The sequence below is a fragment of the Armigeres subalbatus genome, chromosome 1 (genome assembly GCF_024139115.2).
Source record: "Armigeres subalbatus isolate Guangzhou_Male chromosome 1, GZ_Asu_2, whole genome shotgun sequence".
NCBI lineage: Eukaryota > Metazoa > Arthropoda > Insecta > Diptera > Culicidae > Armigeres > Armigeres subalbatus.
The window spans coordinates 49744731-49888909 of NC_085139.1; the positions used below are offsets into that span (position 1 = coordinate 49744731).

Consider the following 144179-nt stretch of genomic DNA (forward strand, 5'->3'; position numbering starts at 1 on the left):
GCCGAACGAGCGGTGGCCAGAATCTGTTCCGTTGGCTGATCCACGGTGGTCCATTCCACCAGATGCTACAATCCTTGAGTTCCGTTGCCAGCAGACCACGAGATATTATATCTGCTGGATTCTCGTTCCCAGGCATGTGGACACAAAGTCCACCATCTGTTTGGTGCTGTATTTCAGACACCCTATTCGCCACGAACGTCTTCCAAGGAGAATGTGGGGCCGATATCCAATGGAGGACCAGCATTGAATCAGTCCAGAAGAAGCACTTCATTTGGAGTTTAAAGGCATCCTGGACTCTTTGGAACAAATGACTTAAAAGCAACGCCGAGCAAAGTTCTAGTCGCGCTAAACAAACCTTTTTCTGTTTCTTTATTGATACCCAAGGGCGCGAGTTTTGATTTGGAGGTTAGTAGTTGGACTGATGTTTCACCCGTGGTAGAAACGACGCGGAAGTAGATACATGCCCCATATGCTTTCTCAGTGGCGTCAGATATTAGCTCGGTTGACGCTGGGAACAACCCAGCGATGAACGACGATTGTTTTGATTGCTGCAATTTCAGATCGGAACTATAACCAGTGTTATTGAAGCTCGTCTTCGAGTGACTCGTCCAATAAACGTTCGCTTCTCCAGAGTTCCTGTACGAATAGTTTGGCAACTAACATTACGGGTCCAATAAACCCCAACGGATCGAACGGGCTTGAAGTACCGAATACTACCTGTCATTTGGATATACTAATATCAGTTTTCCATTTTGGAACGTGAAATCCGAAGCAATCGGACGCTGGTTCCCACTCCAATCCGAGAGTCTTGGTGGTAGCTCCCGGATCCAGGCCTAGCACGCACGGTGGGTTCATCTGGAAGTGACTCCGAAATGTGACCAAGTACGGCTGGAGAATTAGATGACCACTTGCGCAGAGGAAACCCAGCAGAACTGAACAGCTGCAGAAGCTGAATACACAGGTGCTTTCCATTTTCGAAGGAGTTGCTACCGAATATGGCGTCATCCATATAGAAGTCTTCTCCAACGGCTTCTGCAGCTAACGGGTATTCGCGACGACCCAGCTTGGAGAGCTCCTGCAAGCACCGTGTCGCCAAATGCGGCGCATCTGAGGTTCCGCAGGGCACCGTCGTAACCTCGAAGGTACGAATTGGCTCCGACCGGTCGTTTCTCCACACAGCAAAAAAAAAAATTGTAATATCACATCAGATTTGATGCACATAATCGCCGTCGTAAATCGCATGTATTATTACATCTGTTTTGTGTAACAAAAAGTGACGTAATTGACATTTTTTCGCCAAAATGATGCTGTGCAAAACGTAATATGTTCGACGTAATGGCAGAAACGACGTAATAACCAGCCAGCAGAAAGCTTGCTTTCGCCTGTGGGTTAGGGATGTTCGTGAATTTTCTTTCATGCTTAAAAATACAATTCTGAAGAATGTTATATTTTATTTCTCCCAATTTTGTCCGTTAACATACAATATGATAACAAATTATTTATTTTCGTTATAATTTGCAGCATTTTGATACATCGAGTTTTTGTAAACAGTGTGAAAAATAGCCAATACTTTGTTTTTTAAGGTATTTATTCAAAGATTTTCAATTTTCAGACTTAACGTTTTGGTTTAGTAGTTTTTTAGTGGAGATTTTTAGATTTTTAGTGGACCTGTGTTCCGATAAAAATACTGTCGCCATGGCATAACAGATCATTTACAGTTAGTGTGGACTTATTTTATACATTGAAATTTAACTGAACTTACGAAGAAATCCTTCGGAAATTCCTCCAAAAACACATTCGGAAATTCCTCGGAAAATTCCTTCAAGTACTTCTCCCTCAAAAACTCTTCCTAGAATTCCATCGGCAAATTCCTTAGCGGTTCCCACCAAAATTTCTTCAGAAATTCTTCCATAATGTCCACCAGGAGCTCCTTCAGAAAATCCTGCAGGAGTTCCTTCGGAAATTTTTCCAACGATTCCTTCGGAAACGCCCCCATGAGTTCCGACGGAAAGTCCACCAGGAGATCTTCGAAACATGCCTCCCGAACTCTTTCCAGGAGTGGCTCTGGCAAGTACTTAAAAACTGGCTCGGAAATACCTCCGCTAATTCCTTCAGGAATTCCTCAACGAGTTTTTTTTAGAAATTCTTCCAAAAACTCCTCCAGGAGTTCATCCATAAATTCCTCCAGAAGTTCCTTTGGTAATTCCTTCGAAATTGATACAAGAATTTCTCCGGAAATTCATACAAGAGTTACTTCGAAAAATCTGGTCGGAGTTCCTCCCGATAGTCTTGCTAACTCCTTGTTCCAGCGGCTTGATTTGAAAATTTCTCAAAAAGTTCCAATGAAAAGTCCACCAGGATTTTAGAAATTCCTCAAAGAGTTCTTCCGGAAGTTACTTGCTAAAATTGCTTCTAAAATACATCCGCAAGTACCTACGCAGATTCCTCCAGCAGTTCTTTTCATGGTTTTTTTTTCGGAAATTCCTTCAAAAGGTCCTTCAAAAATTATTCCAGGAGTTCCTCCTAAAAATCTACCAGGAGTTTCTTCGGAAACGAGTTTCTCCGGAAGTTGCTTCAGAAACTTTTTCCGATACACCTCCAGATGTTTCTTTGGAAATTCCTCCAGAAGTTTTCAATGAAATTCCTCCAGGAGTTCATTTGACCATTTCCCCTAGACTTCACCCCGAAATTCCTCCAAGAAATCCTCCGAAAAGTTCTTGAGAAGTTCCTACGGAAATTTCTCTAAAAACTCCTTCAGGATTTCCTTAATGAGGTCTTTCACCATTCGTCCATGGGTTCCTTCCGAAAATTCCTCCGAAAATACCTCTAAGAATTACTTCGAAAATGTCTTCAGAAGCTTCTACGGAATTCCTTCAACAGTTCCATCGAAAATTTCTCCAAGAATTATCCACGAGTTTCTCCAGAAATTCCTCCAGCAGCTCTTTTGGATATTTCTCCAGAAATACCTGCAGAAGATCCTCCGAAAACTCTTCATTTTTTTTTCTGGAATTTCCGCCAGAAGTTCCTCCAGCCGGTCCTTCAAGAATTATCCCAGGAGTTTCTCTTGAAAATCTTTCTGGAGTTTCTCCTAAAGGGGTTCCTTCGGGAATAGCTCCGTTAGCTCCTTCGAATATTTCAAATTACTCCAAAAAATCCTTCAGTAGCTTCTACGGAGATTCCTTTAAGAGTTCGTTAGTAAATTCCTCCAGGAGTTTCTTCGGAAATTCATCAAAGTTTTTTTTATAGAAATTCTTCCATCAACTCGTCCAGGAGTTCCTTAGAAATTTCCTCCAGAAGTGCATTCGATCATTCCCCCTAGACCTTATCCCGAAATTCCACCAAAAAATCCTCCGAAAAGATCTTCAGGAGTTCCTACGGAAATTTCTCTGTAAACTTCTTAGGAATTTCCTTATGGAGTTCTTCCACCATTCTTTCACGAGTTCCTTCAGAAATTTCTCCGAAAATGCCTCTAAATATTACTTCGGAAATTTCTCCAAGAATTATCCACGAGTTTCGCCGGAAAATTCGACAGGAACTCCTCCGGAAATTCCTGCAGGAATTTCTAGAAGCTCTTTTGGGTAATTTTTAAGAAGTTTGCAGAAGTTCTTCCGGAAACTCTTCAAGAGATTGTTCCCGAAATTCCTCCAAGAGTTTTTCCAGAAGGTCCCTCACAAATTATTCCCGGAGTTCCTCCTAAAAATCTTCTAAGAGTTCCACCGGACGTTACTTCAGAACATTCTTCTGAAATACATCGAAAAATATTGCCAGGAAATCCTCTAGGAGTTCTTCCGGAAATTTCTCCAGGAGTTGCTAAGAAAAATCCTTCTGGAGTTCATTTGACAATCCTCCCTGGACTTTATCTCAAAATTCTTCCAAGAGATCCTTTGGAAAGTTCTTCAGAAGTTCTTACGGAAATTGCTCTAAACACTCCTTTGGAATTTCCTTAAGGCGTTCTTCCACAATTCCTCCAAGAGTTCCTTCAGGAATTCCTCCAAAAACACCTCTAAGAACTGCTACGGAAATTCCTTTAGTAGCTTCTAAGGAATTTTCCTCCAGGGGTTCCTTCGGAAATGAATCCAAGAATTATCCACAAGTTTCTCCGTAAAATTCTACACGAAATCCCCCGGAAATTCCTCCAAGAACTTCCGTCAGAAATTCCTCCAGAAGGTCCTTCAAGAATTATTCCATGAGTTCCTCTTGAAATTTTTTTAGGAAGCAGCTCCTCCGAGTATTCCTTTGAAAATTCCTCTAGAAATACCTCCAGGAGTACCTCCGAAAAGTCCTCCAGCAGTTTCTCCAGAAAATCGCACAATTTCTCCTGAAAAGTCCCACAGATATTCCTCTAATATTTTCTCCGGAAATTATTCCGGGAGTTACTCGAGAAATTTCACCAGGAGATCCTTCAAAAATTTCTTCAAAAATTCGAAAATTCTTCCAAATGTTAATCCGAAAATTTCCCAAGGTGTTCTCAAGGTTTGGAAATTCCTGAAGAAGTTGCTCCAGAAAAATCGTCCACAAATTCCTCCATAAGTTCGTCGAGAGAACGTCTTTAAGAACCTTAAATAGTTCCTCTAGGAATTCATTCAGATTTTCCTCCAGAAATACCTTCAGGAGTTCTTCTGGAAATTCCTGTAGGAGTTTCAGCAGAAATTCCACCAGATATTCCTTCGGGAATTTCACCAGGAATTCTTCCGAAAAACTATCAAAGAGCTTTTTTCGGAAAGTCCTCCAAGAATTCCTCCGAAAATTCTAACTGAAATTTCTTCAGGAAATCCTCCATGAGTTTCTCAAGAAAAACCTTTAGCAACTCCTCCGGAAATTTATCCAGAAAACCCTCAAGGTGTTCCTTCGTAAATTTCTCTATAAATTCTTCAAGAAATCAAATAGCAGCAGTCCTCCTTTTCGGAAATTTCTCTAGGAGTTCCACCAGAAGGTCCTTCTAGAATTACTCAAGGAGCTCATACTGAAAATCTCCCAGGATTTTCTTCAGAAATTCCTAAAGGAGTTCCTACAGCAATTACTCCGGCGGCAATTTAACAGCGCATACTCGCACCCCTTGAATTTTAAATTTTTAATTTTTAATTTTTGATTTTTAATTTTTAATTTCTAATTTTTAATTTTTAGTTTTTAATTTTTAATTGTTAGTTTCTTCTTTTAAGTTTTTAATTTTTAATTTTAAGCTTTTAATTTCCAATTTCAAATTTTGAATTTAAAATTTTAGATTTTAAGATTTTAAGATTTTAAAATTTTAAGATTTTAAGATTTTAAGATTTAAAGATTTTAAGATTTTAAGATTTTAAAATTTTAAGATTTTAAGATTTTAAGATTTTAAGATTTTAAGATTTTAAGATTTTAAGATTTTAAGATTTTGAATTTAGAATTTATATTTTATAGAATTGAGTTTTATATCTTACGTTGTGCTTTTTGATTCCGATATATCCAGTTACATACGTCCTTTTAGTCTCCGAGCCATATAATGCTGGTCCGGTCGTGACTGCATTCTTCTTCCAGTATGTCACCACATGTTTGCATTGGTTCGCAACTACTTCCGTTAGTCTCAGTCCACTTGTTTGCTCTTCTACGGGATAGTAAGTGGAACCATGAACCCGGCAGTTTGTTCCGTACCTGTAACCAATATTAAATAATTCTTCAACTGTTACTGGTCGAGGTTTTATTTTAGTCGATCAGAAATTATAACTTACCCGCGCGGTTTCATTATTGCATGATCTCGATAGTTAGGCTCTGCAGGAAAGTCTGACGTCTGATTGCAGAGAGATCGGTTACTGGGTCGATTACAGCTGCGTACATGATGGCTTTTTGCAATTGAAGAGGGGCCTGAGGGCGCTCAATGTTCAGAACGACTGGAAGCGATTGGCCCAGGATCGAGTCCAGTGGAGAAGGATACTCCATTCGGAGTATGTTCATCGAAGGGCTGTAGTCCATCAAGTATCAAGTAGTAAAAATCTCACAATTAGTCGTCAGGCGATCGGAAAATTCATCTTTCAAAAACATACCTGGACAAGTCCGTTTTCCAATGCCGACTCCTTGTGGGTATGAACGAATTTTGTAACTTGGTAGCATCCTTCCGATATTTGCCTCTCTGAAATATGATAAATTGCACCGGATGGGTAAAAATAAAACTACAGTCGGGATTCGCTGGTTGGGATCTTAATACTTGGGTCACTTTTTTAGTTGGGCCTCCGCTGGTTGGGCCATGGCCCAACTAAAAAGCAACCGTACGTCAAAATTCAATGTAAACACGGAAAACGGGATTGGGCGTCACTGGACATCATTTGTGATATTCAAGTCGAAATACACGTGTTCAAATGGGTGTCAGTTGACCCAACTAAAAAACCGAATTCGTTAGTTGGGCCGAGGTCGTGGCCCAACCAGCGAATCGCGACTGTACTTACAAAACTTACCCATGAACAGATTTTCCCCCAGTTACAGGTCGGAAACACTGTTTTCACATTTTTATCACTTCCTAAGACCTAATTTAGATTTTAAAAGGCAATTAAACTAATAATATTTAAATGATAATCGTATTCCGATACGAACAGAATGGAGTGAAAACTGGACTGACTGCCGGCTTTGTTGACATTTACAGCATGCATTATGAAGCGATATCACTGATGATGGCGGTAATATTACGCTGATTTTGCGATATTCACCTATTCGGCAGGTAATTTGGCGTTGTATCGACGTAACTGAAAAATTAACTTTCTCAATTGAATGTTGCGACGATGAATTTAATAAAGCGTCAATATTGCACAATATTACGTAAAATATGTTATTACGTCGGATTTTCATGTACGTTTTACGAAAATACGTCGCGGCATATTAATATATTTTTTGCTGTGCAGAGAATTCGCAGAAGACATTGTTCCGATGGATGTATCTGGACCTGGCGGTACGTTTTCTTGGTGTCCGCAATTATGACGTACGCCTCCGAGTTATTATGTAGAATAGTTATTCAGAGAGATATTGGTGTCTGTTACGCATGACGCGTAGAAAACTACGCGAAGGGATGTGAGAGGTAATACGGGCGATGCACAGTAGGTTGCGTGGTATCAGTAACTTCCGTCATGTGACCCAGAAGTTCGTATTCCTCGATGAAGGCTGAGTAGGAGGCTTTGAGCAAAGGGAAAGGTTGTAATCGGCGATCAACTGCTAGAAAGCGGCTCCTGGCCATTTCGTACGAATTTCCCATCAGAGATAGGATGGATGCCTTCTTTAGGAACTGAAAAACGACCCAACCCAGTAGGGTATTCTGCAAAACAGGTCTTCCGGGACCCAGACGGATGAGTCCATCCAGAAGAAGACCGTAATAGGCGTCCACTGCTGCTGGTTGGTTAAACTGTAGATCTACTAAGACTACTACACTTCAATACTATTCGTTGGAAGCTCCCGTACGATGGATTTTTACACGTGGAACTTTAGTTGAATACGGGAGCGACTGAGTAGGTGGAAGCGACCGACGATTGTCCGATCCGCCGACAGCAAACCGTACAGCTCAATTCTCAATTTTGTCCAATTTACTATCGCTTGTGTTTACTCCACCGGAAGGGTTATAGTCGCATGCTTCTACTTGCTTACCTCATCAATCAGCATCAATGGGTTGACCGGCGTACCACAGATAATCGCCCTTTGTGACGATCGCTATCCACGAGTCTATATTGTTGGTACCCAAGCCACGCCAGCTTCTTCACATGAGGGCGCACTATCCACGTTCCATTGCGCGGGGATAGGTCGTTTGGCCGAATGCCACTAGGCCGAAAGTTGTATGGCCGAATATACCATTTGGCCGAACAGACCATTAGGCCGAAAGTCATTTGGCCGAAAGGGTCTTTTTGCCGAAAGGATCGTTTGTCCGAAAGGGTCATTTAACCGAAAGGATCGTTTGGTCGAAAGGGTCATTTGGCCGAATAAGTCATTTGAAAAGTAAGAAATTGGGAGTGAGAAGAGAGACGTCTCAATTCTCATTCCTCATTTAGTGAGAAGTGAGACGTCTCACTATTCTCTTCACTGTGAAAAGTGGGAAGCATGATTTGAGTAGTGAGACGTCTTACTACCCACTTCTCACTACTCACTTTTCTCTTTGAGAAGTGAGAAATGAGGAGTGAGAAGTGAGACGTTCAGTGTCGTGTCCGAAAGTGTCTTTCGGCCAAGTAACCCTTTTGACCAAATGACCCTTTCGGCCAAATGACCCATTCGGCCTAATGACCCTTTCGGCCAAATGACCCTTTCGACCAAATAACCCTTTCGGCTAAATGACCCTTTCGGTCAAATGGCTTTCGGCCTAACGGGTTTCGGCCAAACGACACTTCTCCTTTACTTTCAACCGAAGCGAAACTGAACTCACCGCGAACCCGTTAGTCGTGAATATCGCGATATGCTATTTTTACGCCAAGCTTTGCACTGATGTGACTCGAAAACTATGCTATTATACCGCAGCCAATCAATCTGCTTCTATGAACCACTTTTCTACGTACAAAATTCAACTAGATTGGCTCGGTATTTGACTACAAATTTATTTCGGCTAAAGAGTGGATAATTTACGATCTAGATATTTCCACACTAGTTCTTTTAAGTTCTCCAAACTCTTCTGAAGTTCGAATCAATTGGTCTACCAAGACAACTGGGCTCGATATCAAGCCAATAATCACCCATACACTTAAAAATCGATATTTTACTATTGCCGAGAATCCAACAGCTGGGATCTCGGCAATAATTTTGACGAATCTCGTTAAATTTTTTACCGAGATTTCGGTAAACTTTACCGAGTCATCGGTAATCGTAACCGAGATCTCGGAAAAAATCAAATTTCAGAAATGTTATGACGAAATTTCAGAAAAAAAATTACCAATATCTCGGCGAAAATTTTGCTGTGGTCGGCAAAATAATTTAAGGGTGTAAATATATCCAAATCATATATTCTAAGCATGCGTAGGAAACAGACGCTGCAAAACTTTATTCGCATGGATGGCATTAGTAGCAATCTAATGAAATTTTCTACAAGTATTCTTATTTGGTTTTGTTCCTGTTAATGATTGGGAAAGCGCATTTTCTGTTCTATTCATGATCACAATTTTTACAAGAGTCAGTTGAGCTGAAGCAAATTTTGTTCAAAGTGCGAATTTAATCTGCTTGGAGTAGTCAAGGCTCACGTATAGACGTGTTTTTTTGACACCTGATTTTTTTTGAGCCGAAAATATTTTTCATAATTTATAATTTGAGCCGAAGGGCCTACCATGCAGACAACTGGGCCTCCCATGCAGGCAGAATCGCTAGCATTATCCGCAGGAGTACAGGACTGGTGAATAGATGGTTTTGGCGGGTCGGATTCGAACAACGGTGTTCTGAATGATAGATGGAATAGGTGAGCCCGTACTAGAGGGTCGATGGACGTGGCGGATTCGTTAGCGAAGTATGTGACTAGAAGCCGGATGAACTTGGTAAGGAATCGACAGGCTGAAGTGCCAGGTAAGTGACGAATTAATGTGTCCCACGAGAGGCCGCGAATGTAAGGGTATGCGATATCACACTTTTTCCTAACGAAACGAAACGAAACGAAATTTAAAATGTTTATGTTGATTCGGATCGAAACGAAACGAAATATAGATTTTTTTCAAGACTTCGAAACGATACGAAATCAAGGTTCATTTAATTCGAAATTTTTCGAAACGAAACGAAATTTTAATTTTTTTTCCGCGGAATTTTTATTAAATTGGTTTTACATTTTTTTAAGCTATCATTTATTTGGTAGGCTCATTTGTCGTGACAGTGGTTTTACATTATGTATGCAATTCTTATTTCACCTTTTCGAAGTCGAATGTTTTGCGACCAAACGAGTTATAATAACAGAAGAGGCAATCTGTGATAAATCACCACATTCACGCCGCATATACCATTGGCGATAAGACAATACCCCAGCATTTGTGCCGCTTTCAAAGGAATTCATCGTGGAGCGTGTGCTCCCGAATCTGATCAATTTTATATCAGTTTTATATCAGTAAGTGTGTGTTTCCATTCTATGAGTTCAGTGCGAGATTTCTCTTGTTTCGGACAGCAGAACGATGGCGTGATCGGCCGAAATATTGTGTTCTGCTTTGCGCGGCCGGTAATAAAAATCAGTTCAGTGCGAGAATTCTCTTGTTTCGGACAGCAAAACGATGGCGCGATCGGCCGAAATATTGTGTTCTGCATTGCGCGCCCGGTAGGCCGGTAGTTAGTTTGTACTACTTTTCGCGCCCGATTAATGGTTAGGTAAAATCACTATGTATAAATAATGGCACGGTCGTATCGCTTATCAGAGTGAATCCAGATCCAACGATGCCTACCATTTAACTGATAATACTTCCTGTGGTTTTTGTGGAGACGCAGAGGTAAACACGGTCTTCAAATAGCAAAAACCAGATACTAATATTCCTTCCTTCTTCCTAACTGACTACAAGGACGTGGCCGGCGCCGTTATTGATCATTTGAATTTTAGAGTCACTGAAACTTGCACACTGAGAATGCTTGAACAATCCCAGTAAATCATTCAGTTGATTCTTTGTGCAATTTCACTGATTCTGGTCAATCACGGAGTAGCAACCATAGATATGTGTAGTCAGTCAAAGCTAAGCTAAGCTAAGCTAAGTAAGTGTGTGTTTCCATTCTATCTTCCACTGCCCGGCAGTGCTTTTATGGAAGAAACATGTCTTCATCTATTTGTAAATATAGATGAAAACATTTTTAGTCCTGGAGATAGAATGTGGTAGCTCTACTGTGCATCCAAAAACCCTATAACAAGAAGCTACAAACAACAACTTGAGGTAATTTTCAGCACTGTAAGCCCCGCATAAATACACTCAGATATCAAATGGATACATGCAATGTATTTACACTTCCGGGATTTAAAATTTATATCAGTGATATATATTTATAATTCTGGAGCGTATTTAGTGAAATCAGTTTTTTTAGTAGTACAACACAGTTTTAGTAGAACACAATCATGGAACGAACTCACCGTATCTGCATCTTTTGCGATAACTTATTCCGCTTCATCAAAGATTTGTTTTTCAGGTTAAATGCCATCTGAATCAGCAACTGCATCGTAATATATTATCCTTGAAACGTTCCAATTCTTTAGAATGCAGTGCACGTGCCTGACTTGTGGTACAGCAGCAATTCGCTAGAGTCCGTAGGGAAACATCCTTCAAATCTTGGATTGCCATGAATCTCTTGAGCGGATACTTTTCCGAACATCTTGTCACATTTACAAAATTAAGTTTTCTGTAAAATATTTGGAGCGACATATGAGCATGAAATTTAAAATTCGACAATTTTATGGTTAATAATAACAGTGAGAATTTACGTTAAAGCATTTGATTATGATTATGTATAAAGAGATGAGAGGAAATTTATAAAATCATATTGAAATAACAGACCACTATTTGTAATTTTTTTTCTTGAAGCTTTTGTATTTGTTTTGCAAATTTCCACAAGTTTAGATGAATTTCTTGTTAATATTTGCAAGAAATCTTATTGTAAATGTATACGAAATTTTATAAAAACTCTGAAGAAATTCGAAAAAAAAAATTAAAAATAATTTCCGATGACAGTTCAAAAAGTTTTTTCATTTAAATTCGGAAAATTTTCTGTAAAATTCTAGTTTCATATTTGAATCTAAAAAATTTAACTGAAAACATTGCTTCATTAGAAAAATCTTTGATTGTTGTTTCAGCTGCAACACCGAAAATATTGACCAGAAAAATAATAATTATTTAATAAATTTGATTAACTCTAACAATCATTATTGTTCGTAAAACGTCAGAGGTTTTAAGGACCCTACATGTGTTGTATTTATTGTCAACTTTTTCTTATTATTGGATCGATTATATTTATAAACATATCACTCTATAAACAAACATGGTATTTTTATGATGCATCTTATAAATCCAAATAAATATTAGGTTAGTACACATCTGGCAGATGTAAGCCCGTAGAGAAGAGATCTCGCGTAACATTTGAAAAGGGCCTACAGCCAAAACGTAAACACTGAGAAAATGCCGTTCGAAAAAAATGCATCACAATTTCTATTCCTATTTCCCAGGTTTATGATATTAGCAGCAAAAACTCCTAAAAGCACATAATCAGCACTATCTATGCATCCATAACCTTAATTGCATCGAAAACATGCAAAAATGTGTCGAAATCGTTAAAATAAAAGTTTAAGTCTATTTTAATTTTTTTCTCCGGGATAGGTCTTCTTGATAAGTCATTCTGCATTTGCTTGTCATTCATAGACCCTTTGTTTATGGCATTTTTCGAAAGTAAACACGGGATAAGGCTTTCCGGTCGGGCCGATGACGGTTCGGAAAAAAATCTCGTTATCGGCCCGAAGTTGGAGAAGGCTTATCCCTGACAGAAAAAAACGAGTGGCTTGGACGTTTTTTAGGGTGGACCTACACATATTTTGAAAATAACACGTTGTAGGCCCAATTAAAAATTAGTTTTTTCTAAGTAATTTAATTGAAGATGCGGAACATTTTTATACTATTAGTAGCTATTAGAGGATGCTATCGAAGGGTGTTAAAATTGAATTTGTTTACTTCTCATTGTAGGCCCTAATCAATTGTTAAGCGAGAGATAGAGAATTGATATTACTAGACTAACATTTGAAAAGGGCGTATAAGCCAAAAATGTATTCCTTCTTATTCTTCGTCTGCATGTATAGCATACATTTGCTCACTAGAAGAATCCTGTGCACCTTTCTAAAATGCACAAAGATATGTATTTCAGATTCAATTCACAGACCCATAGTCTTATATACAGTCAGCTCGACAAACTGAGCTATTGCCTGTGTGTCCTTGGCATATGAGAACAGCTGTTATGGTCAGTATGAGCTGAAAGCAATCTAGATCTAGAAATGCCCACAAATCTGCAATGTTCCTTACATATTGTGCAAATAGTGAAGAACTTATTAGTTTGATTAACTGTACACATCGTAGTTGCTAATCATGATTGGCCGAGAAACAGCAAATATGCGCAACTCACCAATTAAATAATATTCTTGGGATACAAAAAGTTATCCTTATTGTATACTTGCTTCGGAGTTTCCAACTCATGACCAATATATATTGGGCAAATAGTAAAAAAATATCACAAAATTTTAATTTGAATCCTGGAAACACTGAAGACGTTTTATAGAAGAAAACTACATACGAATTTGTCGACTAAGAATGGGGTTATGTAGTAAGCGTTAGGAGTATTGTATAACTTAGACTTAACGATTTTGTTCAGCGGCGCAGCCAAAATTTTTGATAATATAAAGTATAGCTTAAGTTTAAATTTGTTTCGAAATTCCGCGGAATTCCGTTAAATTTCGTTAGAAGCTAGTTTATCCTAGCGAAATTTTTGTAATTTTACGAAACGAAACGAAATCAAGAAATCAGATTTCGCCATGCTCAAATTCCGCGAAATTCCGCGGAATTTCGTTTCGAACCACCTGAAACGAAATTTTTCGAAATACCGCATATGCTTACGCGAATGCCTTGTGGCATCCATGGTGTTTATTTTTGATAAGTAATACACGGATTAGATTACCTTCCAATAAAATCATCACATATAAGATTTCTACACAAGAGCTGGGTGTCGATTAGAAAATTGTCGGCGATGACGTTACGGTTCATTTTCAGTCGGGGATGATTACGAAGTGGCACGGTATAATAACACCATTCCACAACAACGGACTGTTTATAATTTTTTTTTGTCTTTATTAAGGAGACTTTCAGCCCGAGGCTGGCTCGTCTCCGGACTGTTTATAAATGTTATATGTTTGAACATTATAGAAGTGTGAAGATCCATACAAAATTTTAAGCTTTTTCAAACAAAAAGTGTGGGGATTAAAAATGCCCAATTTTTGCGTTACGTAATTAATGGATCTTTTCTTTCAAGACACGTTTCTCAATATTGAACTTTTGAACACAAGGATGTTGTTGTTAGTTCCAGGAACTTATAATTTTATTATAGCACGGCTCTAGTAATACGAGGAGATCAAAACTAAATTTGTAAAAAATCATCATCATTCGTAGCATCATACAAAAATATGATAACATCACAAATTCTGCGTTTTTGTGGAACTTCTGAATGTTTTTTTATCTATACGAATATGTTAATCACAATAGCATATAATTTATGAAATTATAGAAATTTGGCATATTTTCAACGTCTCGGTGGTTTATTTTATGCATCCTACGCTCTTCTTTTCTTCTCGTTTCAGAGGACGAGTAATGGCGCTTGAACCTAGGCTTATATAAGGTGTAAAGGTTACAAATTACGTAGCGCAAATTTTGGGAAAATTTAGACTTTTTACCTCCCCATCGTAACACTTTTTATACGGATGATATAATTAATTTATATTAACCGTAACGCTTGGCTTAACCCCCTCCCTCCCCCGTAATTTGTGAACGGCCCCTAAGCCAGGGCACTAGACTAAAAACTGTGTCCCAACGCAAGACGTCGAGGACTCAAGGAGTGTATATTATTCCTCTTAGCTAAGCCACTTCCAACGATTCATCAATCATATCTTTCGCTGAATGTGGAACGATTGGTAAGGCTGTCCCCGTTTCTTTCTTTCGTAAATTCAAAACTCTTCGTTGATCATGTTATTTATTGCTGATGTGGTGATCTACCACTACATTGTCCTTTACCAACTACCCGTCGAGGTAGTTTAGGATGATAAAAACAGGCAGCTCATCGACGGGTAAATAATTATGAATATTTACCTCTCGATAGTTACCTGACAATGTATATATAAATATAGCACGTAATTAGAATTAATAAATTAGAGTTAAGGTAGAGCTTGTTCTTCTCTCCACCGACAATATCACATTCCCTAGGAGCTGGAGATGGCTGAGGCCACTCCACAGAGGACTCGGTTCGCTTCACTGAATAATAAAATTGCCGAGGTGTTATGAATTATCTCCCATTTTCAAGCCTGCATGGTAAGCCTGGCTGTTTTAATATTTGTGTCACATTTATGATATGCTGCAAATATTAGAGCAGACAAGAAAATGCTCGGAAATACGACCAACATTTCCAGGATGCTTTTCAATACTGGCTGTGCATGTGCTAAGACAAGACAAGTGCAAATTTAATCTGCTAGGAGTTGCCTTCGGCCACATTCACAAGCGCGTATCGATGTTGCAAAAATTGGCAGCGTCAGTAGCAGTGAAGTGAAATTATATCTCAAGATTCTGATATTGTTTCTTTTGCTGTTAGTGATTGAAAAAGCGCATTATGGAAAATAAACCGGTTCTTTTCAGAGCCACGATTTTATAGATTGAAATGAAATAATTTGTCTTCTAGTGCTTGGCAACGGCAGAAATTTGTTGTTGGTAGCAGAATTACAAGCGTGCGTAGGAGAAAGACGTTACTGAAAATGTAAACTTCTCAAAAAAATCTGATTTTGTTTTTATTTTTGATGTTGTGATTGGGAAGGCGCATTATTGAAGATAAATCGATTCTTTTAAGAATCACTATTTTATAGAAGCGAAGGTTGAGCCGATACTAATTTTCTTCAAAGTGCAAATCATAAGCGCTCTCTGGTTTTCGAAGGTTTTCGTCGGTATTAGAATCATGAGTGCGCGTCAAAAGGAGGTGTCAGTAACATCAAAGAAAATTTTCTCTAAAGATTCTGATTTGGTTTTGTTGCTGTTTGGGAATAAAAAAAAAGGAAAATAATATTGAAAATAAATCGATTCTTTTCAAGACCATCAAGACCAAAAGTAAGCTGATCCACGTCACTAAAATCAATCGCAATGATGTATATACGTTGTTCAACGAGTATTTTGTGGTCGCGTCTTGCACACAACCCTTTTGTTTTTTGAATTTTTCAATCGGTGTTTGCTTTTGATTCGGATTCTTCGTAAGCCTCATCATATGTCAAACGACAAAGTCATTGGATGTTTGAGGCACGCGGAATAAAAAAAATATACGTTCTTTCCTATATGATTTTTCAAGAAAAAGCTATCAAAAATATCTTATACTAGCTGACCCGGCGAACTTTGTCTCGCCCAAAACTGATCAATTTGCTGATATATTTTTTACGTACATAATTTATCTAAAAAACAAACCGGTTTTTCAAAATAATTTTTCCTTTTTCTGACATTATTTTATCATGACACTTTTCGAAATAATTTAGTAGCCAAACTAAAATTAACAAAAATCTATCTTTCCGTTATCTGATGATAATGTCAACTTAGATGACATCTTTTGAAATTATCATACAAAATGCACGACAAATCATTTCATCGGAGAGATTTTATTTCGATTGTTATTTTTTTTTTCAAAAAGAAAGGGATATAAACTAGCATAAATTGAGCTGTCTATTCTTGAGTCATGCGCGGTCGTACAAATGCCAACTTTGTTTTATATATATATAGAAGATAGAAAAAGATGATCAAAATTGAAAAAAATTATGCAAAATTGTACGAAAATCCATTTCAACGAAAAGATTGGGCATTGATCTTTAAAGTATTCCATTTCATCTTAACATTTTTTTTCGTAAATAGAAGAAGAAAAGGGATATAAATTATCAAAAATTGCCAAGAATAGAAGAAGATATCAGAAAAATCTTTCAAAATAGAAAATGCCAAAATTTTATACAGTTCCTATAAAGTTCTTATTCAGAACTATATTAAAATCTTCCATCCACTAGTTGGGTGCACCGATTTAATTTACTTGTAAAATTGACAACAAATTCTTTGAGCTTCATCGGGGATTTTATCGAAAGTTCCTTTTTGATGTGACCACAAAGTCTTTCAATGCATCTTGATGTACCTACGAGTAATGCAAAAACCACTAGGTTCGTCCTTTCGCAACAATCATCGCAATAGCATATTTGTCGAGCATCGCCAGTCACAGTTCATTTGAGTATAGAAGGTGAAAGTCCAACAAGGCGAGCAGTTACCATCCTCCTCAACGCGGCTGGCCGACCAGCTCGTATTAGGATGTAGGTTTTTTGTTTGCTGGAAACTCACCGAGCTCGAGCCATCCATCGTCATAATAGCTGCAAGGCAAGTCAAGCGGCACTATCTTTTGTGCGGCGAGAGGAAAAATATTTTTCACTTTTCTTTGAATTGATATGAGACTTTGGGGTGCCGGTGGATGGTGGTGATGGCAGCAACGGTGTGCAATAGACGCTAGCGTCGCCGATGGCATTAAGCCAAGCAGATGATCACACGATCATTTTCTTTTCGCGCTGCTGCTCTTGGCTTCACGTCGTCGTAAGTGTCGGCAGCTCAAGTGGTAAGCCACCTTTCCGAAAGGAATTTATCACGATTGTTGTATGATGGCATGGTGCGCGGTCGCCCCGAGGGTGAACAACCCACGATTGACGATGACGTGAACCGACAGCCGATTGTGCTGATGATGATGCTGCCATTACGGGTGGTTGTGGGTGGTCTGAGGAGCTGAGAAAAAGCGGAAAATCAATTTCGTAATACTGCACTCCGAGATGGCAGGCAGCAACTGTGAGGATGTCGCGAAAATCCGGTTTTATGTTTTAACATGGTTCCTTTCCGAACACGTGGTCTGTTAGGGACTCGAGAGTTCTCATATTTTTTACTAGGATACGTAATAAGTAAATAAGTCGTGTGACCTGTGTCGATTTTGAACAAATCAAGCAATATCCTCATGCTAATTAATATCAAATTTATGAGTTTCGAAGAATTTCCTTCAAAATTCCAATCGCTGACGATGTTTGAACTGTAATTGTTACCCTTGTGTTTCACTTTTTCATATCCTCATACTGTCATTCTTTTGTTCATTAATTTGGAAGGATCGCTATTTTGCATTTGAAATTTAATTCCATTTGAAAATCGAAATGTTTTACCAAACAATTGTTATTTCTTTTGAAACAAAATCGTTTACTATGTAACAGAGGAAAAAAGCTCTTCCGGGCTGCAGTTAGTCGCAAGAAGCATTACTTAATAAATCATAAAAAAAGAGCGTTAGCATACACAAGCATAGGCTTTCACGGTGTCGTTGATCCGAATCACCGGATCAAGTTTCACGCGTAAATACTCGCATTTATTTCCCATTTACGCTGCACGAAAATGGCATCCCGGTACTATCCGACAAGTTCGCACCACTCACAAGACACTGGCAGGTTTTTTGTTTTGCCTGTTGTTGCCACATTCCACCAATTACGCGCTCTTCCAGTTCATGTTCAAGTACATGCAAATTTCCACGGTGCCGCGCCGTAGCTCGGCCGCTATATAACTTACGATAAGTACGGCTATCCAAATGCGACGCGGGAACTGGACAGAGAGATACTAGCGAAAACGTTGTACGCGACTGGTGGTCGATTATGGAAATTGATTTCACTGCTCGCCGCCGTAGCCGCGGCAGAGTACTCCTCAACGAGGCTATTAAAATTCATTACCAGCTCAAGTGCCCCACCGACCGCGCACCGTAGAAGCAGCGTGCCGCTGGCTGACATGTTGACGTTGCTGGAAAAACTGACGCGGTTTTGGTTCCCGCCAGAGGATGAAGATGGGAGAACGAGTTTCCTTACGACCATCATCGCCGCCGCATTGGTCATCACTTTGTAATAATCGGCAGGTACGTGGCGGAGCTGGAAAAACTAGATTCCTAAGAGAGGAACCACTTTTGCGGGAGAAGTTATTGTGGAGCCCTTTGGCGCGCATACGTAACTTAAAGGAAGTTATCCACTTGCGTAATCGCTGGTAGTATAAATAATAGCCATTTAGTGGTGATTTGTTTTTTTGACGAGTGAGTTTTCTTCCTGCCGACGAACGAACGAACGGGAAAATAGAATATTACCGAATAACAAAATGTAAATAATTAAATTATTGCTAACATGCTTCTATTATAATTAATGCCAGACTAAGTAAACCCAAGGGGGTCCCGTAGCGTAGTTGGCTACACGTTCGCCTTACAAGCGAATGGTCATGGGTTCGATTCCCAGCCCCTCCAACAAACCCTCGTCAGTCGCCAGATCCGCAGCCCATACGGTGGCGTTTGGGGTACGCGCCTTACCGTCACTGCTGCCTGATGACAACTGACAACTTGTTCTTCTCGGAGGCATTCCTCCAACGTTACCCGGATTAATGACAACCGAACAATGCAACGATCATTGAACACACGACATGGACAAACGGACACAATGGACTCACGATGAGATGGACTGGCAACGACAATAATAATGGTAATGGAGATCTAAAAATAGATTCTGTGTGGATTCTGTAGAGCAGAATACTACAGTAGATCTCGGCACAGTAGCAGTCAAGTAACACAGAGTGCCTAACAAATAAATAAAGGAATAAAATAAGTAAACCTGTAATTAACCGTTCAGCACGCGTGCTGTGTACCGCAAGCGATGTTTTATTGTTAGTGTTGCACAAAATATACAACTGCACGCGTGCTCGAATGTTAAGTGACATTTTAATTCATGATTAATAATACGTACATAATAATAGTTTATGATTAATTGCATATTATTCGGCAACTCGGCCGTACGAAAACCATTTTTTTGTTAAATATCTTGGCTGTGCATATGCACAGCATATGTTTCGAAATGGACAAATTGATATGAAATTTGCGAAAAAAAATCCACGTGTCCTGGAGGGACGCGAACCCTCAGCCTCCTACTCTCTAGATAGGCGTGATAACCCCTACACAACAAGACCACTTAGAGGTCACGTTTGCGGAAAAGCCATCAGAATCCGAGTACCAACGTTTGCGGAAAAGCCATCAGAATCCGAGTACCAACCTCTACCGCGGTTAGCTCTCTTTTTTGCAAATTGAATATCTTTCGGATGCGATCCTCTCGTTTAATAAACAATGTGCACTCGCTTGACTGTGGATATACAACAGTAAAGCACATGTGGAGATTGGACAAATCAAGCATCCGAAAGATATTGAATTTGCAAAAAAGAGAGCTAACCGCGGTGGAGGTTGGTACTCTGATTCTGATGGCTTTTCCGCAAACGTGACCTTTAAGGGTCTTGTTGTGTAGAGGTTATCACGCCTATCTAGAGAGTAGGAGGTTGAGGGTTCGAGTCCCTCCAAGACACGTTGATTCTTTTTCGCAAATTTCATATCAATTTGTCCATTTCGAAACATATGCTGTGCATATGCACAGCCAAGATATTTAACAAAAAAATGGTATATGGTTGAAAGTCGATAAATGATAAGACATCATCATTGCCCCTACCAGCGCTGGGGATGGATTAAGGCAGATGTCCAGCATCATTTCCTAAAGTTACGGTTCCACTGGAGGTCAATCTTTGGTTTTTGGAAAGAAAAAAACTGCACATCCCGGCCCTCCAGTAGGTCACCGTATCACACCAGCCTTGATACTTGATGGGCTACAGCTCTTCGATGAACCTACGCCGAATGGAGTATCCTTCTCCATTGGACTCGATCCTGGGCCAATCACTTCCAGTCGCCCTGAACATTGAGCGCCCTCAGGTCCTCTTGAACTGCAAAAAGCCATCGTGTACGCGGCCTTCCACGAATCCTGCGGCCACTTCCGGGTTCTCTACTAAATATTATCTTCGCTCGACGTTCTTCCGGCATACGAACAACGTGACCAGCCCACCGTAGTCTGCCGTGTTGTATAAGCTTAATAATATCCAGCCCTTCATACACCTGGTACAATTCGTGATTCATGCGACGCCGCCAGATACCGTTCTCCTGTTTACCGCCGAGTATTATCCGCAGCACCTTACGCTCAAACACTCCGAGTGCTCTCCGATCAGCCTCCTTTAACGTCCATGTCTCATGGCCGTATAAAGCCAGCGGAAGAATCAGAGTAGTATACAGCGCGAGTTTTGTATTCGTTTGCAGACTACGGGACTTAAGCTGGTTACGAAGTCCGTAATAAGCCCTATTTGCAGCTGCAATACGCCTTTTCACCTCGCGGGTAACATCATTATCGCACGTCACTAATGTTCCAAGATACACAAATTCTTCTACCACTTCAAAATTTTCACCATCCAGCTCCATTTCGCTACCACCACCACTAATGAACCCACGTTGATTGTCAGCGACCATGTACTTCGTTTTGCTGGTATTGATCGTGAGTCCAATCCTCGCTGTCTCCCTCTTAAAAGGCACAAAAGCCTCTTCCACGGCACGGCGATCAATTCCGATAATATCGATATCGTCCGTGAATCCCTGGAGCATATGCGATTTTGTGATAACGGTACCGCTTCTTTGCAAACCAGCTCTCCTAATCGCTCCCTCGAGCGCTATATTGAACAGTAGATTCGAGAGTGCATCACCTTGCTTTAATCCATCTAAGGTAACATATGACGTCGATATTTCATCCGCAACCCTTACACTTGATTTCGATCCGTCCAACGTTATTCGAATCAGCCGTATCAGTTTCGCCGGAAAACCATGTTCAAGCATAATTTGCCATAACTCATTCCGTTTCACTGAATCGTACGCCGCCTTGAAATCAATTAACAGATGATGTGTCTGCGAGTTGTACTCCCGGAATTTATCAAGGATTTGTCTCAGGGTAAACATTTGATCCGTCGTTGATCGGCCCTCACGAAAACCTGCTTGGTATTCGCCAACGAAGGACTCTTCAAGCGGTCTCAATCTGTTGAACAGATTCATTCATTTATTTAGTTAACATCTAAACAGATAACACTGAATCAACAATTTGACGCCACAATGCACGGTTCGAGGCCGCATCTCTCCATCCTCGGATACGCCCCACGCTCGCCAAGTCGTTCTGCACCTGGTCTGCCCATCTCGCTCGCTGCGCTCCACGCCGTCTCGTACCTGCCGGATCGGAAGCGAACACCATCTTTGCAGGGTTGATGTCCGGCATTCTTGCAACATGTCCTGCCCATCGTACCCTTCCGGCTTTAGCTACCTTCTGGATACTGGGTTCGCCGTAGAGTTGGGCGAGCTCATGGTTCATTCTTCGCCGCCACACACCGTCTTCTTGCACACCGCCAAAGATGGTCCTAAGCACCCGTCTCTCGAATACTCCGAGTGCTTGCAAGTCCTCCTCGAGCATTGTCCATGTTTCATGTCCGTAGAGGACAACCGGTCTTATAAGCGTCTTGTACATGACACATTTGGTGCGGTGGCGAATCTTTTCGACCGCAGTTTCTTCTGAAGCCCGTAGTAGGCCCGACTTCCACAGATGATGCGCCTTCGTATTTCACGACTAACGTTGTTGTCAGCCGTTAGCAAGGATCCGAGGTAGACGAATTCCTCGACCACCTCGAAGGTATCCCCGTCTATCGTAACACTGCTTCCCAGGCGGGCCCTGTCGCGCTCGGTTCCGCCCACAAGCATGTACTTTGTCTTTGACGCATTCACCACCAGTCCAACTTTTGTTGCTTCACGTTTCAGGCGGGTGTACAGTTCTGCCACCTTTGCAAATGTTCGGCCGACAATGTCCATGTCATCCGCGAAGCAAATAAATTGACTGGATCTGTTGAAAATCGTACCCCGGCTGTTACACCCGGCTCTCCGCATGACACCTTCTAGCACAATGTTGAACAACAGGCACGAAAGTCCATCACCTTGTCTTAGTCCCCGGCGCGATTCGAACGAACTGGAGTGTTCGCCCGAAATCTTCACACAGTTTTGCACACCATCCACCGTTGCTTTGATCAGTCTGGTAAGCTTCCCAGGAAGCTGTTCTCGTCCATAATTTTCCATAGCTCTACGCGGTCTATACTGTCGTATGCCGCCTTGAAATCAACGAACAGATGGTGCGTTGGGACCTGGTATTCACGGCATTTTTGAAGGATTTGCCGTACAGTAAAGATCTGGTCCGTTGTCGAGCGGCCGTCAACGAACCCGGCTTGATAACTTCCCACGAACTCGTTCACTAATGGTGACAGACGACGGAAGATGATCTGGGATATCACTTTGTAGGCGGCATTAAGGATGGTGATCGCTCGAAAGTTCTCACACTCCAGTTTGTCGCCTTTGTCGATGGGGCATATAACCCCTTCCTTCCACTCCTCCGGTAGCTGTTCGGTTCGGTTTCCCAGATTCTGACTATCTGTTTGTGCAGGCAAGTGGCCAGCTTTTCCGGGCCCATCTTGATGAGCTCAGCTCCGATACCATCCTTACCAGCTGCTTTATTGGTATTTAGCTGTTGAATGGCATCCTTAACTTCCCTCAAGGTGGGGGCTGGTTGGCTTCCATCGTCCGCTGAACTGACGTAGTCATCTCCTCCGCTGCCTTGACTTTCACTGCCTGTACTCTCAGCGCCATTCAGATGTTCCTCGTAGTGCTGCTTCCACCTTTCGATCACCACACGTTCGTCCGTCAAGATGCTCCCATCCTTATCCCGGCACATTTCGGCTCGCGGCACGAAGCCTTTGCGGGATGCGTTGAGCTTCTGATAGAACTTGCGTGTATCTTGAGAACGGCACAGCTGTTCCATCTCCTCGCACTCCGCTTCTTCCAGGCGGCGTTTCTTCTCCTGAAAAGGCGGGTCTGCTGTCTCCGCTTCCGTCTATAACGTTCCACGTTCTGCCGGGTACCTTGCTGCAGCGCGACCGCCCGCGCTGCGTCCTTCTCCTCCAGAATCTGTCTGCACTCTTCGTCGAACCAATCGTTCCGTCGACTTCGACCCATATACCCGACGTTGTTCTCCGCTGCGTCGTTAATGGCTGCTTTAACTGTACTCCAGCAGTCCTCAAGAGGGGCCCCATCGAGCTCACCCTCTTCCGGCAACGCTGCCTCGAGATGCTGCGCGTATGCAGTGGCGACATCAGGTTGCTTCAGTCGCTCTAGGTCGTACCGCGGCGGTCGTCGGTACCGAACATTGTTGATGACGGATAGTTTTGGGCGCAGTTTAACCATCACCAGATAGTGGTCAGAGTCGATGTTAGCGCCACGATATGTCCTGACGTCGATAATGTCGGAGAAGTGCCGTCCATCAATCAGAACGTGGTCGATTTGTGATTCAGTCTGCAGTGGTGATCTCCAGGTGTACCGATACGGGAGGCTGTGTTGGAAATAGGTGCTGCGAATGGCCATATTCTTGGAGGCGGCGAAATCAAAATCGTAGGCCGTTTTCGTTCGTCACCCGGTGAGCGCTGAACTTTCCAATAGTCGGTCTAAACTCCTCCTCTTGGCCAACCTGAGCGTTCAAATCTCCTATGATGATTTTGACGTCGTGGCTTGGGCAGCTGTCGTACTCACGTTCCAGCTGCGCGTAGAATGCGTCCTTATCATCATCAGTGCTTCCGGAGTGTGGGCTATGGACGTTGATTATGCTGAAGTTGAAGAACCGGCCTTTGATCCTCAACCTGCGCATTCTTTCATTGATCGGCCACCACCCGATCACGCGCCTTTGCATATCGCCCATCACTATGAAAGCTGTTCCCAGCTCATGTGTGTTGCCGCAGCTCTGGTAGATGGTATGATTACCTCTAAACGTTCGCACCATTGATCCCTTCCAACAAACCTCCTGCAGCGCTACGATGCCGAATCCACGGTCCTTGAGCACATCGGCGAGTATGCGTGTGCTCCCGATGAAGTTGAGAGATTTGCAGTTCCACGAACCGAGTTTCCAATCGCTAGTCCTTTTTCGTCGCAGTGGTCTTCGCCGATGGTTCCGGTCCGTACTCTCTTGTTGATTGTTCGTTGCTTATGATTTTTAAAGGCTGGCTTGCAGGGCCTGACACCAAACCCCCTAAATTTCCGGAGGACCATTCCTCCTTATTTCCGGTGGACCATGGTGCACAGTTTCACTTAGAGTCCCTCGCTGGCACTCGGACGATGATCAGCCGCCCCTAACATGGAGAACAGACGCTGTTGTGAGCCGATCCTGACATGGAGAACAGACGCTCAATGAGATTTGCACCTCCGGAGAGGAGCAAACCCCCCCTTCCCTGTCAGCATACGACCATAGTTCCCACCGGGGTTGGTTACCCGATCTTCCCTAAGGTTGCTCGTATCCCGGCCAGCACCGCGGGGAGGTAGGGATAGGAGTTGCTGGGTAAGAGGCTAAGGACCGCGAGATGGGGTCTATTTTATTCCTTCAGGTACGCGAAGTACCAATGGTACGCTTTACCCAGCATTTGCCGTGCCATCTGAACAGATGTGAACAGCCGTGTTGAACAGAATAGGGGACATAATTTTGTACGCCGAATTAAGGAGGGTTATTCCTCGGTAATTGGCGCACTCCAGTCTATGCCCTTTCTTAAAGAGAGGGCAAATGAGGCCGCCCAACCAGCTAGCAGGCATTTCCTCGTCTTTCAATATTTTCGACATAATATGGTGCAGAACTTCATAAAGCTGCTCACTGCCATGTTTGAGAAGTTCAGCCGGGAGCTGGTCCTTCCCCGCAGCCTTATTGTTTTTCAGCTCTTTGACAGCTTTTTTAACCTCATCTAGTGTAGGTGACTCCACAGCTTGTCCGTCGTCGCTAATATTTATTCTGTTCACCGATGCACCGTCACTTCCTCCATTCAACAAAGTCTCGAAGTGTTGCTTCCACCTGGCAGTCACTTCAGTTTTATTTGTCAGCAAATTCCCTTGTTGGTCGTTGCACATGACGGGAGATGGCGCTGTCTTTCTCCGCACGCCATTGACAGACTCATAAAACCTCCGCATATCGTTCTGCTCCATTTTTTCCTGCGCCTCACTAATAAGGGTCTGTTCACAAATTACGTAACGCAAAAATCCGAATTTTTGACCCCCTCCCTCCCCCTCGTAACAAAAAGTAACATTTTCGGTACCCCCTCCCTCCCCCATGTAACGCGTAACTGTGAAAATTTTAAAGGCAGATTTTTTTTCTTCGCTGAAGCATTTGGGTTTTGGTATTTTTTAAACACGGCACTTGAAGGATTTTAAGAATGCAGCTAGTTGAAACAAATATAGAATTTGCGATCATAACCAATTACATAGATTAGCGGAACTGTGGTGTCGAGAAATACAATATTCGCTTGGTATTTTTACGCATATCAGTCCCGCTATGTCAGCATGCTTAATTTCGATAATGACTAATGTTCAATAACGATAAACAGCAATTGCTTCAATCAGTGATTTAAAAAAAAGACATTCAAATAATTTTTTATTCGCGTTATGCGTAACATTTGGTAGTACCCACCCCTCCCCCACCTTTTATAACGCAAGTTGGACCTACCCCCTCCCCACAAAAGCGTTACGTAATTTGTGAACAGACCCTAACTTATTCTTCGTACTCTTTTTTCTTCCTGCGGTGGGTTCGTTTTTCGGCTGCTCTTGCTTCCTTGTACCGATCTCTATTCGATCGGGTACCTGACACCAACATCCGACTTCTGGCAACGTTCTTCTCGTCTGTCACTCTCTGACACTCCACATCGAACCAACCCGTCCTGGGTCGCATCTGTGCAGTGCCTACCACTTCTCGTGCTGTTGTGCTCACCGCTCCATGGATCGACTCCCATAGATCGTTGATGTTGTCGCTAACGTTGAATGCACTTATCCGTTCGTCGAGTTCCTGGCAGTACTCAGCCGATACTCCTTCCGCCGACAATCGCTGGATATTGTAACGCATCGTTCGCTGTGATCTTTCGTTCGATACAGTTGACAACCGTGATCGAATTTTACTGACAACGAGGTAGTGATCAGAGTCAATGTTCGGACCTCTGAATGTACGCACATCGATAACATCCGAGAAATGGCGCCTATCCACCAGAACATGGTCTATCTGGTTGCAAGTTTCACCATTTGGGTGTCTCCAGGTGTGCTTTCGGATGTTCTTTCGTGCAAAGTAGGTGCTACTGATGGCCATCCCTCTGGCAGCAGCAAAATTTACTAGCCGCAGGCCGTTGTCATTGGTAGCGGAGTGAAGGCTCTCCCTACCGATTATGGGACGGAAAAAGTCCTCTCTACTGACCTGAGCGTTAGCGTCTCCGTTAACAATTTTCACGTCATGCTTTGGGTACTCTCCATAGGCTTTATCAAGACATTCATAAAACGTGTCCTTCACGTCGTCGGATTTATCGTTTGTCGGTGCGTAAACGTTGATTAGGCTGTAATTGAAGAATTTGCCCCGTATCCTCTACACACAGATTCGGTCGCTAATGGGTTTCCACCGCATCACTCGCTTCATCTGCTTGCCCATCACTACGAAACCAACGGGCGCTCCTTCCTTGGTGTCAACCCACCATTTTGACGGCAAGTACAAGTGGGTTAACAAGGTATGTACCAACATCTAGCATTCCGCGGTGACCGCGATCCTTCAGAAGATCGGGAGATCCCTTTTGACGTACTTTAGTTCAGCGAAGACCTTCTAGTCGTTGCAGCTCGTCACCGAGGTAACTGTACTATAAGCGTGGTAAATGTCTATCTCCCCGTGGAACACTTGACGACATCAAACAAAAGGTGAGTAACATCATCAGTGCGATCCCTTCTCTCCTCCTTCATTTGGGAAATGTGAACGCCATCAACAACAAAAGCATCACCAAAATTAGAACTCGGTCCAGATGTAAAGCCTTTCGGTGGTAGTCGGACAAAACAGGTGTGGTTTAGCGCTCTGGGAGCTTTTTCCAGGTTATCCTGAAAATTATAAACAAAAACACAACGAGCGTAAATCTTCCCGAAACCCAAATAACTTTTATGGGCTTAAAACGCTTTTGGAGATATTGATTTACTCTTCAAGTGTGAAAAAACTTCAATAAATCCGCTAAATGTTACTAGAGCATGTAACTCCGCCTGCAAGCCGTACCGATTCTAATCCGCCGGAGATTGCCAACGCCCTTGGGGGAGGTTGTCTACGCCTTTTTCGGTTAGTAGCAATCCATTTGATTACCTAAGGCGCATAGCCACCAGATCCTTACCATTACAAAATTTGCAAGTCCCACTAGACTTGCTGAAAGCCCCAATCAACCAGTCTTTTTCATTTGGCGAGTTGTTCTTGACCATTTACAGAAGTAGCGGGAAATCTCCTGGCCCGGAGAAAATAGAAAATAGGAAATAGGCTCCCCCACCGTGATCATATTAATCCTGGATTTCACCAATCAAGCCTGATCAACCAAATCTTTCCAAATGAAGGCAGCTAAGCCATGCCTTTCCTATCCCGAGATGCTTCCAAATACCGACTGATATAGCTGACCCCTTGCGTACCCAAGGTCAGCGAGAAGCTCGTCAACCGCCAACTGTGTGGGAAGCTTACGCCAGACAGAAGATTTGGCTTTCGACAACATGGCTTTCGCCAGGAGTACAGCACTGGCTCCTACTTTTTTTGTTTGCTTGTTTTTTTTGTTTGTATTTGTAATTTTTTTTTTTTTTTTTTTAACTAATTTTATTTGCTAATTATCTAATACATGCATTCATCTCTTAGACTAGGTGTTCCGTGTTTTCTTAACACTATCATCCTTATTTGCTATGTTACGCTTTTAGTTATTATTAATACATTTCAATTGCCTCTGGCAGTTAGAATTTTTTCCTCTGGTTGAATTGAACCATGTAGGAATTACAATGCTTTCAACTTAAACTAAACTTAACCTATTTTATACTAAGGGTACAAGGAGTTAATCGTTAACCGTGTCATCTGCAAACAAAGATTTTTGACACCCTGGTGGTAAATCAGGTAAGTCAGAAGTAAAAATGTTATACAATATGGGCCCCAGTATGCTGCCTTGGGGGACACCAGCCCTTACAGGTAATCTATCAGATTTAGTATTCTGATAGTTTACCTGCAGCGAGCGATCTGATAAATAATTTTGGATCAGTTTAATGATGTACAGAGGAAAATTAAAATTCATCAATTTTACAATCAAACCTTCATGCCAAACACTGTCAAATGCTTTCTCTATATCAAGAAGAGCAACTCCAGTCGAAAATCCTTCAGATTTGTTGAGCCGAATTAAGTTCGTAACTCTTAATAACTGATGAGTGGTTGAATGCCCATGGCGAAAACCAAATTGCTCATCAGCAAAAATAGAATTGTCATTAATATGAACCATCATTCTATTTAAAATAATCTTTTCAAACAGTTTGCTTATTGAAGAAAGCAAACTGATTGGGCGATAACTAGAAGCCTCAGCTGGATTTTTGTCCGGCTTCAAAATTGGAACAACTTTGGCGTTTTTCCATTTATCTGGAAAGTATGCCAATTGAAAACATTTGTTAAATAAATTAACCAAAAAGGATAAAGAGCTCGCAGGAAGTTTTTTGATAAGTATGTAGAAAATACCATCATCACCCGGGGCTTTCATATTTTTAAATGTTCTAGTAATAGATCTCACTTCATCCAAATTGGTTCCCAACGAAGGGTCAAAAACATTCTCTTGATTGAGAATGTCTTCGAAGCTCCGTGTAACCTGATCCTCAATTGGACTAGTGAGACCTAGTGAGACTTTTCGCAATTTGTTAATAAAATTTTATTTCCCTCTTTAAGCGCTGGAATTGGCTTTTGAGGTTTTTTAAGAATTTTTGTTAATTTCCAAAAGGGTTTCGAACTGGGATCCAACTTCGAGACATTATTCTCAAAGTTGGTATTTCTCAGAATAGCGAAACGTTTTTTAATTTCATTTTGCAAATCTCGCCAAATAACTTTCAACGCGGGATCGCGAGTTCTTTGGTATTGCCTTCTTCTCACATTTTTAAGACGGATCAGTAGCTGAAGATCGTCGTCAATAATAATGGAGTTGAATTTAACTTCACATTTCGGAATTGCAATGCCTCTGGCTTCGACAATTAAATTTGTCAAAGATACGAGAGCATTATCAATATCACTTTTGGTATCGAGAGGAATATCAACATCAAAATTCCTATCGATATACGTTTTATATAAATCCCAATCAGCTCTATGATAATTAAAAGTAGAGCTGATTGGATTATAAATGGCTTCTTGTGAGATTTCAAATGTCACAGGAAGGTGATCAGAGTCAAAGTCAGCATGAGTTACCAATTGGCCACACAGCTGTCTTGAATCCGTTAAAACTAAATCAATTGTAGAAGGATTTCGACTGGAAGAAAAACAAGTTGATCCATTGGGATATTGAATAGTATAATATCCCGCAGAACAATCTTCAAATAAAATTTTACCATTGGAATTGCTTTGAGCATTATTCCATGAACGGTGTTTGGCATTGAAGTCACCAATTACGAAGAATTTTGATTTGTTGCGAGTCAGAATTTGAAGATCAGCTTTCAACAAATTCTTTTGCTGCCCATTGCATTGAAAAGGCAAGTAGGCTGCAATGAAGGAAAATTGACCAAAATTTGTTTCAACAGAAACTCCCAAGGTTTCAAAAACTTTGGTTTCAAACGAAGAAAATAATTTATGTTTGATACGTCTATTAATGACAATGGCGACCCCACCACAGGCGCTGTCAAGACGATCATTTCTGTAGATGAAATAATTTGGATCTCTTTTAATGGAGAGTCCGGGCTTTAAATACGTTTCAGTTATAATGGCAATATGCACATTATGAAATGAAAGGAAGTTGAATAATTCATCTTCCTTACCCTTTAGAGAGCGGGCATTCCAATTTAGAACTTTCACACAATTATTTGGATCCATTGAAACGGAGTCCGATAACAATTTTTTGTGTGTACTTTATACCAACCTGAACAGTTTCAGGAATGGTATTTGCTTTGAACATTGCATCAATCATGTGATGCAATTGTTCAGTTAAAAAATCAAAATCGGAAGCAGTCATGCTACCTGAATCGGCAACATGACCGTTATTTTCCTTTGGGACATGGGTATAAACCTCATTTTGAGAAGAGAAATTTTGTCTACCAGCAGCGATGTTTGCATACGTAGGTACATTGGAAAAATTGGAATTTACTGAAGTGCTTGCTACCCGTTGACGAGCGGCAAAATTTGTTTGTGAATTGTGGTGGGTATGAATTGCTCGACCGGTAACCGGTTTCGAAATTTGAGCGTTTGAAAAATTTCTACCCGTCGAATCTGGGATCCGATTGGAATTTCCGTCATCAATTTTGCACGGGAATTCAAAACTTTTTGCGTGAAGGGCATTCCCAGAAATTGGATTTATGATTGCCCCACAGTTTGCGCACTTAAATTTATTGGAATCTTCTCTCACAGGACATGCGTCCTTGGCGTGAGAGGTTCCACCACAAATCATGCATTTAGCATCCATGTGACAATGTTTGGTTCCATGACCCCACTTTTGGCACTTACGGCACTGGGTAGGGTTTTGGAAATTTCCCCAGGCCTGCGGAAATGTTCCCATGTAACACGGACATGAGACATAATACAGGCCTTTTCCAAAATTTTCATATTATTTAGTTCACTTTTGTTAAAATGAACTAAATAAAATTTTGAGAAATGCCCTCTGGGAAGTACCAGAATGGGATTTCTTTTTCATCTTAATTACTTGGACTGGTGAAAATCCAAGTAATTGAGAAATTTCAATTTTAATCTCATCCAGTGATTTGTCATCACTGGGGAGACCTTTCAAGACGACTTTGAACAATCGCTCAGTTTTGTCGTCGTATGTGAAGAATTTATGGCGCTTCTCAGTTAAATACTGAAGAAGACGTTTGCGATCGTCAAAGGATCCCGGCAAAACGCGGCAGTCACCCTTCCTAGCAACCTGAAATGAAACCTTGATCCCCTGAAGGTTACTCAAAATCTCATTCCGGAAGCCAGAAAACTCGGCAACAGATACCACAATTGGCGGAATCCTTTGCTTTTTCGCATGAATCGAATCACCTGGGCTAGAGGTATATTCGATTTGCTCAATTTCATCATTAATCAAATCGAACTGATTGCTCAGTTCGATTGGAGAAGAATTATTTTCGATATTAGAGTTAGAAGGAATATCTGAATTCTCCAGCTTCCTTCTATTTTTTCCGCGCTTGGGCAGGATGGTCTTGAAACCTTGTTTCTTTGAAGGAAGTGGAGAATTCAGAGACTCCCCCTTCCTCTTGTTTTTGTTAATACTCATTGCTGAGCGTGGAGACGTGACCTTCTAAGAGGTTTTTTCCCAGAACGGTGTCCCTGCAGGATTACCACCGCTTGTCGGAATTTTACTTCCGCAAACGGGTCCAACGTAAAACGAAGGCACGGGTCCTTGCAAAGATCGTAACGGGATCAGTGGGTACAAATAGCGCTAAGAAGCACCGTTGAAATTAAAATAGCTTCGGGTAGTATTAAAAACTTCCTTCCGCAAAGAGAGAAAGAACCGCACAGCACGAAAGCACGATGCGGTCTGATTTGTAATTTATTCATCGGACTGTGCTGTCTACATGAAATTCTTAAATCTAGTTGTGGTCAAACATTAAAAACATTACATACGGCTCAGCAAACGACAGCGAAATCTGGAAATCAAATTCGTCGGACACTTCGTTGAATCGATGAATCATGGCGACAATGGAACTGTTAGCAGCATAGTTAGTTGCTTGTGGCTCCTCGTGTAGCAGCGCTCGCGCTCGAAGCGTTCGGACAGGTGCGTATAAACTAATTCTCGACAGCAACTCAGGAGCATCGTATTCGGATGTTAAAATCTTGGCAATAAAAACACACTGAGCAACATTCCTCCGCTTGGCTAGAGTATCCAACCCGAGTAGACGACAGCGATCAGCATAGGCAGGCAAATTCAACGGGTCATTCCATGGAAGGCTACGCAAAGCATATCTGATGAATCTCTTTGCACAGATTCGAACCGCTCACTCCATACAGCCTGGTAGGGATTCCAAACAGCAGATGCAAACTCTAGTATTGAGCGAACCAGGGAGCAGTACAACGCTTTGTAACATAATGGATCTTGAAACTCATTGGAGATTTTGAAAATGAACCCAAACAGGCGATTGGCTCTATCGATGGTATTTGAGAAGTGGCGGGTGTAGGTAAGCTTTTCATCCAAAATAACTCCAAGGTCTTTTACATGATCAACCCGTTGAAGTGGAGAACCAGCAATACTGTAGTCAAACTGGACGAAATTAGTTGTTCGTCGGAAACTTATGACATAGCACTTAGGAATGCTTAGAACCATCATATTCCGAGTACACCAGCCATTGAAGATTTCCAGAAGGTTCTGTAGTTCATAGCAGTCAGTGAGGTCTCGAACAGCTACATACATTTCAAGGTCATCGGCAAACAACAGCAGCATACCTCCACGTCGCAAAATAAGGGTTACATCGTTTATGAAAAGCGAGAATAGCAATGGTCCAAGGGTGCTACCTTGTGGAACTCCAGAAAGGTTCGAGAAATAGTCGGATGAATTATTTCCAATATTGACCGAAATTTGGCATCCAACCAGATAAGATCGGAGCCAGGTGCATAAAGCAAAAGAACAGCTCATTTTTTCTAGTTTTGCAAGCAGCAGGTCATGGTTAACTTTGTCAAAAACAGATTTGAGATCGGTGTAAACGACATCTATTTGGATTTTTTTTACTCATGTTCTCCATGCAAAACGAAGTAAAACTGACAAGATTCGTTTCCACAGAGCGACCGGGAAAGAAACCATGCTGATACGGGCTGATGTAATTTCTGCAGGAAGCGAACATTCTATCGTTCATCAGCAACTCGAACACTTTCGACACCACTCCGAGTGATGTAATGCCACGGTAGTTTCTCACATCTCGTTTGTCGCCTTTCTTGAAAACTGGGAACATAGTAGAGCATTTCCACTGCACTGGAAATTTTCTCTGCTGGAGTGATAGGTTGAATAGAAGACAAAGTGGCGCAGCTAAAATATCGGAGCATTTTTTTAAGCACAACCGATGGAAGAACGCTAGGTCCAGGAGAAAATGATGTTTTGGTCTGATGTATCGCTGACAGTACCATTTGAACGTCTACTTGAAAGACATCCACTACATTGCTAGGTACTCCACTTACAGCTCTATCAATGTCAACCTGAGAAGGCGAAAGGCCCGAGAATACACTTGAGAAGTGTTTAGCGAAAAGGCTGCATTTATTCTCAGTATTCAGCGCAATGTCGTTATCGAGAAAAAACACTTGATGGCAGTCCAGATTCCTTTCTTTTAGAATAAAAAAAAGACCAAAATTTCTTGGGGTGTCGTCGGAGATTTTGTTGCGTGAGATGAACATAGTGTTTGTAACGGAGTTTATTATAGCACCGATAATCATTGCTTGCGATATTGGAGCTCCGTTTAGTGAAGGCACACCGTCGAAAGGTATAAGCGCGAAGAGCTCTAGCGCGCACTCTTTTCAGGTTCCGTAAAATAGCATTAGTCCACGGTGGTTTCCTCGGAGGCTTTCGCTTCGATACAACGACTGAAACGCAGTCACGTAGCAGACAGTTGAAGCGGTCTACAGCTGATTCGATGTCCAGGCGATCTAAAACATTCCAGTCAATACGGGACAAGCATTGTCGGAGCTGTTGAAAATCGGTTTTGCGAAAATTGAGCCGATCGTCATTCATAGGTTCATCGAAACATTGATTAAATCCGTTGTCAATTGATATATCCAACGCAGGATGATAGTTGTCAAGCGGCACAACGGCGTCCGGAGCCTCAACGATAGTGCATTCATGCAGTGAAGAATCATTGATAAACACCAAGTCGAGCATGTTTGATTGAAAGATCGAAATATGATTGATTTGGCTGAGTCCAAGAAAAGCAATCCCATCGACTAGTTGGCGGTTGGCAGGTGTAGTTGCAGACAAAAGCGGATCAGGAAACAAATATCCGTGGTGAGAGAGAGACCAGACAAGTCCTGGTTGATTGAAGTCTCCAAGCAGAATAACCACATCCGATGATAAGGCCAAAGCGGAGACAAATTCAGTAGCACCAAGGTGGAGTTGTATTACACTGCAATCATGTCGTCGGTCAGCAGGAATGTACGAGGCGCCGATGAAAACGTTGCGACTAGAGAGACTTATTTTGGCCCAAACAGTTTAAATTGAATTGAATTGTCCTACGGCGATCTGGCAGGAAACAAGTTCATTGGAAACAGCAACTAGAACACCACCACCGCGCACGCGAGAGCTATTGGATATACTGCGGTCCACTCTATAAACAGCGAAATTGTCACCGAAAAGTTGGAGTGAGTTGATAATTCTCCCATCAAGCCAGGTTTCGGTGAACACATAAACATCATACTCGCCGTCAAGCACAGCCAGATAAACGTCGTCCAGTTTGGTAGAAGTCCTCTAGTATTTTGATAATATACTCGTAGTCTCCTAGAGGGAGCGGTGTCCATGACAGAAGTCGAAACTGAGCTGGAAAGCGGCGAATTTTCAGGCAGCGACAGATCATTAACGTGATTATACTCGCCTGGCGAAGGAGATCGGAAGTTCCGTATACCATCACCAACCACAGGACCGGGACGACGACGATGGCGGGTGGCAGTGGATGGCACGACTGGGGCGGGAGGCTCAGGGACTTCCTCAGTACTTGTTATAGGGTGTCCCGGATTCAAAGTTGCAGTAACTGCCGATAGTATACTTGATTCTGATGCAGGAGCACTGACAATACGGTTGAATGGTATGGAGCAGCTGGAAGCCGGAAAAGCATCAGGTACCGAAAGTAAATAATTTTGAGAATACTCGCCTGAGGTTGGAGTGCGGAAACCCCCTACGCCACCTCCGACCACACGACCAGGATGATGATGAATGGTGCTGCAGAACTCGAATGGGTTGGGGGGGGGGGGGGGGGGGGGGGGGGGTTGGGAGGAATCCTCAATACTAGTCGAAGGTTGTCCCGGATCAGCAACAGTAGATTGTATGTTTTTTCAAAAATCCAGGCTTCACCCGATTAGGGGACGTCGAAGGACACGCGACACGTCGACACGCCTTCGATCAAGGTATACAAGACATCTCGAAGACGTTCAACCGTACGTGGAAGCCATTAGTGATTCAGCAGCTTGGCGAGTAGGGGGTTTCCTCCAGTATATTGGCCTTTGTCCGGAGTTTCCTCAGGAGTTGCTCATTTCAACTCCTGATCGGAAATCAGTCTTAAGGAATCCAGCAGGAGGAAATAGATGTGCCTCGAAGGTCGTTCCTGGTGGTCACTCTCTTCTAGGTCAGCATAGACAGGGTCCCTTGTTTGGCCACTTCAGTAGGGTTCTCCATGATGTGTCTGTGCTCGTCTATCGTGGAAAACACCAATTACCCAGCCTGAGCATCAAGTAGGGAAAACTTCCTATTTCCTAACGAAAAATCGGATAGACAGGATGTCTTCTGTAAGGCTTAAAACCAATCTGCATGGTCCACCATAATCTCACCAATTCCCTGTCGCTGACGTTCAACCAGTAGGGGAAGGTGGGGAGACTTGATCACCCCTGTTTTATCGAGAACTAAAGTAGTTTTGTTCTAGCGTATTTTTTAGTATAGAAATGACCTTTACGTGGTGAGTTGATTCTTGGATTGACAACCTTATTTATTCTGCAGGGCAGTTTGTATGTTTTGACCTTACTAAAGACTTTTTGATTGACCACGCAAAATTTGAACAACTTTTCATAACTTCGATTTTATTGGCATGTCGGTCTAGATGCTACTCGTATAGAGGAAGGGAGCAGCGTGTGTGCGAAAGCAGATGGGAAAGAAATGGAGTCCAAATGTTATAGCTAGGCAGCGACAGTGTTGAAGTATGCGAGGGCCATTTGAGAATGATTAAATTATCGAAGCGTTCGTCTTTGCCGTACATCCTCTCTGGGGATGGCTCGGGCAGTGAATGAAAGTCACTGTTACCGAGACTGGCAAAAACGGAGGCAACGATATGCATATTTATTATTCGGCTAATACTTAATTAGTTCTAGCGATCGAAGTTCATCATTTGGAGAATCATCGATGGTCGTGTATGGTTTGTACACATTGCACTGAGTCTCTCCCGATGCCACCATATGATGCTATAGACAGAAGCTGACCGTAATCAGTTTAAATTCGATTTTATTGGTAAATCGGTCTAGATGCTGCTCGTATAGAGGAAAAGAACAGCGTGTGTGCGAAAGCAGATGGGAAAGAAACCAAGTCCAAATGTATTTTTTTGTAGATTTGACAGATGCAATCATCAGGGATCAAGTCTCCCCAAATTTGAAAATTGCATGTGCTGTCGAAGTCAATAAAAAAAATCGTTCGTACGCACAGCAATTCGAAAATTCCGCGTATTTAGAAGGAAAAATATTTTAAAAAATCTGAGGGCACCTTTCTAATTTTATCAATGCAAGTTCTTGGAGAGGGATCAATTTTCCCCGAATATTTTAAAAGTCGGTTTTTACAGCACTCCAAAAAATCGATTGTGTATCAATAACAACAATAATTTAAAGACTGTCATACATCAGTAAAGTTAAATACCGTATTTCTACCGTATTTCGTATTTTTAATACCATATTAAACGGCCTCCCCAGCATTTGCAATATCTTATCCATCGAAGCTACCGCGGCTTTCATTGCAGCCATCGGCCATCTTACCCATCGGTCCTGACCAACTCAGCCAGTGTTATCTCCGTTTGCAGAGCGAGTATCCAACACCCCTGGATCCAGAGCATTCTCTCCAACATGCACCAGTAAACGACGATTTCCTAGATCCCGGGTCACTGCAGAGTTCCCGTAAACACCACCTGGTGAATGGTCCCTTGGTTCGACTGGAAGGTTACTGCTTTAACCCCTTGCCAAGTTTCCCTTAGCGTAGGCGAAATTTACAACAAGGGATGTATTTGAACCATTTCGAAATTCACACACAAAAATATTAGGGGCAGCAGGGATAATATCCACGGGTTTGACGAACCCTCTCTAGGCCACTGCGAACTGTGGGGCTTGCCTAGGATGTGGTGGGGTTTGACAGTTAGCTTCACTAAACTTATATAAAAGGCTGCATGTATCCGCCAGCAAGCTCTACCAAAGCGACCATGTGCCCTAGCTCAATCCCCACCCACAGAGCGCCTGTACGCCCCAGGGAGGTACGTCTCACAACAGCGTTTGTTCTCGATTTTACGGGCGTCTAATCACTGTCCAAGTCAGAGTTCATCAAGTTCACAACTGTGCACAATGATCCACCGGAAATTTAAGGGATTAATATCAGGCCCTGTAATCTTCAGCCTTAATATATCAAGCACAGAATAATCAACTAGAATACGGTCTGGAACACATGGTAGGTAATCAGAGGTAGGTAATCATGCCATTTACCATATCTGCGGAAATAATCACGAGTTGGGAACAGCTTTTATAGTGATGGGCGAGATAAGAGTGAAGGTACGGTTTTCAACAGATCCAGTGAATTCGTTTGTTTCTCGAATTATAGGGACGCTGTGATACAGAAGTAAATTTTTTTTGCTCATTACAAGACTTTAATGACTTTTTTTCTTTATTTTAGTTTTTCACGATTTACTCAACTTCACTAATGATTTTCGACTGAGAAATATCATATAAACCCGTCGGAAACGATAACGGTCATATTTGCTGATTTAGAGGTGAGCCAGCCTAGGGCTGCAAGCCTCTTTAATAAAGAAATAAAAAAAAATTGCTGAAGAAATGGAGAAAATCCATCCAGCCGTTTTCGAGTTATGCGGATACGAACACAGACCATTTCATTTTTATTATATAGAAGATAGATGTATCCGCAGTCTTAAAGCATTAATCAGATATGGATATTGTCCGGTAAAAGTCCTTTAAAGACCCGAACATTGACTCGGACCACTGTCTTGAAGCTGAAAAAATTCTAGCGCGAATATCTTGCGTCACGAATTCAGGAAACAAAAGAACGATGAGTTCATATCCAACGTTTGGTAGTTGATGGGGTTGCTGAATAGTTCCAGAAGCTGGACGAGATAATAGAAAATGCTAACGAAAGGGTTTGCTTGATGAGGAATATCAGGGAGTGAGGGTTGAGAAAATTGCTGCCAGGAGTCGAATGCTAGCAGCTGGTACACGTTGCAATAGAGCACGGTACAGTGTAGCAAGAGCAGAAGAGAAATGAATCAACCGTAGGAGGAAAAGGCAGCACGAAGAGGGTGTGGTAGCTGATAGCAGGAGAGCATGGGAAGAAACAATATGTTGATCCTTTACGTGGCTGTCAATGGCGTACGGCATAAGACTGTGCCAATGATGTGCCAAATGACCCAGAGGAGAAGTTGCTGCCTGACAAAGCTATGGTGGCAGCCAGGAGTAAGCAGCACTTCGAAGATTTGTTTGACAGTGAAAACAAAGGTGTATTAAGGAGCATAGTCGACGATGGATAAGCAGTAGAATTACCAGTACTGGATGAGGGAAAAAAATCTTTTAATAAGCAGGAAACAGTAAAGCCGCTGGGAAGGACGAATTTCTCAAATTTGAAAGTGAGGAAGTGCATCATATTATTCAATAAATATGGAAGGGTGAAGAACTGCCTACCGGCTGGTTGGATGCTCTTATACGATTGATACATGAAGAAGGGCACAAACTAGAGTATGTCAATGGAATATTTTAGGTAACTAATTTTGCACTCACCGCGTCAAAACAAAGTCGCTACTGTATATGTAGGTTAACATGCGAGAGGTTTTGAAGGAACTGGTCTACGGTGGTGCTATCTACTCGTTTCACCCTCACCCTTTTGAACTTGGCAAAAACGGTTCTGTCACGTAATATGTTTAAAAAATGAGACCGCTGGAGGAGTCAATCGTCGGCGAATATCAGGCAGGTTTACATAAAGGCCGTTCAATCCAATCCAAATCCAATCCAAATCCAATCCAAATCCAATCCAAATCCAATCCAAATCCAATCCAAATCCAATCCAAATCCAATCCAAATCCAATCCAAATCCAATCCAAATCCAATCCAAATCCAATCCAAATCAATCCAAATCCAATCCAAATCTAATCCAAATCCAAACCCAAACCAAAATCAATTCAAATCGAATCCAAATCCAAGCCAAATCAATCCAAATCAATCCAAATCAAATCCAAATCAATCCAAACCAATCCAAACCAATCCAAATCAATCCAAATCAATCCAAATCAATCCAAATCAATCCAAATCAATCCAAATCAATCCAAATCAATCCAAATCCAATCCAAATCAATCCAAATCAATCCAAATCAATCCAAATCAATCCAAATCAATCCAAATCAATCCAAATCAATCCAAATCCATTCCAAATCAATACAAATCAATCCAAACCAATCCAAATCAATCCAAATCCAATCCAAATCAATCCAAATCCAATCCAAATCAGTCCAAATCAATCCAAATCAATCCAAATCAATTCAAATCCAGTCCAAATCAATCCAATCCATTCCAAATCCAATATAAATCAATACAAATCAATCCAAATCAATCCAAATCCAAGCCAAATCCAAGCCAAATCAATCCAAATCCAATCCAAATCCAATCCAAATCCAATCCAAATCCAATCCAAATCCAATCCAAATCCATTCCAAATCCAATATAAATCCAATACAAATCCAATCCAAATCCAATCCAAATCCAATCCAAATCCAATCCAAATCCAATCCAAATCCAATCCAAATCCAGTCCAAATCCAATCCAAATCCAATCCAAATCCAATTCAAATCCAGTCCAAATCCAATCCAAATCCATTCCAAATCCAATATAAATCCAATACAAATCCAATCCAAATCCAATCCAAATCCAAGCCAAATCCAAGCCAAATCCAATCCAAATCCAATCCAAATCCAATCCAAATCCAATCCAAATCCAATCCAAATCCAATCCAAATCCAATCCAAATCCATTCAAATCCATTCAAATCCAATCCAAATCCATCCAAATCAATCCAAACCAATCAATCCAAATCAATCCAAATCAATCCAAATCAATCCAAATCAATCCAAATCAATCCAAATCAATCCAAATCAATCCAAATCAATCCAAACCAATCCAAATCAATCCAAATCCAGTCCAAATCAATCCAAACCAGTCCAAATCAATCCAAATCCAATCCAAATCAATCCAAATCAATCAAATCCAGTCCAAATCAATCCAAATCCAGTCCAAATCAATCCAAATCAATCAAATCAATCCAAATCCAATCCAAATCAATCCAAATCAATCCAAACCAATCCAAATCAATCCAAATCAATCCAAATCAGTCCAAATCAATACAAATCAATACAAACCAATCCAAACCAATCCAAATCCAGTCCAAATCAATACAAATCCAATCCAAATCAATCCAAATCCATTCCAAATCCATTCCAAATCAATCCAAATCAATCCAAATCCAATCAATCCAAATCAATCCAAACCAATCAAATCCAATCCAAATCCTATCCAAATCAATCCAAATCAATCCAAACCAATCCAAACCAATCCAAATCCAATCCAAACCAATCCAAACCAATCCAAATCAATCCAAACCAATCAAACCAATCCAAATCAAATCAAATCCAATCCAAACCAATCCAAACCAATCCAAATCAATCTAAATCAATCAAACCAATCCAAATCAATCCAAATCAATCCAATCCAATCCAAATCCATTCTAAATCCAATCCAAATCCAATCCAAATCGAATCCAAATCTAATCCAAATCCAATCCAAATCCAATCCAAATCCAATCCAAATCCAATCCAAATCCAATCTAAATCCAATCCAAATCCAATCCAAATCCAATCCAAATACAATCCAAATCCAGTCCAAATCCAGTCCAAATCCAATCCAAATCCAGTCTAAATCCAATCCAAATCCAATCCAAATCCAATCCAAATCCAATCCAAATCCAGTCTGAATCCAGTCCAAATCCAATCCAAATCCAATCCAAATCTAATCCAATTTGAAATTTGCCTCATGGCTTACATTATTTTTATCCTTCATATTTGAATGACTCACCATTTTCTTTTGCCGTATCTATTCTATGGCTTTTGATTTTTTTTTGCTATTCTGTTTGTTGTCTGCGGTTTACCTTTTTTTACCACTGACAATCATTCTTTGGCTTATCATTATTTTTTGCCATTTTGTTTAGAGGTACATAGGCTTATCATTCTTTTTTGCCTTTTTTCGCTTCTTTTCTTCAATTACCTAAAAAATGTATTACCTTGTAGGGGAGCAACAACTACACCATTGTCGTAGCCAAACGGTTTACCTACCTTCTCCGTAAAAAACAGGCTTTAGACGCCAATCAACAATGGGCGTTCTTCCGCCTCAAGAAACGAACACTGAATGATCTTCATTTATATTTTATGTTACCCTTCGAACAATCCGTCAGCCTACTGAGATTGAATTTTCAAATTTCTTTTCATTAGCTTTTTAGTATGCTAGCATTTCAAATAGGGTCTGTTCAAATATTACGTGGGACGCTAAACAGCCCTGACACGACGGCCCTCCGACGAGACAGGAGGTTTGCGCAGGCCCAATAAGCCGCCTAGAAAACCAATAATTACGAACAATATAAGAGATAATGCGACTCGATATAATCGGCAAAGACCTAGGCGACGAATACAGGATCACGATTGGAAGCTTGGAACATGGAATTGCAAGTCGCTAGGTTTCGCAGGTTGCGACAGGATGATCTACGATGAATTACATCCCCGCAACTTCGATGTCGTAGCGCTGCAGGAAATCTGCTGGACAGGACAGAAAGTGTGGAAAAGCGGGCATCGAGCGGCTACCTTCTACCAAAGCTGTGGCACCACCAACGAGCTGGGAACCGGCTTCATAGTGCTGGGAAAGATGCGCCAACGCGTGATTGGGTGGCAGCCAATCAACGCAAGGATGTGCAAGCTGAGGATAAAAGGCCGTTTCTTCAACTATAGCATCATCAACGTGCACTGCCCACACGAAGGGAGACCCGACGACGAGAAAGAAGCGTTCTACGCACAGCTGGAGCAGACATACGATGGATGCCCACTGCGGGACGTCAAAATCGTCATCGGTGACATGAACGCTCAGGTAGGAAGGGAGGAAATGTATAGACCGGTCATCGGACCGGATAGTCTGCATACCGTATCGAACGACAACGGCCAACGATGCATAAACTTTGCAGCCTCCCGCGGAATGATAGTCCGAAGCACTTTCTTCCCCCGCAAGAATATCCACAAGGCCACATGGAAATCACCTAATCAAGTAACGGAAAACCAAATCGACCACGTTCTAATCGACGGTAAATTCTTCTCCGACATCACGAACGTTCGCACTTACCGCAATGCGAATATTGAATCCGACCACTACCTCGTCGCAGTATGTCTGCGCTCAAAACTCTCGACGGTGATCAACACGCGTCGGAGTCGTCCGCCGCAGCTTAACATTGGGCGGCTACAAGACGGTAGACTAGCCCAAGACTACGCGCAGCAGCTGGAAGTGGCACTCCCAACGGAAGAGCAGCTAGGCGCAGCATCTCTTGAAGATGGCTGGAGAGATATTCGATCCGCCATTGGAAGCACCGCAACCGCTGCACTAGGCACGGTGGCTCCGGATCAGAGAAACGACTGGTATGACGGCGAATGTGAGCAGTTAGTTGAGGAGAAGAATGCAGCATGGGCGAGATTGCTGCAACACCGCACGAGGGCGAACGAGGCACGATACAAACGGGCGCGGAACAGACAAAACTCGATTTTCCGGAGGAAAAAGCGCCAGCAGGAAGATCGAGACCGTGAAGAGACGGAGGAACTGTACCGCGCTAATAACGCACGAAAGTTCTATGAGAAATTGAACCGTTCACGTAAGGGCCACGTGCCACAGCCCGATATGTGTAAGGACATAAACGGGAACCTTCTTACGAACGAGCGTGAGGTGATCCAAAGGTGGCGGCAGCACTACGAAGAACACCTGAATGGCGATATGGCAGACAACGGTGGCGGTATGGTAATGAACCTAGGAGCACGCGCGCAGGACATGCGACTTCCGGCTCCGAACCTCCAGGAAATCCAGGAGGAGATCGGCCGGCTGAAAAACAACAAAGCCCCTGGAGTTGACCAACTACCAGGAGAGCTGTTTAAACACGGTGGTGAAGCACTGGCTAGAGCGCTGCACTGGGTGATTACCAAGGTTTGGGAGGATGAGGTTCTGCCGCAGGAGTGGATGGAAGGTGTCGTGTGTCCCATCTACAAAAGGGCGATAAGCTGGATTGTAGCAACTACCGCGCAATCACATTGCTGAACGCCGCCTACAAGGTACTCTCCCAAATTTTATGCCGTCGACTAACACCAATTGCAAGAGAGTTCGTGGGGCAGTACCAGGCGGGATTTATGGGTGAACGCTCTACCACAGACCAGGTGTTCGCCATACGTCAGGTATTGCAGAAATGCCGCGAATACAACGTGCCCACACATCATCTATTTATCGACTTCAAAGCCGCATATGATACAATCGATCGGGACCAGCTATGGCAGCTAATGCACGAAAACGGATTTCCGGATAAACTGATACGGTTGATCAAGGCGACGATGGATCGGGTGATGTGCGTAGTTCGAGTTTCAGGGGCATTCTCGAGTCCCTTCGAAACCCGTAGAGGGTTACGGCAAGGTGATGGTCTTTCGTGTCTGCTATTCAACATCGCTTTGGAGGGAGTAATACGAAGGGCAGGGATCGACACGAGTGGTACGATTTCCACGAAGTCCGTCCAGTTATTTGGTTTCGCCGACGACATTGATATCATGGCACGTAACTTTGAGAGGATGGAGGAAGCCTACATCAGACTGAAAAGCGAAGCTAAACGGATTGGACTAGTCATCAACACGTCGAAGACGAAGTACATGATAGGAAGAGGCTCAAGAGAGGTCAATGTGAGCCACCCACCACGAGTTTGTATCGGTGGTGACGAAATCGAGGTGGTTGAAGAATTCGTGTACTTGGGCTCACTGGTGACCGCCGATAACGATACCAGCAGAGAAATTCGGAGACGCATAGTGGCTGGAAATCGTACGTACTTTGGACTCCGCAAGACGCTCCGATCGAATAGAGTTCGCCGCCGTACCAAACTGACTATCTACAAAACGCTTATAAGACCGGTAGTTCTCTACGGACACGAGACCTGGACGATGCTCGTGGAGGACCAACGCGCACTGGGAGTTTTCGAAAGGAAAGTGTTGCGTACCATCTATGGTGGGTTGCAGATGGCGGACGGTGGAGGAGGAGGAGATGGAGGAGGCGAATGAACCACGAGTTGCATCAGCTGTTGGGAGAACCATCCATCGTTCATACCGCGAAAATCGGAAGACTGCGGTGGGCCGGGCACGTAGCCAGAATGTCGGACAGTAATCCGGTGAAAATGGTTCTCGACAACGATCCGACGGGAACAAGAAGGCGAGGTGCACAGCGGGCAAGGTGGATCGATCAGGTGGAGGACGACTTGCGGACCCTCCGCAGACTGCGTGGTTGGCGAAGTGCAGCCATGAACCGAGCTGAATGGAGAAGTCTTTTATGTGCAGCACAGGCCACTCCGGCCTTAGTCTGATGATAAATAAATCAAATATTACGTAACGCGAAAAATGTTGTTTTTAGGAACCCCCCACCCCCTCGTAACAATCTGTAACAAAATTTAGAACTACCCCCACCCCTATGCGTAACGCGTAACAAATACATTTTTTTTTGAAAAATCTTGTTTTTGGTAGAATTTGAACCACGATACAATAAATTATTAGGTTTTGTGTATTTTATGCTATTTTGACGACAATAACTATTTTTTGAAAAATTTAAATATTTTTTCTCAATTGTTACGCGTAACAATTTCTCGAAGGACCCCCACCCCCTATATTTTGCGTAACAAATCGTAACAAAAATAAAACAACCCCCCACCCCCTATTGCGTTACGTAATATTTGAACAGACCCATACTGCAAAACCTCTTTTTGCGCCCAAAACGGGGGAGCGTAAATGGAATCAGAGCGTAAAAAGAGGGAGCGTTATTTCGAATTTAGGGCGTAAAAAGAGGGAGCGTTATTTGGAATTTTGAGCGTAAAAGGAGGGAGCGCTATTTGGAATTTGGAGCGTAAAAAAAGTTTGCAATCTTTTAAGTAAGCAATATTTGATATTTAACTCACTTTTAGTCTTAAGATGTGTCTTTTACCAATTTTGGTATTAGGGTCGTCCAAATTGTTTCCGTTATCATGGTCGTCCAATTGTTTGAATGCTGAGGCCTTAAGATGTTCTTGGTACGCCAAAAATTCAACAAGTCATGAGTGGTGCAGATCCTTGATAACGCACAGTAAGACGATCATCATCGTTTTCACGTATTTAAAGTTTTACAAGAACCTCCTGGAGCTTGGACCTTTGTTTTGTGATACATTGGATAGAACGCAACCATTGCATAGGTTCACGGTTATCCAAGAAAACCCTGGAATAGGCCTTAAGATCTACACGCGTAACCAGAAATCTTTCGCCTTGTTTCAAAAATGGTACAACCCCTTTTTGGTACATATAATAGAATGCGTCCATTGCATAGGTCCACGGTCATCCAAGAAAACCCTGGAATAGGCCTTAAGATCTACACGCGTAACCAGAAATCTTTCGCATTGTTTCAAAAGTGGTACAACCCCTTTGTGGTACATAGAATAGAATGCGTCCGTTGCATAGGTTCACGGTCATCCAAGAAAACCCTGGAATAGGCCTTAAGATCTACACGCGTAACCAGAAATCTTTCGCCTTGTTTCAAAAATGGTACAACCCCTTTTTGGTACATAGAATAGAATGCGTCCATTGCATAGGTCCACGGTCATCCAAGAAAACCCTGGAATAGGCCTTAAGATCTACACGCGTAACCAGAAATCTTTCGCCTTGTTTCAAAAGTAGTACAACCCCTTTGTGGTACATAGAATAGAATGCGTCCTTTGCATATGTTCACGGACATCCAAGAAAACCCTGGAATAGGCCTTAAGATCTACACGCGTAACCAGAAATCTTTCGCCTTGTTTCAAAAGTGGTACAACCCCTTTGTGGTACATAGAATAGAATGCGTCCATTGCATAGGTTCATGGTCATCCAAGAAAACCCTGGATAAGGGCCTTAAGATCTACACGCGTAATCTAAAATCTTTCGGCTTGTTTTGAAAGTGGTACAACCCCTTAGAAAAAGGCCTTAAAATCTACACGCTTAACCAAAAATCTTTCGCCTTGTTTCAAAAGTGGTACAAGCTCGTTGTGGTACATGAAATATAATGCGTACATTGAACAGGTTCATGGTCATCCAAAAAAACTCTTGAAAATGCCTTAATATCTACACGCGTAACCAGAAATCTTTCGGCTTGTTTCAAAAGTGGTACAATCCCTTTGTGGTCCATATAATAAAATGTGTCCATGGCATATGCCAATGGCCATCCTAGAAATTTATGGAGTAATACTTCTAGGCTTACACCAATAACTAGTTGGTCTATAACCTGATATAAATACGGTACATGGTCTATGCAATATTAGCCCGTTTTTTCCTTACGTTTCCGGCGTCTGTCTCGTTTCTCGTTGTCTCGTTCCAATTTATTCACATTTTGCATTTCCAAGGAATAAACAGTTACGTACGTGATATGAATGAATTTTGTATACTACCTGGAACCCATGACAACAATAACTACTTGGAATGCAAATATTTCAAAATGAGGTTACACACCGTGTTTGTTCTTCAATAACTGACTGAAGCTAATGACAATAACTTTAACTACTTGGGATGCACACATTTCAACAGATGGAGTTGCGCTACTTGTTATTTTTTCAGTTAATGGTTCCATCATGGAGGGTAACCAGTAGACCTTGACTCTACGGAGTTCGTAGAATACTTCGAACCCATTACAATAACAAGCAGTACATGGAATGCGAAAATATACAGTTCATTTTCATTTATTTAGTCTACATCTAAACAGATAACACTGAATCAACAATTTGACGCCACACTACACGGTTCGAGGCCGCATCTCTCCATTCTCGAATACGCCCCACGCTCGCCAAGTCATTTTGCACCTGATCTGCCCATCTCGCTTGCTGCGCTCCACGCCGTCGCGTACCTGCCGGATTGAAAGCGAACACCATCTTTGCATGGTTGCTGTTCGGCATTCTTGCAACATGTCCTGCCCAACGTACTAGAGATGAGCTTTCAGATACGGATCCGGATCATTGTTGTGAGTGAATGATCCGTAGCTCACTTTTTGAAAGATCCGGTTCACCACATCGGCAAATTATCTGACCATTTGAGGGAAATGTCCAAATGAAAATTTTATCGTAGGTTCTTGATACATGTAATGTATGCTTATGAGCGAGAGAGTGGTGAAATTTTTGTATGCACGGGTCTAAAGCATAGTCCGTACTGTTCCGTATGAAAGATCCAGATCATTAGACTGAACGACCCAGATCTGATCCGTTCAACGAAGTGACCCGTTTTGCCCATTTCTACAACGTACCCTTCCGGAGCCCAAGAGAACAACAAGAGCTACTAGGAATGCAAACATATACTAAAATGGAGTTACACAACATGCTCATTCTTTAATAACTGTCTCCATTACGAAGGTTGATCAACAGACCTTGACTCTATGGAGTTCGCAGACTACCTGGCATAAATGACAACATCAAGATCTACTTGGAATACAAACATATACCAAGAAGGGGTTACACAACTTGTTTATTCTTTAATAACTGCCTCCAATACGAAGGTTGATCCACAGACCTTGACTCTATGGAATTCGTAGAAAACCTGGAGCCCACGATAACAACAAGAAGTACTTGCTTTATAAATATATACCAAGCAGGGGTTACACAACTTGTTTATTCTCAAATAACTGTCTTCGTTACAAAGGTTGAGCATTAGACCTTGACTCTGTGGAGTTCGTAGACTACCTGGCATCAATGACAACATCAAGAACTATAAGGAATACAAACATATAGCAAGAAGGGGTCACACAACTTTTTTATTTTCAAATAACTGCCTCCATTACAGAGGTTGATCCACAGACCGTGACTCTATGGAGTTCGTAGACTACCTGGAGTCCACGACAACAACAAGAAGTACTAGGAATACAAACATATACTAAAAAGGGTTCACACAACTTGTTTATTCTTCAATATCTGCCTCCATTACGGAGTTTGATCCACAGACCTTGACTCTGTGGAGTTCGTAGACTACCTGGAGCCTACGACAACAACAAGAACTACTAGGAATACAAACATATACCAAGACGGGGTTACACAACTTGTTTATTCTCAAATAACTGTCTACGTTACAGAGGTTGATCCACAGACCTTGACTCTATGGAGTTGGTAAACTTCCTGGAGCCCACGACAACAACAAGAACTACAAGGAATACAAAAATATACCCAGAAGTGGTCACACAACTTGTTTATTCTTCAATAACTGCCTCCATTACGGAGGTTGATCCACAGACCTTGACTCTGTAGAGTTCGTAGACTTCCTGGAGCCCACGACAACAACAAGAACTACTTGGAATACAAACATATACCAAGAAGGGGTCACACAACTTGTTTATTCTTCAATAACTGTCTCCATTACGTAGGTTGATCAACAGATCTTGACTGTGTGGAGTTCGTAGATCATGACAACAGCTAATACCACTTCGCATGCAAACATAAATTATGTTCCGAGAACATCCGCAGTGCTTAGATCATCTAAAAACAACATCCGAAACTAGTCCAAATTTGCCTCATATAAATGCTTGAAAGGGAGGGAGCGTTATTTCGAATTTGGAGCGTAAAAAGAGGGAGCGTTATTTGGAATTTTGAGCGTAAAAAGAGGGAGCGTAAAAGGAGGGAGCGTAAAAGGAGGGAGCGTAAAAAGAGGTTTTACAGTACCTACTACGATTGAATTTCTAATTTGTTATTTTTTTTTTAATTTTATTGTCATTTGAAAATATTTTAGTTTTTTTTCTTTAGTTTTATTATGAAATAAGACATACGTTCTGCTTCATCTATCTAAGTAACCAAAAATGTGAATGCTTATTCAGGCTTGCTTAATTCCCCACAAACACCAATCGAAACAAATTTCAAATTTCACCGGGGAAAAGGAATTTCTGAATTACTATGTCTGAAACTTGATTATGCATATGTACAACATGTGATAGATTTAGTTCGGAAAAGGTATTGGAGGGTAACCGCCCCTTCGGTGGGGTTTGATCCCACAATCCCCAACTGGGGCCAACTGGGGCGGTTACCCTCCAATACCTTTTCCGAACTAAATCTATCACATGTTGTACATATGCATAATCAAGTTTCAGACATAGTAATTAATTTCCACTCCGGGTGGCTTAATACCCGGCATATAGGCAATTAACTTTGAATGTACGAATTTCTGAAGATAAAGATCAACCTAATTCAATTGTGACATGAATATTCCACAAGCTACAAAATGTTTGATCAACATGTGTCTCAGGTGCTCATACTTTCACCATATTCGCGATTCAGCCAACGAAACAATAATGCTTAAGTTAACATTAAAATCATAACCATAATAAACTGCAATGCGAATTGTGTTACAATAATATCGTTACGTTGCCCAACGTGTACCTTGCGGTCGTGTCTTGAGTGATATGAGCTTTTGGATCCATCGATATCAGAACCATAAAAATCGGTTGAAATTTGACCAAGTTAGAGTAGATTGAAGGAAAAAATTTTACTAAAAAAATAGGACGGTACACTAAACGTTAAAAGGCAAAATTTCAACATGATTTCAGTGTTGGTAATTGATAAGCTTTTTTAATAGAATAACTTTACTAGGAATAAAAATTCCAGGGCACATATGTATTTCACACTAATGTTAAAAATGTGATTTGACAAAATTTCCTTTTGGAATGCTTAGGTATGTTTACTTATTGAGGGTTTCAAAAATGTTATTTGGAAAGTTCGTGTAGAATAAAGGGACAGTATCTACTTGAGTTACTATTCTCAATCACATCTCAACCAAATTATTTGATTTTTGGACGTTAGATAATTATCATATACTGAAAACCATATAAAAATCGTAGCACACACAATATTGTAGTAATAATTATTGTTCGATTAATTTTACCCACGACATACGGCATAAATATATGATTCTGTATACCGTGATTTGACCGAAGAACTTAATCGACCAGTTCGGCAAATGGCTTTTCAAACCAATCACCTTAAGCAGTCAAAGACCCACATCCACATTTTTATTGAATAATAATTTATTTTCAATTCCACTAATAATAATTTTTAAGACTTTCATATGTCTTATAAATACTGATCGTTTCTATTAAGCCACAATTTTTCATCTAAGAAGAAGTTTTATTTACACTCACTAAAATGCATCAGTCAGGCTTCACCAAATTCTCTTCAAGCTCCATCCAGTGAGTAGTCGTAATCCGGTCGTCGTCTTCTGTACGGAACCTGCTCGTCGTCATCCCATTGCGCTCCACCACCACCACTACCACCACCGTTCGATTGCCGCTTCGGTTCGATACTACGCTGCCAACCTCCTCCCCCTGAACTTCCCGATCCATGCCCGGAATGATCATAAACCACATGCTCTCCTCCTCCACCGCCGGCAGCCGCTTTCTTGAATCCGTTCTGCAAAGAAAATACCAAAGAGCACATGTCATTCCTTCTGGCCGCACTCCCACTGGCTTACCACCATCAGTGACTCTGCGACCACTTTATCGAGCGAAAAAGATATCCAAGGCTATTTACCAGCGTCGAGAACACCAGTGCGATCTTGGCCATGATCAGGGCCATTGCCGCCAGGAGGGCCACCTTCCCCAGAACCAGCTGGGCCATCATCGCCATGAAAGCCACGCCACCCATCATGTACATTCCGCCCTGCTGCTTGTGTTTGTGCTTCTTGCCACGCGCCTCCGAGTCGGACGAATTCATGGATCGCCCATCCGGAACGACTAAGCTAAGCTGAATTGATCGCGAATCGAGGAAATCTCGCAGCTTAGATAGAAGCGTGTGCCAATCAACGGGAGTTCGTTCGTTGACTTCCGTAAGCGCAAAACCAGGATTCTTCCTTATCACCAGATATCGAGTCACTCGCACTACGGCGTTGCTGTTGATGCCATTGTTCAACACTCGCACAATAATGTTCTTCACACAGTCCATGAACCCAATATCGGCGAAACAGTTTCTAAAATTGGTCACAATGTCCAACGCAGCGCTTCTAACTGAACTTGTAATGTTTTTCACTCCTTCATCCGAAGAATCGACGGCCATGGAACACGTTAACGGAACTGAATTGGTCGCGACGAACACCAAAATCACGGGCAACCACTTCATGATGAAGCGTGCATGTTGTACCAAACCGAACTGTCAATCGAGTATCTAAATTTTTTCGTGACATTCATCTTTTATAGAGTTCAGCTCTTACATCCGGGGAAGATCAACTGTCTTGAACCAGTAACTCGTATAATTACCAAACTCCAAAACTTCCGAAATCGAGCGATGACAGCATTTAGTCCTCATATCGTTCAACCGTCATTAGCCAAACGAGAGTAATTCGACCTCGAAACCAGCAGACGGAAAATCGACCGCAAACTCGGAAGCGGTGGCTTCTTCCCGAATGAGTTCACCTGTTCTGTATCTGTATGGGCTTTGTGTGGCGCTTTAGAAATCGAAACCAACCGGGAAAGATGCTTCGCTTGCGATAGAGCCCAGCTGTGCCTGCTGCTCATATGATCGTCGACGATTAGCGTGATCAGCGCGGCAGCCACCCTGGCTGCGGGGAAATGTAAACAAATGAGAAGTTGCACCGTCGTCGTCGGCCGGGGCCCTTAATGTTGCATGTTGAGCGAGAAAATCGAGAAAATACAAGGCACGCGCAAGCTGAATTAATTATTGAGGTGAGTCGGAATGATTATGCTTCGTTTGGTTTGGATGCGCACACTCTGCTTCGGAGAAAGGGAGAAGGGAGTCCTACTTTTGATTTCGATTGATGTGGCAGAAGAACTTGATGCGTTCATTGGCTTATTTCATATGTGAAACGATTGTTATTTATTTAACTGGTATTGTATTTGGTTGAAAACAGGTCCTTACAATATTGCACCCAAGAGTTCGATGGAGGGGTGCAAGTAAAGGCAGAATGAATTACCTGCTTAAGCATACCTCCATGAGACATTTTCTCTAGAATCAACGCCATCCATCCAATGCAAAATTTATCAATGAATGTTGTATTCTTATTGAAAAAAGTAATTATCTTTGTTATTAGAATTTGAATTCACATGCTTTCATTTCATCATACAAATTTTCGCTGACTACTTACAATTGAATCATTTGTTTGAGAAACTGCATAAGTCCATTTTATACTATTTCGAGAAAACAACAAAAAACTGTTTTTGAACAAATTGGCACCGAATCTTCCGATTTATTCGATACAGATCAATAGTTTTTGGCAAAACTCAACACCCTGGGGCACTTTCAGTGCAAAAAATGTAAGCGGTACTCCACAATTGCTCTTTAAAGTACGTGGACATATGTAGTTTCTCAAACAAACGAAAAATTATTAGTTTCTCATGTGCTGTGTGTGCACACGTGATGGGTAATGAACCAGCCACTACCTCCAATGCATTAGATATATTTCTATATCAGTTCAAGTGTATGTAAGAAAAGCGACTTTCAACAATTACTGAAGTAAATTTAGCAGCTGCTCAAGTATAGGTAGAGTAAATAATCATCCCTCAGGAGAAAATGCTTAAACCATCCTACGCCAACGTTACGCAAACGAATCAGATACTCACAAATTTACCGGCTCAATCAACACCACATAATGTCTCCACTCTGCTTCAAGAGATGAGAGCTATGCGCTATCGGATTAGATTCTGCTTGTGTGTCCATTCCATAAACCAGTAGCCACAGTACAGACCCCATTCGATTTGGCTACAAGTTTGGTGCATTTATGTTGCCTAAATCGAATGGTTTTGTTTTTTCGTGATACTTCACAGTTCTTCACTTATTGTGACACTGAACACACTGTGACCTTTTTACGCAAATTTTAAAATCTAACAATTTTTTCTTTAAAAAGTCGTTGTAACCATTTTTTAACGCAATTTTTATACGCTGGGTTTGGTATCCAAGCAGTTTTTTTAAGCGGAGAATTAGTGGTTTATAAATTGTTTCAAAAATTTAAAGAAAAATTTGTCAAAATTGATTGTTATTTGTTAATTGAATGCATAGCTGCAAAAACATTTTTTTCGTTTTCGAAATGTTTTTCCTTGGCAACCCTTGGGGACCCTTGGCAAAAAACAATGTTTTTTTTAATAACCATGGAACGCACTGACCGATCGAGCCAATTTTCAATAGGAACTAGATCGCAATCCGCGTCGATTGCAACTTGTTGCGAGGAAATCGCATAATGCTAAGTACCAAAAATTGTGGCTCTCATGTTTGTACACATACACACACACATGCCACACCGATCCACCTTGCCCACTGTGCAGCTCGCCTTCTTGTTCCCGTCGGATCGTTGTCAAGAACCCACTGCAGTCTTCTGATTTTCGCAGTGTGAACAATGGATGGTTCTCCCAACAGCTGATGCATCTTGTGGTTCATTTGCCTCCTCCACGTACCGTCCGCCATTTGCAACCCACCATAGATGGTATACAACACTTTCCTTTCAAAAACTCCCAGTGCGCGTTGGCCCTCCATGAGCATCGTCCAGGTCTCGTGTCCGTAGAGAACTACCAGTCTTATAAGCGCTTTGTAGATAGTCAGTTTGGGACGGCGGCGAACTCTATTCGATCGGAGCGTTTTGCAGAGTCCAAAGTACGTACAATTTCCTGCCATGATGCATCTCCGAATTTCTCTGCTGGATAATTGCAGACGATCTTAGGAATATAAAATTATTTATTTATTTATTCAGACTAAGGCCGAAGTGGCCTGTGCGGTATATAAGAGTCTTCTCCATTCGGCTCGGTCCATGGCTACACGTCGCCAACCACGCAGTCTACGGAGGGTCCGCAAGTCATCTTCCACCTGATCGATCCACCTTGCCCGCTGCGCACCTCGCCTTCTTGTGCCCGTCGGATCGTTGTCGAGAACCATTTTCACCGGGTTACTGTCCGACATTCTGGCTACGTGCCCGGCCCATCGCAGTCGTCCGATTTTCGCGGTGTGAACGATGGAAGGTTCTCCCAACAGCTGATGCAACTCGTGGTTCATTCGCCTCCTCCATGTACCGTCCGCCATCTGCACCCCACCATCCTCATTTGTCGGGTGAAGATCACTGCGTCCAGATTTTAGGACTATTGTGATATACCCTTTTACTGTGAAATACGCAAGTTATCTCAGTAACATGTTTGTCACTGAGATACCTTGGTATCGACTGAACTCAAGACCATCTATTATTGATGAATAGAGATCCTGAGTTACAGTATGTGACTCCCCCATTCTGGCGAGACTAGCTTTATGAAGCCAACCACGTCCTTGGGGGATAAGATCCATATGTCAGCAGGCCCTAAAAAGGGCTTGCTGAGAACTTTGAACCTACGTTGGGTGAGTGCACTGCAATAGCAGAGGATGTGTTCTTATGTTTCTCTCTCCTCGTCACAGAAGCGGCAATTTGAGGTTTGGATTGCTCCGATCTTTTGTAGATGGTATCTGCAGGGGCAGTGTCCAGTTATTAGACCGGTGTAGATGTTGAGATCCCTTTTGTTGAGACCTAATAGTTGTTGGGTTTTCTTGGGGTTAATCGTTACGAGCCTTTTGGATTGGCTCGTATGGGGAAGTGCATTCCAGTTTGATGTGATTTGACTGACCATATATTTGTTCAGTTCCATTTTACAGAGCAGTCTGAGATCCCGCAGAAGGGCTCAGGGCCAATGAACCTTTCATTAGATCCATTCCTGGCTAGCTCATCAGCAATCTCGTTTCCCTCTAGACCCGTATGTCCTGGGATCCAATATAGGTAGACTCGATTGCGTATGGATAAGTTTTCAAAGCCAGAATGCATTCCCACACTAGCTTTGAGTTACAAGTGTAGTTATTAAGCGACTTAAGTGCCGCTTGGCTGTCAGAGAAAATACATATTTTTGCAAATCTATACTTTCTCCTCAGGCATAATAACACGCATTCTAATATTGCATATATTTCCGCCTGAAATACTGTGGGCCACTGTCCTAAGTGGACAGAAATTTTTGTTGTAGGGCCATAGATTCCGGATCCTGTCAGATTATTCATTTTCGAACCATCTGTGAAGAAATTTATAGAGCCTGTCCCACTCCTGGCGGGAAGGAATGAACACATCGTAAGGTAAGTCATAATTGACTACCGTTTCCATCCAGTCACTACAAATTCCTATTGCGGGATTTATGGCAAATTCATTTAATATGCTGAGGTGACCCGTAAGGTCTCCCGACAGCAGTGTTTTTGTTCTCTTTAACCTTAGAGCACTTTTTTCCGCTTCCAGCTTTATGAATTGATCTAACCGGGGCAGGTGAAGCATTGCGTCTAGGGCCAAAGTGGGTGTACTACGAACTGCACCAGTGATGGCTATGCAAGATTTTGTTGATTTTGTTGAGCTTAGCCCTTGCAGCAGCCTCATTAGTTTTAGGCCACCAGACAAGGGAAGCGTAAGTTGTCCTGGGACGGACAATGGTTTTATATATCCACATGATCATACTTGGTTTTAGGCCCCATCTTTTACCAAGGGTTTTTGAACAAACCCAAAGTGTATTGAGACCTTTCTGCACAACTGATTGGAGATGAGAGTTCCAATTAAGCTTTGCGTCGAGTATGACACCTAGATATTTTACTTCACTTGAATAAACTAATTGTGTTTGATTCAAGAAAAGGGGTTTCAGTTGTACCTTTCTCCGTTTGGTGAAAGGGATAATGGAAGTTTTTGTAGGATTTATGCCTAGTTGATACTTTTGACACCAGGAAAAAGTGTGATTTAGGGCAGATTGCATTCTTTCCACGATAACACTTTCGAATTTGCCTCGTACAATAATGACAACGTCATCAGCATATCCAACCACTTCGAAGCCTCTTCTCTCTAAGCTGCCTAGAAGCTCATCCACCACCAGTGACCACAACAAAGGAGAAAGCACTCCGCCTTGCGGACACCCCCTTGTTGCTTTAACAGTGATGTATGAACCGCTAAGCTCAGAGGAGATTTTCCGATTAGCTAGCATAGCATGTACCCAGGTAACAATGCATGGGTCGAATTTTCTCCTCAACATTGCTGACCCTATAGACGAATAAGAAGCGTTATCGAATGCGCCCTCAATATCAAGAAATGCTACAAGAGCAATTTCTTTTGCATTAAGTGTTTTTCGATTTTTTGAACTACCGTATGTAGTGCCGAGATCGTAGATTTTCCACTTTGATAAGCGAATTGGTTTTTGACAAAGGCATTGCTTTCATAAATTTGTGATTTATGTACTCGCATAGTACCTTTTCCATAATTTTGAGCATTACAGAGGATAAACTTATCGGCCTGAATGCTTTGGGGTTGGTTTTATCTCTCTTGCCTGCCTTCGGAATGAAGACAGCCCGGATTTGACGCCAATAGTTAGGTATGTGCCCCAAAATCAGACTCGCCTTAAAAATCTCAACCAAGGGTGGAACCAGTGTTTTCTCCTCTTTTTGGATCAACGCTGGAAATATTCCATCCATGCCAGGAGACTTAAATGGCTCGAAAGATCTCACAGCCCTCTCAACCCTGGCCCGAGTGAAAGCTTCCTTTGCAACCTTTATTGCGTCTTTTTAGACCCAGAAACCCATGATTGGATCTCTTGTGGATCTGAGACAGCAATTCCAGTGCCTTGGTCGCCGATGCTCGACTCAGGGATTGAATCAGGGAAGTGGATCTTTAACAATTCGCTCAGTGTATCGCTAGGCTCTACAGTGAGCGAACCATCCGTCTTTCGGAGGCTACCCACACCATTGGAGTGGTCTTTTGAAAGAGTTTTTGGAGTCTGGCCACTACGGGTGTATTCTCTATGCTTTCACACATTAGAATCCACGATTTCCGTTTGGCTGACCTTATTTCTTTGTTGTAGTTCGTCAGGGCCTTTCTGTATAGGCTCCAATCGCCGGTTCGCTTAGCACGATTGAACTCCCTACGCGCAGTTTTCCTAAGCTTCTCAAGAGTTTTATTCCACCATGGAACGTCTCTACTCGAACTAGTTGATTTAGTTGGACAGCTCTCTTGGTAGGCGTTAAGGATTTTGTTTTTAATGGATTTGGACGCATCTTCCAATTGTGTTATGGACTTGATGTGACTTTCTATGATGTACTCTTCGGATCGTAGGATAGCTGAGTAGGATTCCCAATCAGTTTTCTTAGGATCTTTAAACGTTTTTCCATCGTTAGACCCCTTCCCATTCGAAGATGATGTGTTTATGGTCTGACATTGATATTTCTTCAGAAACATGCCAGTTTTTATTTTATCAGAGATAGACCGACTACATAGAGTCAAGTCCAAAACTTCCTGACGAATGGAGTTTTCAAACGTGGGCTTGTCACCAACATTACAAATGTCAATGTTCTTGGAAGAGAGAAACTGTAACAGGTACTCACCTCTGGTGTTTATATTGGTACTTCCCCATACGGTGTGATGTGCATTTGCGTCGCACCCTATGACGAAGGGGATGTTATGTCGGTGGCTGTAGGCTACGAGCGCAGCTATTTCTGGAGGAGGGATTTCGTCCACGTCACCTGGGAAGTATGCCGAGACAACCAAGATCTCTCTACTCCCCCTGGCGGAAGGTACCTCCATCCTGACCGCTACGATGTCCCTTTTTATGAATTCTGAAATTGGAAAGTATTTACAGTTGTTATGTAATAAAATAGCCGCTCTAGGAGAAAGCTGGCTGTCATCATATACCAACTTACATGAGTGTTGTGGAATACCTTGTATTCTGGATTTATTGACCCATGGCTCTTGAATGAGGGATACGGTTAAATTCTCTTTGGTGAACCTCCGACAGAGCACACCCGTGGCGCTCTCAGCATGGTGGAGGTTCACTTGCAGAACTTTAGTCGCCATTTCCGGGGTTCCCGCTTTTTCCGGACGACGACTGTCCGGCTTTGGATGTTGCGGATCATCAGGATGTCGTTTGGTATTACAGTCTGGGTTTTCTCTCTTCCCTGTAGCAACCTGGCCCGCCAGTTTCGCCTCTGTGGTCAAACTGTCGCTTTTGCACCCCTTTGCCCTGTTTAGATACCTTTGGTTTGGTACCACTAGAGCAGGGGTCGCATGTAAGCTTCGAGCTTTTCCTTTAGAGGCGGACAGACTAGCCTTTATGGTGCTTTTGGGGTGAGATTTACTAACCTCGCCTGAACCGGAGGCTTCCTCAGATTTCTCTTGGGTCGGCCTTCCAGTTAGCCGAACCTCGCCTGAACAGGAGGCCTCCTCAGATTGCTCTTGGGTCGGCCTTCCAGTCGGATTGGCGGTAGCGGCAGTCGGTTGATCTGTAATCTTCCTTAGTTGGATTTCACCAAATCGGTAGTTGAGGGTGTATTTGGACTTCTTCAACTTTTCCATCGACGCGTGCCTCTACTGTGAAGATCCATTCAACATGAATATCTTTCAGAATGGATCGTTTCACAATACGCCAATTAGTTGTTGTGATGTCATTTTGGCTTTCTACGAGAGCCTTTATTCGGTCGTCATCATAGCTGGAGCATTGTGGGAAGAATGCTCAGATCATCTCTGGACGTGGAATCGCCACTTCGTCCATTGCCATCAGCTCTGCACCTTCCCAGGGTTTCATGGATGGGGATATTCTCTTTAACCACTCAGCAGTCTCTTGATCCTTACAGATTAGAACCATGTAACCGGACTTGTAGATGAGGTTGTTGAATTTGGGTTTTATTGGCTCGTTTCGCTGTTGAACTACTCTGAGCAGGAGTGCTTCTTGTAGAAGGTCTAGCTGGGCTGTAGTGAGTTGGACGGTGGGAAAGTCTTTGGGTATTATCCCGACCTTCACGCTTTTGGCCATATCACTGTAGCTGATACCAGCTGTTTTCCTCATGGGTGGGTTTTGTTGTCCAGACACGTTTTTCTGAGGCGCGCGGTTTGAGGACTGTTGGGCGCGCTCTCTCGGATCCAGATGGTGCTTCACCCTTTTTGTTTGGGGTCCTCTGTGGCGGATTTGTCTAGGTCGTTTCTCGAGCGTTTTGAGGAAGTGGGCTCGCTCTCCTTATTCAGGATTATGGACAAGGCCTCATTCCGGTCTTTTCCCTTCTCCCGGAGAGTTCTAAGCTGCTTCCTCTGCGAGCGTGTGAGTGTGGGGATTTTCTTTCTCGGAGCACCCTTGGCTTCCGTAGAACCCTTGTTATCTTCGGATCCTTTGCTACTTGCTAAAGATTTTTGGGGGTTGATGATGATCCTTATACCATCATCTTCGTTATCTTCCATGTCCAACAGGTTGGAGTCGGTCGATGAGGGGGGTTGTAGATCTGGATCGGCTTTGTCGAAACATGTGCTGCTCCGGGAGAGGCGTTGAGGGGCAGGATATTTCCATCTTCTCCTGCGAACTACTGAGTAGCTGGTCTTCGGTAAGGCCAAGCTGACTCAGAGTATTCTCCACTTCGCTCTCACACGACTGAGAGAGGCAGTCGTCACCTTGAGGGTTGTTTGTAGAATTTGTACTCATTTTTGGTCCCACGAGTAGCTAGGGAAATAAATGTCCGCTGCACCAGTGCCCCGCCGTAGTGCAGTAAGGGCTGCTTACTGGGGTGTTCGCCCTGGTGCACCCCAGGCTCCGTTCGCGGTTGAGCATGTTTAGAACCCCCTCAACCATTCAGCTCTCGGCACGGGTCGCATGACACCTTGGCATTGGGGTTTATCCATTTTTGCTTTACACGATGGCCATGAATAACAGCCATCGCAACCTTCCTCCTTTACCAGGGCTTAGGACCTGTAGCTCAAGTTCTCAATAGTTTCACAATCTTTCGGACATGCAACTACAGCGAACCATCATTGCTAGCGGAGTTGCACGGAGTTGCACCCCACCATAGATGGTACGCAGCACTTTCCTTTCGAAAACTCCAAGTGCGCGTTGGTCCTCCACGAGCATCGTCCAGGTCTCGTGTCCGTAGAGGACTACCGGTCTAATTAGCGTTTTGTAGATTTTCAGTTTGGTACGGCGGCGAACTCTATTCGATCGGAGCGTCTTGCGGAGTCCAAAGTACGTGCGATTTCCAGCCACTATGCGTCTCCGAATTTCTCTGCTGGTGTCATTTTCGGCAGTCACCAGTGAGCCCAAGTACACAAATTCTTCTACCACCTCGATTTCGTCACCACCGATGCAAACTCGCGGTGGGTGGCTCACATTGTCTTCTCTTGAACCTCTTCCTATCATGTACTTCGTCTTCGACGTGTTGATGACTAGTCCGATCCGCTTAGCTTCCCTCTTCAGTCTGATGTAGGCTTCCTCCATCTTCTCAAAGTTACGTGCCATAATATCTATGTCGTCGGCGAAACCAAATAGCTGGACGGACTTATTGAAAATTGTACCACTCGTGTTAATCCCTGCTCTTCGTATTACCCTTCCAAAGCGATGTTGAATAGCAAACACGAAAGACCATCACCTTGCCGTAACCCTCTGCGGGTTTCGAAGGGACTCGAGAATGCCCCTGAAACTCGAACTACGCACATCACCCGATCCATCGTCGCTTTGATCAACCGTGTCAGTTTATCCGGAAAACCGTGTTCGTGCATTAGCTGCCATAGCTGGTCCCGATCGATTGTATCATATGCGGCTTTGAAGTCGATGAATAGATGATGTGTGGGCACGTTGTATTCGAGGCATTTCTGCAGTACTTGGCGAATGGCGAACACCTGGTCCGTGGTGGAGCGTTCGCCCATAAAACCCGCCTGGTACTGCCCCACGAACTCCCTTGCAGTTGGTGCTAGTCGACGGCATAAAATTTGGGAGAGTACCTTGTAGGCGGCGTTCAGCAATGTGATTGCGCGGTAGTTGCTACAATCCAGCTTATCGCCCTTTTTGTAGATGGGACACACGACACCTTCCATCCACTCCTGCGGCAAAACTTCCTCTTCCCAAATCTTGGTAATGACCCAGTGCAGCGCTCTAGCCAGTGCCTCACCACCGTGTTTAAATAGCTCTCCTGGTAGTTGGTCAACCCCAGGGGCTTTGTTGTTTTTGAGCCAGGCCAATCTCCTCCTGGATTTCCTGGAGATCCGGATCCGGTAGAATTATGTCCTGCGCGCGTTCTCCCAGGTCCATCACCATACCGCCACCGTTGTCTGCCATATCGCCATTCAGGTGCTCTTCGTAGTGCTGCCGCCACCTTTGGATCACCTCACGCTCGTTTGTAAGAAGGTTCCCGTTTATGTCCTTGCACATATCGGGCTGTGGCACGTGGCCCTTACGTGAACGGTTAAACTTCTCATAGAACTTTCGTGCGTTATTAGCGCGGTACAGTTGATCCGTCTCTTCACGGTCTCGATCTTCCTGCTGGCGCTTTTTTCTCCGGAAAATCGAGTTTTGTCTGTTCCGCTCCCGTTTGTATCGTGCCTCGTTCGCCCTCGTGCGGTGTTGCAGCAACCTCGCCCATGCTGCATTCTTCTCCTCAACTAACTGCTCACATTCGCCGTCATACCAGTCGTTTCTCTGATCCGGAGCCACCGTGCCTAGTGCAGCGGTTGCGGTGCTTCCAATGGCGGATCGAATATCTCTCCAGCCATCTTCAAGAGATGCTGCGCCTAGCTGCTCTTCCGTTGGGAGTGCCACTTCCAGCTGCTGCGCGTAGTCTTGGGCTACTCTAGCGTCTTGTAGCCGCCCAATGTTTAGCCGCGGCGGACGACTCCGACGCGTGTTGATCACCGTCGAGAGTTTTTAGCGCAGACATACTGCAACGAGGTAGTGGTCGGATTCAATATTCGCACTGCGGTAAGTGCGTACGTTCGTGATGTCGGAGAAGAATTTACCGTCGATTAGAACGTGGTCGATTTGGTTTTCCGTTACTTGATTAGATGATTTCCATGTGGCCTTGTGGATATTCTTGCGGGGGAAGAAAGTGCTTCGGACTACCATTCCGCGGGAGGCTGCAAAGTTTATGCATCGTTGGCCGTTGTCGTTCGATACGGTATGCAGACTATCCGGTCCGATAACCGGTCTATACATTTCCTCCCTTCCTACCTGAGCGTTCATGTCATCGATGACGATTTTGACGTCCCGCAGTGGGCATCCATCGTATGTCTGCTCCAGCTGCGCATAGAACGCTTCTTTCTCGTCGTCGGATCTCTCTTCGTGTGGGCAGTGTACGTTGATGATGCTATAGCTGAAGAAACGGCCTTTTATCCTCAGCTTGCACATCCTTGCGTTGATTGGCTGCCACCCAATCACGCGTTGGCGCATCTTTCCCATCACTATGAAGCCGGTTCCCAGCTCGTTGGTGGTGCCACAGCTTTGGTAGAAGGTGTAATTCATCGTAGATTATCCTGTCGCAACCTGCGAAGCCTAGCGACTTGCAGTTCCATGTTCCAAGTTTCCAATCGTGATCCTTTATTCGTCGCCTAGGTCGTTGCCGATTGTATCTAGTCGTATTATCTTCTATTATCTTGTTGAAAGCCAATATAAAGGTTAATTGGGACAAATGCTAATTTTTTGTAAACAGTTTGAAATGCTTGGGACATATTATTAGCGAAAAAGGTTTGTCGCCGTGGGCTAGTAAGATAGATACAATTAAAAATGCTAAAACGCCTAAAAATGTGACTGAGTTGAAGTCATTTTTGGGTTTAGTCAACTATTATAACAGATTAATTTCCGATTTGTCTTCCAAGTTATATTGCTTGTATAACTTGTTGAAGAAGGATGCTAAATTTTCATGGAATGATTATTGCGACAAGGCTTTTAAAAACTCAAAGAACTTACTTCTTGAAACTAATTTTCTTGAATTTTATGATCCCAAAAGAACAATTGTTGTAGTCTTCGATGCATCTGGCTATGGTCTGGGCGGAGTTATTGCGCATTCTTTTGACGGAGTAGAGAAACCCATTTGTTTCTCGTCTTTTTCACTAAATTCTGCTCAGAAGAAATATCCGATTCTTCACTAGTATGCACAATTAAAAAGTTTCATAAGTATCTGTATGGTCAAAAGTTTACGGTATTTACCGACCATAAACCACTATTTGGAATATTCGGAAAAGAAGGTAAAAATGCGATACTTGTGACAAGGCTTCAGCGTTATATACTTGAGTTGTCGATATATGAGTTCGATATCCAGTACAGGCCGTCTGCAAAAAGGAGTAATGCTGATTTTTGTTCGCGATTTGAGCTTGATTTAGATTACATCAAAAGCATTAATTTTAACAAAGTTTGCCCAGTTGATTTTATTATTATTGCCAAGCGTTGCGTTGCGTTGCGTTGCGTTGTAACGGAGTATTTCGTAGATTGCATACTGATAGTTGTCATGTATATTCTTTACCTTTCTTACCCCAATTGCTTATGGATTTCCATTTGGGATTCAATGGAAATCCAATTGGGGGTCCAAAATGATAAAACATGAAAGCTATCATTGCCGGCCACGCCCATCTTCTCCGTTACTAGGAAAGGGAAGGAAAGGATGATATGACATCTACTTAACGAGAGGCCAGCGACTCACCGACGCCCTCATAGATGTCAAGGAATTGGATGGTGGGTAGGGTATGTGGTTTAGGAGTATCATTATAAGCAAATGATAGAAAATTTGTGGAAATACGTTGGGAGTGACTTTGCTAAGAAATTTATGTCACTCCATTATCCTTGCCGATGATTTTCCTCGGATGGGGCGAAGGTATTAGCCTTGCCCTGGCTAATAGCCTAGGTTTAAGCGCCTTTGCTCGCTCTCTGAAACGAAAAAAGAGCAAAAAGAAATTAAATTCCCCCTCCCCCCTGATATGATAATGATTTTGATCAACAAATGAATTCTAAGTGGATGAATAAATGATCAAAAGGCTGCAAACAAGCCTCTATTGTCGTAGCAGAAGCAAACCCGCCTCAATACGACAGGCAGAAGCACATGTTTGTGATTCAAACGCGATCGACTGTTGTTCAATTTCGATACACATAGTAGGGTAGAGAGAAAATATGTGAAATATTGCTAAAGTAGGATTCGATGGATACAGGGAATTGACTCATATGCCACAGTTATTAGCTGGTTATGGGACAGCTTTCTCGCAAGGGCAGCTGTTGTATAATTGGTAATACGCACCCTTTTAGTGACAAAAAGATCAACAGAAACTTTATCATTTCGAGGGCAGAATTTAGTTAAACGGACGGTGAATACTCCACCCGATTGCAAATCAACATACACATATTTCGACCTCAACAATAAGAGAACCTTCTCAGTGCTTCATTCTTGGCTCAAGCATAAGTACGAGCCACTAAATAAGGTCCAATCGTTGAGGTCGGAAAATGTATCAATAAAGCCACAATTAAGCGAGAAAACTAAATGGAACAACTTTGGCCCACTCCGTAAAAAACAGTGGAATAAATGGTTATTGTTTCTTTGTACTTATATTTTAAGGTTTTCCACTAACCTGTTGATATACCGCCGAGCGCTTCATAAAATCTTGTTCCTAACCTACTTACCTAGGCTCCAAAGCACAGCTGAAACTATTTAAAGTTGCAAAGTGGTTTCCCTTCTCCATTGTTTTCTTGGAAGAAGACCGTCTGCTACCGGGTTACCTTCCATTCGAAATCACCGAGTCCCCATGAAATTCCGTCTTCATCGTAGCTGGTGTAAGCGTAACTAGACGTTGGACCGTTTCTCTGTTGCCGCTACAAGGTTGAAATTTCACTTTTCCACGGCCACCAAATCACATACACGCATCCGAAAAGCTAACCGAAAGCTAAGAAAATCACTTTTTTTCACGCGAACCGTTTCCGAATCGCCGGAAACGCGTAGCACCGTAAAAATGACCCGCACTAAGATCCCGGGCCACAACCAGCCGAAATAAGCAAGAAGCGCTGGAGAAAATTCGTGTGGACGAAAATTTTTGACGTCCACCTTCGCGAATGGTTACTACGATCCCCGATTTTATTATTATTGCCAAGCATACAAAAACTGATGGATTCCTACAAAAAAATATGAGTTTCTTGCTCCATGATTGGCCCAAACGAACTGAAAAACAAGTCATGAATATTTTAGCCAATCCCAAAGCAGAAGATAGACACAAAATGGATTCCTTCCACAAGACCCTTCGGTAGAGTACACATAGATTTTTGCTACTTTTATCATTTTCTTTTCGATCGTTGATAGCTTTTCAAAATAGGTGGAAGTTGAGTGGATGAAAAATGGAACGACATGTTAACAGGTAGGCTAGATGTACCAGTTGTGGTTATAGCACCAGTTGTCGCACTAGTGCTTTATATGTCAAATGGCCAATCAAATCACCGCAAACCAAGTTCATATCGATAAAGCATATTCATATGATACGACAAAACCTTTGATTTTCCCCAAAACAAGCAAAGCAAAATTGATTTTGCTTTATTTTTGAAGTCCTTTGCACCAGTTGTCGCACTAGTGGTCCCTATTTGGCCAGTCCCATAAGAAAACAATGGGATTTGCCAAATAAGGAACCAAAATTAAGAATAGTGCCACAACTGGTGCATGCGTTCCTATTATGGATTAATCAATTTTGATAATTATAACAAATTTTATTGTGGTTTTCACAGCTGTTCTAAGGAGCAGGAAGTAAAACCTTTCGCTTGATATATAAAGTCCACCCACATGCCTTTTACTTATTTTAAAAAAAATAGTTGTTCTTATGTATGGCGACAATTGGTACACCCACCCCTAGTTATAGTATTGTAAGAGGCAAGGAGTACGGGTCCTAAACTTTCCTCCATATAATCCTGCTAGTAATCGCCTGGCGGAGAGACTAGTTCGGACTGTTAAAGATGTATAAAAAAAGTTTCTAATTGACCCTGAATATTTGAACGTAGAACTGGATCTTATAAGTCTATTCTTAATAGATTTTAGAAACAATATGACAATGGATGGTTATTTTATTTTCCTTCCGAGAAAGTTTTAAGTTATACTCTAAAATTGTTAATTGATGTGATTGATCCAAAGAAACATAAAAATAACAGTAATCACAGTGATGATATCATAAATACTAGATCTGACGGTAACCTCAATAAAGAAGTTACTGAAGATCCTTTTGATAGTCTGATGGCGGGTGATACCTTATGGTACAAAAACAGTAACCCGCATCATCAGGCTAAATGGATTAAAGCGCATTTTCTAAGACGACTGTGTAAAAATATATTGCAGATTACGATTGGAAGCGGAATAACAACAACAGCACATCGCAACCAAGTAAATATAGTTAAAGCTGCGGACGTACGGAGACGTCGAACAATGGTGGTGTGTGTCGATCAGAATGTCGATAATTACGATCCATCACCACCACGAGGGACGATTGAGGACGAGGAGCAGAGCCATGAGCCATTCCACCTCGGAGTGCGAATTTCGGAGCTCGGAGTCGTCGATGAAGCCGAATCGAAAGAGAAAATGCGACATGAATTTGGCGCTCGATGGCTTGCCACGGGGTTCGAAAAGGACGCGACAAAATAATTTTTCAAGTGAATTTAAATATTATTGATTGTGTGAATTTATCAATCGGAATTTGTATATAAAATTAGATTAAAAGTTTTCCTTTCTCCTCAAGACTGATAGACTATCGAAAATCTTTAAAAGGAGGAAGAACTGATATGTACCTTAACATTTCTTAATTATTTCCGTGTACTATACTATAAAATGTTTTATAGCTAGCGGTATGAAACCGATACCGCTTGAATAAAATGAGCCGGCGACTGTCGGCCTCTTTCATCTCCAACCATCGTACGTGTTGCCAGCAAACTCCGAAACCCTTTTACCAGTGTGAACAAGTGTAATTCTTCTCCGGTTTTCATAAGTCTCCCGCGGTACTATTTCCACCTCAGCTGCTGTTCCGGTCATTTCACGCGAACGCGGCACTTCTCCCACCTCGAGTAGACAAAGCTCTCCAAGATACTCCATTTGACCGCGTTGAGACTTGAAGTTCGAGTTTGAATTTTTTGAAATCTGAAGGTTGCGTACTACAGGCATGGTACTCAACTCTATAGGTACTCTTCTTGTACCGTTGATGGAGTTATGTAACCATTCGATACAGAAGGCGATCTTTCCCACAGCGTGAAAAACGTCAATCATATCTCCGACCCGTAAAAAAGGAAACAGATCCTTTTTTTATGGGTCATTGCGAACTACAAAGAAATAACATCATTAGGCGCCTGCTCGAAAGTTTTCGAAATTATCGTAAACAATACTCTCTTCGAAAAAATGCAAAAATTACATCTCTACCGCTCAACATGGGTTCTTTCCAAAGTGATCAGTGACTACAAACCTGGTCGAGTTTACGAGCTCGATGCCCCGACTATTTTTTCTGAGCTGAACATAGATGACTCGGAAAGACCATTGAAACAGCGAAATTTCAAAAAATTTATTGAAATGCTGAAATATTTCCCTAGCTTTTGTTTCGAGAACAAGACTAGTTAAGCTGATGAAGGCAAGAAATGAAACAAAGCAAGCCTATGTGAGCATTATGGGATGTTTGAAATAAGTTTTTTTTTTGCAGCAACCGGAGTTTCAAGTTCGACGGTTTAATCATATGTCGATAAAATAAAATGTCCAGAAGAGAAATTGTTGAGTTTTAGTACAATGGAAATAGTGTTACACAGGCTGTTGAAGTTTTATTGAAAAATTTCCTGGAATAAATATCATAAATATGGAGAAACGGATGAAAATCGAAAAACTTTGCTTTTCAACGCGGTGGGGCAAATGTTCTCGAACGCTCAGACGATCAAATCACGAGCTGTAACGAAGCGACCATTAAAACCATTCGCTTAAGGTTGCCGGTTCAGGCTATAAAAAAGTGTTTCACAACCGAAGAACTGGGGTTCGCTGCTGCGTATTTAAAAAAAAATCCTGAATCGGATCTGGCAAATACCTTTGCGTCTGGAAGCTGTTCTGAAGTAGCAGCTCAATCAGCTGAACTCGGGTTTATATGCCGCAACAATTTCAGCAGTTCTTTATAACAGCGGTTGTTATAAAACATGTACCAGTAGTAGTTAAAAATTGTAACAAAATCTCTTTTAGTTTTAACAAAAATATTACTAAATATGTTATTATTTGAACAAAAATATAACTGGATGTGTTACATCAAAACTGGTGAAAATAGCTTGTACTATAACAAATTATGTTACTGAAAAGATTATGATTATCCATAATGTAGGCAATTAACTTTGTCCAGCTGGTTCAACTTTGGAAGTAGGTTCAAATTATACTGAAGGTGGTACCTTCGTTTTCTTTCCAATTCCTATATACCGAAAATGTAGGCATTTTTTTCCGATTAAAATAAACATAACACATTATGTTATCATGATGTTACGAAGATCATAAATATTTTCTTTCCTCCATTTTTGACAGAGAATTTATAACAAAATTATTGCAAGTTTTGTTATTTGTAACACATATTGATATAACTGTGATAAAATTTTGTTATGACTAACTGGTCGGGTAATCAGAAAAATAATAATTAATAAATTACAACAGGCATTTCCATAGAACCGTCTCAGGCAAGCGTACTAATAGCTATTAATAGAACTAATAAACCACACTGTTGAGCGTTTAATTAAAATTATGAAGTTTGACACCGAATCGCGTGACGAGGAGATGGTTTTAATATAGTTATGATGGAATTTGAATTGTCAGCAATAATGTTTCCACGACGAATGAGAAAAAAATCGTAACTAAATTTCAAGAAAAAAGTTCATATTTCTTTAAATAGATATCATCAAGTTTTTTTTCGATGAAAATGAGAATAATAATGAACTACACGAGTAAAACGATTCAAATATTTTTGCGGTGTCAATTCCATTGCGCTTGTATGCCAATTCAAGTGGTATCAGGCAAACCATTTGGAACAACGATTATCATTCGATGATCTGTATGTGCCGCCCAAAAGCAATAATATCCGAAAAAGAAAGTGCACAACTAACCAATCGAGTCATATCGGAGATACGAACAGAAATTGAAAAATTGGTTCCTACTAAAATTTGGCAAATTATCGGTAACAACCAAAATGTGCTTTACCATATGGTTGAAACCAAAGTAATAAATGATTTTACAAAAACACATTCCCAAAAATGCTACATTTGTCATCGATCTGGAAAGAGGCGGAGGCTTAGTCCCGCCACTACACGCATATATTCGTACGATGAAAATGCTTTTGAAAATCGCCTATCGCTTGACCATGAAGATTTCGACCTGGAAAGTGTGCAAGACAAACGAAGAAGTTAAGGCGCGTGAGTATGCCATTCGCTCGGTTCTAAAAGAGCAGTTAGGTTTGCGGATAAGGGATCCTCGTCCCGGAGGAGGAAACTCAAATACAGGAAATGTAGCGAAACGTTATTTTTTCAAAAAAGAGAAATTGTAGCCAATACTACAGGGTTGGACAAGATTTTTAAGTTTTTTTTTTAAGTTTGATCATCAGAAGATATCAAAATTGATGCATAGTTATGTACGCATCCTAACAGCCTCTATCGCGTACGCACAGACGTCAGCAAAGTACGCGCTACCATAAAGTCACCGTTGCATCCAGCAAGTGGAGACGTCAGCTATTTGGTAACCAACTAAAGGTTAGCCACAGGTACGCTGACGTTGCAGTAAACATCCGGCCATCATGGTTGCAATAGCCGGGACCCAATTGACGAACCAGGAATTCCGCTGAAGCAGCAGTTTCCAGTTAGGTGGCCATAGCCAGGTAACGAGGTAGCTTCAGTCAGGGCAGTTAGTTCAGTGCGGCATACGATAGGGATAACACGTCCAAGTGTAGATAATTAAAATTTGTAAAACATCATGTGTATAACGAATACGAATAAATGTGAATGTGAATCACACTTTAAGTTATTTTTTAAAAACTTTATCACGTTCATGACGATGCTGGGTCATTAGGCCGAAGGTCATTAGGCCTTAAGCCATTAGGCCGAATGGTCGTTAGGCCGAACGGTCATTAGGCCGAATGGTCATTAGGCCGAACGGTCATTAGGCCGAATGGCCATTAAGCCGAATGAGAACTGGGGAGTGAGAATTGAGTAGTGCGAAGTGAGGAAGAAGTAGAACGGAAGAAGAAAAAAAGAGAAAGGAGGAGAAAGAAGAAGGAAGAAGAAAAAAGGGAGAAGGGAAAAAAGAAATGGAAGAAGGAAGGAGGAAGAAAGCAGAAAGAGGAAAGAAGAAGAAAGAAAGTAGAAGGAAGAGGGAAGAAGAAAGACGGAAGAAAGAAGAAGGAAAAAGGAAGGGGGAAGAAGAAAGAAGAAAGAAGGAAGAAAAAAAATAAGGGAAGAGGAAGAAGGAAAAGGGAAGAAAAAAGACGGAAGAAAAAACAAGTAAAAAGGAAGAAGAAAGAAGGAAAAAGGAAGAAAGAAGAATAAAGAGGAAGAATAAAGAAGGAATAAGGAAGTAGGAAGAAGGAAGAAGGAGGAAAGAAGAAGGTAGAAGGAACAAGGAAGAAGAAAGAAGGAAGAAAGATGAAGGAAAAGGGAATAAGGAAGCTAGAAAATGGAAGAAGGAAGAAGAAAAAATGAAGAAGAAAGAATTAAGAAGGAAGAAAGAAGAGGAAAGAAGGAAAAAGGAAGAAGAAAGAAGGCAAAAGGAAGAAAGAAGAAAGGAGAAGGAAAAAGAAAAGATGGAGAAAGGAAGAAGTAAGAAGGAAGAAGAGAGAAGTAAGAGGGAAGAAGAAAGAAGAAGGAAGAAGAAATAAGGAAGACGGGAGAAATAAGGAAGAAGTAAAGAAGAAGAAGGAAGAAGGAAAAAGGAAGAAGGGAAAAGGAAGAAGGAAGGAGGAAGAAGAAAAGAAGGAAGAATGAAGAAGAAAGATGGAAGAAGAGAGAAGGAAGAGGGAAGAAGAAAGAAGGAAGAAAGAAGAAAGAAGGTAAACGGAAGACGGCAGAAAGAGGGAAGAAAGAAGAAGGAAAAAGGAAGAAGGAGTCAGGAAGTAGGGAAAATAAAAAAGGAAGAAGGAAGAAAGAAGAATACAGAAGAAGGAAAAAGGAAGAAGGAAGAAGGATGAGGGATGGAGAAAGAGGAAGAAGAAAGGAGGAAGGAAGAAGAAGGAAGAAAGACATATATAAGAAGGAAGATGCAAGAAAGGAGAAGGAAGAAAGAACTTCCCATTTTTAACTTTTTTCTTCTTTTTGCTAATTCGGCCTAATGGCCATTCGGCCTAATGACCGTTCGGCCTAATGGCCATTCGGCCTAATGACCTTCGGCCAAATGGCCTTCGGCCTAATGGCCTTCCGCCTAATGGCCTGACACCTTCATGACAACCTAACTGCATATCAGATTTATGCAGAAGAAACAAGAGTTCTTTACAATAATTTATAGGTTGGTATGCACTTTTACCAACCGTTCATAAGTTGCCTGTGCAGTGTGCATGGAACTGCCCTAATAAAGCATTCTTTACTTCCAATTGGAATATTTTCTGAGGAAGCAGGGGAATCAATGAACAAAAGTATAAGGAAGTACAGAGTATTTTTAACCACAGATAACAGACATCCAGGCTAGAACAAATTTTACTCAAAAAGCTGTGTAAATCAAAGTACGTTAGAAAACTGACTGTGGCAATACGTCGTTTGGTGGCGCTAGGTGTCTTTCATGACGTTCTGCGTACTAGCTGTCACATTCCACCAAACAAACATTGCGCGCCAAAATGATACCAAGCTTGCCGCCTATTCCAGCACATGCTAACTGTTGATGTTTATTTTTCATGCACTATGGAACCAATAAGGTTAAAAAACAAATTCAGCAAAACGTATTTTCGTACCTTCAAGCAATTTGATTGTATTACCAAGTAGAGTTTCTGCTATAGCCACTTCCCATATTGGTGAATAAATATATGCCGAAGAGAGACAATTATTCACTACCGGAAAAGCTAGTTAGATTTCTATATATAACTCGAATTTAAATACTAAAAGGGACATGAATGATAGAAAAATCATAAATATACTTGAGCACAAATTATGGCCTTTTCATTTTAGTGCTTCGCTGCTGGCTGTGACGATGACTGTGGATAAAGGATAGAATGGTAAAGATTCAAAAGAATTGAAAATACAGGCAGAGCAGGGGTGGTAGCAGGCAGAGGTGGTAGCTGCTGTTCACCAACGAAACATCTCAGGGAACATCCATAAATTACATAACGCTTAGAGGAGTGAGGGGGTTGCCTGAGGTGTGAAAATCGGTACCAAAATTCTACATAACTTATACAAAAAGTGTAACTAGGGAGAGGAGGGATCATAACATGATCGTTCTGGTGTTACGTAATTAATGGATCTTCCCTCATCACAAAACAAACCATGTGCTCCTTGATGGCAGAGAAATCGCGTGCGTTAGTGTGAGAAAGAAACATCATATCAAGCTCTATCTGGAATAAGGGCGAATGTCGCAAGAGAGAATTCTCTTCGCCGACTTCCCCTCTTTTAAATTAAAGTGACAAGCAGATGATTTCGTTGCGGTTTTCCCCTCAGAACGAAAGAAAACAATGAAAACTTGCATTCTGAGGTGATAAACCGCGATGAAATCCTCTGCTTGTCACTTTTATTTAAAAGAGGGGAAGTCGACGAAGAGAATCCTCTCTTGCGACATTCGCCCTTTTACCAGATAGAGCTTGATATATGGAATTGAAACCAGAGTGAGGAGGAGGATCTGTTGTTTATGGTCATGGTGGGTGGTGGCGCCTAAAATTTTGACAGCTTCTTGATGAGAGAAACTATGCGATGCCAGCGCCTCCACGAGATTGCCACTTGTGTTGCATTTCAAAACGTCCGTTAAATTCCTTACACACGATTGAGAACGGACTTGTATGTCTGTTCTCTGTGCTTTAACTAACGAAATTTCCATGAAATCTTCTTATGTCGTATTACCTGATAACGCAAAACATTTATTTTTCTAGTATTTATTTTATATTTGATCATTGTTAATTAATGGATTGGAAACCTTGAAATAAAAATAAATAATTAGTCGAGTCAAGTACGAGACACTGAAGACGGCCTTACTGTTGAGGTCGAAATACGTATCTGTCAAGATACAATTAAGTGGTGGAATTCAATGGGATTGTATAAACTCGTCTTATGACAAGGGAAGACATTCCACTAAAAAGCTCAAAATAATTTTCTTATCAATAATTAGTAATGACAGGGTAAATAAAGTTTTAGTTTATTATAAAAAAAAAATTGAAAATATTTATTATATATTTAATTTTTTATTAATCTGTCAATAGTGTGACCCTAAAACCAGTTTTCTGATTATAACTTTTAAATTAAGGAGTTCTCATAGACGGCACGTTCAAAAAACTTTTAGAGCTCGTCAAGACGCATGTTTTGCTGCTAAAAAAATACTTTCCAAGTTAATTTGTAATTTCTTGAGAAAAAAAACACATATCTCCAATTTTTTCATATAATAGAGGATATGAGTTGCTCTTTCGAATGCTATATGAACATTTTTTTTTTGGTTTGCCCCAATCGGAGATATCATCTTTTGAAAAAGGCGTATTTTTCAAAGAAAAACGTTTGTAACTTCTGATCGACAAAAGATACAAGCCATGTTATTACATCAAAAGTTGCATTTTTTCATGCTCTAAAAATCTTTGGAAGACAACTTTGCTATAAAGACACCCTAATCCAAGTAGGGAAAATTACTCTAAATCAACTTAAGAGTTACAGAAAATATTTTTTCAGCTGAGTTGATTGGAATAAACTACGCTACAACTTTGTAGAACATTCTTTGCTAAATTTCCGGAAAATAAAAAACAAATATTTTTTTTAGTCAGTGGACCACCCTAGTTTCCAATGGTACCGAAATGTGGGCTTTTTGTGGAACGAACTTTTTCTTCTAAAAAAAATAATTTTCGGCGCAAAATGCATCTTTCCGCGTAAATTTGGATCCTGGACCATAGTGCACCTTACGCTGCAAGTTAAAGTTCAGAAAAATATATTAAGCTCGTTTAGTGGAATGTATTAAACCGTCTAAGACGAATTAAGTACTGTCCATTTAATTCCACCAGTTAATTTTCATTATCTTTGCAGATACGTATTTCGACCACAACTGTGTGGTCGTCTTCAGTGTCTTGTACTCTTGTAGTCGAGTCAAGTACAATACACTGAAGACGACCACACAGTTGTTGTCGAAATACGTATCTGCAAAGATAACGAAAATTAACTGGTGGAATTAAATGGACAGTACTTAATTCGCCTTAGACGGTTTAAGTTAAAGTTTTTTTTTTTCATTATTCGACATTATCATTTTTTTTTTGGAGTGCACTTGGCCCGGCCGGTTCATGAGACACTCCGTTACAAAGCTGCACGAAAGCACATAAGTAGTCGTTTTTCTTTAAGTTAAAATAATAAAATAATAAAATTGCTTTTTATATCGGACGCTTAACCAAAAACCTGATTTTAAAAACGTTGACCATATTTTATTTGAAACATGTCTAAAAAATCTTATGTACTATGACAGAATATTTATCCGGAGATTAAGGGGACAATTTTGAATTAGTTCATGGATTAAGGGAACGATATTAAATTAGTTCATGCTTCAAAGGCCGCTATGATGTCCTTCAATCAGCAGGTTACGTCGGAGGTGCTCTGCTGCACCTAGTGGAGTTGCGCAATGTAGGCCAACATTTATTTTTTGTAGCCGAAAACAGGCCAAATAATCATATGTGTTCCATTTGACCATACACTATCCATATTTACCTTTAAAAAATCCAGAATATCACATTTTTTTCCAGGCCAGGTGTATTATCCCTTTAAATGAATACATCTTGTGGCAGTACCACGAATATTTGAATTTAAAGTTGTACAAAAAACAAATTTGAAATTGAACTACCCCTTGTATATAGACCACTCATGTGGAGGGTCATTTTTGTGAAATTCGTTCATGCGCGTACGTGTAGTGGCATAGTTCATAAGTTCATTGATTCACGAGGTTCATTAGCTGCAGACACGAGATAAATGAGTTCATGGTTAAAATCTGGCGCAAAAGGCAAAGCCGTCAACCATACGACCATGTGCGGGACCGGGCAATGACCCGGGTTCAAGTATCGTTGACCCCAGCTCTTTTAAATTATTATTCGGGTTGGGAAACGAGATGGAAGATAGGCTCCAAATGTTCGGAGATGATTAAATTAGCATCATCAACGATGGATCGGTGCTCGGGATAGGGATTTTTTTCGACTTTTTGCGAATAATCAATTTCGTTGATTTCCGCGGAATCTCCGGCGACAGGGAACAGAGACCTTGATCTGAGGATCCTTGAACTTGACTCTTTCACTTCGATCTGGTCTGTGGAAGAGGCGAAAGCGGTCCTAGTTTATTCCCGCGCCATGGTCTGAAGTTCAGGTGTGGACTTAGAAAAAACTAATTCAGATTTTCCCCCATTTCCCTCAAACAGTTAGGCAGGCAAGTTAGAGAGCCTAGTGTGTGCAAGTAACGTAGAGTAGTGCGTGCGTTGATTTTGGAAGCTAAAGGTAATTCTTGTGTTACATAAATGTGCAATGTGAGTAGAAAATAATCGTCATGCAATGGCATGGTCTTAAACAGATTGGTAGCGAATGTTGTGAGGCCCGTCACACCACAACCCCCGTCAGCGACCGCCTTCGACCCCACTCGCCAGCTTCGAGGCATTCCCGGCGGTACACGTGGCCGGCCGGAGAGGGCAGCGTACGCCATTTTTCCCGCGCCCTAGGCAGGGCGAGAACAACAGATTGAGGGTCAACCTGGTGGAATTCGACCAAGCAAGTTATCGTCGGCCCGTTTGTGAACGAGATTCCACGGTAAAAAAAGTTCCCAGAGCCGGATTCGAACCGGCGACCACAGGGTTTAAGACGCGCACGGTACCACTGCGCCACCGAAGAGAGACGCCCGCCCGCAGAAATCATACCGTGTCGTTTGAGACGACCATCCCCAATGTAGGAGGCGTTCCCGTCGTGACGAACAACGGCGACGTACCAATGAGCCAGTCGTAGCGTTTCTCGGAGTCCACCGGAGTAAAAGGGCCGCGGACTGATCGCGGCGACCGCCAATCTTTGGACGCCGAGCTCAAACAAACAAACCGTGAGTACATGCATGTAAACTTTTTCCCAAGCGCTTGGTGATAATTTGCCCTAGCCTGAGTTGAACCGCTAGTGTGGCCGCCGTTTATTTAGCCCTACCGTGTCGATAAAGAAGAGGAATAAATTTGTATTGTAAAATGAAGTAGAATCATTTTTTTTGAATCCTGTGATCGAATACACTGCGGCAAGGAAGTATCTGGACGGTTCCTCTGGAGGGAATTCTGATGAGGTGAAAGTAGAAGATTCTTCACGTTTTCGGGTCGTTTTTTGAAGTTTAGCAGGTTAATTTACCGGGGAGGTTGGCCCTGAAAACAACCACGGATAGCTTTTTATTCGAACTGGATCGTTCGAAGTGTTTTAGGGTCAAGCGTCCGGTGATAATAGCAGCCGCGAAGGCATTATTGACGTCGTCGGCGGTAATCAGTATTCTGAACACTGACGCTTTCCTTTGTCTTTCCTCCCAGTCGTGAATCCCTTGCATTCCCCTGCCAGCCAACTCGTTTCCCTCCCATATTTGGTAAAACTTGAACCCTTCTCATAAGGGTCTCATAGGTCGGGCAACCCATAAACGTGGTAGATGGTCTCCTCCGGGAGTGGGGCTTAAACCATTTTTACTTGTTCCGGAGTATTCGTGAGGCTGCCGGGTTGCAATCTTATTCGATTAAATGATATAGGATCATAGCATAACGCTATTGAAATAAAATTCAACATTTAATTTATGAGAATAATCCAACTGGTAATTGATTTTCGGATTTCATACAACGATCCTTGGATCGATCATTTAATGCGTTTTAGAGATGGGAGTTCATTCCATACATTTTGGAGATCTACAACAAATTTTGAGTTATTAGTTGTGAGTGCTTATAAATAAGTCTTATAAACAAAAATAACGATCGAATCATTTTTGGAACTATTGTATTAATTATAATAAGTCTGAAACATAGACGAATGCCTAAACATGGAATTTTACCTTATGCATAATTTTACTCCATTCTTCTACTTCCACCAGAATATTTCAATTTAATTTTTTTGCTCATGTAAATCGGAGTGTTCATAAAAATTACAATAATATAATAATACTGTCGAATCTAGAATGCTAATAGTGTAAATACTAAACCTTGAAATAAATACTAATTTTGGTATAATGTTTGGAAATTTTTAACGCTCTTAGGTTGGGAAACTATCCCTTACATTACATGCGAAATAAATAGTTAGCTTAACCGTTAAACTGAGTATCGTTTTAAATTCTGTTATCACCTCAACTGGCACTCCAAGCAAAGCTCCTATACCCACTAGACAATGGCAACGACCGTTCGTTTCTCTCCTCATTATCACCAGTCACAAAAGTGTACCCATCGCTCTTCGCTGCCTTGCCATTTCCACCATCTCCACTTCCACCACCTTTCTCCTTCGCCTGTTCCGATTCATGATACTTCCTTTCAAATAACCTAGAGGTCCGATCTTTCATCATCTGCTGTTTCTCATAATCATAGAACTTGTCCACCAGCATCGACGACTGGGGCTCCAGTCGCTCATCTAAGTTCAAGAATTTATCCTTTTTCTTATAATAACCAGCGCTCACAACATCATCCGCTTGCGTCGAAACCGACGACACTCCCTCACCATAACCATAACTCTGATGCACGGCATCACTCTGCGGTCGATTGTGGTGATGGTGATGATGGCTTTCCCAGTCCGGTTTATCGCTCAACGCATCGCCGTACCGGTACGGTGGTGGTCTGCCGTGAAGCCCGTATCCTCCGAGCCCACCGTACGGCGTCGCTGGGTAACCAAGCCCGTAACCGATTCCGGGCGCAAAAAGGCTGCCATATCCGAAAAGGCCCGATACGAACAGAGCGATTTTACCCAAGATGAGAGCTTTCTTGCTCAGCAAAATCAGCCCGCCGAAGATCAACGGGAGTAGCGTTGCCAGGTTGAACTTGAGACCGAGCAGGAACGGCACCACGAAGTTGCGCGTTAGGATGCGAGCTGTTGGAGAAAGGTGAAAGTGGGAAATGCTTTATTCATGGTGGTGAAGTTGAACGCAAGTTACATCGAAGAGCTTTCGATGGCGAAATTGAGCATCTGTGGGGAAATATTTAAAAAAGCATTGCGGTGGTTTTCCTCAAGAGGAAGATGGTAAAAAAAAAGCTCATTTAAGCCATCTAGCATTTTGAAAATATCAATAGTTTTCAGTTTTCAGCATTATAATTATTATTTGAGAAATATTTGGCTTCGCAGTCTTGGAGGGAATCGAAAACTATGTTTTTAATATTTTCCCGACGTTTCGGTCCATTTAGGGCCTTTTTCAAGGGGTCGATTTGTTAAAGCTTCTTCGTCAAATATGTTTCTGTGTAACGTACAATGTCATGTGAATCAAATGAGTATTTTTTAGCGTGTTTTTATAATCCGATCTGGCCAATTTTCAATAGTAAACAATAAGACAAGATTCCCCGTCGAATGTAACCTGAAATTAATAAGGACAATGCAATTCGGACAATGCTAAGTTCCAAAAAGTGTGTCTACAAAATTTGTACACATACACACATACCCAAACATACATACGCACATACAGACATCACCTCAGTTCGTCGAGTCGTTTGGTATATAACCGCAAGTTCGTATAATGCAAAAGTTCGTTTTTGAAGTGATCATATAGTCTTTCGGTACAACTTTGTTGTACGAGAAAGGCAAAAATGAGATGAAAATAATGAAAACTAAACGACATGAAAAACAGTATCTAATGTAAAAATAAACTGTATTTGATGTAACCACAATTATTATGTGAATAAACATTTATTTTTATTTAAATTTCAACGAAATCTGTTTTATTTTTACACGATTGTGTATTTTTCAATTGATTTATATTTAAAGCTACAGCGAGTTCGTTATTTTTTGTGTGTATTTTCATGTCCCAAATATGTGCATCAAAAGAAACGTAAATTTACATATTTTTCCTGGCTGTTTAGATTCATACACACAGTAAACTATGATGCGCACGAGTCGCACGAAACTTTTATACCTCAACATTATCATTTGTGAGCAGTGATGGAAAATGTCAAAACATGTCATGGGATTGCTATTAATAAATTGCTGATAATTTTTTTCAAAATTTTTTACAATTCGGATTTTTTGATTAACATGTAATGCTTAAAGGGTCGTAGAACTTTGTCAAACAGATCATCGTTCGAAATACAAAGTGTAAGCCATGAGAGCGAGATTTGAAAAATGTCACGGAATGTCATGACATCAGTGTCATTTGACACTAATTCGGATCTCACGCCGCCAATTATTTAGAAAATGACCTACAGTGAACTCTCCCCAACACGATGTTCTGTAACTCGATATTCTCCCTTACTCGGTGAAATTCAAAGTCCCTAGAATCTAACATACTGCGTTCCCTCCATAAGTCGATGTTCTCTAAGTCGAAGGAATTTTCCGATGAATTTTAATCTCGATTACTCGATGTTGTCAGAAATGGTTCACATGTACGATATACACGGTGTCGGGCCATTTGGCCGAATAATTAAAAATAAACTTATATTATAAGTAGTAAAAAGTTAGTAATGAGAAGTTGAAGTGCGAAGTGAGAAGTGGAAAGCGAAATGTGAGAAGTGGAAAGTGAGAAATATGAAGTAATAAATGAAAAATGAAAAGTAAAACATGAGAAGTGGAAAGTGAGGAATGAGGAAAGAGAAATTCGAAGCGAGAAGTGAAAAGTGAGAAGAAAAAAGTAAGAAATGGGAAGTAAGTAGTGAAAAGAAAGTAGTGTAAGTGAAAAGTGAAAAGTAAGTAGGGAGAAGTGAGAGTAGAAAAGTGACTTTTACTTTCTTTCATTTTCTCTTTCTTTTACCTTATAACATAAAAAGTTATACAAACATACAAAATGAACAATAAACACAACAATCAACGAACTAAAATAACTGACGATCTCTCTGTGCCCCGAGAGAAACGTCCAACGTGTTTGCTCATTGCGAGATATGACGAGGTATTTGACGCAATTGTATTTGATTTGCGCATTGCCTTTTGTCTACAGCAATTCGGTTGCTGTATTCATAGCTTGATTTCGTTAAGGATTCCGATCCTATTTGGGCACCCGAATTAATTTGTGGCACCAGCAATATAAAGTATGTGTCTGGGAGCTCCTCAATTTATAATTTTAATTGCCTATCCCCAGGCCCAAACACAGAACATTCAGGAATGGAACATACACAATAATTATTCCACTCAAACATTTGTCACTTATAGGAAAGGGAAAATAAACCGTAACAACCTTGCCCCTCATTTCTTATTATTTCTTTTACTCTTTCTTCTACTTAAAGCTCTGTCAGAGGTTGTAAGCAAATCACTCGCAATGAGCATTTTGCTCGCAAAAAGTGACATCTGTCAAAAAGTTGCATGTCTGACTACACTGAAAGTGATCGCATGCAAACTAATAACAACTCGCAAGCAAACGCTCGCTTGTATTGTGTGACTGCTAAGCGGTAAAAATTTGCAACTCGCAGAAACAAAATTGCGCTTGCTAGTGCAACACTAGCAAATTTTTCGCTCGCATTTAGGTGGCAGTTTCGCACTGCAAAAATAGGAATGGATTAAGGTTTTTTCGCCGAAAACAAGTTTTTCATTTTTGTTTATATTTGCATGAGAGTAAATCTGACATATGCTAAAAGTGAAAAGCTACTACGTGTGACTGCAATTGCAAGTGCTCTCAGAAATAGTTCGCTCGCACGAGTGATTTGCTTGCAACGTCTGAGTAAAGGCTCCGTACTTCCACTTTATTCCTTCTTTCTCCTTCTTTCTTCGTTAGGAAGAAGGGAGAAATCAAAGGTAAGAAGTGAGAAGTGAGAATTGATAACTGAGAAGCGCTAAGTAAGAAGAGAGTGTTGAGCAGTGAGAAGAGAGAAGTGAAAAGTGAGAAGTGAAAACTGATAAATGAGAAAAAAGAAATTCGTAGCGAGGAGTGAGAGGTGATAAACAAGAATTACGAATTGAGAACTGAGGACCGAGGAGTGAGAAGTAAGAAATGGGATGCGAGAATTGTAAATTGTGAAATTTATGCATATTCTTTCCATTTTTCTTCAATCCTCTTTTTGCTCTCATTGTCTTTATTCGCTCTTCTTCCTTAACCTATTTCTTTCTTTTTTCTTCCTTATTCCCTCTCCCTTAAAATTTCTCCCTTCTTCCTTTACTTTTACCCTTTCTCTTATTTCTTCTTCATCATTTTCTCTTCCTTCTTTCTCTTTCTATCTCTCTTATTCCTTTTCATCCTTCCTTGTTTATTATTCCTCCGTCCATTTTCCTTCTCTATCCTTCCTTCTTCAAAACTACATGTTCATATGGAAAACTAGCCCAGTACCAGTTTCGCCGGAAAACCATTTATTATTCATTCAGACTAAGGCCGAAGTGGCCTGTGCGGTATATAAGAGTCTTCTCCATTCGGCTCGGTCCATGGCTACATGTCGCCAACCACGCAGTCTACGGAGGGTCCGTTCGAAAACTCCAAGTGCGCGTTGGTCCTCCACGAGCTTCGTCCTGGTCTCGTGTCCGTAGAGGACTACCGATCTAATGAATGTTTGGTAGATTGTCAGTTTGGTACGGTGGTGAACTCTATTCGATCGGAGCGTCTTGCGCAGTCCAAAGTACGTGCGATTTCCAGCCACTATGCGTCTCCGAATTTCTCTGCTGGTATCATTTTCGGCAGTCATTAGTGAGCCCAAGTACACAAATTCTTTAACCACCTCGATTTCGTCACCACCGATGCAAACTCGCGGTGGGTGGCTCACATTGTCTTCTCTCGAACCTCTTCCTATCAAGTACTTCGTCTTCGACGTGTTGATGACTAGTCCGATCCACTTAGCTTCCCTCTTCAGTCTGATGTAGGCTTCCTCCATCTTCCCAAGTTACGTGCCATAATATCTATGTCGTCGGCGAAGTCAAATAGCTGGACGGACTTATTGAAAATTGTACCACTCGTGTTAATCCCTGCTTTTCGTATTACCCCTTCCAAAGCGATGTTGAATAGCAGACACGAAAGACCATCACCTTGCCGTAACGCTCTGCGCGTTTCGAAGGGACTCGAGAATGCCCGTGAGTCTCGAACTACGCACATCACCCGATCCATCGACGCCTTGATCAACCGTGTCAGTTTATCTGGAAATCCGTTTTCGTGCATTAGCTGCCATAGCTGGTTCTGATCGATTGCATCATATGCGGCTTTGAAGTCGATGAATAGATGATGTGTGGGAAGGTTGTATTCGCGGCATTTCTGCAGTACTTGGCGAATGGCGTACACCTGGTCCACGGTGGAGCGTTCGCCCATAAAACCCGCCTGGTTCTGCCCCACGAACTCCCTTGCAATTGGTGTTAGTCGACGGCGATTTGGGAGAGTACCTTGTAGGCGGCGTTCAGCAGTGTGATTGCGCGGTAGTTGCTACAATCCAGCTTATCGCTCTTTTTGTAGATGGGAAACGACACTTTTTATCCACTCCTGCGTGTTCAAATAGCTCTCCTGGTAGTTGCTTTGCTGGTCTTCAGCCTGCCAATCTCCTCCTGGATTACCTGGAAATCCGGAGCCGGTAAAATTATGTCCTGCGCGCATTCTCCCAGGTCCCGCACCATACTTCCATCTTTGTCTGCCGCATCGCCATTCAAGTGTTCTTCGTAATGCTGCCGCCACCTTTGGATCACCTCACGCTGGTTCGTAAGAATGTTCCCGTTCATGTCCTTACACATATCAGGCTGTAGCACGTGGCCCTTACGTGAACGGTTCAACTTCTCATAGAAGTTTCGTGTGTTATTATCGCTGTACAGTTGCTCCGTCTCTTCAAGGTCTCGATCTTTTTTGCTGGCGTTTTTTCCTCCGGAAAATCGAGTTTTTTCTGTTCCGCCGCCTAATATTAAGCTGCGGCGTCCAACTTCGACGCATGTTGTACACCGCCGAAAGTTTTGAGCGCAGGCATATTGCAACGAGGTAGTGATTGGATTAAATATTCGCACTGCGGTAAGTGCGTACGTTCGTGATTAGAACGTGGTCGATTTGGGATTCCGTTTCTTGGTTAGGTGATCTCCATGTGGCCTTCAGGATATTTTTGCGGGGATAGAAGGTGCTTCGGACTACCATTCCGCAGAAGGCTGCGAAGTTTATGCATCGTTGGCCGTTATCATTCGATACGGTGTGCAGACTATCCGGTCCGATGACCTGTCTATACATTACCTCCCTTCCTACCTGAGCATTCATGTCGCCGATGACGATTTGATTTGGCATCTATCGTATGTTTGCTCAGCTGTGCATAGAACACTTCTTTCTCGTCGTTGGGTCTCCCATCGTGTGCGCAGTGCACGTTGATGATGATATAGTTAAAGAAACGGCCTTTTATCCTCAGCTTGCACATCCTTGCGTTGCTTGACTGAAACCCAACCACACGTTGGCGCATCTTTCCCAGCGCTATGAATCCGGTTCTCAGCTCGTTGGTGGAGCCACAGCTTTGGTAGATGGTAGCCGCTCGATGCCCGCTTTTCCACACTATCTGTCCTGTCCAGCAAATCTTCTACTACGCCACGACGTCGAAGTTTTGGGAATGTAATTCATCGTAGATCATCCTGTAGCAATCTGCGAAACCTAGCGACTTGCAGTTCTATATTCCAAGCTTCCAATCGTGATCCTTTATTCGTCGCCTAGGTCCTTTCCTCATTAAATCGAGTCGTATTATCTCTTATATTGTTCGTAATTATTGGTATTCCAGGCGGCTTATTCAGCCTGCGCAAACCTCCTGTCTCGTCGGAGGGCCGTCGTGTTGGTTGGCAGCTGGTTATCTGGCTAAGAATAACATTACGGATTGCCTGTTCCAGTGGTAAAAGTCCACCATACAGGTGACCCCTAATTCTCGGTGTAATGAGGCTTTATGCTTACCGTTCCTACGAATGAATGGTTAGGGGGGGGGGGTCTAATAAGAACCTAACCGCAAACGGAGCCTGTGAGGCACCAGGGGCCCTTTCACAGTATTTAGCCCTCGCTGCGCTAATCGGAGCTATGGCGTAGTTGACTTTCTGCTTCTCCGAGATAATCGGCTACTCTTATTCAATGTCAACGTAGGTTAAATAGAAGTGGGGTTATGAATATTGACGTTCGTCAATTGTTACATCCTTAATGTTTTTGTGACACCTCTCTTTAGTCCCTAGCTTAATGAGTGTGAGTCTACATAATTGGCTCCTATAAATGGTATATCATATGCATTTACATTGTGTGACTTATCCAGTATATTTTATGCTTCGCGTTTCATTGCGTTTTACAAACATCGTATGTATGTATTATTGATTTTATCCTCCTTCTCCAGAAACCCGTTTCATTCTCCTTTCCAATTTCACTTCCTCTTCCTTTCCCCGTTTCACTTCCTTTTCCGTCAGGTAAATGATGAGAAAGGCCAGTGAAGACGATGGCACAAATCTCCCAAATTGAGGGGAACGTGCCTCCTGAGCCGACATTCTGATACGTGATCCTCAAACCGGACAAAAAATCCTCGGCCTAAGAACTTCTAGCCGCACCATGCTGCCAAAAGCCCAGGAGCCTCTTTTCGTATGAAAATAATCCTTCATTGTTAATTGGAAAACTCCAATACTTTGACGCTATCATGTTTTAATAATTCTCTCGGTTTCAAAAAGTGGAAAATATATAGTTTTCTAATTGTTTGGAAGAAATTTTGATGAGTGAATGAAACTTTTCAACCAAACAAAAATAATTATAAATAATACCATCTGGCATCATGTTGTCGTAGAACGTGCATATTTTTGTTTACGTCGCTTTTTCTAGCGTCTCGAGAGAGAATGACAGATTGAGTGAAATTTTGCTTAGGCCGGGAACTGGTTTGAAGTGTGGCGGAAATGCAATCGCTAATACTGAAATGAGTGCTGCACTTCGATGATTTCAATTAAATGGCTTTTTTAAACGATGTTTAGCAAGAATAGCTATTTTTAAGTAGAAGTGAACCCCATTGCAGTATTGCACGGTCCACAAAATTCAGGAAAAGTTGCTTCCTGTCAAAAATATCAATTAAATAATGCAGTCGTATTTATGTTATGCCGGGAATGGGGTAAGAAACCCTAATTGTAAATTATTATTTTAATAAATTTAATATTAATCGTTGACTCTTCCTTGGTCCAAGAAAATGGAAAATCCATATTTCCACCACATTTTCGTGACGTTTTTCGATTCTTCGCAATCACAAAGTGTACCCCATTATAGAAAATACAGAAGTAGCCCCACGTCAAAATTTAATGGGATTCCAACAACGCAGATTTCTGTTGCACCTCGCTATATAGCCAGTTGTAGGGAAATAGCATGTACGAGAATGATCTTCGAGTATAAACCATCCTCTCCCATATCTAGATTGGTTTTCAACACATGATTCTATTCTATATTTTTTGTGATGAGCATGAACATGAGCATTATGATCGTACAATTCGTAGTTGCTACTCCGTGATCTATCCATATTTTTTTGTGATGTACCAAAAGCAAGTCATTTAGGAGTTTCCGAGTAAATCTCTTTCATGTGTTTTCAAATCCCATTTGTTACAGTGTCGACAACTAAACGAAATGAAACTGTAATTCCGACCAGGATTGTCTTATTTATAACTTTTTTCAAAGTTTGATACAAGTTGAACAATTTTACTAAAAAGTAAACTCACTCAGCTTTTGTCAGCAGCGAAAGTCTTTCTCCATTTCCACATGCCAAGCCAAAAGAAAAGCTTTTCGCCTTGCCCAACCCAAGCAAGAAAGCTCAACAGCTTTTTTTCTGCCTCTCCAGCTCAACCCATTACCCACTCACCTGTTGATTTCTCCTCGTAGAAGCTTCGCTCGTCGTTGTGTCCGGTGCTGCCGGGATCCATCACGAACTCCAGCACGCCGTTCGCCCCCAGCGTGGGACCAATCTTGAGCTTCAGCCCTGGATAGATGATGCCCATGTCCCACATGAGCTGCCGCTGGGATATGACGGCGCCAGCGTTTTCCAAAATTCCTCTGGAAGCGATAAAACAAGAGTGAGATAATAATGACGGTTTTGGGAGATCGGATTGGACGGACCGGCGACGCCGCGCCGTTCGGTTTTCTCAGTTGAATCGTAATCGGGCCTAATGGTAATTGAGTCGATCTTTGGTTGGGGTGTAATGAAGCGATGATGGGTTTGGAGCTCGTGAGCAATAATATGGCGACGGTTATAAAACAATTTTGTTCGCAGGTGGGACGAGTGTTCGAGGTGCTAATGGACCATAATCAAGTGATATAATTGAGGTGACTAATGTTGCGGCAATTAGCGGGTCGCCGATGTAATGTTTCTGATTAAATCGCTTTGACGAATGTGTACTACATGGGATTGTCTTTCGGTTAAGATAATCATTGTTTGAAGTCGAAAACTTTTCCCATCGTAATGTTTGTTGTTTCTGAGTTTTAATGAAAGCAAAAGAGAAGCGGGTCTCGATTTACCGCTTCTTATTAATTGATAATTCATTTTCTTAAGATTAAAGCGAAGAGCGATGAGGCAGGTTCGATTTAAAATCTTAAATTCCATAGAAGCTTTAATGGGTAACGAGGAAAAATGCCGATGAATAATTGATTTGCTCTGTGAACAGGAGCAAATGGGTATCTAATTGGGTGAGTTCGATTTTCGGAATGAAGTATGAATGGAAATTGCTAATGATTGAATAATCATCAGATGAATTGAGAACTGGGTTTCTAAGCTTGTTTACAATTAATTTGAGGTTTGTTTTTTTTTGCAGTAATAATATGTGCATGTTTCTTCAGCGTCACGCAGTCTGTAAACCACTTTTTGGCTGCTTTTCAGTTTACAAAACTAGGTTCTATTGGAATTCACACAGTAATTTATTGAAAGCCCAGCATGGATGTGCATCCTGTGCGACAAACAGAATGAATACATCATGCCCAGAGAGTTGAGAACGTTTCGCACCCGAAATCCAAGACTTGACCGAGAATCGAACTAACATATCGCAGACAAATCTGTAGGTAACCATTTTGATTTTTACTTAATTCCTATACTTCAACGCTAACAAAATTCACTCGACCAGGGATTGAGTCCAAAAGAGAATGAAAAAGTCTCTTATTTATCAAAAACCCAGATTAATCCACCTAGCGGTGATGGTGCCTTTCTCGCTCGTTCAAAAGGTTTGGAAAAATCTCAAATAACACCAATATGTGGATTGGTCTTATTTTTCATGTTTGTTTATATGCATAAAAAAATTCTCGCCAAACGCAATTTGTTGCAATCAAATCGGATGAGCATAAGAGCAAAAAATGGCATTTTATTTTGTAGTTTTAAAATTAGTATTTTCGCCATAACTTTTGACCCAATTGTACGATCCGGCCAAGTTTCTATAGGAAACAATGGGACAAGATTCTGCGTCGAATGCAATCTGTTGCGAGCGACCTGAGAAGCACACATGTTGCACATCAATCACAGTAACTTATATATGACCGGATTCAGTCACAATATGGTTACTGCAACCAGATTTGTTGAACTTGTGTTGCTTGAAGAATAGATGAAGTCTAAGTGCTAAAAAAGTGAGCTAGACTTTTTTGAACTGTTTTCCATAATAAATAGTAATTTGACCATAACATCTAAGCTCATAGTCAGATCTGGCCAATTTTCAATAAGAAAATATGAGACATTCTGCGTCGAATGCAATTTAATGCGAGCAAATCGGTTGAGGACAAGTGCCTGAAAAATGGGTGCGTTTTTTTTTAGCGATTTTCCATATAAAAATGGTATAATTTTCGATCCCATAGTCCGATATGGCCAATTTTCAATTGAAAACAACGGGACAGGATTCTACGTCAAATGCAACTTGTTGTGAGCAAATCGGTTAAGGATATGTGCCCGAAAAATGAGTGACATTTTTTACGCGATTTTTTCGTATGAATTTGTATTTTGGCCATAACTTTCGATCCCATAGTTCGATCTTGCCAATTTCAAATAGGAAATAATGGGATAGGATTCTGCGTCGAATGCAACTTGTTGCGAGCAAATCGGTTGAGGATAAGTGCCCGAAAAATGAATGACATTTTTTACTCGATTTTTATGTATGAATTTGTATTTTGGCCATAACTTTGATCCCATAGTCCGATCTGGCCAATTTCAAATCGGAAGTAATGGGATAGGATTCTGCGTCGAATGCAACTTGTTGCGAGCAAATCGGTTGAGGATAAGTGCCCGAAAAATGAGTGGCTTTTATACGCGATTTTTTCGTATGAATTTGTATTTTGACCATAACTTTCGATCCCATAGTTCGATCTGGCTAATTTCAAATAGGAAACAATGGGACAGGATTCTGCGTTGAATGCAACTTGTTGCGAGCAAATCGGTTGAGGATAAGTGCCCGAAAAATGAGTGACATTTTTTACGCGATTTTTTCGTATGAATTTGTATTTTGGCTATAACTCTCGATCCCATAGTCCGATCTGGCCAATTTCAAACAGGAAACAATGGGACAAGATTCTGCGTCGAATGCAACTTGTTGCGAGCAAATCGGTTAAGGATAAGTGTCCGAAAAATGATTGACATTTTTACGCGATTTTTCGTATGAATTTGTATTTTGGTCATAACTCTCGATCCCATAGTCCGATCTGCCCAATTTCAACTTGTTGCGAGCAAATCGGTTGAGAATAATTTCCCGAAAAATGAGTGACATTTTTTACGCGATTTTTTCGTATGAATTTGTATTTTGACCATAACTTCTGATCCCATAGTCCGATCTGACCAATTTCAAATAGGAAACAATGGGACAGAATTCTGCGTCGAATGCAACTTGTTGCGAGCAAATCGGTTGAGGATAAGTGCCCGAGAAATGAGTGACATTTTTTACGCGATTTTTTCGTATGAATTTGTATTTTGGCCATAACTTCTGATCCCATAGTTCTATCTGGCCAATTTCAAATAGGAAATAATGGGATAGGATTCTGCGTCGAATGCAACTTGTTGCGAGCAAATCGGTTGAGGATAAGTGCCCGGAAAATGAGTGACATTTTTTACGCGATTTTTTTGTATGAATTTGTATTTTGGCCATAACTTCTGATCCCATAGTTCGATCTGGCCAATTTCAAATAGGAAACAATGGGACAGAATTCTGCGTCGAATGCAACTTGTTGCGAGCAAATCGGTTGAGGATAAGTGCCCGAAAAATGAGTGACATTTTTTACGCGATTTTTTCGTATGAATTTGTATTTTGGCCATAACTTTCGATCCCATAGTTCGATCTTGCCAATTTCAAATAGGAAACAATGGGATAGGATTCTGCGTCGAATGCAACTTGTTGCGAGCAAATCGGTTGAGGATAAGTGCCCGAAAAATGAATGACATTTTTTACTCGATTTTTATGTATGAATTTGTATTTTGGCCATAACTTTGATCCCATAGTCCGATCTGGCCAATTTCAAATAGGAAGTAATGGGATAGGATTCTGCGTCGAATGCAACTTGTTGCGAGCAAATCGGTTTAGGATAAGTGCCCGAAAAATGAGTGGCTTTTATACGCGATTTTTTCGTATGAATTTGTATTTTGACCATAACTTTCGATCCCATAGTTCGATCTGGCTAATTTCAAATAGGAAACAATGGGACAGGATTCTGCGTTGAATGCAACTTGTTGCGAGCAAATCGGTTGAGGATAAGTGCCCGAAAAATGAGTGACATTTTTTACGCGATTTTTTCGTATGAATTTGTATTTTGGCTATAACTCTCGATCCCATAGTCCGATCTGGCCAATTTCAAACAGGAAACAATGGGACAAGATTCTGCGTCGAATGCAACTTGTTGCGAGCAAATCGGTTAAGGATAAGTGTCCGAAAAATGATTGACATTTTTACGCGATTTTTCGTATGAATTTGTATTTTGGTCATAACTCTCGATCCCATAGTCCGATCTGCCCAATTTCAACTTGTTGCGAGCAAATCGGTTGAGAATAATTTCCCGAAAAATGAGTGACATTTTTTACGCGATTTTTTCGTATGAATTTGTATTTTGACCATAACTTCTGATCCCATAGTCCGATCTGACCAATTTCAAATAGGAAACAATGGGACAGAATTCTGCGTCGAATGCAACTTGTTGCGAGCAAATCGGTTGAGGATAAGTGCCCGAGAAATGAGTGACATTTTTTACGCGATTTTTTCGTATGAATTTGTATTTTGGCCATAACTTCTGATCCCATAGTTCGATCTGGCCAATTTCAAATAGGAAACAATGGGACAGAATTCTGCGTCGAATGCAACTTGTTGCGAGCAAATCGGTTGAGGATAAGTGCCCGAAAAATGAGTGACATTTTTTTAGTAGTTTTGCGCACACACACACACACATACACACACACATACACACACACACACACACACACACACACAGACATCACCTCGATTCGTCGAACTGAGTCGATTGGTATATAACACTATGGGTCTCCGGGCCTTCTATAAAAAGTTTGTTTTTGGAGCGATCATATAGCCTTTACCGTATACTTAGTATACGAGAAAGGCAAAAAGATGATCTAGTAAAATATTCGCAGGGTAAAACATACAAAAAAAAATGTTGAAAGTCTTCTCAAAAACTCTAGAAGCAATTTAATTAAAAACGATAAACAGTACGGGGTTGTACTTGTCTTCTCCTGCATAATATACATCATTTAAATCTGTGAAAGAATAGCCGTTTTGCTGTTTATATTAATGGCCCTTATTATCGTCAAACCTTTTCGAAAATTGAAAACATTTTCTTACGGCAATTTAAACCAAATAGTCAAATAGAAAATCTTATTGGAATACTATTATATGGTTGAGATACAAGTAATTGTATCGAGATTCTTATTCCAAAACCGTCAACTATTTTTCCATCGTTGGTACTGTAATCAAAAAATAATTATGAATAGTATTCTGAAAAGTCAAATCTTTTTGAACATTCTAGTTTTGAGGCACACATCGCAATTATATATAGAAAGTAAAGGATCGATTACTATCGATAACGAACCTGTCTTAATAATACACCCGATTCTTTTTTTACACGGGGGATGCGTTCCGTGTAAAAAAAGTTTTCAGTTCAAATTTTAAAATCCGTGGAAAAAAAGTATTATGATTTCTCGACGAATCATGCAAAATGGGGCTAAGGACTTTGCTAAATACTACTGACTATCGCGGGCTGCAAAATGGTGGGTTGACATCAAGGAAGGAGCGCCCAACAGAGATCTGGTCCCCACAAGTCCCTATCTCACGCTTCCACGGGTCGTCCGATGACAAAAGACCGCCAGCTAAGGGTTGTGTACTTAGCTGGTAGTGCAGCCTGGGCACTGTTGTCCTTCTGACATCAGCTAGAGTGAGAAGGTACGCCTCGAGCGTCTGTTTACCAGGAGGTGCGGCTCAAACAGCGTCTGCCTGGTACCCAGCGGCTGATTAACGAAATGCTGTATCGCGTCAGCTATACCTAAGGTGGCAGCCCCATCATCGCGATGTAGGTAACGCGACCCCGGTAAGGTAGCTTACTGAAGCCTCTCAAATACCACGAAAAATGGAGATAGAAGAAAAAGAGAACGTTATTTTTGGCAACCAACCCGGCAACGAAATAAGGACTATGATTGGAAACTCGGTACCTGGAATGTCAGGACCCTAAATGAACCTGGACGAGTGAGCCTTCTGGCTCGTGAACTGCAGAAGGTTGGAGTGAACGTGGCTGCTATTCAAGAAGTCCGATGGCCTAGATCCGGAGAACGTGAATTCCAAGCCGTGGACCCCACGACCAATACTGCATTCAAGACGCTAACGCTCAGGTCGGTAGAGAGGACTTTTTCCGTCCCATAATCGGTAGGGAGAGCCTTCACTCCGCCACCAATGACAACGGCCTACGGCTAGTAAATTTTGCTGCTGCCAGAGGGATGGCCATCAGTAGCACCTACTTTGCACGAAAGAACATCCGAAAGCACACCTGGAGACACCCAAATGGTGAAACTTGCAACCAGATAGACCATGTTCTGGTGGATGGGCGCCATTTCTCGGAAGTTATCGATGTGCGGACATTCAGAGGTCCGAACATTGACTCTGATCACTATCTCGTTGTCAGTAAAATTCGATCACGGTTGTCAACTGTATCGAACGAAAGATCACAGCGAACGATGCGTTACAATATCCAGCGATTGTCGGCGGAAGGAGTATCGGCTGAGTACCGCCAGAAGCTCGACGAACGGATAAGTGCAATCAACGTTAGCGACAACATCAACGATCTGTGGGAGTCGATCCATGGAGCGGTGAGCACAACAGCACGAGAAGTGGTAGGCACTGCACAGAGGCGACCCAGGACGGGTTGGTTCGATGTGGAGTGCCAGAGAGTGACAGACGAGAAGAACGTTGCCAGAAGCCGGATGTTGGTGTCAGGTACCCGATCGAATCGAGATCGGTACAAGGAAGGAAGAGCAGCCGAAAAACGAAAACACCATAGGAAGAAAAATAGTATGAAGAACAAGTGATTAGCGAGGCGCAGGAAAATGGAGCAGAACGATGTGCGGAGGTTTTATGAGTCTGTCAATGGCGTGCGGAGAAAGACAGCGCCATCTCCCGTCATGTGCAACGACCAACAAGGGAATTTGCTGACAGATAAAACTGAAGTGGCTGCCAGGTGGAAGCAACACTTCGAGACTTTGTTGAATGGAGGAAGTGACGGTGCATCGGTGAACAGAATAAATATTAGCGACGATGGACAAGCTGTGGAGTCACCTACACTAGATGAGGTTAAAAAGCTGTGAAAGAGCTGAAAAACAATAAGGCTGCGGGGAAGGACCAGCTCCCGGCTGAACTTCTGAAACATGGCAGTGAGCAGCTTTATGAAGTTCTGCGCCATATTATGTCGAAAATATGGGAAGACGAGGAAATGCCTGCTAGCTGGTTGGACGGCCTCATTTGCCCTCTCTTTAAGAAAGGGCACAGACTGGAGTGCGCCAATTACCGAGGAATAACCCTCCTTAATTCGGCGTACAAAATTATGTCCCGTATTCTGTTCAACAGATTGAGACCGCTTGAAGAGTCCTTCGTCGGCGAATACCAAGCAGGTTTTCGTGAGGGCCGATCAACGACGGATCAAATGTTTACCCTGAGACAAATCCTTGATAAATTCCGGGAGTACAACTTGCAGACACATCATCTGTTTATTGATTTCAAGGCGGCGTACGATTCAGTGAAACGGAATGAATTATGGCAAATTATGCTTGAACATGGTTTTCCGGCGAAACTGATACGGCTGATTCGTATAACGTTGGACGGATCGAAATCAAGTGTAAGGGTTGCGGATGAAATATCGACGTCATTTGTTACCTTAGATGGATTAAAGCAGGGTGATGCACTCTCGAACCTACTGTTCAATATAGCGCTCGAGGGAGCGATTAGGAGAGCTGGTGTGCAAAGAAGCGGTACCATTATCACAAAATCGCATATGCTCCTGGGATTTGCGGACGATATCGATATTATCGGAATTGATCGCCGTGCCGTGGAAGAGGCTTTTGCGCCTTTTAAGAGGGAGACAGCGAGGATTGGACTCACGATCAATACCAGCAAAACGAAGTACATGGTCGCTGGCAATCAACGTGGGTTCATCAGTGGTGGTGGTAGCGAAATAGTGCTGGATGGTGAAAAATTTGGAGTGGTAGAAGAATTTGTGTATCTTGGAACATTAGTGACGTGCGATAATGATATTACCCGCGAGGTGAAAAGGCGTATTGCAGCTGCAAATAGGGCTTATTACGGACTTCGTAACCAGCTTAAGTCCCGTAGTCTGCAAACGAAAACAAAACTCGCGCTGTATACTACTCTGATTCTTCCGGTGGCTTTATACGGCCACGAAACATGGACGTTAAAGGAGGCTGATCGGAGAGCTCTCGGAGTGTTTGAGCGTAAGGTGCTGCGGACAATACTCGGCGGTAAACAGGAGAACGGTATCTGGCGGCGTCGCATGAATCACGAATTGTACCAGGTGTATAAAGGGCTGGATATTATTAAGCTTATACAACACGGCAGACTACGGTGGGCTGGTCACGTTGTTCGTATGCCGGAAGAACGTCAAGCGAAGATAATATTTAGTAGAGAACCCGGAAGAGGCCGCAGGCTTCGTGGAAGGCCGCGTACACGATGGCTTTTTGCAGTTGAAGAGGACCTGAGGGCGCTCAATGTTCAGGGCGACTGGAAGCGATTGGCCCAGGATCGAGTCCAGTGGAGAAGGATACTCCATTCGGCGTAGGTTCATCGAAGAGCTGTAGCCCATCAAGTATCAAATAAGTATCGCGATGATATTGTCTATGAGCTGTGGACGTATGCTCCTAAGCCATATGATCGTCTTACACAAGAATACCATTTCGAATTTCAAAAATAAAATCATAATAAGTTGACTGAATCTCACTGAAAATTAACTTTTTCAATTTTCTGTGTTTCGCGGTAGGTATGTTATTTAAAAATAAGTGAAATGCTGGACGATTCGCGGGGTTGTTTAAAACATCAGTTTTGCTCCAAAACACTTATTCGGTTCTGTCTCATTTCTATCATAGGACAAAAGGTTGAAAGAACAAAAGGTCGAAAAACAAAAAGTCAAAATACAAAAAGTCGAAAGGACAAAAAGTCGAAAAGACAAAAGGTCGAAAAGACAAAACGTCGGAAGGGACAGAAGGTTTCCGACAAAAGATCTAAAGGGACAAAAGGTTGAGAAGGACAAAATGTCGAAAAGGACAAAAGGTCGATCAAGAACAAGTTCATGTAAGTTTGGTGTATTCCAAAGGAATTTGTGAAATACATTTAACTTTAAGCAGAAATAACACACGTTTTGTCAATTCGACCTTTTGTCCCGTTCGACGTTTTGTCGTTTCGCATTTTAAGTCAACGCAATTGTTCACTTAAATTCATTATAAGACAATGTTTACACTGCGTAAAACACTTTTTTTGTGATTGATTTGCATTACAAGTATAGGGGAAACTGGACACACATGAAAGTGTCCACCCAAAACGTACCAATTTTTTACTGGAAAAAGTTTTATTTCTGTAGATTTGAATAAATTCATTCAATTAACTATTGCTCATTTTCCATTGAATATAAAAAACAAAACAAGATAAATACTCAACATGGACACACTTGATCCCCCACAGTTTGGACACATTTGATCCCGATATTGCATATATTAAGGCGTTTGTTGTATACCGTCACATATTAATATTGTATTGTATTGTATGTATGTAACTGATTGATCTGGTAAAATTCTTTTCTAGTTAAGATGTATAAATAAATTTAATTTCTCTTTAATTTTGTCAATCAGACGATGCACGCGCAATTTGAATTTCTCAATACCCTTATTTCATTACCCAAACAAAGTGTAGTTGAACATACTTAGTTTTGATTAGTTTGATTTAATTGCATTTCAACATTATTTTCAATGAAAACGAATATAAATTAAGCTTTGAAAATACTCAACAAATCACAGGGCTTAAAATCAGTATTGTTCGATCTGGTATTAAATTCTTTCCGAGAAGTTTGCTCACAATCACTATTTATTTGTAAATCTAATTAAAGAATTTTTAATAATAGGCTCATTCAACAGCTTTTGCTCAGTCGTTTAAGAGAAATCGCATTTGTGTAATAATAACAAGCACTACAAAAATGATGTTAGACAGTACCAAATGATGATGCGTGACAGTACCATATTGATGTATGAAGTCACCATACTGGTATGATCACGGTTGTGATATTGGTAGTAGTCTGGCAATCTCCATGTACCACAGTCTTTTTTTAACTGGTCCCAAAACAGGTACTCAGGGATATTTACCATTGGCCATGACATTTGAATTTTCGGAGATTTAATAGAATAATTAGATTCTAAAGTTAAAAAGATATATTTGTGTATCGATCAACCATTTTTGGTATCATAACTGTATCAATCACAAAGAGAGATCCTCTTGGGATATCATGGTTGTCGTGATATGACCACTATCTTTTAGTGGAGTGAATAATTTGAAGATAAATCATCATAACCGTGCCAATTTTGTTGCTATAGCAGACATTCTATCTGTCACTATTACTCTATTCGAAAACCTAAATACCTAAATAAACCTGCTTAACACCAACAATATTACGACAGACTATGAAGAATTGTTAAGATTTGAGGCTAGACCAATTCGACTTTTCATTGGACTTGGAAGAACCTAAACATGTTCAGCTCATAAAGGGATCAATTTCCCCCTATATGGGGATCAAGTCTGCCGCAAGTTTTGCAAATGCCATATTTTCTATTTTTCCGCAAAATCGATTTTTTGGTAACTTTCATAAAAAAAATAATTGCTTCCAATGACGTTTTTGAATAGCTTATTAAATTCTTTATCAAGTTCATCAAGAAGTGTGCAAATCTGTGCATGTTACATCGAGAAATATCAAAGTGGGGATCATGTCTGTCCAGTTTCCCCTACTGCCCACGATCGCATATTTGTAACATTTGCATTTTAGTTGATTTTGTGAATCTTGAAGCCTTGAAATCAATGAATAGATGGTGCGTTGGGACCTGGTGTTCACGGCATTTTTGAAGGATTTGCCGTACAGTAAAGACCTGGTCAATTGCCGAGCGGCCGTCAACGAAGTCGGCTTGATAACTTCCCACGAACTCATTTACTAATGGTGACAAACGTCGGAAGATGGTCTGGGATATCACTTTGTAGGCGGCATTAAGGATGGTGATCGATCAAAAGTTCTCACACTCCAGCTTGTCGCCTTTCTTGTAGATGAGGCATATAACCCCTTCCTTCCACTCCTCCGATAGCTGTTCAGTTTCCCAGATTCTGACTAGCAGTTTGTGCAGGCAAGTGGCTAGCTTTTCCGGGCCCGTCTTGATGAGCTCAGCTTCGATATCATCCTTACTAGCTGCTTTATTGGTCTTTAGCTGTTAAATGGCATCCTTAACTTCCCTCAAGGTGGGGGCTGGTTGGCTTCGATCGTCCGCTGAACTAACGTGGTCATCTCCTCTGCTGCCATGACTTTCACTGCTTGTACTCTCAGCGCCATTCAAATGTTCCTCGTAGTGCTGCTTCCACCTTTCGATCACCACACGTTCGTCCGTCAAGATGCTCCCATCCTTATCCCGGCACATTTCGGCTCGCGGCACGAAGCCTTTGCGGGATGCGTTGATGATGATGATGATGATGATGGTCCCGCCACATACCCCTACAAAGGTTTAAGCTAGACGATTTATCTTTAAGATAATTAATTGAATGATATAATAACAATTTAATCAGATTTGCAAAAAACAAAAACGATCTGATTACCATCACAGATATGAATTACATAACTTTTCATTACTATCCAGCAAAGAAGGTAAATTAAGAAGAAAAACTGTTGTTTTCATCTACAGATTCTCATAAGCATCGGTAGTGATACTTCGAGTTTATACTAAAATGCAAAACTTGTGATACCTCTCGCACAGATTTCAAAAGTTCCACCAAGAATCGCGTTTCATGTTTATACAAGACCACGTTTATCACTCGTAAGCATCAATAAAATTAATAATCTAAGTCGTCAACAAAACTAAAACTTGTGTTACCGCTCCGTCGATATCAAAAGTTTCGGTATCAACCACGGGAACAAAACTCTACCAGATAGCCCATTACTAATCCGAAGAATCATTCAAACAGTTGAAAATGCGCAAGTCTGTACATAAATTTAAAAAATCATCCATATCTGCTTTGCGCGCGCGAGACTCAAACTTTTGTAGACTACACAAAAAAAGGTCAAATTACAATTACGTCAATATATATATAAAATGGGCCCTCCTTAGCCGTGCGGTAAGACGCGCGGCTACAAAGCAACACCATGCTGAGGGTGGCTGGGTTCGATTCCCGATGCCGGTCTAGGCAATTTTCGGATTGAAAATTGTCTCGACTTCCCAGGGCATAAAAGTATCATCGTGTTAGCCTCATGATATACGAATGCAAAAATGGTAACTTGGCTTAGAAACCTCGCAGTTAATAACTGTGGAAATGCTTAAGTGAACACTAAGCTGCGAGGCGGCTCTGTCCCAGTGTGGGGATGTAATGCCAATAAGAAGAAGAAGAAGATATAAAATCCATCATCATCATCGAGGCGAACAAAACAGTTTATCAGTGCCTCAATAAATAAAAAATACAATTGTCCAAACAAACAATCCGTAGGTCAAACTTCGTCAAGATACAAAATTTATTGAATTATAAAAAGTCAATAAGTAGCTGCTTAAAAGGCAGCTTTTACGTGTGAAACACAAAGTCTCTTAAACTGTGATAATGTCGTTGCACGTTTGATATGTGTAGGCATCGAATTGAAATAATTGATACCTTTAAAAAACAAAGAATTTTGTGAAGCTCCATGCAAAAAGTATGGTGTTCTTATATCTTCCGCGTTTCTAGTGTTATATCTATTAATGTCACTTCCTCTTTCAATTCGATCACACAAATATCGAGGCAGCAATCCGTTAATTACTTTAAAAATGAACACCATTGTCAAATACACAATTCTTTGCTTCACCGAGAGCCACTGCAAAGCATCCAACAAAAAAGTTGAGGAAGTGAATCTGCTACATCTCAAAATCAAACGCATAATCTTATTCTGCAAACGCTGCAATCTCGATATTTGTGTCTGATTTGCTAAAAACAAAATGGAAGGACAAAAGTCCAAGTGAGGAGAGATGATTGATTTGTACAACTGTATTTTGCTAGCAATATTTAATTCGTTTTTCAGTCGACAGAGGATTCCATACTTCTTGGCTATTTTCTTGATGACATTGTGAATATGTTGGTCAAATTTCAATTTAGCATCAATAATCACGCCAAGATATTCAATTTCCCGTACGCGATCAAGTGTCTCTTCATCAATTTTCACCGAGACATTATCAATTGAACGATTTCGCGAAATAATCATGTACTTTGTTTTACCAATATTCAATTTCAACTGTTTGTACTTCAACCATCTATTTAAAGAATGCAAATCTTCATTCAAGCGTTCAATCGCATCTTCTAAGTCTCTAGCTGCAATGAATAACACAGTATCGTCTGCAAATAAGTTCTGCAAATAACGTTCCACGTTCTGCCGGGTACCTTGTTGCAGCGCGGTACCGCGCTGCGTCCTTATCTTCCAGAATCTATCTGCACTCTTCATCGAACCAATCGTCTTCGACTTCGTCCCACATACCCGACGTTATTCTCCGTTGCGTCGTTAATGGCTGCTTTAATTTTAAAAATAGTACTCGAATATTTTTTTTTTTCAGTTATTGCAAATTATCATCAGAATTATCAAGAGTCTATTTTATAACCATGAACTGAGAGCCGTAGAGTGACTGGTTTTGTTGCTAAAGCTGGAATGATTCTTTCAACAAGTTTGGCTGAGCCAATTCAAAAGTCCTGCAAGCGGTCAAAGACGTCAATGGCCCCTTTTATATGCATACTTCGCTTCCTGATCCAAAGCCATGAAAAAGAGCAGTGGATTGACTGGTTTTGGTGCTGAAACTGAAATCTTCCCTTCCACAGGTTCCTCGGGGCCAATCCATAGGCCCAGGAAGCGGTCAGGGCCGCCAATGGACCATTTTATATTCATACTTCGCTTCCTGATCTAAAACCACGAAAAAAGAGCCGTCGAATGACTGGTTATGGTGCTGACACTAAAATGTCCCCTTCCACAGGTTCCCCGGGGCCAATCCGTAGGTCCAGGATGCGGTCAGAGCCGTAAATGGACAATTTTATATCCATAATTCGCTTCCTGATCTAAAACTATGAGAAAAGAGCAATCGAATGACTGGTTTTGGAGCTGAAACTGAAATCTTCCCTTCCACAGGGTTCTCGGGGCCAATCCGTAGGCCCAGGAAGCGGTCAGAGCCGTCAATGGATCATTTTATATTCATACTTCGCTTCCTGATCTAAAGCTATGAAAAAAGAGCCGCCGAATGACTGATTTTGGTGCTAAAACTATGTCCCCATTTACAGGTTCCTCGGGGGCATCCCAGCGACTCCAGGATCCGTTCAATCAATTGGTTTTTCATTCTTGACACATTAGAAGCCTTCTGGAATAAAATTATAGTGGAAGATCTATCATAAAGCGAGATTGAAATGAAGTTGTGGCCTGACCCCTTTGATAAGTATCGATAGAAACCGATTATAAAGAAATGACCATATCTTACTTGATTCTGGTCCGATTCCAATCGGCAAGAGCCCTACTTCATTTGAGAATACTAATATTATTTTACTTACAACTTATCCTAATATCCACATCAAATTTACGGTTTTGAACCTACCTCTAAAAAAACCCGGAATATCTCTGGAATCCGGTGGCCATAGTCGGTTCCATGGACATACCGTGAAACTGCATTGATTTTCTAGTTCAGGCATGCCTGAATTGTCGAAATCGGATGATAACTAACTTAGTTACAACACATCTAATTTTTCCAAAAAATTGCCCATCCTAATTTTTTTGTCCATCCCCTGTATGACCCCGTAGGCCTGAATTGTAAACTTAAGGAGTTTCTTGGTAAATTAAGGGCTATGATTAGCTGTTGAATTCGCGAAGTCGAAGCAAAATTCTTCACACAAACAATGACAGTTCTTTATGGGTTTTTACAGTAGAGCAACAGAGAGGAGGAGATGGCGGCCATGTTTCACTCAAACTCTGACAGATAGCAATGGGATTTCCCATAGGAGGGAAGAGCAGAATTTGCTTCGACTTCGCGAATCAAAATTTAACTTCTATAATGAACTGTCCTCTACCTAATATCGAAGCGATTATCTAACACAGGAGAAAAGGAGGTAATACTTTGACACTTGGTACAGTATCCAAGATTTAAGCGCATTTTACACCTCCCGTGAACGTGAACGTGAACAAACTGTTTTTCGATAATAACTTCTTGATACATACTCAAATCGTGAGGGAATCATGTTCAAATGAAAGGCAGATGCTACATTTAGTAGTGAGATGCATACAAACATTAAAAATATCAATAATATCAGATTTATGAGCATTCCACGGTCATGCCTGTGAAATCATCGTGAAATCGTATCTGCGGTGAACTCACCGCAAGTGTAAACGCGACGGTGAACATGAACGTGAAGCTGTGGTGAATTCAAAAATACAAGGAGAAGAGATTGATTTTGATTTGGAGTTCACATCGACCGAGAGTGTTTACTGTTCTCGTTGAATCGGTTTTGGGTGGGTTCCTGCTTTTGTGTGTCGCTGTCGCCCTCGTATCGGTTTGGTCGGAAGGAAACTAACTCAGTAGTTTCTCATAAATGAATTGTGTTTCTTTTGACGTAAACTACGTCTAAGGGGAAGACTCTGATACAGGGTGTCAAATGAGAATTTCAAAACTGGAGACCGTCACGAAATCATGTAAGATTTGTAACATTAATAGGTCCTTTATCTTTCAATGGATTTTAATGATTTATATATCAATCGATTCGTAAACTTTCTACCAATTTGCCAGTAGTATTGAAACCATTGATTATCAACGCTAAACTATTGAAAATTTTAGTTCTTTCATGCATCGTGCATCCCCTATACAGCGCGTTCCAATCCTTGGTAATTGCCTACTTTTAGGGTATTATCTATTATTGAACTGGGTTGTATGAATGGGGTGGCCCAGCCGCTAGACAGTGGAGTCCCTACTCCTTCATAGAGTGGGAGATGCTGCTAAAGCTGGGTAGTATTGTCGTGGGATGGTTCCTTCTCTTCTATATAGAGCGGAATAGTTGGTTCAGTTTACTATATTTGGTTTTACGTAGTTTACGTCGAGCGGTCGTATCTTGTATACAACCCCAATTTTTTTTTTATTATTTGTTAATATTATTTTTTCTTTTTAAATATGTTTTATTTTAATACTTCAATCATTCGTATATTCAATCGAAAAATTTATATTTTCATAGATAGTTTACTTCATTCATAAAAAAAAATCATTATTTTTCTTTTTCTAGTTCCTTTACTCAATGTTCCATAAACATTTCCACAGTTATTATTTGATGTTTCTATTTCTATTTCTATTATGCGATTGACAGAAATGCCAATAGAACACTAAGTTAAAGGTAAGCCAAGTTTCAGTGGAATGTAGAGCCAATGCACACTGCGAAAACCCGATTTCGAACTTTTTTTTAACTTTCTTTACGAGCAATTTATAGAAGAAATCAAGGGCTTATTCGAAAGGGAATTTTCCAAGAAAATTCAGTGAGTGCTGTTTCATTGAACGTGGAACACTTCTGTATGTAGATATTGTGCATGTTTTGCCCCAATGTTCCATATATCACGAGTTTTCATATTTTTTGTCATTTTATCTTTAGGAAATTGCTTTAAAATTGTGTTCATCTCTTCACTGTGGATCCATAGAGGGGCACTAAATAAAAGTTAGAAATGGTAAAAGTTAGAAATTCATGGAATTTAGGGGTCAAATAGGCATCAAAGTGCATTTTATGCGAACTTTCATGTATTCTGTAAAAATGAATCATATTTACAAATAATTATTGATATAATTGTCTAAAAATGTTATACAGATATAGATAAATGTTTGTGAAACAATAACTAAAGAACTAAAACATTTCGCAAATGTTTTGTTTTGTGATTTATTAGATAAAACACGATTTTTAAATACTTTTGAATAGAGCCGATACCGAACATTTCCAAACCATACCCGATTGCACAACTAGACAAGAGTTATCATATTATTTGAGGGTCGATGTGACAATAGATAGGATGAGATCGGAAATATTCTTTTCTTATGCCTTTTCGCCCAAATTCCTGTATGAAATTATAAAGCTCAGTAACTGTTAGTTGAAAAATTATGGACTAATATTAATTCAATGATAATTTGTCAATTATACTATAAAAATAACAAATGTTCGTATATTCATTGAAAAAATTGATTCCAGGGGGTTTTTGAGGTCAAACAAGCTCAGAAGCTTATTTTATGTTAAAAATAAATTCTCAAAAATGCGCTTTGATGATTATTTTACCCCAACATCACTTTAATTTCCAACTTTTACCAATAAAATATGCATAGTACTTTTTGAGGATCCACGATGAAGAGGAAAATACAATTTTAGTACAATATTTTATAGATAAAAGGACGAAAAAATGAAAAATTTTGATTTATGGGACATTGAAGTAAAACGAGCTCAATAACTACATACAGTAGTATCCCGCGTCTATAAAAAAAATCACTCACCGAATTTCTTTGAAAATTTCCTTTTGAATAAGCCCTTATTCTCCTCTGTGAGTCGTCCGTGAAAAAAGTTATTCTATTTTGTAAAAAAAATATATTTAATGATCTTTGAGACTTGTATGACCCCAAAGTCCCCTATAATTCAATACATTCAATGAAATATATGATTATTCGTTATTTTCATTATATCATTGGCAAATATCATTTGAATTAATTGTATTGTCAGTTTCGCTGGTAACAAAACGCATCGATCACTTTTTTGCACCTTTAAAATCGTCGCCAATATCTTTAATTTAAATGTGTGTTAATGCAAAGCCAAATCATTAAAGCATGCAAAAAAAAGTACTCAATTTCTGGAAATAATCTGATTATTAAAATCAAACAATTTTGTTCACAGTTTATCTAACAGATCTTATGGCCATGTTTGCTGGCGACGATTTCGGCGACAATTTGCTTTGCGACAATCTTAAATCGACGTGGCCGAAAAATTCAAATAAAATGCATATTGACGCTTATTAAACAACAAAATCCCTTTAATTTTCAACTTTTACCAGCAAAATATACGTAGGTAGTACCCTTCTGTCGATCCACAGTGAAGAGATAAACACAATTAAGAGCAATGTCCTAAAGACAAAATGACAAAAATATGTAAACTCGTGATGTATGGGATATTGGGGCAAAGCGAGCCTCATAACTACATACAGAAGTATTCCACGTCCTTGATTCTTAAATTCTTTGGAAAATTCCCTTTTGAATAAGCGCTTCATCTCTTCTGTAAGTTGTCCGTAAAAAATGTTATTTTTTTCCTCTTTTGAAACCTTGTGTGCAATGAAGGAAAAATATCATTTTTTTTTCGTGTGTTTTTACAACACCATTATTATTGTTCATTAATTATAATTTGTACATTTGCTTATTTATTGAGTCGCTGATTTACTAGGTTTTTAAAATTAATTTATTGATTTATTATTTTTTATTGTTGATATATTAGATTTTTGATTTATTAGTTTTTTTTTTAATTTATTAATTCACTGCTCATAAAAGCATAACATTCCCATATAGATAGCAAATCTTGTAAATATTGGACAGTTATGCTTGCAGCGGAAGTTTAGTAATTTTTTAAATATTAATTGATTATTTCATCTTTTTTTATTCATCCATTTATTAATTTATTATTTCATTGATTTATGAATTTATTAATTTGTTTATTTATCAATTTGCTAATTTAATAATTTATTAATATAAGTTTATAAACTTATTTATTATGAAATATATATTTATAATTCTACTATTTAATTTTTTATTATTCTATTATATTTATTATTTATTATTTTTTAATGATTCAATAATTTATTAATTTATTTATTTCTGAATTTATTAATATAAAAATTTATCCATTTATTAATTTTTCAAATCAATAATTTTGTAATTTAATCGGTTGTTCATTTTTAAATTTATCAACCTATTAATTTCAAGTTATTTATTTATTTATTGTTTATTGTTTATTCAAAGTCTTAGCTATATTAGATATAAATGCTTGGGCATACTTTTTCTACTTTGCCTATTAGGCTACTGCTGAATCATTTGATATGCTTCTGAATGCTTGCGCATCGTCTCTGTCGTTCACGGTGAACAGATTTTCAGAATGCTTTTGCCATTCGAACGTGAACGAGCTCCGTGGAATTTTTTTACCTGAATTCACCAGAGAAAGTTTCTCTCCTCTTTGATATTTACACCATATACGCCATATACACCACAGCGATACAGGGAGAATGAAGAATCTAACAAGATGTGTAGATTGCCTCTCTGACGTTTTCATCCTGCCTGTCAGTCCGCCCTTGTTTTTTTGTACACACATGCTCGTATGCTCTTTGCGTTATGGTACAAATATTAATAATAATTATTATTCAAAATGTTTGTGATTAGGTTGTGGTTTGTGATTAATCATAACATGCTCCTATATCAATAACATTCGCGAAACAGGCAATTTAGGCTCAATTTGTGTCGTGTTATGTTGTAATCCTGCTGCTGAAAAAATCACAAAAATGAAAAATAAAACAATTTGAGCTCCGATTCTTTGTTTTCGAATGGTATTGATTTGGGTACATGGTATGAATTTAAGGAGCAGTTGCCCTATATGAATTTATTCAATAAAGGTGTTTATTTGAAAATCAGAAAACATGACTTCCATGAAAACTCAAGAAAGTGACTTATTGTGACTTATTTACATAACTTAGATAATGACTATCAACAAAATCTTAGCACAGCAAAAGTTATTAAATGCATATTAAGACTTTCAATAGTAAGCACAACAATTATATACGATACGATATGTGATAAATTGAATTTTATACACCAAAGCTTGGGCAAAAATTGGGATTTTTTATTGGCGAACTCTGGTCAAATATTCAACCATTAATTAACACTATTCGAACAAATGAATAATAAATTTAAAAAAAAAATGTGATAAAGAAAAGTATTTAACAAATGTAAGTCAAAAGAGAAAGCCAAAAATTATATCTAGCAAAAGTAAAAAAAAAATAATTCCTCATCAAATTAAACTTGTTATTGTAGATCCAGTTGAAAAACGAACTGAACTCTCGCGACAATCGCATTTTCTCTCATTTCCGGATGTCGCAACTGCATCGCGACTAGTGCGCATCTATGCCATAGCCGTGCGCCATCATGCGCACCACTCGCGATGCAGTTGCGACATTCGAAAATGGGAGAAAATGCGATTTTCGCGAGAACTCAGTTCGGTTTTCAACTGGATCTACAATACTACATGTCAAAATCAATCGTTCAAATGGGATAGAAGTCACTAGATATTGAGCACTAGAATGAGTCACTAGAATTTGAAGAAATTACTCCTCTTTTCGTACATTCGTTTTTTTTTGTGATCATGTGAATTACATGCTTCGTGGGTAGGTTTACCAGAACTACTCAAACTCGCTAGAGTTAAATAAAACCATCATCGACAAAACGCTGCGTTCGCATCCTCACGAGCTCGTGAGTGATTACTTTCCATCTCATTTATTTTTATTTTCGTATCTCTCTGTTCAGTAGATTTGCTTCTTGCAACATTGCAAATTGCTTCATATTTCAATTGCATTATCAATTTATTTATCTAATATTAGGCCGATACAAATATTTAAAACCAATTATGTCTCCCCCCCCCCTCGGTTTTTTTGCCCAAAAATAATATTTTGAGGGAGCAACAAAAAAAATTTGGGCAATTTTGAGGATTTTCAAAAGATTCTTTAACAAATCCGAGGAGTTTTATTGATTTTTTCCATTTCAATGTTTATTTTTTATTATCACCCCCTTAACCTTTCGAAGACCAGTAGGACATAATTTAAATTAAATATTTGTAACGGCCTTATTTCATTCAACGAATATTTGATAAATTAATATTTATACATTTCGAAGAAAATCATTAAAAATATAGGCCAACATTCTTGTACATAGAAATTTGTTTATACATTTTGTAATGATCCTGTACAGAATTATATAGATAATTTAACAAAATGTGTTGTTCTCTCCTTTGATGCATACCAGTCGAAAGATAATATTTGGATTCAGGTTAATTGACCACCGGAACTTGTTAATTCAACTTTGAACGGTGCAAAATGTATACATTTGATAGCACAGTTGAAAATTTGCCATTCAAAATCATTAAGTATATGTAACTACTGACTTTTCATAACAAAATTCCCGAACATTTCAACGAAAATTACGATTAAAATTAAATAACTTGATCAACATCGTTCCTTAGATTACCCACTCAAATAATTCATATACATATATGCGACAATATGTTTCATTTTTATTTTCTTCGTTTACTACTGCACGCTTACTTGCTGCCTGCATTCGTGGGCAATAATTCAACACTTCCAACTAGACTCGATTGTCCACGACGATGTTCACTGTGAAATTATCGCTCTTTCTCACCTCTTGTTCATGTTCATGTTCACGGGAGGTGTACAGAGGGCTTTACATCGGACTAGAAAACATATGAAGTTAAATAATATAAAAAAAGAATGTTTACTGTAAGATCATAACTTTTTAGTAATTCTAACCGCGTTTCAAATTATTTGATTTTGATTTGGATAAATTTACGATGTTTCCGGGGGGAGGGGGGAGGTTTGATACACATGGAATAGGTTTAAAAAATCAACATGCTTGTTATTGCGTTTGGTATTGCTTCCTCTTTTATCCTATCTTCCAAGAATTCAAGATGCATTTTCAAGCTTTTTCATCTGATTCTAAACAGGATATTTTGGACTCGATTTTGGAGAGAACAATTTATTCCAAAACATAATGGTACTAATGAAATGACCACTCTCATCCAGGACACACGATGAGGATGTATTTTTCAAGCAAAACATTTAATGAGCAAACTTCATTATATATATTTTTATTTTTATTTAAACTGTATGATTATATACATATAAAATAACCATCAGGGCACCCGATTGAAGCGAATTGGATAGAAAGACTTGGATTGCCAGATTCCTATTTTTAACATTTCCTGGATAAAGGGCGAACCCTATCTATTGAATCAATCTGGGAAATGAGGGCTTAATTGTATTAATGTTTGTACGAACTTTCTTCTGGAAGGAGATTCTCTACTCATCCCGTGGATTCGCATAAACGTCTTTGCTTATAAAACCACCCTATCCATTTTACGCCTTCCTCAAAAGTCTGATGAAATACAATCAGCAATATAAACAGGATCAGGATTTGTCAGATAGGGTTTCTTACCCCATTCCCGGCCTAATATGCGTACGACTGCATTATTTAGTTGATATTTATGACAGGAAGCAACTTTTCCTGATTTTTGTGGGCTGTATAATACTGCAATGGGGTTCACTTCTGCTTAAAAAATAGCTATTCGTGCTAAATATCGTTCAAAAAAGCTTTTATTTGATTTAAAATAACGAGGTGCAGCACTCATTTCAGTCATAGCGATTTGCCATTCCGGCACACGTAAAACCAGTTCCCGGCCTAAACAAAATTTTACTCGATCTCTCAACATTTTACTCTCATTCTCTCTCGGGACGGTAGAAAATGAGACGTAAACAAAAATATGCACGTTCCACGACAACAAGATTTCAGATGGTATTATTCATAATCATTTTTATTTGGTTGAGAAGATATATTTACTCATCCAAAATTCTTCCAAACAATATTAAAAACAATATTGTTTTCACCTTTTGAAATCGAAAGAATTATGAATAACATGATAGCGTCAACGTATTAGACAATTTCCCTATAAACGATGAAGGATCATTTTCATAATCCTGGCTTTTTGGCAGCACGGTGCGACTAGAAGCTCTTGGGCCGAGGTGAACTTTTGTTCGGTTTGAGAATACATTTTAAAATGTATTCTATTATGTTTAAATAAGTTCTAGTGAAACAAACTAATAGGAAGAATTGAAGTGCGTGTGTTTAGAATTATGGTGTGGTGATTAACAACTTAAAGCAATGGTTGTATCGAGCACTGTGACGATTTTCAGGTACGTGTTTATTTGATGATACCGTTTTGTAAAAGTGGAAAGAATCACTCCGGCTCAGTGGTGTGGCAAAGGAGAGCGAAGTTTTGAAATCTACATTTTTATTTTCTACAATTGGATCAATTAGGAGTAAAACAAGTGGTTGAAATATATTGAGTATTGTGAAAGATAAATGGGAGACTTTATAAAAATTATCAATCAAGAACCAACGGCTTCCAAACAGTATAAATCATTAGTTTTCTGTGCAGTGAGCCGGGAATCGGGTCCATAGGCCCAAGTAGTGATTTACCCTATCACCAGTGCTATTGGCAGTTGCCTTGCTACAATAGATGGTTGTATTATCATCGTAGTGTTATCATCGTTATCATCATCATCATCATCAATCACTGGTCGACAGTAAATTTGTACTCGCAATGCTCATATGGTGCATTTAAGGTTCTCGACCTCTAAAATCGATTGATTGCTGGCGTTTGTTGTCCCCACGAGTGTTGTTCAGGCAAAAATAGGCCTTCAGCAGGAAACGATAGTTAGGGATTTTGAAAATTGGTCAGCATCATGGTGCATTTGTGCGATGATTTATCTTGTTACTAAACTTTTTAAGCCAATTTCATCTCATCCGTTTTATTGAATAAATGAACATGTGTGCAAGCATTTGTATGGCACTTGTATTATGTGAACCCTCAACCAAATTGCATGTTGGGAAGTACATGCTCTTGGTTAAAACGTCGAATACTGCGATCAAGAAATCATTAAATTCATGATTTCAAACCGCAGGTTCCCAGTTGTCTTCTAAGCTATTTTCACAATTCTTTCACGGATGTATTATCTACATTATCTAGTTTACCTGTAGTTTGCTAGTTTGTTATGTTTCTAGGAATCCTATTTTTTTGGCTGGATCAGCTGGAGTACTAATACTGTCTTTCAAAATGTAGACAATTTCGATTTACCAAATTCAATATGAATAAAATTTATCGATTAAGAAGAACTTCAAAACGGACATCAACCCGGATAATCTTTGCAAGACCCCAAAGCCATTGCGTTTTTTGTACAGTCCAAATTAGTTTGATGCAGATGTTCTAGGTTCTTCATTTTTTTTTATTCCTTTATTTACTCAGGCACTCTGTGTTACTTAACCGCTACTGTGCCGATATCTACTGTGGTATTCTGCTGTGCAGAATCCACACAGAATCTATTTTTAGATTTCCATTACCATTATTGTTTCGTTGCCAGTTCATCTCATCGTCAGTCCGTTGTGTCCGTTTGTCCATGTCGTGCATCCAATGATCGTTGCATTGTTCGGTTGCCATTTTATCCGGGTACGTTGGAGGAATGACTCCGAGAAGAGCAAGTTGTCAGTCGTCATCAGGCAGCCATGACGATAAGACGCGTCTCCCAATACGCTACCGCATGGACTGCGCATTCCTGAAAAACACTCATGGGACATTCAGATATCGTAATAACTTAGATTATCGTAATAAGTTAGTATTTTAACTTATCTGAACATGCAATCATGCAAACATCATGTAGGTGACTTCAACGCCGTTAAAGCGATGACCCCCTTCCTATTTTGTGACCAAATAATCTCGGGATTTTCTCAATCAAACAACAAACGCCAGTACCCAGTCGATTCTAAAGGTCAAGAACTACAAATGCAACAAGAGCATCGCGAATACAAACTTTTTTCTCTGATTTTGTCGTCCAGTGATAATCAATCCATTTTTTCTTCACTATTTCCTTACATTCAGATTCTGCTCTATTGTTATTCCATAATTCACGTCCAGATCGTTGGTCTGTACATTTCCTCACACATGTGAAACATACAAAATCGAACTTTTGGATGAATTCCTTTCCAATATTTAACATTGATTAGGGTATGACACTCACAAATCACTCTCACTACAGTCTAAGATGTAAAAATCAATATTTCTATCAGAAAATTATATTGGCATTAAAGCATGATTTGCATTAGGTATTTGAAAATCTAATTTTGGAATCCACTTTCGTTTATAGTCAAGCACCGAAACTGCTATTAGCTGATATTCGCAAAGCAAACATTAAAACGTGTGACCGCAAATCATTATTGGGTTGCAAATTCCAAGCCACTACTTACTAAACACCTAGCACTAGCAAGTCTGGAAGTCAATAACCAGAAATAAATAGGAAAAGTGTACATAACGATAGAGCGTGGTAGAATGGCCCCTCAATAATTTTCAACATACACTAGCATACATTTAGATTTCAATAGAAATGTGTTCTAGAAATACTCAAACATTGATGAAAAAAATGTTCGTAAAATGTGATTTCAATTCATGGACAAACACAAGTATGCTGACCTTACAAAATGGCACGAAACATATTTGTCATAATTTTATAAATTACTTGGATGTCATATACATTTGGAAAAAGCACTCGATTCATCCTACGGTAGTAAGAATCCATGATATAGGTTGGAAAAAATAATCTCAATTTATACGTTCTGTAACACTTTCCCCCCAAACAATACGAAAGAATGCTCATTGATGTGGAGAGGTAGCGGATTGTCTGTTGTTTTTGGCCTTCTTTCTTTTGAGCCACGAGCCAACCAACTTAATGAGTGAAGCTTCCGTGCTGAATTCCAGTCCAGCTGCAGCTCTGTAGTTTACGATTCGATTGGCGTTCCATTCAATAGGCATGTGAGCTGGTGGATGGACGTAACGAGCGTACATGGGTAGAATACTGGCCAGAAAAGAAATGGTAAACAATTCTAGGTTTAAGCGATATATTATGTAGGTGAGGCTGCCAGTGCCAGGTGCCAACACACTTTTGGTGTAATATTGCTCTAAATAAATGTTGGATCAAGTGAAATTGCGATGATCGTTGATACTAGGGGAACAGACGGCTTTGGCAGGTTTTGTTCTATTATTATCAGGGGGGTATTTGTCGACTGAATTTTATGAAATTTGGCCACAATATTCTTTGATATGCAAAGAATGTTTAGACCAGATTTGCCAGAATCAGCCATACAAAACCCCCCTGACAATAATAGCCGTCATTCCCCCTAAAGATGCAAAAAGTTTTTTTTTGCAATTCTGAAGCATAATGTATACTTTAGGAATTCGCAAAAGATTAAACTTCTACAATTCAGTGATTTAACAGTTCTAATGGGTACAAGACTCTCTGTAAAAGTAAATACAGTGACATACAAAATATTTCATGAAATTTTTTAAATGAACCTTCCTTTTAAAAATAGTGCATGTGACAACATATGGTACGCACATGTTGTTACCATCACTAAGGATTGCACTCAATTTAAAGCGCTAAAAACAAACATTCTTAATATGACACATAGGAAGTTTTGAGTGGTTTTCATATCTTTGGGTCTTTGCCATGTTTGGTATCAAAATTCCTCTAATCATATGCCATAATTTGCGGTTTGCCTTAAAAAAACGACCAGGAAAACTACAGCTAAAGTTGACAGCAGCATCGAACATCTCACTATTATTTATCCGTTTAATCCAACCGAGAAAATCGAAAACACATGCAGTGTAACTTACCGAAAATCTAACGGATCGTGATCCAAAAAGTTGGGCAATATCCGCGCTGCGGGATTGCTGTCGTCCTTGATCATCAATATTCCCCTGCCCAGGGTCAAATTGTTGGCCTCCTCCATGAACTGCAACGATGCCAACGCTTGCTCTCCGGCACACTGCAGCAGTCCAGCAGAGGGACTTGCTTTGATACAGTAATCAAACGTTTCCAACTCCACACCGGAAACAGTCGTTGTTATCGATTGCGTCAAATCGTGAAGGATACAATTAATCACCAGCCAGGAACTGGCCATGCCGAAGACATTGACCTGCGACAGAATCATTTCGAACAAACTTCTGGCACTCAATTGAATATAAATCACTGTTTCAACACAAATTGGGTTCAAAGAGCGTGATTACCGTTCTGTATCATCACGGGTTCAATATATCTTCTTGACACTAAAAGTCCTTATTAGGAAGTCAACGGTGTAATCACCGGCCACACCGCACGGGTTGCTTTTTATCCTTTTTTGAGGTTCTACCGTCCTTCTGCTGTTTAAACGTAATCGCCTCAGGGACCAAAGCATCCCAATCCATAAAATTAAACCTTCCCGGTAAGGAGTATCTTTCTAAACCGTGGATTCACTTGCTTGCGTTCATGGTTTTGCGTTGGAACTGAAAATCCTGTCACGAACTCGTCTTGTATATATAACCATCACTTTACGCGGTCGTCTCCGGGGGAGTCGGAGACACTCTGAAAGATGGTGCCACTTGGATTTAGCTACAAATCCAAAAATCGCAAAGAACGAAAACAATGGACTTTTCTTGGCGGCGCCATGGGAAAATGGCTGTCAACCGGAACGGGGGTGGCTCGAGGCGGTCGGTGCTTTACGGTATGACGGTACAGACCCGCCACCAGGCAAAACAAGGTGAACCGATCCGAAAATCACATCATCACCTGTTACGGCAGCAGAGATTTTACTGCTGCGCTGGTGGTGCTGACTGTTCGGAACAATAAACATGGTACCTGGTGGTAGTTGGCAAAAGTAGCAGGTGGTCATCAGGAACTGGGTGAGTGAGTTTGCATGGTTTGCGAATCAACTGATCTGGACAGTGATGCCAAACATTTTTCCCATGATACGGATCATTTCTATGTCGCTCTCAGACATCATTTCTATAAAAGGTTAATCGGAACTTCAACTGAACATAACCTATTGTGGCCGACAGGGTACTCACTACTCATGTACCTTTTGGAAATTCCAATGATGTTATTTCAATGATTTTTCACAGCTGAAAACTCCGTAACATCTGGGAGCTCATCGAAATGGGGCATCTGTGAAAAAATCATGGTGTTACGGTGAGGATGAATGTGGGGAGGAGCATGTGTCAAACGGGGAATCCTTTTTAACACGTGGATGGCCTTTTTTAACACGTGTATCCAGAAATTGATATACAAACTTTAACAATTTTCAATTAAAATAATCTTAAAGGCAGAGGGAAGGGCGGAAGTTCTACAATACGTTCGATTACATGTATTTGTGCGCCACTTAAAGACGGATTTAGAACGCTAGTAGATCTCGCGACGACGCTTGCAAATCACTACTTTTATTACGTACGTGAACAGAGAAACTGAGATTTTATTTCCAAAATCTAAACGAGTGTATGTTCTTGCAAAGGTGATTTTTTAGGAACTGATTTTTGTCCGTTTGTAGCCTCTTAGATACTTTTTATTGATATTTATTTAAGTAATTTTTCAGTTTTTATATAGACCTCATCCCTGATACTCTTAGATGCTTCCCATAAACAAGAATCAGCTGGGCAACTATCAGAAGTTGATCGTTACATCTACGAATGAGAAGTAAGAAGTGAATAGTGAAAAGTGAAAAGGTAGAAATATGTAAGTAGTGAGGAGTGAAAAGTTAGATTTATCTCATCCTGTTACGGAGACACGGAGACGTTCGGACCTCTCAAAGGCAAACTTGTCCTTTTAGTTCAGAGTAAGCTTTAAAAATATCGAGACTTCTTCGTTCACAAATCCGTCCTCCTGTAACAAGTTTTTATGTTGAGATAAGTGTCCTTCAAAGATAGTTATTTAAACTAAAAACGGCTACGCAGTTTTTAAGGGTTGAAACAAGATTATATTTGTCCAACGTTTCGACACGGGGCTGGTGTCTTCATCAGGGGAAAAATATTATGTTTGTTCCTTGTCTAATGTTTAGTCTAGACAAGGAACAAACATAGACTGCGTAGCCGTTTTAAGTTAAAATAACTATAAACAGTCGATCATTCGAAAGTACAAAGATAGTAATTTATTAATAGAAAATAATCAAAATTAACTTTTAACTTCGTGCGTTACCCGGTGACGAGGGGCCCACAACTGTTGCAAACATACCCCTCCCCGTATTCCTGAAAGTTACTTCAACCATACCTCCAATATTACGTATGTCCAGGACAGCCAACTTAGTCACCGGCCGTACACAAATTTCTGCTGAAGTTCTCACATTTCCTTTTCTTACTCGTCCATGGTGCACTCTAACGAAGACTCCTCGATTCCAGCTATTTCTCACCTTTTCGTCGAAAGCTAAGACTAAATCGCCAACTAGTAGCGGTCACACCTCGCTGAACCACTTCGTCTGGCTTCAATAACTGGTATATATTCCTTGATCCACCTCTTCCAGAATCTATCCAGCATTACCTTAACACGGTTCCAATTTGAACGCAACACCGATTCTTCGTCCTGGAGTTCAGTGCGTGTTGGCTCTTGTTTCGGACGGTAGGACGATCGCGCGATTGCCGAAATTTTGTGTTCTGCATTGTGCGACTGGTAATAAAGTTAATCAGTTCAGTGCGTGTTGGCTCTTGTTTCGGATGGTAGAACGATCGCGCGATTTGCCGAAATTTTGTAAAATCCAGCGAAACATTTGTAAAATCCAGGTTACTTTGTCCTCCTTTGGACGGTTCGTAAGTAAATTGATGAATATATTTTATTATTTTTTCAGCATATACTGTTATTGACAAACGCTCTATATTGTCGAATAGAGTTCCCTATTATTCACCTTACCCACTAACACAAATTTTCCTTCCCAAGACATCTATGAAGGTAGTATGGGTTCCCTGCATCTTCACTAGTAGATGTTGAATTAACATTCCTTCCCTTCCTTCCGTGATTGTAAAAACGTGGCCAGGTTTACAACTGCTACTGTATAGGAAAAGGTACTAATCCCAAGTACAAATTTGCGACAATATACAGTAGATTGCTCAATTGAGCATTGTATAGCCACCCACGATTTGTACAATCACATATGCTATGCTATGCTAACACCGATTTTTCGTCCTGTGGTGCTACTGCTGGTTGGCATACCACGTTGGAACAAAGAAGCAGACATTGATTTGGGGTCAGCGCCTTATCCTCTGCAGCTTCCAACTGTAGGTTCGTGAGGAGGCGTGTGTTCACTATAGACTCAACTTCAGCTAATGTTGTGAGCAATGTAGCTTCATCGGCATTTCTGGGGATCTCCATGGAAGTCAACCCATTTTTTACTTCACCAGCCTTTCCCATACGCCCCCCATGTGTGGAGCGTAGGGAGGGTTCAGCATCCGCTGTGTAACTGCATTAGTAAATGACGTTGATAGTTCAGCGTTCATTCGACGAATTTGTTCTCTGAGCTCTTTCCTTGCTCCTTGGAAATTCGCTCCTTGATCCGAGTATATCTCGAACGGATCACCACGGCGAGCTATAAATCTTCGGACAGTCATCTTGCATGATTCTGTGGCAAGAGTGAATGCCACCTCCAGGTGAACTACCCTGGTTGTGAGGCAGGTGAACAGCACCACCCACCGCTTGGCCTTAGCTCGGCCGATTCTCACCGTCGGTGGTCCAAAATAGTCAAGGCCGGAAAAGGTAAATGGCTTCACGTAAGGCGCAAGTCGCGCCTCCGGAAGTGAACTCATTCGTGGTGCCTGTGGGACAGATTGTTTTCACTTTGCATAGTTGATAATTTCTCGCTACTTTCTACACCAGAGCTCTAAGCGTGGACGTACTTCTGCCTCACTTCATTGACGATCGTCTCATTGTTGGCATGGCCAAACATGCGATGAATTTCCTCGATGATCAACGCCGTCACGTAGTGCCCTTTGGGCAGAATCACTGGGAATTTCACATCGCTTGCTAACCAGGGGACTGCAACAATTCGATCATCCTTTCGTATGACACCATCAGCTCCAATTAAGGGACATAACTTGAGAAATCTCACTGGTTTTGTCTAGGACTTTCGATACGCCGGTTGGAGCCTGTTGGTTTGATTTCAGGAACAAGTATTCGCTAGGAAACGCTTCACGCTGGACCGAGCGGAGTATGGTCCATTCTGCTTTCTACAACTCATCACTGCCGATAATTCTGTAAACTGACAAGTCTACTCTGTTGACTGCCTTATGAAGATTGCTGCAGAATCGCAGAACGTATCCTAGGAGGGCACACACTAATCTTTCCCATTTGGAGAAGCGTCTAAAACGTATAGTTTCTTGTGACTCATTCTGTTGGTAAGCGTAAGTGGTGCTCGAGTTTCTTCATCGGTGGTCCAGTTTTTGTTTTGTTCGGGCCACTCTGGTTCATCTTTGTAGAGAAATTCTGGTCCTTGCACCCATCTGCTTCTGTTTGGACCATTTCCCCACTTCGTTGCCTCATCCATCCGCCACGTTCCAAGCCGATGGCACCTTTCTCCACTCTGAAACATCGGTATTTTCCTGAATTACGCTGATCCTGAAGTCCTCAAACTAATGAAATCTTCGCTGGTCAGATCGTATCCAGGCAAGCACAGTGTTGGAGTCACTCGAGAATATTTTCCGGCTGATGATGATAGTATGGTTGTTGGTGATGGACTTCATTAACCTCGTCCCAAACACTGCGGCTTGTAGTTCCAGTCTAGGCACGGAAAGTTGTTTGAGCGGCGAGTTAACTATTCACGGACGTGATAGCCTTTTTAAAAAACAACTACTCTACTTGCTAGTCTAACATAAACTGACTTTTAATTTCCATCAATGGTTTAATCACAACTCAATAAAATCATAATTGTCGAATTGCACTTCTCCACTGCGCTCCATCGTCCGTCGTCCGGTCTTCGTCAGCAATCCATATTGTCCCCGTTTCTGATGTATTTCGTTGCCGACCAAAGGTAATGGCGATGGTCAGCATTCTTCATCGTCGTCATTGAGCTCGTCGATCAGGTGGCTCGTTCGTTCGATGCCCCCGTGATGATGTCTTCGTTGCCAACCAAATGAATTATGATGGTCAGCATTCTCCGTTGTCGTCATGTGTCGTTGAACAGGTGGCTTCGGCCGTTAACTCGACCTTCCTTAGAGATTCGGTTCCATACGAATCAGGTTAGCTGGTAAAGGTTTTCGAAAGATGTTATGATGTTGACTGTTCGTTTCATTTGAGATGTTCCTAGATTTCTCGTTGAACTCAATCTTAAAGGATCGTCTCCTGAAACAGCTGAGAATAAACAAACCAATTATGAGCGGAGAGAATGAAATTCCTCCTAGTACTGTCCAATGTGGCCAACTTAAACTTTTGGCCGATAAGCGAATGATGTCCAGTTCCTCTCTGGTTTCCATATGCAATTTGTGAAGATGTTTCAAGCTGATGTTGAGAACTTCTCTGTGTTTACTTACTTCAATGCCGTCCAATGGTAGTCGCATAGGATTGCCCGGCAGATTCTGTGTTCTCTTGTGGTATGCAACATCGTTGATGCTTAGATAACAGTTATCAAAGTAGATAACGAATGATCCAGACAGATTTCTGTCGGTAATTCCACAATTTGATGATAATGTAAAATTTGCTGCTGAATTGATTAGCAGGTGTTGATCATCAAGATAGATGACTTGTTCGATGAGTGGATTCACCGTAAAATTACAAGTTGCGGGATTGCCTCTTAGTAAACGTGGTAGGCATGTAGAGTTATCTGGATAAACTTCCCTTTGGTCGTATATAGTTGGTTCAATAGATTTTACCTGGTAAACCTCCTTTTCGTGAATGAGATAGAGTGGGTGGGGTACATGAATCTGCTTCCGGTCTAGCACAATGGGATATATGTGCACCTTGTTGAAGATCCTCTGGTCCAGTTTCGGCAACTTGATGATAAGTGCAATTTCTAGTTTGTTTGAGACTATTGATGTTGTTGTGTAGGATATAGCTTCTAAAACTGTGTTACCCGTTACATTTTGTTTGTTTAAATCCGTAATCAAAATTTCAATTTCCTGTTGACTAAGGACCTTTTCATTCAACAATCCTAACTTTGCCAAAGTGATAGTTTCTATAATCTGATTTAGTTTTTCGATTAAGTAGTTCAAGTGGAACAATATTCTAGTGCAATACATTTCAATGGAACCTGAATTAAACAAGCTGATGGCCTTTTGGGTTTTGAAGATAGCTTCCTTTAACTGCAAATTTACCTCTCTGTTAATTCTAATCTGTTCGTTATTATTAATAATCAAATTATTGATGGAAGAATTAATGATTTGCAAATCGTTAGCATCGGGACTTCCTGCTACATATTTCCACGCTGTACCTAAACTATTCCAACGTTTGTGTCTTCTAATTGGTTCGAGAGTTTTGAATGCAAAGTCTAATTCATTAAATTTTTCAACTATTAAGTCTGTAAATTGGTTTTTACTGAAATTATCGAATTGATCCCTAAGGCTCCTGACTTGGGTTTTGACATTGGTTAGGTTGAAATGATGTATATAATATTTATGATCGATTCTAATCCGGGCGCTGCCATGCTGAAATGTCAAAATCGGCTGGTGTCTCACGTCTTGTATGTCGATGGTCACGTTTGGTGTGGATTGTAGTGAGTCATGTTTCGTGAAGAATATTAGTAAGAGTCTGGAAGCAAAAGGGTTTGAAAGTCTTTTCTTAGAATTTCCTAATTGTCAAATCATCCTTGTGGATGCGTCTTCCATCTTCGGTGGTTATAGTGCTTTTCCGAATTTCTGCAATTTTTATTTCCTTGCAACGTTTCTTGTGTTTCAGTATTTGTCTTGTCGTCTCGTAAGTCTTCTGGTCCTTTGCTATGTCAGTGTATTTCTTATTCTTGTTATTATATTCCAGTGTATTTTTCTGTGTTCTACGCAAATTCTTATAAACTGTTTCAATAATTTCTGGAGTTCTTGGAGAAGGCAAAATAACTTCTAATGGGGTGAATTTTGTTGAGGAATGGATAGAGGAATAATTCAATTATAAATCAATTATTGTATTTTTGTAGTGAGAGCTGGATTGCGTCGGGAACGGAAAGATTGGGTTGTTCTGTTTTGGTTATTCGGTAGATTTCAAGAATCGTTGAATGGAGTCGTTCAACGGTTCCATTCATCTCGCTTCGCCCCGTGGCGGTAACATAAGGGTTGATCTGATGCATATTGTAAACATTAGTTAGTGCTCCTGTCTTAAAGGATTTTTCTCCATCCATCACAAGTGTGGTGGGTGTTTTATACTTGAGTAAAATATCCTTTATGGCTGGTGTAAGATCGACTGCTGCTCTAGATTCGATTTGCGTTATTTGAGCGAATTTTGAAAATTTATCTATATAAGTTAGGAAGCTATGATTTTCCAAATACATTATATCGATGTGTGCTATTTCGAACGGTTCTGTAGGAATCGGTGTTTCTTGAATTGGAAAGTTTATCGGGTGTCTGTCATATTTGCACTCGTTGCAGATTTGGCAGTTTGTTATAAAGTCTTTGACTTTTTGGCTAAGTTTTGGAAAGAAAAATGTTCTAAGGATTTTTTGTTTATTTTCGTCGGAACCTCTATGAGCCTTGTAGTGCTCATCACGGATGATCGTCCACTGTCGATCTTCCTCGCTAACATCTTCTAACATTCTTTGAGAGTGACGGATTCTTAAAATTTTGTTTTGGCCAAAATGTTTTCGGTAAACTTCTTGTAATTTACCCATTAAATTTTCGGTAGTAAGTAGCCCATTAATTCTAGAATGATCGAAATGTTTTTTGAGTACCTGAAAAATAGAATCTTCATTAGTGTTTGATATGGAAACTTCTATTCTTGTGTATTCTGGAAAAGGATGGGAAACAGTCACTTCGTCAATGCCTTCTTTTAAAATTATCTGTCGTTTAAAAATATTGATTGGTGATTCGGTAGCCTCAATATAAAGATCGTCGCTCTCTTCAGCAGAGTGCTGTGTGCCAGTCATAGAACAAACAATTCTACTAAGTGCATCTGCCACAACGTTGGCTTTGCCTGGTTTATAAACGATTTTGTAATCATGTTCTTCCAGGTATGCCTTCCATCGCTTAAGTTTGGCATTTGTGTTTTTAGGTGACAAGGCGAAAGTCAAGGGTTGGTGATCCGTTAAAATTTGGAATTTAGCACCATAGAGATAATTCCTAAATATTTGCAGAGACCAGTAAATGGCCAGCATTTCTTTTTCCGGTACAGAGTATTTTTCTTCCGATCTAGATAAAGTCCGGGATGCGAAGTGAATCGGGCGGTCCTTGCCGATTTCCCCTTGAGCGAGGATGGATCAATAGCCAAGTCTGGTGCGTCCGTTGTCAATACGAAAGGTTTATTGTAATCGGGATAAATAAGGATATCATCAGAGGATAGAATGGTTTTAAGCTTTTCGAAACAACGTTTTTCCAACTCGGATAAAGAAATTTTTCTATTAGATGTAAGACTCCTCTCCCCTCGCAGAAGATTTGTAAGGGGTTTTGCGATTTTATCTGCGGTAATAGCTTACCATGCCCAGGAATGAGCGAAGTTCCTTAAGGTTGTTTGGTTCTGGATATTTATTAATAACTTCGATTTTTTTGTGTTCGGTTTAATTCCGTTCTCCGTGTCACGGAGTCCGTGATAATATGACCTAAATATTCAAGCTCGGAATGCAAAAATTCAGACTTATCCAACTGTATTCTTAAATTCGCCTTCTTAAGGGGGTCCAAAACTGTGTGTAGATTTTTCAAATGCTCTTCGAGGGTGCTCCCGAATACAATCACGTCGTCTATGTACACGTAGCCGATTTTTCCGATGTGATCTCGAAGGACGTTATCAATGGCTCTTTGGAATATAGCCGGTGCGTTTTTTAAGCCAAACGGCATCCGGGTAAATTCATATTTACCATTGTTTATTGCAAAAGCCGTTTTTTCGATATCTATTTCTCTCATTTTGATCTGGTGAAATCCAGATGCCAAATCGAGAGTTGTGAAATATTTCTGACCCTTAAGTTGGTCCAGAACATAACCAATTTCTGGCATTGGGTATTTATCTGGGACTGCTTTTTCGTTAACTTTCCTATAATCAATCACCATTCTAATTTCTCAATCTTGGTCAATCTTGGCATTCAATGATTTCAGAACTCCGGTTCCTATGATCCCTTTGAAAAATGGATGGAATTTATGAAGAAGGAATTGGGATTTATGGTTGATTTTGGGATAGAAAAAATTAATGTCTATGGCTGAGGTTGCGTGAATACTTCCGTTTGCACTAGAAATGTCACTGGCCTTAAAGTCATAAGGCCTTGAGATTTTATAACTGTATGCTAGTTTGGGTTCAATCATGTTAATGTTTGCTCCAGTATCTACCAAAAATGGAAATTCTCCAATGTTGGTCTTCAAATTTATATAAGGAAGAGTTGGATTTACCAACTCGGATTCCACTCTAAAAAATTAGCTTGTGTAGAAGTACATGGTTCCTCTGCTGCGTCATTTTCGTTCAGGGTTTCCTCGTCATCTTGGTCCTCATTCTGGTTATAATACGGTTCGTTTGGATCATCGCCGTATTCAGGATATTCCTCGTACTCTGCATATTCAAGCGGGTGAGCTACTCTTTTGACTGGTGTATTTGATGGCACTGGATATTGATGAGACGCTGGTCGTTTCATCTGAATGGGAGGTCTATTTCCGTAATTAATCATTTTTGATCTGATCTTCCATTGGTTCCGGTCTAGGAAATCTCATTTGCGGCTGGTTCGATGATTGTTGAAATGCTTGGTGTCTTGGATACTGCATCGGAACTTGGTAAGGAAGGTGAGATTGTTGTGGAAATTGTGTTCGAAATGGTGGATGGACCAATGCTTGGGAAAAAGGTCGGGGCGCCGGTTTTGGTGGTACAGGAAATTGGTTTCTAGGAGGCGGTACGGGTTTTCTTTGGTGAAACGACATGACGGGAACATTCAAGTCCCTTGGTTTTGGAAGCGGGTGATTCGAATGTTCATTCCTGAATGGTGCCATCCTCATATCCATGTTGTAGTACTCCAAGCAAAACTGGTAAGCCTTGCTTAGAATTTTCAGATCAGCTGTTTTGGCTAGAATGTTTAATGGTTTTTCCAGACCCCTGATGAAAGAATCAAGAGCTTTTTTCCTGAAATATGCCGAATGTGCCGCAGCGTTAGGGTTCATGTCGTCATCTACCTGTACTTGCACTATAATGCTGGACGTAGATCGTTGACTCTGCTAAAATAACTGTTAAGGCTCTCATTTGCGGCCTTTCTCACTGTCGTTAGCTCGTAGTCGAGGGTCTGAACATCTCTTTTGTCTCGATAATAAAGCAAAAGAGTTTTTTTTATTTCAGTCCACTCATAATAAACGTTGTTGGCATTCAGCACATCTGAAGCCTCGTCAATGATTTTTCTGTGAATGCTACGGACTAGGATTCCGTATTCTGCAGAATCTGCAGGTAAATCTTTGAAAAGGTCAAAGATACCCTCAACATCGGTGATCCAATTGATCAGATCCGATGGTTTGCCGTTGAACGTGTTGAGACCTTTCACAAAATCTGAAAGTCTCCCAACGGTAGAGAAATTTTCAATTGCATGTTTTTGAGCGGCTGTATAGCCAGTACTTGTTGCTACAATCGGGTTTGTGGTAGGCATCTTGTTAAAAATTAATATTTCGTAATCGATATCAACACTTAGTTAAATTGTAAATCAAACACTCTTTTATTCACTTTTTTTTATGCACAACACTGGTTAAAAGCGTTAGTAGGATAGAATCTAAAAATTACTTACATAAAGGACCGTGTCCTACTTGCGACCGGCATGGATGAATCCGGACTTGGTACGTGAAATGGGGGATCCGCAGGCAGACACGTTTGGTGATTCGTTTTGCTGCTGTTGTGTGCTGCTACTTCGGGCCGGGCGTGTCGATCGGGACAACTTCCTCAGTGTCCTACGGCTCGCTTGGTGATTTTCTTTGTGACTGGCTCTTTGAACCAGGAGAATTGGTTTTCACTAAGATTTATTCGCACTAAGTATTGGGCGACTGGCTCTTTAAACCAGATGAAACACTATTCTCACTAAGATTTTCTTCACACACAAAATTCACTTATTCACTTCCCACTTAGAGGATCTCGCCGGAGCCTCCAGTTAACTATTCACGAACAAGATAGCCTTTTTAAAAAACAACTACTCTACTTGCTAGTCTAACATAAACTGACCTTTAATTTCCATCAATGGTTTAATCACAACTCAATAAAATCATAATTGTCGAATTGCACTTCTCCACTGTACCACTGTTCACGCCGTCCTCCTCGGTGTCGCCATCCGCTCCATCGTCCGGTCTTCGTCAGCAATCCATATTGTCCCCGTTTCTGATGTATTTCGTTGCCGACCAAAGGTAATGGTGATGATCAGCATTCTTCATCGTCGTCATTGAGGTCGTCGATCAGGTGGCTCGTTCGTTCGATGCCCCCGTGTTGATGTCTTCGTTGCCAACCAAATGAATTATGATGGTCAGCATTCTTCGTTGTCGTCATGTGTCGTTGAACAGGTGGCTTCGGCCGTTAATTTCTGTTAACTGGCTTCTGTTTGGACCATTTCCCCACTTCGTTGCCTCATCCGCCACGTTCCAAGCCGATGGCACCTTTCTCCACTCTGAAACACGGGATTTTCCTGAATTACGCCGATCCTGAAGTCCTCAAACTAATGAAATCTTCGCTGGTCAGATCGTATCCAGGCAAGCACAGTGTTGGAGTCACTCGAGAATATTTTCTGGCTGATGAAGATAGTATGGCTGTTGGTGATGGACTTCATTAACCTCGTCCCAAACACTGCGGCTTGTAGTTCCAGTCTAGGCACGGAAAGTTGTTTGAGCGGCGCAACTTTGGTTTTCGATGATACAAGGCTGCAGCGAATGGTGCCACTGTCGACAATACGAAAATAGGAAACAGCGGCATAAGCTGCCATACTGGCATCCATAAATATATGCAATTCTAGGATTTGGAGTGCCATTGGAGTATAGCCCGGAAATTAGCAACGATCAATACGTATTTGTTCAAGACGTAGCGATCGACCCATAGTTGCCATACCGGAAAGATGTCATCGGATATATTTTCGTCCCAGCCGGTGTTTGCTCTCCATACGTCCTGCATTAAAACTTTGCCATGAATAACGAAGTTCGCCACCAGTCCGAGCGGATCGAAAATGCTCATCACCAAGCTGAGTAGCTCTCTTTTTGTAGGATAGAAACTCCCGTCCAGCAGTCGATCCAGGTCACTTCGAAACTAAACAGCAGAGGAAAATACGTCCTCTTGCGGTAACCATATCATGCCCAAAAGTCGTTCTGCACCGCAGTCCGCAGTTTTTTGTCGGTTCCGAAGGTTCCTCGCCAATTTGTTCCAACACTTCCTTCCGGTTGGAGAGCCAGTGCTGGAGTTCGAATCCTCCATGCTGATGAATTTACTTCATCTCCTTTGGCAGCCGTGTCGCTTCCTTGATCGTATCGACGCAATCCAAGTAGTCGTCGACATAACGGTTATCGACGACTACAGTGGCTGCCTTTGAGAACTCTGTTGCGTGTTGACTCGCGTTGAGGTTTCTTGCAGACTGTGCAGAGCACGGCGAACAAGTTGCGCCGAATATGGCGACATCCCTAAAAAATACCTGCGTCGGTTCTGTCGGGTTGTTTCTCCAAAGGAAATGTTGAGCTTGTCGATCTTCTGTACGGATGTACACCTGGTGAAACGTTTCCATTGTGTCCGCTGTTGCTTACCAAGCACCACGAAACCAACTCCATGCGCCGCTCTCTCGTCGCTATTGTAGTAGATGGGATACTTAAATGAGGCTTCCGCAATTGGGTTTATTGTGCCGAATTCCCGTTTTCCTGTTTCTTGCCATTGCCTCCTGGAACGAATACCGTTCGGCCGGAAGTTGTTTGGCCGAATATCCCATTTGGGCGAACAAACCATTAGACCGAAAGTCATTTGGCCGAAAGTCATGTAGCCGAATGGGTCATTTGGTCGAATAGGTCATTTGGCCAAATAGGTCATTTGGCCAAATAGGTCATTTGGCCAAATAGGCCAAAAAGGTCATTTGCGCGAAGAAGTCATTTGGCCGAATAGGTTCGTTCGGTCGAATGTGTCATTTGACGTCTCATATTTAACTTCTTACTGTGAGAAATAAGAGAGAAATAAGAAGTAAGAAGTGATGATTAAGGAGAGGCGTCTTCCTTCTCACTTTACGCAGTGAGAAGTAAAAAGTGAGAAATGAGACGTTTCACTACACTCCTCATTGTGAAAAGTGAGTGGTGTGAAGTGAGAAGTTGGACTCACTTTTCACAATGAGCAGTATGAGATGACGAGTGAGAAGTGAGACGTCTTAGTACTTACTTCTCACTTCTCATTTCTCAGAACTCACTGTAAAAAGTGAGAAGCGAGACGTCTCACTACACTTTTCGCGCTTTTCACTTTTTACAGAAAAAGTGAGAAATGAGGAGTGAGAATGATTATTTATTATTGAGCGTTTTAGGGGAAATGTTACAGAGTTAAAAGACTTCTTCTTCATTGGCATTCGCATTACATACCCCACTGGGACTTTGCCGCCTAGCAGCTAAGTGTCCATTAAGCACTTCCACAGTTATGAACTGCGAGGTTTCTAAGCAAAGTTACCATTTTTGCATTCGAATATATGAGGCTAACGGGCCCTCCTTAGCCGTGTGGTAAAACGCGCGGCTACAAAGCAAGACCATGCTGAGGGTGGCTGGGTTCGATTCCCGGTGCTGGTCTAGGCAATTTTCGGATTGAAAAATTGTCTCGGCTTTCCTGGGCATAAAAGTATCATCGTGTTAGCCTCATGACATACGAATGCAAAAATGGTAACTTGGCTTAGAAACCTCGCAGTTAATAACTGTGGAAGTGCTTAATGAATACTAAGCTGCGACGCGGCTCTGTCCCAATGTGGGGATGTAATGCCAATAAAAAGAAGAAGATACGAGGCTAACACGATGCAACTTTTATGCCCAGGGAAGTCGAGACAATTTCCAAACCGAAAATTTCGTAGACCGGCATCGGGAATCGAACCTAGCCAGCCTCAGAATGGTCTTACTTTGTACCCGCAGCGAGATTGGAAATAATGGCTCGGGAAAAAAACTATTAAGAAGTACAGTTCAACCTGATATACGTTATATAAAGAGTGGACCATAGTCTTCAAACTTAGATTAATTAATAATAGCATATGCTTTGTCATTCGCCATGCAGCTTAGTTTTTTCTTGCAGGTATCACATGACCGCTGAACGGCTTCCATTGAAATTCCCGTTTTTTAGTGGCCACCCGTTATTCGGGTAATTGTCCTACTTGGCCAATTGTCTTATTCGGCCAATTGTCCTATTCGAACATATCTCCTATCCGAACAAATGTCCTATTCGGTCAAATGTCCTATTTGGCTAAATGACCCATTCGACCAAATGACTTATTCGGCCAAATGACCCGTTCGGCCATATGACCTATTCTGTCAAATGACCTATTCGGCCAATTGTCCTATTCAGGCAATTGTCCTATTCGGCCAATTGTCCTATTTGGCCAATGGTCCTATTCGGCCAATTGTCCTATTTCAACAAATGTCCTATAAGGTCAAATGTCACATTCGGACAAATGCCTGATTCGGCCAAATGACCCGTTCGGCCAATTGTCCTATTCGGCCAATGGTCCTATTCGGCCGATGGTCCTATTTGGCCAATTGTCCTATTCGGGCAAATGTTCTATTCGGCCAATTGTCCAATTCGGGAAAATGTTCTATTCGGCCAAATGTCCTACTCGGCCAATTGTCCTATTCGGCCATATCTCCTATACGGACAAATATCCTATTCGGTCAAATGCCCTTCCTATTCAGCCAATTGTCCTATTTGGCTAATTGTCCTATTTGGTCAATGGTCCTATTTGGTCAATGGTCATATTCTGCCAATTGTCCTATTTGGCCAATTATCCTATTCGGGAAAATATCCTATTCGGGCAAATGTCCTACTTGGCCAATTGTCCTATTCGGCCATATCTCCTATTCAGACAAATGTCCTATTCGGCTAAATGTCCTATTCGGCCAAATGACCCATTCGACCAAATGACCTATTCGGCCAAATGTCCTAATAGACCAATTGTCCTATTCGGTCAATTGTCCCATTCAGCCAATTGTCCTATTTGGCCAATGGTCCTATTCGGCCAAATGTCCTATGCGGCCAGATGGGTTTCAGCCTAATGGTTTGTGCGACCTAGTGGCGTTCTACCAAATGGCTTTCGGTCATTGAGCATAATTCTCACAGAGGGAGTCTGTTTAAATTATAATTCATTTTTGTTTAGACTTCCTGTGTTTCTCATTCTGAGCACTTCCCGTCAGTCGCTACTGGTCACACTGCCAATCAAATATCCGCAGATTTTAATAAAATTTCGCGCAAATTTATGTAACATTTGGCCCACTTGCGCATCCGTCTATCCAATCTCCCGTTCGGCGTAAACCAAATTGCGGTGCGTCATGCTGCCCTGCACAAAGTTCGCGCCATAATCAACCCAACCAACCTCCGACGTTATGCCAACAGTCTTGCTTCTTGATTTAGATGTACTGAGTAACGTCGGGCGGTGCGACGCGGCGACGGTCTGTTGGTTGGTGCGGACCAATTTTGTTTCTTTTGTGGGAAATGAAGTTTCCTGCAGTTAACCACTGCTGAAGCGGGTGAACCACAACGACACATCGTACGACGCGCAATTCAATCCGCAGTCCGCCAAAATTTATCCGCTATCCCTCACACGGCGGGCGAAGGGTCAGGGCAGCAGCGTGAATAATGTGTTAAGCGTCATTGTGTAACTCGAGACGACTTGGGGCGTGCTGCTGCGTGCCGACCTATACCCAAAAACGTTTTCCCATGGCAGATGGTACGCCTTTCACTGGCCGAGCTGGGACGCAGGGCCACCGATTGGAGTCGGCAAAAATTAATAAGGGACCCGAAATGTAGGGGACTGGGCCATGGGACGTGGCGGTCGAAAAGTCTCATTATGGCGGCGTTCTCCTTTTGCCAGCCGAAACCTTTGTTGCCGGCCGTTGAAGTTTTGGGCAAAAGGGGTTGCTTACGTGTGGGCAAAAGACGCTATGCGTAATGAGCCTTTGGTTTTACGTTGCAAATTAATGTCCCCGGTATTGGTTGATGTTACGTAAGTGATCAAACTTGCGGACTTGTTTATTCTAATATGTACACAACGACCTGTAAAAATTAAGTTGATGTGTAATTTGATAATAAATTTGAAGAATGTGTTAATAACAGCTCTTCTTTTATTCGAATTAATCGAGATGATTTACACGTGAGAGATGCTCAAACGAACTAATGGAAGAGAATGTATGAGTTTATTTGGTTGGGAAAAGATGGTTATCTTCACCGTTTGGCTGAATAAAATGCAATTCGCACACTGTGTGTAAGGAGTGAAGATCACTTTCGAATGATATGGTTTATAACAAAACGAAGTGAACCTTTCATGGTTTACTCAATCCAATTCCAGCCTTAATCCTCTGTGGATTTTTCCATGTTTGAGCTGATTCAAACATTGCTTTTGTATGATACGATGCGATGTACAAATCAGGGCTCATGCGACTGGGCATCATCATCATGCGACTGCACTCAGTTTAAGACATTGCCTGAAAGCTTTTTATGTTTACTCCTGGGAGAGAAACTTCTAGCCAAATTGGTTGTCTTGAGTTTTTGTAACAAGCTTATCCATCTGCTGAGAAAGCATTCTATTTGTTTTGCCTTCTACATAAGTGTACTAAGAAGTCAGAAATAAAAGAAAGGATTCGTTATAAATGCTGATAAGATTTTTTTACAAAATCTGCAAAATTAAAGTTGAAGTTTAAATTAATAACGTCAGAAAAAAAGTAGTTTAAAATATATTTTGAATGGTAAAAATATTCACTTCAACCGTACATCCAGCATCCATTTCACAGTACCTTCCACGAATGCTTTCCTTGGCTGGGCGCATTGTCTCTTCGAGGAACCACTTTCCAGTTCGTTTTACCCAAAGAATAGAAGTTAATTATAGAGCACATTGCTACCATCCACCCACGCATCACCCGCCACTCGGCCCCGATTACCTACATTGTTGTCCGCGTGGATTGCATTGTAATCCAGGCACGTTCACGTCCATTCCTTGCCGAACACAAGTAGCAATGCATGCCAACCGAGCCAACCCAAGCATGTTGGGGGGATTTTTTTTTGTGAAAATTTACAACTCGTGCCGCCTAATTCGCGTCTGTAATTTGTTCTCTTTTTCGGGGCCACAACAATGGGAGTCTTTCCGCCTCCGTTGTCCAGAAGGTGTTTGTTGCCTTTTAATTATGTTACAAACGATCTTTTTCGTGACGTTTGGTGCTCGGATAGACTTTCACTTTGATTGTGGCTTGAAATTCTGCCCCTTGCGGCCAGGAAGGGGCGATTGGAGATAGTCTTACGTAACCGGCCAATTTTGCGCAAATCTTTTCGCAGAAATATGACACAATTGCCGTGGGAATCTGAGACGACAGTCAGGAGCTTTGCTTTTGAGCGCGGGAGTAATTTTCGAAGCATTTGCGGTATACAATTTGATTATGCGTGGTATTTATTTTCAGTATTTTGCTTGGTAATGGTTGCGTGACTTCCTTTCAATTTGTCATTCTAAAGCAGAATTCAGGGAACCCATTAAAAGCCTTCTCCGAATCAATGATAATTTTAGATTAAATAAGAAAACGTCAACTGTTCTCCGATGCTGTATTTGGAAAATCTTTTATTGATCTTTTAATGTCACACTGGAAAATTAACGTTCTTGCTTGCGTTCTTGTGTTATTTGCCATTAATGCCAGTTTTTTTTGAAAGCATTCTTTATGCAAAGCTATTCTGCTATGGCGACACCTTGTTGATGTTTTGTGGAATTGTCTGAAGGACCACAAAAGAAAATTTCTGGAGGAATTCTTATAGGAGCTCTAAAAGGAATTCGAGTAGTTATTTTCTGATGAGCTACTTCACAAACATTTTTAGGATTTCCCTTGGCCTAATTTTTTCAAGAACTCCTCGAGAAATTCCTTTGGGTGTTCCCCCAATTTGTTATTTCTACAGCTTCTACAGAAACCTTCATAATTTATCTAAACATTTCTTTGCAACCCTGACAACAACACATCGCAAAAAATGCATGATTAAAATCGTTTACTGATGCGAATTTCATCAAAATACTTGTAGGCCCTTGATGAATATTATCAGTTTAATTATAAACTTTCCCGAATAGTAGGCTATTTTACGAGCTCATTCCGGCTTCATTTATTGACATCGCATATAAATACAAACAGAAATACACATATCAAGACAAAATTTTCAAAACGACTTATTTGCTTTTGTAAACAAAGATTCAAACGACGATTTGGCGAATCTGATAGCTCTCCCACGCAAACCAACACCATCAACAGGTAGCGGAATCCTTCACCTACCTGTTGATGGTGTTGGTTTGCGTGGGAGAGCTATCAGATTCGCCAAATCGTCGTTTGAATCTTTGTTTACAAAAGCAGATAAGTCGTTTTGAAAATTTTGTCTTGATATATTGCCTCCACTTTTGTACGCAAGAAAGCGTTTGCGCGACTGATAAGCGATAAAATCTGTGGGGAAAATAATTCTCCCAAGTAACATTTTTAGTTCAATAACGCTCTTGAGCACTTTTATTTCCTCTACAAGAATGCCTTAAAACCATTATACATAAAACCAAATTGCTACTGGGGCTATTACGCAAGCATTTTGGTTGTCTGGGAAATTGCTCCAGAAATTTGTTTATGATATTCAACAGGCAATGCTTTTTCTTTCAAGAACTTGGTTGAAAATTATCACAAAAACTCCTTCATAAAATCCTCCGGGAAATATTTCCGGAGAATTTTTTAAATAAGTTTCCTGGAGAATTTTCGGCGAAACTTCTGAAGATTTTCGTGAAAAATTTCCGGGGGGATTGATGAAAATAATCAACAAAACTTCGAATGACTGCTTCGATCATGTGTCTGGTTTATTAGTGATGAACTTTATTTTTAATTTAAAAATCACTTTAATAAAGATTAAAAAAAAAGTATCTGGTTTGGGAATTCCGGGCTTTTTAGTGCCACTAAGTTGTGGAGGACCGAGATTCTGCCCGGACCATCTGAATATCACCCATACTTACAAGGATTCGTAGCGCCTTCTCCCGTTGTGAAATATGATCCTTCGAGCCAAACAGCCGTCATCATCTAGCTTCCACTCACAGCTCCGCCGACCTAGCAGCCGGAACACCACATTTATCCTCCAGTGGGACATCAACGGGTTCCACAATAACTATAACGACCTGGAGCAGCTCGTTAGCCGTTCATTGTGATCGGAGGGGACTAGTTGAATCAGCCATCGAAAGATTCGAGCTCGATCTTGAATCGGCTGGACTTGTCTACGAATGGCGATCCCAGATCCAGCGATCAAGTGCCGTTCCTCGTGGCTCTTGACAGTCAACCTTCGGAGGTAACCCGCAGACCGCGCTGGCTCTACAGCCAACCTACTTATGTGACTTCCAAGACAAAATCGAAAGCGAACTGAACAATAAGCCACACACCATGATGATCAAGCTGTCAGAAGTTATATTTCAGGCGACCAATAGTATTACACTGGCACCATCAGGAAAACGGTTAATTTTAGGCGTCAGGTTCTCCTCGAAGGCAGCTTAACACCAGACAGCTCCGAACTGACTGACCTTCTTTCGACAAACCAGGCCAACCGGAATGACTGCCGCCAATCTATCCCTGATATGAAGGATAAATCCTAGGACAACTTCCTAGATGACATCAACAGCATGTAACAGCAATTGGCAATAACCTGTGTGCTCGCCCGAAAGCAACAAGCGCACAGTGACACATTACACGTCAGTTTAGCTGCGTTAGATTTCTAACGCTACGCTAGGCAAGTTCCTTTCTCGCGCGAGTGGCTACCGCCAAGCCTAAATAAACTGTTATACACTTGTTTATCAGTTATCCAGCTCATCACCAAGTAACAAATGATGCACGATCCGATGAGGCCCTTCAAGTTTTGGAAGGTTTCCTCTTTAGTTTGACAGATCTATTCTTTTTAACTTTGGTCTTCGTTGAAAGTGGTAGTTCAAAGTGAAGAGAGCGACTAAGTGGAAAAATTATAAAGCAGTTGGCTGATCAAATTAGAAAATCAGGTAGGCAAAAAAACAGGTGAATAGTGGCCTGTGGCTAGGTAATAATAGGTGAAAACCGTTTGAAGAATTATCCTTCAAACGAAGGTTTCTTTATTGGAAATAGAAAAGGCAGCGAGTACCGAAAGCCGAACCACGCGGAGGAAAGGCCGCCATCGCCTTATTGGTGTCGTGAACATTAGGTGCATAGGGCAAAGTGACGAAAGAGTTGGCAACGCATTGGTGTCCCGGTACAAGCGAAGTGTACACATCCGTCTGATAACCCGCCAATCCTCGTCCGACCCGGCTGACTCGGTAATCCTTTGGCGTGGCAAGGTCATGACCTTGTGCACTTACTCCCGAGAAATCTGCCTTTACCGAAAGCGAGCTTACAAGCGAATCAACGTCTCCGCATTCGAGTGACCCGCAAGTAATTATAGCAAAATTTTCCTTCCGGTTTTCGAACCGTGCGCCGTCGGTCCCGTGACTACCAGCGAGCTGAGTTTAAGCATATGCGGTATTTCGAAAAATTTCGTTTCAGGTGGTTCGAAACGAAATTCCGCGGAATTTCGCGGAATTTGAGCATGGCGAAATCTGATTCCTTGATTTCGTTTCGTTTCGTAAAATTGCAAAAATTTCGCTAGAAAAAACTAGCTTCTAACGAAATTTAACGGAATTCCGCGGAATTTCGAAACAAATTTAAACTTAAACCAGACTTCATATTATCAAAAATTTTGGCTTTTTGGCTTTTGGAGTAACTGCTGATATTTTCCACTCATCTGGGAAGACTCCTACACGCAAAAAAAGCGTTCCCGAATTCGTGAACCAGCAAAAATACACCGTGATTAATTCATGGATTCGGGAACACCAGTCACGTTTTCCAGAACGTTCCAGAAAACGTGACTGTATTCCCGAATCCGTGACTGTTGTTCCCGAAAAAATACACCATGAACTCGTTAGTTCACGCATTCATGAACGCTTTTTTTTGCGTGTAGCGCAAGCGACATGTTGAACAAAATGCAAACTGGCAATCCTAATACGTCAGCACATCGTTGAATGAAAACAGGAGGTGGTCTATCTGGACCTGGACCTTTCGATGGATCGTCAGCTTCTAATATTTTTGAAATTTCAGCTAAGGAGAATGTGGGGCGCGGAAAGTTCATGTTGTATGATGGAAGAGAGTTAAGAAGGTCTGTCGAATCTGGAGGAGGGTTCGTATTGTACACCGACTTGAAAAAACTGCGATTTTTTTCCTGGTTTCGATGAAGCGCCAGAAAGCTGACGGGTTCGATTTAACTTCATTTTGTACACGGTGAACATACTCACGAAAGGGAGACGACACGAGATTTTCGTACTCCGGTTCAACGGTTTGCAGAAGAGCTCTGTTTGTCGCAGCCCGGTTACGGAAAAACCTGTGACGCGTTTTACGAAGTATGTTCCGTCGATGCCGTAGTTCAGCGTTCCACCAGAGTTGCTTGTACGTATTCCGAGGTAAAGATCTACGAAGAGGAACATGCCTGCTTATCGTGTCGAAGACCGCGTTGTAGAATGATGTAATCGAGATGTTAATATCGTCTATCTGGAGTATCTGGAACCAATCTAGTGAATTATTTAAGCTCGTTCTTCACAGCCTCGCAGTCACAGCGAGAGAAGTCAAAATCTAAATCCATTTCTTCTACTGCAGATTGGAGATGATGAACCGGGTTACGAAAGTCCAGACGTAGAACGAACGGTTTGTGGTGGCGGTCAGGGCTTAAGATTGAATATGGTGCTTCAATAAGCACAGCTTCGTTACTGTCGCTTACAAATACCAAGTCAAGAAGTCTTCCGTTCGAATTTGATACAATGCAGGTTTGCTTCAAGCCACTAGCAATCATAGTTTCAGTAGGAGTTAACTCCTGCTCGGAAGAAGCGTTGGTTGGCAAGTATCCTTCCACTTCGTCATCATATAACCATTTGAGCCTAGAAAGGTTGTCATCCCCAACTACGATTATGGTGTCACATGGGGTAGCTATGTTGACGATTTGATTTACACAGTCGGAATGCGCAACAAATTTATCGGGATCACTATTCGGCCTCAAGCAAATGCCACAGATGTAAACGGATTTATGGGTGAGCATAACCTTCACAACAACCTGCTCAAGTGTTTCACTCTCCGAAAGATGAACTGACAAACTTGTCAGAGAGCATTTAACTGCGATGAGAGTTCCTTCACCTCGTTTAGTCGCTTACCAAGGGGCTTCACATGAATTACCTTCTCAACTAACCACCGATTCCTTTCCCGTAGTGCTCACGGAGATGCAGAGCATTCCTCGGTCTCTTATAACAATGAGTGTTAAAATAATTTTCCGCTCCTAATCCTAAATTAACAGTAAGGAGCATCGTTAGGTATTCGTCATAAATTGGAAACTATGAAGAAAGTATACAATAAGAATAACTTATTGAATTGATAAATAATAAATTAATCATTTAATTTCATTTACCAAAAATATTATTTAATTGGTGAGCTGTGCATATTTGCTGTTTCTCGGCCAATCATGATTAGCAACTACGATGTGTACATTTAATCAAGCTATTTGACTATTTGCACAATATGTAAGGAACATTGCAGATTTGTGGGCATTTCTATATCTTCGCATAGAATTTGCAAAAAAAATCCAGAACGGGTTGAAAGATCATTAAAATTGCTGAAAGCTGAAAGCTTTCAGCTCATACTGATCATAACAGCTGTTCTCATATGTCAAGGACTTACAGACAATAGCTCAATTATACGAGCTGATTGTATATAAGACTATGGGTCTGTGAAATTCAATCTGAAATACATATCTTTATGCATTTTAGAAAGGTGCACAGGATTCTTCTAATGAGCAAAAGTATGCTATATATATGTGGACGAATAAGAAGGAATATGTTTTGGCTGTTACGCCTTTTTAAAATGTTGGTCTAGTAGTATCAATTCTCTATCTGCGTATAGGGCACTGCATGGACTGCTTTGTCTCTTTCTCGCTGCAAAGAAATTTGAAAACAACAAGGCCAGTAAACGTCAAAATTTATGAGGAACGAAAGAGAAAGAGATGTTTCCGTGCAGTGGCCTATACGCCTGGCAGATGTGGATACATAATTGAGTATCCCACTAAATAAAAAAATAGATCTATGCATTCATTTTTTAATTTTGACTTAGCTCAATACTATAAAACCACGCTGACAAGACAATATGTAGTATTCTTCAGCATAATTACATAATTCTTAAGTGAACGAATGAATTGTTAAGTAGGGGAACCGACGGCTTTGGCAGGTTTTGTTCTATTATTGTCAGGGGGTTTTTGTCGACCGAATTTTACGAAATTTGGCCACAATATTCTTTGATATGCAAAGAATGCTTAGGCCAAATTTGAGCATAATCAATCATGAAAAACCCACCTGACAATAACAGAACAAAACCTGCCAAAGCCGTCAATTCCCCCTAAAACGAAATTGGAATCCGTATTAAAAAAAATCTCACAATTTCTATATTTTTATATGCTTACTGATATAAAACTGTTATAAAATTGGTCAGATTCTGGAGAACACGCTCCACGATGAATTCCTTTGAAAGCGGCACAAATGCTGGGGTATTGCCTTATCACCGATTTACCACATGCGGCGACTTATGACAGACTGCCTCTTCTGTTATTATAACTTTATTGGTCGCAAAACATTTATTTGACTCCGAAAAAGTGAAATCAGAATTGCGTACATTATGTAAAACCAATTTAATAAAAATTCCGCGGAAAAAAATCAAAATTTCGTTTCGTTTCGAAAAATTTCGAAATAAGTGAACCTTGATTTCGTATCGTTTCGAAGTCTCGAAAGTAAATCTATATTTCGTTTCGTTTCGATCCGAATCAACATAGACATTTTAAATTTCGTTTCGTTTCGTTTCGTTAGGAAAAAGTGTGTTATCGCATACCCTTAGCTGAGTTGCACCGTCAAACTCCACGTCGCCAAGTCGCCCCCTCGCTTCCGGCAAAATACGAGGGTTGCCAAGCTACATTCGTCGCCCCCGGCGAACTCAGTTGCATCGCAAACTTCTCCGCGTCGCCCAGCTGCCGCCTCGCGTCCGGCAAAATACGAGAGTCGCCAAGCCGTACTCATCGCTTCCGGTGAACACATTTGCCCCGTCAAGTTCCATCAAGTCGTCAAGCCGCATTCATCGCTTCCGGTGAAGTCACTAGCATCGCCAAGCCTCACCACGTCACCAGTCCACCTTCGTCGCCAGGCGAACTCCATTGCACCGTCTCGTCCGGCGAACCACATCGTTAAGTCCTGCCGCGCAAACGAAAGTCACCGCAAGCCACAGCAGGTAGTACTACAACGGACAAAGGATTTACCACTAAAAAAGGTTAGCACTACGATTATTATCCCTTTTATTATATAATGGACGCTTGTGCGCGCACACAGGAGGGTATCAGGTACCGAACCATTGTACTTAACTCAAAAGCTTGAATATATAAAGTAGATGATTGCCATACGAAACCAAAATTATTAGTTAGATTGATTCTCTAGTTCTCTTATTTGATTCGCCATTAGTTGTTTGATGTTGAGTGGATCGCGTTAATACCCGCCCTGAGATTGATAGCCGGACAAGCTACAAAACCGTGCGTTCCCACATCATACTCCTTGAGTGTGTTGGCGCTGAAGTCAGAAACGTTTTTCTATATAGCAGGGAAGGTGTTAAGCCGATCGCAACCGAAGGGTAGTTGCACTTGCGATAGTTTTTGGGTAATTTCCAGTTAGTTGGTTGCGATAATTAAGGGTATGCGATAACACATTTTTTCCTGACGAAACGAAACGAAACGAAATTAGAAATGCTACTGTTGGATCGGAATGAAACGAAACGAAATTCAAATTTTCTTCCGAAACTTCGAAACGAAACGAAATCCGGGTCCATTTCATTCGAAATTTTACGAAACGAAACGAAATTTATTTTTTTTTCCGCGGAATTTTTATTAAAAGTTTTTTAGCATTATATAGATAATGCAAAAAAAATAATAAAAAAAAAATCCATGGAGGAAATAATTTTGTTTAACATTTTTAGAGTGAAATAAGGACGATACAAATAAATAAAAAAAAAATTGCGCCACTAAAATTTTCTCTAATTTTGATGCGATAACAAAAAAAAAATCGGAAAATTATAAGGATTTTCAAAACATTCTTTAACAAATCCGAGGAGGTTTTTGATTTTTTTTTTATCATTTTAATATTTATCTTTTATAACCCCCTCCCCCTTGACCTTTTCGGCATCTGTAGGACATAACTTTTATTGAATGTAACTGCCTGGAAACAAAATCAGCAATCCTCATTTTGAATATGAATCTGAAACATTTATTTGCTCAGCAGCTGTTCTAGATTCATTTTTATCAATGAAAAATTATTTCCACAACTCAAAACAGTATTACGAATAAACAGCATGGATTTTTCAAAGGTCGCTCTACCGCTTCAAATTTAATAGAATTCATTGATTATTCTCTTAATGCAATGGATAATGGTAACTACATGAAAGCTCTATTATACACTGACTTTAGCGAGGCGTTTGATCGCATTGACATTCCAATGTGACTCTTCAAATTGCAAAAATTGAAATTGAGCCAGGACTTCTTAGACGGCTTGAATCTAATCTCACAGACGACCTACAAAGAATAAAATTCAACGGAAAGAAAAACAATCCCATTCAAGTAACGTCAGAAGTTCCACAAGGCTCCAATCTTGGCCATTTTTCATAATTCATTTAATTTATTTAGTTAACATCTAAACAGATAACACTGAATCAACAATTTGACGCCACAATGCACGGTTCGAGGCCGCCTCTCTCCATCCTCGGATACGCCCCACGCTCGCCAAGTTGTTTTGCACCTGGTCTACCCATCTCGCTCGCTGCGCTCCACGCCGTCTCGTACCTGCCGGATCGGAAGCGAACACCATCTTTGCAGGGTTGCTGTCCGGCACTCTTGCAACATGTCCTGCCCATCGTACCCTTCCGGCTTTAGCTACCTTCTGGATACTGGGTTCGCCGTAGAGTTGGGCGAGCTCATGGTTCATTCTACGCCGCCACACACCGTCTTCTTGCACACCGCCAAAGATGGTCCTAAGCACCCGTCTCTCGAATACTTCGAGTGCTTGCAAGTCCTCCTCGAGCATTGTCCATGTTTCATGTCTGTAGAGGACAACCGGTCTTATAAGCGTCTTGTACATGACACATTTGGTGCGGTGGCGAATCTTTTTCGACCGCAGTTTCTTCAGGAGCCCGTAGTAGGCCCGACTTGATGATGCGATCGACACAGATGATGCGCCTTCGTATTTCACGACTAACGTTTTTGTCAGCCGTTAGCAAGGATCCGAGGTAGACGAATTCCTCGACCACCTCGAAGGTATCCCCGTCTATCGTAACACTGCTTTCCAGGCGGGCCCTGTCGCGCTCGGTTCCGCCCACAAGCATGTACTTTGTCTTTGACGCATTCACCACCAGTCCAACTTTTGTTGCTTCACGTTTCAGGCGGGTGTACAGTTCTGCCACCTTTGCAAATGTTCGGCCAACAATGTCCATGTCATCCGCGAAGCAAATAAATTGACTGGATCTGTTGAAAATCGTACCCCGGCTGTTACACCCGGCTCTCCGCATGACATCAGTTTGTGCAGGCAAGTGATCAGCTTTTCCGGGCCCATCTTGATGAGCTCAGCTCCGATACCATCCTTACCAGCTGCTTTATTGGCCTTTGGCTGTTGAATGGCATCCTTAACTTCCCTCAAGGTGGGGGCTGGTTGGCTTCCATCGTCCGCTTTTTCATAATTATTATATGTAAATGACATTACTCTCATTATCAAAAAGATAAAGATTTTAATTTATGCCGATGACATAAAGCTATTTATGAAAATAAAAAATGAAGACGACATTATCATATTCCAGAATGAAATACACATGTCCTATACATGGTGCAGAAAATGCCTATTGCAACTGTATGTTAAGAAATGCAACATAATATCATTCAGCAGAAAAATAATAATACCGAATACCCGGAAATTGAACTAGGGAACAATACTGTAGAAAGACACGAAAGAGTTAGGGATTTAGGAGTGATTTTAGGTTCGAAACTAACACTTGTTGATCATTCACAAAGCTAATAATATGCTAGTCTTTATCAAGCATTTTTGCTTCAAATTTCAGGGTCCCTACACAATAAAATACTTTATATTTCATATCTACGATCTATACTGGAATATTGTAGCATTGTATTGTCGCCTTATTCAACCACACATGAAAAAAGAATAAAATCAGTACAAACATAATTTCTATTATACGCTCTTCGTAAATTAGGTTGGACGTCATTTATTTGCTCTTCCATCTTATGAAGCAAGTTGCAGCTCATAAACATACAAACATTGGAAGAGCGTCGAGAATTTGCAACGGTTTCATTTGTTAATTTCTCAACGTGTCAATTGAAATTTTATTGAAATTAATTTTTTACACACCTTCTCGGCTATACTTCGTTCTATACTTCGACATAGAACATTATTTTTAACCAACCATTGCCGAACGAATTACGCCAAATTTGGGCCTCTCAACCGAATGATGTCTGTTTACAATCAACACTGCGAAACTATTGACTTAACAATGTCTCGGCATAACATAAGACAATATTTTCAAAGAATAAACATAACAAATTCACTTTCACTTATATTACTTTATTATTTAATCATACTATAGCTTTACAAAAACTAACATGAATATGTATATGTACTAGTCTATGTAAATAAAATAAATAAATAAATAAATAAATAAATAAATGAATAAATGAATAAATAAATAAATAAATAAATAAATAAATCAAGAAATAAATAAAGAAATAAATAAGTAAATAAATAAATAAATAAATAAATAAATAAATAAATAAATAAATAAATAAATAAATAAATAAATAAATAAATAAATAAATAAATAAATAAAAAAATGAATAAATAAATAAATAAATAAATAAATAAATAAATAAATAAATAAATAAAGAAATAAATAAAGGTATAAATAAAGAAATAAATAAGTAAATAAATAAATAAATAAATAAATAAATAAATAAATAAATAAATAAATAAATAAATAAATAAATAAATAAATAAATAAATAAATAAATAAATAAATAAATAAATAAATAAATAAATAAATAAATAAATAAATAAATAAATAAATAAATAAATAAATAAATAAATAAATAAATAAATAAATAAATAAATAAATAAATAAATAAATAAATAAATAAATAAATAAATAAATAAATAAATAAATAAATAAATAAATAAATAAATAAATAAATAAAAAAATAAAAAAATAAATTATTAATAAATAAATAAATCAATAAATCAATAAATAAATAAATAAATAATTTTTTGTAGTTTTAACGTGTTCCCTAACCTTTTTAAAAACTGCGCGTAAAAAAACGCCGTCATCCCGAAAATCACGTTACAAAACTGCGTAAATCCCGAAAACCTCGTAAAAAACGACTTTTAATCAAAAATCGTAACGAGTAACCAAAGGTCTATCGACCTGTTCCAAAAATGGTGCATGCTCCTTGTGCTACATTGAATAGAATGGGCCCAAAGCATAATTTCTTGGCTATTCAATAAATTCCAGGAGTAAGGGCTTGAGATCTACACGCGTAACCAAAGGTATATCGACCTCTTTCAAATACGGTGCCGTCAGGGCAAAACCAATCGCCTCTTGGGCCAAAGTCGTTCTCCCAAGGAAGAGTTGTGGCACCTTTGTCGACCTTCTCGCTTTCCCCGGGTGGCTGATTGAAACGTCCTGTTCTTATCTTACGACTCGAACAGCATGGCGGTGCACCAGCAGGTTCTATTTCAGTTCCCTAGCAGCACACATGTTCCGCATAGGTTACTGCAGTTCTCGTATCAAATTTCTCACTTCTCACTTCTAAATCTCACTTCTCACTTGTAGCTTCTCATTTCTCGGCTCGCACTTATCACTTCTTTTTTCTCACTTCTCACTTTTCACATCTCACATCTTTATCTCATTTTCAATTCTCACTATTCACTTCTCGTCTCTCACCTCTCGCTTCTCACTTTACACTTCACACTTCTGCTTTCTAACTTCACCCTTCTTGCCTTCACTTCTCACATCCTACTGCTTTTCATTTCTCGCTCCTCACTTCTCACATCTCACTTCTCCCAACTCACTTCTCTCCATTTACTTCTTGCTTCTCACTTCTCACTCCTCACTTTTCACATCTTACATCGCACTTCTCGTATTGAATTTCTCACTTCTCAATCTCATTTCTCATTTCTCCCTTCCTATTTCTCACTTTGCGCATTTTACTTCTTATCCTTCACTTTGTACTTCTCCCTTCTCGCTTCTCGTTTCACACCTCTCATTTCTCACTTTCAGTTCTTACTTCTCACTATTCACTTCTTACTCCTTACTTCTCACTTTACACTACTTACTTCACACTTCTCATTTTTCACTTCGTACTTCTCACTTCTCTCTTCTCCCTTCTGACTTCTCACATCTTAAATCCCACTTATCGTATCTAATTTATTATTTGTTACTTCTCTCTTCTTAATCTTATTCCTCACTTATCGCTTCTCACTTATCACTTTTCGCTTCACACTTCTCCCTTCTTACATCTCACATCTCTATCTAATTACTTACTGTCCACTATTCACTTCTCGTCTATCATTTCTCACTTCTCATTTTTCGCTTCTTACTTCTCACTTCTCGCTTCTTCCTTCTTGCTTCTCACATCTCACATATTACTTCTCATTTCTAACCTTCACTTCTCACATATCACTTCTCACTACTCACTTCTTGCTTCTCGCTTCTCACTTCTCATTTCTTACCTTTTTTCGATTTTCACGTGATTTCAAGACTTTTTTTTAAATCGCATAAAATAGTGGTTTTGAGCAACAAGTTGCAAAAAGATGATTTTTTTCAGCACGAGTTGTACGTTTATCCAACCAGTCTTGTCCAGTTGGATAAATACTTCGAGTGCTGAAAAATCGAGTTTTGCAACGAGTTGCACACGCTATTTTTGGCAATGACGAAAAATGGGCTTCAATATGGTAAATTTGTAGCATTTACTCCATATTATCATTTTTACCCAATAAATTAAGTGCTGCAGAGAACAATCGTATTCCATGTTATCGTGCCACATTGCATAGATCGACAAGCCTTGAAGTATGTGCTTGAAGCGATAGTTGAACTTGCCTTTGGAAAATTCTGATGTCATAGCCATTATACTATTTCATTTATTACGCGACGCAGAGAACTATTTGATCACTTACCCCAGCTTGATCAGCAAAATGTAGTCATGTAACTAATGTTCTGATGTTGGTTTTTCATCATAGAACACAAATGAGTGCTATAATGAATTTTTGGCAATTCCTGATCATTATACCTGGTTTACAGTTCGTCTTTGAGTGATAAAACGGCCTACTTTTCCATACCAACGAAATTGGTGCTATGCAACTTAAATTCGTATATCATTAGGCTAACACGATGATACTTTTATGCCCAGGGAAATCGAGACAATTTCCAATCCGAAAATTGCCTAGACCGGCACCGGGAATCGAACCCAGCCACCATCAGCATGGTCTTGCTTTGTAGTAGTACTCGGCAAGCCTCGTTGGATAAACGTACAAC

General features: G+C 40.8%; 2 protein-coding genes across 2 annotated transcripts; both read right to left on the bottom strand.

The window, feature by feature from the left end:
- Positions 1-51385: 51385 nt before the first annotated feature.
- LOC134206158 (uncharacterized) lies at positions 51386-113697 on the bottom strand. Its single transcript, XM_062681849.1, has 5 exons — positions 113103-113697; positions 86669-86859; positions 78111-78836; positions 52318-52463; positions 51386-52054 (listed from the first exon to the last, which is right to left on the bottom strand). Exons 1-5 carry the CDS (start codon positions 113417-113419, stop codon positions 51386-51388), a joined length of 2049 nt encoding a protein of 682 aa, XP_062537833.1. The 5' UTR covers positions 113420-113697.
- Positions 113698-118468: 4771 nt separating this feature from the next.
- On the bottom strand, positions 118469-119564 carry LOC134208377 (uncharacterized). Its single transcript, XM_062684362.1, has 2 exons — positions 118620-119564; positions 118469-118566 (listed from the first exon to the last, which is right to left on the bottom strand). The coding sequence occupies exons 1-2, from the start codon at positions 119448-119450 to the stop codon at positions 118543-118545; spliced, it is 855 nt and encodes a 284-aa protein (XP_062540346.1). The 5' UTR covers positions 119451-119564; the 3' UTR covers positions 118469-118542.
- Positions 119565-144179: the final 24615 nt, after the last annotated feature.

What these genes read in the sequence shown, in the direction of transcription:
- LOC134206158 (XM_062681849.1), bottom strand. Translation starts at nt 113,419, where the DNA reads ATGATTCTGTCGCAGGTCAATGTCTTCGGCATGGCCAGTTCCTGGCTG. An exon ending in CACGATCCGTTAGATTTTCG is followed by an intron (nt 86,860 to 113,102) that starts GTAAGTTACACT and finishes TATCGCTTCCAG; the next exon opens with AGGAATTTTGGAAAACGCTG. An exon ending in GAGCTTTGCTTGGAGTGCCA is followed by an intron (nt 52,464 to 78,110) that starts GTTGAGGTGATA and finishes ATTTCCCCGCAG; the next exon opens with CCAGGGTGGCTGCCGCGCTG.
- LOC134208377 (XM_062684362.1), bottom strand. Translation starts at nt 119,450, where the DNA reads ATGTATTGCACTAGAATATTGTTCCACTTGAACTACTTAATCGAAAAA. An exon ending in TAAGTTGGCCACATTGGACA is followed by an intron (nt 118,567 to 118,619) that starts GTACTAGGAGGA and finishes GTTTATTCTCAG; the next exon opens with CTGTTTCAGGAGACGATCCT.